The 125,169-nt window shown below is 37.9% G+C and overlaps 3 protein-coding genes across 4 annotated transcripts; 1 reads left to right on the plus strand and 2 right to left on the minus strand.

Moving 5' to 3' along the window:
* Window positions 1-3,493: 3,493 nt before the first annotated feature.
* Window positions 3,494-11,433, minus strand: LOC306860558 (photoreceptor ankyrin repeat protein-like). The gene is made up of 5 exons (XM_079402303.1): window positions 11,265-11,433; window positions 7,255-7,613; window positions 7,005-7,134; window positions 6,776-6,916; window positions 3,494-5,123 (listed from the first exon to the last, which is right to left on the minus strand). The coding sequence occupies exons 2-5, from the start codon at window positions 7,531-7,533 to the stop codon at window positions 4,309-4,311; spliced, it is 1,365 nt and encodes a 454-aa protein (XP_079258429.1). The 5' UTR covers window positions 7,534-7,613; window positions 11,265-11,433; the 3' UTR covers window positions 3,494-4,308.
* Window positions 11,434-16,297: 4,864 nt separating this feature from the next.
* On the plus strand, window positions 16,298-97,182 carry LOC306860548 (rho guanine nucleotide exchange factor 25-like). Of its 2 annotated transcripts, XM_079402289.1 has the most exons (17): window positions 16,298-16,977; window positions 20,561-20,699; window positions 71,683-71,990; window positions 73,125-73,235; window positions 80,062-80,186; window positions 81,465-81,531; window positions 81,891-81,994; window positions 82,219-82,288; window positions 85,196-85,285; window positions 86,035-86,127; window positions 87,302-87,352; window positions 87,620-87,697; window positions 88,894-89,085; window positions 89,169-89,349; window positions 89,524-89,741; window positions 91,568-91,735; window positions 95,235-97,182. In XM_079402289.1, exons 1-17 carry the CDS (start codon window positions 16,882-16,884, stop codon window positions 95,352-95,354), a joined length of 2,211 nt encoding a protein of 736 aa, XP_079258415.1. In that variant the 5' UTR covers window positions 16,298-16,881; the 3' UTR covers window positions 95,355-97,182. The 2 variants fall into 2 exon arrangements, with proteins under 2 accessions (XP_079258415.1, XP_079258416.1); XM_079402290.1 differs by lacking the exons at window positions 16,298-16,977; window positions 20,561-20,699 and adding an exon at window positions 36,834-37,223.
* A 2,191-nt stretch (window positions 97,183-99,373) lies between these two features.
* On the minus strand, window positions 99,374-101,048 carry LOC306860563 (transcription factor Sp5-like; the record flags this gene model as incomplete). The annotated part of the gene is made up of 2 exons (XM_079402311.1): window positions 99,374-100,408; window positions 100,995-101,048. The coding sequence occupies 2 exons, from the start codon at window positions 101,046-101,048 to the stop codon at window positions 99,374-99,376; spliced, it is 1,089 nt and encodes a 362-aa protein (XP_079258437.1).
* Window positions 101,049-125,169: the final 24,121 nt, after the last annotated feature.

Here is a 125,169-nt window from a genome sequence, read left to right on the forward strand (position 1 = left end):
CAAAACTGAATTTCCAGCAGCCATTACTCCAGTATTCAGTGTCATGGAATCCTTCAGAAATGATTCTAATATGCTCAAAAATGATCAATGTTAAAAACAGTTGTGCTTTTTCAAGATTCCTTGATGAATAGAAAGTTTAAAAGAACAGAATTTATTTGAAACACAAATCTTTTGTAACATTATAAATGTCTTTACTGTTATACTTTTGATCAATTGAATGCATATTCTGCTGAATATAAGTTTTACTTTATTTTTAAAGATCTTTTGAACAGTAATGCACATTCATCTATATTAGAATACGACCAAATTCTAGTCAAAATCACAAAATTGCATCATAACAAATGTCAAAAGCAAGAATATTCCATGTTTTCATTTTTTTCAGAATATGCTGGAAATTAATGTGAACATGTAAATTTATTTTCACAAAATCACATAAAGACTAGAATTTAGATCTTAATCTGAAAATGATGTGCATAAAACATAATCAGTGATAAGCAAAACTGGTGATCCTGAGGCCACAAATTGCTTTTAAGTAGATTGGACACAGATGAACACAGTTGGTTTATTTGATGGGACACTGCTGAGGGCAGGGCGGCCTGAGGTTATGGTGACATCTCCCTCTAAGGCTTGAAGCCTCCCATATGGTCCAATGAGGCGGAGATGAATCTCAGTAAACAGCATGACAGCTCTAACAGATATGATGGAAACAAAAATCCTATCTTTCATTCATTACAATATAATCAAGTAATAAGTTCCAATAATAATATTAACTTAGACTGCATCATAACACACAAAAGAAAATGTCCATGCAGTTTCCTTTGGAGTCTTTTTCAATCTTCTTTCTTGGCTGGTGTTTTCAGACACAGCTGGCACTCCTCAGATCTGAGGAGAGGAGAAGAAGAACTGTTATTTGAGCAGCATTTGTGTATTTATTTTCCCTGTTCCCATGATATGTGTGATTTTGAGGTCTGTCTTTTCTCAGACTTCTATTAACAGCAGCACACACTAACTGATTCCACATGACTGATTGAAATCCTTTTTGCTGAGAAATTATTTTGAGCATGGGACAACAACTCCACTTCTCTTTTTACCACTTCTTTAAATCAGTCAGAACAATTAATTCTCTAATATTCTCGAATGTTTAAAAAACTTGCAGGTCTGAAATGTTTGATGCTTTGTTTGAAAATTTTTAAAGGAATTGTTCACATAAGGAATAATTGACGACAGGATGTTTGTCAGCCAATCAGATTCAAGCATACAACGGCCCTGTAGTATAACCAAAAATAAACATTTACTTAAAATGCATTCACTCTCAGGCCATCCAAGATGTAGATGAGTTTGCTTCTTCATTGAAACAGATTTGGAGAAATTGAGCATTATTTGCATTATATCACTATCCTTTGTATTGAATGGGTGCCGTCAGAATGAGTCCAAACAGATGATAAAAACATCACAATAATCCACAAGTAATCCACATGACTCGAGTCTATCAATTAACATCTTGTGAAGTGACAAGTGTGTGTTTTTTTTTAAAGGAACAAATCCATCAAGATGTTATGAACCGTTGCTTCTGGCTATCCATAATATTGTGTTCTCCAGTGAAAAAGTGGTCTCGTCTGAATCAGGAGAGGAATATGCACAGATCAAGCACCATTTACAAGTGAAAACAGGCCTAAACAGTTCTAAACAAATTTGTTGGTGAATTTTGAGGACAACAGGGGATGGAGTTTTTAACTGAAGGAAGCATTAGTGAAAGTGACAGTGAAAGTGACGTGACGTGGACAAGTATGTTGACCCATACTCAGAATTTGTGCTCTGCATTTAACCCATCCAAAGTGCACACACACAGCAGTGAACACACACACACAGCAGTGAACACACACACACACACACACACACCGTGAACACACACCCAGAGCAGTATTATTATGGATTATGGACTTGTATTTAAAGTTGGTTTAAAGTTAAAATGCCTTGATGGATTTGTTTCTTATAAACATACCGCTTTTCAGGAAAGGAAAACGGGAAAGGGAAGTTGTGTGTGGCCAAGTATCGTGACCCATACTTGGAATTAGTGCTCTGCATTTAACCCATTCAAGTGTACACACAGTAGTGAACATACACCCGGAGCAGTGGGCAGCCAATGCTGCAGCGCCCGGGAAGCAGTTGGGGGTTCAGTGCCTTGCTCAAGGGTCTCACCTCAGTCGTGGTACTGAGGGTGTAGAGAGTGTTGGTTATTCACTCCCCCACCTACAATCCCTGCTGGACCTGAGACTCGAACCCATGACCATCAGGTTACAAGTCCAACTCTCTATCCATTAGGCCACGACTGCCCCAGTAGACGAGTCGTTGTTGTTGTGTTTTGTGCTATTTGGATATTCATTCTGGCGGCACCCATTCACTGCAGAGGTGAGAAAGTGATGTAATGATGATATAATGCTAAATTGTTTGCCAATAGTATGCCTATCCCTAGTATGCCTATTTTTCTTTCATTCATATTAAATTAAATATGGCATCTACCTCAAATAAGGTCCATCAGGCCCTCATGTCGCTGATATATTTTCACTTGTAAAATACACATTGAAGAGCAAATCAGCTTCAGCAGTTTATCTCAGCATATTCCCCATTCAGAAAAAGGAACAGCAGGACATGATACTCAAAAAAACAAACAAACTATTGTTTGCCCAGCCTGTAACTTGGTTTACATGGCTTTACCTCACTTCACTTCAAGGCAAAGATCTGATTAGTTACGTAAGGATGGTACAATGAGTGGATTTATTTCCAAGTCCACTTGTCCTCCTTTATGTTTTGACCTTACTGCTCCAATTATAGCCTTGCCTTAAGCTTAGTGACTGTTTTAAAACTTTCAGGTGATATCATGGAATTAAATTAGTGCAGAATAACACGTATCACAAATATTTGTGTTTAAACTTTATTGAATTCTCTCTTTTTTGTTTTCTATGTTTCATTCAACTAGATATCACAAACAATGTATAGTCAGTCAAAAAAAACAAAAACAGGAACACATAACATATTGGCTGGTGCAATGTACAGAACAATTTCCATCTTGTGGTCTAAAGGTTAATCTTGCGCACACCAATAATAATAATAATAATAATAATAATAATAATTAAATGAGTGTTACATAGATTTTTCTTTTCAAGGGGTCATTTTAGTGCTTGCCTTTATAATGTACACAATAAGTGCTTTCCCTGAGACACAAAAAGACAAAATAATGAACAAATTCATACATCCATTTAATTTCAAATGTAATTGCATAGAGGCAAAGAGGAAAGATATAAATATATAAATATATATAAATATTCTAAGTGTCCTTTTGCCGTATGATAAAAGACTATTAAAGTGCTTGTAGAATAGTGTAATGCAGACAAATGACAATAACAGTACAGGGACAAATACACTACCATTTAAAAGTTTGGGGTCAGTATCATTTTCTTTATGTTTTTTATTTTTATTTTATTTTTTTAAAGAAAATTGTACCATTATTCATCAAGGATGCATTAATATGATCAAAAGTGACATTTATAATATAACAACAGATTTCTATTTGAAATAAAAGCTGTTCTCTTCTTCCTGTTTATCAAGGAACCCTGAAAGAAAAAATCAGTTCAGTATCAGTTTCAACAAAAATATTAAAAAGCCCGACTGTAATATTTATAATAATAAGAGCTTCTGTTGCGAACCAAATCAGCATATTAGATTTCTGAAGGATCATGTGACACTAAAGACTTGAGTAAATGCTGCTGAAAATTCAGCTTTGCCGTCACAGGAATAAATTACATTTTAAAATATACTAAAATAGAAAACAGTTACCTTATGTTATAATAATATTTCATTACATTTCTGCTTTTACTGTATTGAACACATGCAGCCTTGGTGAATATAAGAGACTTTCAAAAACATTAATACTGATAAATCATACTGAACCCAAACTTCTGAACCGTAGTGTAGCTTAAAGTCTTTTGTAAAATTACCCATTACAATGAATAATGTTATATTAGCAAACACATGAAGTATTGTGGGCTTAAAGAAGAAAACATCAGTAATGAAAAACTATATTCAAAATGGTTGTAAATATAGGCCTACTGGTTGTTGGAAAGGTATTAATCGTATTGAGGTTATATAAATTAATCAAATGTCTTTAGACTGCCTTGTCCTGCTATTCATTCATTTAAAACGACCACAAAAGCAAGATCCATTTCCATTTAATTCCTGAAACAGATATGAAAGGTCTAGAATGATGGCAGACAAGTCTGAGAGCATCATGGCAACCTGTTGGCAGTTTATTCATTTTTTAGCTTTTTTCTTGGTTTCTTTATCCCTTTTCTCTTGTTCTGCTTTTTCCTTTTTCTTCTCTTTTTTCTTCTCCTCTTTAGCCTCCTTATACTTCCATATCGGTGGCTCTAAGTAACCTTTGGTTAGCTTCTTCTTCTTCTCCTTCTTGGGCATTGGCTCTCCAGACTTGGTCACTTGGATTTGGGGTACGCAGCTGGTGGGGAACACACTATTGCGGCGGGCCATGCTGCGTGGCACAAACTTGCGAACTCCATTGGAGGCCATCGAGAGCACGCTGCCTCTCCGCTCCGAGTCGGAGCAGCACGAGCCCAGCGACACAGAAGAGTTGGAGGTAGATGCAACAGAGATGGAGCCATAGCTGTGCCGCATCGCATGTTCCTCAAGCTTTTTCCCAGGGTGCATCTGCATCAGTTCAGGCACAGCCAAGCGTCTCTTTCCAATCTCCGGTGGGCTCGATGGACACAAAGGACGGCATCCGGTGACTACCAAGGGACTGTGGATGCTTGTGGTTATGCGCACCATATGGTCCATGATGCCTCTGTCCTGGGGGTCATGTGGAAAACTAATGGTGAACGTGGACTTCAGGCGATGGGCGACTTTCTGTCCTGTGCTTTTTGTGGCTGTGGCCTTGGCCACAAGCTCCTTCAGGTCTGGCCACTCCGGGACATATTTTTCACAGAATTGTTCAGCCTGAGGCCTGCTGTTCAGCCGTCTAAGTTTGTTTAAAGTCTCAAAGCGACCTGTCTTCAGAGCCCATTCTCGTATATCCTTCCCCCTTGTGGCATCCACAACATTTATGTCGGCTCCTAGCAAAGCAGAGACATAGGGAGACCATATAAAATTTTTTCCTCATAGCTTACGCACTAAAATCCATTCTGTTAGCCAGATATCCAAATGCTTAACAACTTTTTTTGTAAACAAAAAAATTAAGCATTTTATAGCACATTCTTTATAGCACAATACTTAAGAACAAAACTATATTTATATATATAAACTATATTTATGATGTGTCTTTTTATCTGATGATTTGCTGTAAAGTTTATAGATTAAAGTAGCATTATATTTCAAGTTCAAAGATATGAAAGGCCTTCTTCTCGTAAAAAAATCATGCTTTTTTTAAAGAAAGTTTAATGACTAAAGTTAGTACAAAGTTGAGCTGAGTTGAATTTGTAGATATAGTTACTTTGGTATGAAATGCATAATAGTGTAAACATGTTATTGGTTGTGTGACTAGAAAAATAAAAGAAGTTGTTTTTACACCGCCAAGTGGCCACTTTGGATATAACATCTATGACTGTCTTGAAGGACTTGCATTTCCATTTTAAATGAATTTTAGTTATTAAACAAATCAGATTAAGCTACCAAAGTGTGACTTTCATTGTTAACGTTCACATATCTCTGTTCAAGTAGAGCAAAACACATTTACAGGAATTTTGAGGAAGATACATATTTTATTATCTTTCAGGTTAGGGTTCTTGAACAGATGTGATTGATTTGATTAAATTATTAAATGAGGTACTTGATAAAATGATATAGTATTTAAGAATTATTATTATTAGCTTGTCCAATTTAAGTTAAGTAACCAATATTTACCTGTGTCAAAAATAAATGCAATACATTAGAGCAAGTAATAGCATCATTATTGTAAAGATAGTTAAATTGATTGTATTTAGATAAGTGAAAACCTACTGACATTTTGACAACTGACTACCTGCATTGTAGGTACAGTGAGTGTAGTAAGTTGTCACATCTAAATAATCACTGGTAAGAGCACACATGGCTGATCCATTACTTGCCGTGAGGGCTAAACGATTATCCAAGGGATCAGAAAAGAAAATGTCCTCAGGTTGGTCTTTTAAACCTGCTTGCGCTTACGTCGTGCCACCACATCACTGTACTTCAAAAGGTGTTTTGTTTTCTACTTTACCTTACATACCTTTCTATATACACATTTACAGTATATAAACTAAGAAATGTCAAATAATAAGATTTTCTGAAATCATAATTTTTCACTTACAATTCTTATGATAATATTATTTGTAATACATGTATAAATAAATAAAAAATAATAATGGCTAAACAGTAGTATTTAATAGTGGTCTCAGAAACTTTTGTACTTTTGTGATGCATAACCTTTAGTAATGGTACTCAATATTTTGATGTTTAAATATTTGTCATTCTCTTATGAAATATAGTATGTACAACTGTATATTAAAATATAGCATATAAAACTGAGTGTAAAAATGTTGTGACAACTGGCATTAACAGGCACTTAAAACCTTGTGTTTATGCTGTTCTATTTTTATTTGCTCTATATTCTGGGATGAAACAGGAACAGCATCCCATGGTTTTCAATATTATGCACCAATTCACTTCAGATTGCAGGAAGCTGGTAGGATCTCATCTGTCTGACCTGGTCAGTCTGTAAACTAATTATTACAGTCCTAAAATAACATACCAGCCATGAGCAGTGAAGCCACGCAGTCATTGCTGCCCTGCATGACTGCCTTGAGGAGTGCGGTGAAGCCTCGTTTGTCCCGGAGCTCCATGTCCACACCACTGAAGTAATTTATGATGTAGGTGAGGATAATTACAAAACCTGCAATTTTTTTAATAGAAGGAATTAGTAATTAGGTCCTTCGTACCTTATCATTTTTCTTTTGTTAATGTGTTAATAAAGAGCCTACCGGCCTGTGCAGCAATCATGAGTGCAGTGTTGCCGTCATTATCCTGATGATTGATATCCAGAAAAGGGCACTGATTGAGTCCATACACAAGATCCACAAAGCCTTTTGAGACTGCCACCATCAGACCGTTCTATCAGAGAACAAGAAGAGGATTTGTCAGCATAGAAAATGATGTAAATCATCTCTTCTGCCAAATTTCTGTCATACGGATGATGCTTTATGAGCATAATGAGGTTATCTGACTCCCTACCCTGCCATTTATGTCTAGTTCCATGACTTCGTCTCTTGTAACACCCCTCTCCAGAACTCTGCGGAGGGCTGCCTCATTGTTCTTGGCACAGGCTTGGTGCAAGGTGTTGACAGAGTCTCCACTGGCATCTTCCCGTTCATAGTCAGGGAGCACGGAGTCATCTGACAGCACACTCCCAGAATCTGATTCATTCTCAGAAACTGACAACTCAGAGGCATCCTCATCTGGACCGGAGCCCAGATTTGTATCCTCCTGCACTGTGACTTTAACCTTAGCCATCTGGCCAGCACGAGCCAGGACTCACACGCTCAGCAGGCACTTCATCATTATCTGCGTCCTCGCCGCTCCCTCCCTGGAATCTGCAAAGATAAAGATAAAGGCCAAGCTGAAACCACACTTTGAGTGTACCACAAAATGTACTAGCATACATATGAGCTCATTTTTTTATTTTATGAAAAGACTTATTATTTTACATAGTGCCATTGTTCAACATCAGAACAACTTAAATTTACTTGAGAAGCAAACAACATTACAATGTTACATTTAAAAACACATAGAAATCCACAAATGTAACAATTTTCAGTGAGGTTTAAGCTTAAAGTAAGAAAAAACAGCTTGCCACTCTTATATCACGTTACATTTGCAGAAAGAAATAATAATCCAGAAGTGGCAACATGTGATCATGTTTTCTCGTTCTCATGAGCAAGTTTTCCGAAAGGGTTCCGTAATGACTTTATACAATACACAAACAGTATTATTTTTAATGTTTAGCTATTTTTTTCAACTGGGAACCAAAACGAAAATACTGATAAAGGAAATTATTTATTTATTTACTTACTATCGTACTTACTTTCTTATCTTTTTTTTTTCAAGGAACAAAAAATTGGCAACAATGGTTCTATGAAGAAACATCCATGGAAACTTTCCATTGCACAAAAGGTTCTTTATAGTGGAAGATTTGAAATTTTAGATTTTTTAAATGTTCTTCACTCAAACTATTCACTCAAAGCTTCTTTTGGGAACCAAAAATGATTCTTCTATTGCATTGCTTTGAAGACCCCTTTTGGTAGCTTTATTTTTAAGTGTGTATATTTTGTAGCCATTTGTCGCTTTTTAGGAATTACTTATATAATTACATTAATTAAATAATTAAGATATAATTTTATTTAATGTATAACATTTGATCACTTTGTTTGAACAGGCGGCACAGTGGCACATCTCAGTCAGAGAGCGGTTCGGGGCTGAACAGGATGAAGAGTCTCACCTGAGGTGAACGTTGTTGTGATTGACAGACAGTAATCTGTACAACTTCACTCAACTATGCTGTAACAGGCTGTAAAGAGCTTCACTATAGCTATATCTGGGATGAAACTATTTATAGGTAGAGGATAACAGGAGAACATATTTACTATTAATTATTTTGACTGAAGGCGGAACTCACGATGCACAAAGTTTAAGCAACACACATGATGAATGTGAATGAGAAGGAACCTATGAACTTTTGTTCAGGCTTTCTGAAAATATTCAAAGGAATGTTGAAAACAAGGTCTGTAAGTGTATGCCAAACTAAACATACTGCAAAATGAGTAATCATTTCACAAGTCAAGCATAACACATTGATATTCTGACTTAATTTCTACTAATGTGGGGTTTTAATGAGAATAATATGCTGAACTGAACACTGGTGCAATTCTGTAAATGGTTTGGAAAGAGCAGATTGCGCTAATGGCTCAGGAGAACAGATTCAGTTAGTCAAACTTCAACCTCATGAGTAATATGTCTGCTTATGTGTCAGCCAAGGCCTGACTCTTGACTGATCAAAATCATCAGAGTTAATACCATTTCCACTTCCCACTTTTAAATGTCTAGGAGCGAGTAATTGTAGAAGGCACTTAAAGGGATAGTTCATCCAAAAATGAACACTTGCTGTATTTATTCACCCTCAGGCCATTCAAGATGTAGATGAGTTTGTGTTTTCATTGGAACAGTTCTGGAGAAATTTAGCATTACATCACTTGCTCACCAACTGATCCTCTGCAGTGAGTGGGTGCCGTCAGGAAAAGAGTTCAAAGAGCTGATAAAAACATCACAATAATCCACAAATTGCCTAATCCACATGACTCCAGTCCATCAATTAATGCATGCTTGTAAAAGGCGTTTTAGGTTTAAACTGTCACATCTGGTCAAAATATCCATGAGCCATAATAACACTGGTGGTATTCATTATTCATAATAACACTTCCTCCCATGAAGTCCATCCACTATTGTTGTCTTACACCAAAATTCACCAACATATTTGTTTTCACTTGTAAACAGTACTTGATCTGCGCCTAATTCTCTCCTGATTCAGACAATACAGATTTTTCATTGAAGAAAGGAATATTATTGAAAGAGGAACTGTATCAGCCAGAAGAAATGGTTTGAAGATATAAACTTCTTAATGACGGGTTTGTTTAACACAATCACCCAGCTTTTTACTTCACAAGATGATTACTTGTGGATCATTGCGATGTTTTTATCAGGTAACTGTCATTCTGATGGCACCCATTCACTACAGAGGATCCATTGGTGAGCAAGTGATGTAATGCTAAATTTTTCTGATAAAGAAACAAACTAATCTAAATCTCAGCCATCCTGAGAGTACATATTTTTTCAGAAAATTTTCATTTTTGGACTAACTATTCCTTTATGCTCAGGTTACTCATGTAAGTCTTCAATTAAAGCTTCTAAATGGCTATTTTCTCACCTTTTTTATAGAAAGTGCAGCCACATGCAGAATTGTTAATAAAAACGATGCAATGCAAGATTTTGTTAAATTTGGCCTATGCATGAAAATAACCATTGTTTGAATCTTTAAAAAAAGAACATATTTGCTCTCACAGTGCTTTCCCAGCTATATTTAGCCATAGTTATTGGTAGCACTGTGGCCAGTGCAGACTGACATAGAGGCACTGTGTGTGTATGAGTGTGTGTGTGTGAGAGAAAGAGAGACAGAAGGGGGTAGTGAGGATGGGAAAACATTCCGTTAGTGCCACATGAACAGTATGTCCACTGAGAACCACAACACTGTCCACATGCTGGTTTAGCTCTCCAGACCATAGAATTAAAACAACATTGTCAGCACTGTCCCACTGTCAGCCCAAACACAATACTGCACTACACAATACTAGTCAATATTTATGCACATATGTTTGTTTAAGAGAAAGTTTGTTTTAGATGGTGGTCGTTTCACTTCTGTTAACTGCCCACTTTTAACCAAGTTTTAAGTTTCAGTGGTCCTGTGGTGTGATGTTTTTTTTTTTTATTCCAAGTAGTCTCACAGTAGATACAATTTATACAATGCCATCAAAATGCATGCACAATAATTATAATAAAATGTAACTGCTGTGTATATATTATTATAGCACATGTCACATCATAGAACATTTAAAGGTATTTTGACACATAATTTCCAACAGTTTGACTCCCATATGCAGCATCTGCACAAATACATAAAGTTTGAAGTTTATATTATCTGGAGACATCCCACAGCAGGACTGAATAAATGAACTTTGGGAAATAGATCCACATAAACATTACAAATTGAGAGTAGGAGCTAGCTCTTTCTCTTAATTTACAAGACAAAAATGTCTAATTTACTTCCTGTTTTGCCTCAAGCAAACTTTTTAGAGATCCCCAAGAGACTGCCGAATTAAAAAATGATTTTGGGAGTGACTCCAGCATGATACATTTTTGCATTACACGATGAGGACTCCATGAAACTCAAATTTCCATGCAATTTCTAAATTTTCCTTAAAAAAATAAATAATTACATAAAATTGCTAAAAACGTTTTGAAGTAGCCAAACATTATTTTAAGGTTTATAGACAAAATCTGTTGTTTTTATAAAAACTTGTCAATGTTTCTTCTTTGTTGTAGCACTTTACGTGCTCTTTCAGCAATTGATACTTGTTTCCCCTTTTAAAAAATCGATATGCACCAAATCAATGAACACATCCACTGTATCTCACCATTAAAAGTGTTTAGAAGATGTTTTCAGATCATTCTCCTGCTGTGTCTGTTTAGTCCTCCCAGTATGGATTCTTACTGAATACTGTCTGATCCCGCAGGACAGAGCCGTATCCCTGCCTGTCCCCTCCTCCCAAGCCCTCCGATCGGACACTTAGGCCTCCGATCACTGAAGAATCCTTCCAAATCTTGACACAGGTGCTCTGCTCTGTTAAGACAGGCATGGCCACTCATCCTGATTACAGGAGATTTATGGATTAACATTCAGAAATGGCAGCTGCCAGAAGTCTGTGGTTGGAAAGTTGTCACTGCTTCATTTCTCCAGTCTGAGCTGGCATGTTTCTCTTTGACTGACTAAAAAAAGATCCTTTTTTTATTGAGAACAACAAACTATTTTACAATTAAATGGGGATTTTATTGCAGATTTATGTCACACAATACAAGCACTAAAGAATTTTACACTTATAATCCATAAAACGGTAAACTTCACAGTGCATGTGTGTGCTGGGAAGAGTATTATGAACTTTGCTACAGTTATTATAATCATCCTGCCGCTAATTGATTTTCTAGCGAGTTACATTGTATTGTTCCTTTTCCGTTTCTGCCTGGCATGTGTTCAAACCGCCTGTGTCTTACATGCCCTGAAATAGCTATGGATCAGAATATGGTAGAGTTTAGCCAATTAAAACAAGCTTAAGCATATCAGAGAAGCCCAGGTAACACTTCGTGCCACACATCTTACAGCCAGGCGAGGCTCATCTTGCAGCAGTCACGTGAAAAATCAGAGTGACTGAAACTGAAATTAATCTAATCCAATTGTTATTAATTTATTCCAATATCATAGTCATTTGGCCAACCGGTGAAGACACCTGTTATTTTAGGCCTTATGGATGTGTAACTAATTAAATAAAAAATCTAATCATTTCCATGTATGACATGTAATTAAGTTACTTGTAAATCACTTCCTATTAGTGGTCATGTTTTGAGGAACTTCCAGACTCCCCCAAATTATGATTCACATGAGTCTCATTCACATAGGTGCATATGCACATTATGTATAAAATCTTTGTACAAATGCTTTTGCACTGAAATTTTGTACTGTTAATTCAGACGAGAAATTGTTGTGGTTTAAAAAAAGGCTTAAAAGAGAATCAGCTTTCAGAAATATATCGAATTGACTGCACTGACAATACTGGATAAGAACAAACCTGACACTACTATGAGAGCTGAACTGAACAATGACAGTTTGTCTTTGGTAGAGCTGCCTTTGAAGTTGTTTCATTATTGAGGAGGTTTTGAAACATTGTCACATTAACTAAATGGAATTGCATCAACACTGAACTCGGTTTATCCGAATAAGATTAATATTGATTCTTCAGAGCTTCTTTATAGCTGGATAGAATTTGTTTTGTAATTGACAAACTTTAAGGTCGACACTGCCATCGAACTGAATCAAATCCACATTGACCTGACCTGACCTGAATAATGACATTATTGTCTTTTCTAGAGTTGAAATTTAAGTAATTTTATAATTGTTGACATTTTACATCACTGCTATTTTCTTTTTTATTTCTGTTATGCTGCTCCAAAATGGTCTGTATTTAATAAAAAAAATGACCTGATTTAAAATGTATTCTAAATTTATAATATATTTAGAGAATCAACTGAAACACTCGTATACAAAACTCACATAAGTTCTCATATGATGGAAGTCTGAGAAATATTTCTGCCCACATAAATACACAAAATGTATGAAATGATTAGTGAAGCCCAATGTACTTTGAAATTTCATCATACCGAGAATGCAGAAACTCTTAAAAGAAGGGCCCTTACGCATGACATCATAGTATTGTGAAAAACCACAAGAACAAACTGACAAAGTATTTCAAATTGACCTGGCAAATTTGTTGGTTAGCCACAAAATACATTTTGGCCCATGTCATAAAAAATCTTCACAAACAAAACTCGAGTGACTGGAATGGTGTATTTCAGATGGAAACTTTTTTTTTTTTTTTTTTTTACTAAATTCATGGTTTCTCTATTTATAGTAGCCCAGTTACAACTGGAACAATCATTTCAAATCTCTATGTCATAAGCACTTACAGAGTCCATTCAATGACACCAAAATAACAAAAACACAAATCAGTGCAAGCTGTCATCCTCATTTCTTTGCATATGCAAAATATCACTTTAAAAATACAGTTAGCCTTTATCATTGACTTTTTTTTTATATAACCCTGACTTTATGAGTATGATAGTAAGTCTACTGTATATAAAACCAGTGTGTAAAGTGTTTGCTCAGTGGAAAGCAAAACCAGCCAAACCTTCGGGAATTTTAGAGCTGGATCACGTCCGGTTGGCTGGATGAGTTGGATTCGGAGAGCATGCAGAGAGGTGATGTGCGGCCACAGTTATTTTCTCAGACTGTTGACCTGAAGGCAGAAGAGTTATTGCAGTGAATAGACTCAGGAAATGAGGCAGAGAAAGAGGAAGCTCAGCTGGCCTTAGAGATCATTCAAGTGGGGCGACTCTCTCCACTAGAGGAGAGAGATTAAATAGAAAAGAAATCTGATATGTGTTGGTTAAAATGTGTCTGGTAATATAAATACCACGCAAATTAGATATCGCAGTTTACTGCTTTACACGTGCGCTTTTGAGTATCTATTCCTCTTTGTGTCAGCAGAGGGCAGCAAACTGCACCAATACGCCATCTGTCACTAGATAGGGTGTTGTTTATGTAGTGTTCTCAGGGTACTCAGTGTACCATAACAAAATCGACCTCAGCTCAATTCAGTGCTTAGTTTTGACATGTACTTGAAATAAACTTCCCAAGTCATCATATTCATGGAGACAGCTATATTTAATTGAGCGCGTGACTGGTCGTTTGCACACTGCAAGAAATCAGTGTTTTAGTGTTAGTCACGGTACAAACGGTGTTTATATACACACACACACACACACACACACACACACACACACACACACACAGACAGAGTAACCTATGGTAATTCTAATTATGCGCAATTATAGCCTAATTATATACAGCACATGTTCAAAGTACTGAATGTCCTTTTAATGTTGTAAACTTTTTTTTTTAAAGATCTGATGTTTGCTCCAGAGAGAGACCTGCACTAGCTAGTCATATTTTGTCATTTTAGCTCTCTTTATTAGTACCATATGATGCATTTGTGTGTGTGTACATGTATGAGGTGAGTGTTTGCAGGATGACGGACTACTGAGCACTAAGTTTAGTCACAAAAGCAGTGCTAAAGACAGCCATGTGCAGAGTTATTATTAGACTCTTGGCAGTGTTTCCACAGCCCATCTTTACACTGTTTGGCTCCAGCTCAGAGGGGCTCAGGCGGATCACGTTCTGCTTTCCACCGTCCTCCTCTTTTTTCACAGATCTCAGTGTCCGTGAACATACACCATCATAGAAGAATATGTCTAGATGAAAATCTGACCCAAATTTATGTGCGGTTTGGGCTGTAATACGAGAGAGAGAGAATAGACTAACATTTGTAATTGTATAAACGTGTGTCTTGAATCCAGGCCAGGTGAAGAGGGAATGAGCAGCAGACTCAGGAATGTGTATGTCTACTCTGCTCAGAAAAGCACACACATATATTGTGGGCCACCCAAGTATGTGTATCATCATGACACGGTCCTTCATTTAACCTGGAAAATATTAAGGCTAAAATAAGCATGGATCTCGCACAGGTTCTAGACAAGTAAACAAAAGCTCTAGCAAAAAGCCTTTTTTTCATGGTGGGTAAATTGGATGAACGATTTCTAGCACAATACATAAGCGACCATATGAAAAAAAAGAGTTAGTTTGTTTTGAAGTTTCTGTTTAGTTTTTCAATTTAGTTTTTAAATGTTAGTATTTCAGGGCTGCCACAGTATGTTTAAAGATGTTAAAAGCTGTGGCTATTGGAATATGTCACTTTTAATGAAGTGGATTTGTAAGATTTTTAAATTTTATACAGTGTATCAGAAATTAATTTGAATAAGTTCATTTAAATGTATTTTAGTTTAGTTTTATTTTTTTTAACATTGCTTTTAATGTTTGTCGTTGGTTTTTTTGTTGCTTATTATGCTTTTTTTATTTCATGAAAATGTTTTCATTTTAGTTTTTGTTGGTTGTTTTTTCTTTAAAAGTGACTTTAATAATATTAATGACAATTATGTTTACAATCAATCATTTAACAGATGCTTTTATCCAAAGTCACTTACAGTAAGATTTTTTATTTGTTATTTTTTGAAAGAAGTCTCGTTCATAGACTGCATTTATTTGATGAAAAATACATTAAAACAGCAATGTTATAATTTTTTTATTATACTTTTTAAATAACTGTTTTCTATTTTAATATATATTTTAAAATGTAATTTGATATATATTTTAAAATGTAATCTGTTGTGTTGGCAAAGCTAATTTATCAGCAGCCATTACACCAGTCTTCAGTGTCATGCGATCCTTCAGAAATCATTCTAATATGATTATTATTATCAATTGAAAAAAGTTGTGCTGCTTGATATTTTTGTGTAATTATAAATTATATGATATTACATTCTTTAAAAAGAATAGCATTTATTTTAATTATTTATTTATTGTAACAATGTAAGTCTTTACTATCACATTAGATCAATTTAATGCATCTTTGCTGAATAAATATATTAATTTCTTTAAAAAAAGTCTTACTGATTAGGACAAACAAGTTGAGAAACACTTAATTAGACTCATGTTTAGAAATTTCTGGCAGCCTCCTCCTCCTCGAGCTTTTGTTGTAAGTTTTAAAGTGGGCAGCCATTATGAATTATATCTGACAGCTTCTGTGTCAGTGCCCTGAGCCCAGCACAGCTGCCTTATTTGGGTTATTTGCTGCTTTTTAAGCTTGCACCGTGCCAAAAGGCATGTGTCATTCATTCAGACTGGATAGGAAACAAGAAAAGAGAATGAAGGTGAAAGTACAAGAAGAAAAGGAGGAGGACGAAGAAGTAGGAGATAGAGGAGGAGGACAGAAACTTGAGGATTGTTCTAAGAATCAGTGTGGTGTTGTGCAAGGGAGGCACAATAGAAGATGAAATTGATGTAGAGAGGGTGGAGAGGAGTCGGCTGAAGGGGTGGTAGATGCACGCAGCCAATGACAATCCAGAAAGGCTGACTCATGAGCGGTTAGATGTTGTTCACAAAAGGTCCCAAAAGCCAAGGAACTTACAAAAACAAGTTACTTTAATCAAAGGAAAGGAAAGGAGAAAGAACAGAAAGCTATCTTTACGGTTTACTGTGGTGTGGTTAACCCTCTCTCAGGAACAACCGTGGTTTTAGGGGGAGGGGGAGAGAGGCCCGACTGAGACCCACAGCAAGACCTTCCCACCTGTGTAAAGGACAGGAGCCAGAGAAGACGCTTTAGTTTGGGCTACAGCACTCTCTCGTCCACTTTAAACTAGACAAAAACAGACCATCCTTCTCCATAATTCGTTATTTATGTGCAAGAGCGTTCCAGAGGATCACAGAAAATTGGAGCTGGGCTGCGACAAATCATAAGAAACAGAGGGATTTTGAAGGAGGGAGGGAATATCGACAAGGAGATTCACATAGACAGAGGCTGCTGGAATATGAAGTCTCTTCCAAAGAACCAGGGACGGACCGACCAGATTTTGGGAGCTATGGCGGATATGCTGACATCTCTGGCGATACCCAATCAGAATTGGGTGAGTGACTTCTGTGGCCTTTCACATTGTACTTAGTTGTTGAACAATATTAATGCAACACATATGTGACTATTGCACAATAATATCTGTCCTAATTTTGTATTTTGTGCTTTGAGAGGCTTTAGGTTTCATTTTAAGTAGCATTTGCTTTCATATAGGTAAACACGATTTGCATGTAACTCAAAATAATGAAAGGCAGCTGGTTTTGCGTGTTTGGAGAACAATTCACATGCATTTTAAATTTACTGTAACTTAGCATGGTCATTATCATAATTCACTGAGCAGTTCCTGTTATTTTTTCAGAGATGATAAAGATTAACGGCCAGTGAAATCAGAAAAAGATGCATGAAGGATAAGATTATTGTCAGTCATCCAATCTAACTGGCTTGACTTCTGCAATTAATGTGTGCCAGTTTACAAAAGGAACTATTTGCAGATGTGCTCCAGATTGTGTATTTGTAAATTTGAGGAAAAGAAATGACAGATTAACTTAAAATGTGAAGTGTGTGATTCCTCTGTGCGTGTGTACAGCTTCAGAAAAACAGTTGATAGAAAGATTAAATGACCCTTTGTTTGTGAACATCCATGTTTAAAATCATGTCATAACAATGGCATCTATCAAACGAGGAACACATCACAGATAGGAAAGGAATTGAGGGATAAACAATGAAGTCAGTCAGAGAATGACAGAGAAGCATTTCGGAGGAAAAGTGAATTCTTTTACCAAAATTAGAGGGATCATACAAAATGCAGGTTTACATGTAGTCCACAAGAGAAAATAATAGTTGAATTTATAAAAATGACCCCGTTCAAAAGTTTACATACACTTGATTCTTAATACTGTGTTGTTACCTGAACGATCCAAAGCTGTGTTTTTTTGTTTAGTGATAGTTGTTCATGAGTCCCTTGTTTGTCCTGAACTGTCTGCTGTTCTTCAGAAAAATCCTTCAGGTCCCACAAATTCTTTGGTTTTCCAGCATCTTTGTTTATTTCAACCCTTTCCAACAATGACTGTATGATTTTGTGATTCATCTTTCCACACTGAGGACGACTGAGGGACTCATATGCAACTATTACAGGAAGTTCAAACACTTACTGATGCTCCAGAAGGGCGTGAAAACTTTTTGAATTTGAAGATCAAGGTAAATTTAACTTAATTTGTCTTCTGGAAAACATGTAAGTATCTTCTATAGCTTCTGAAGGGCAGTACTAAATGAAAAAAAATATTATATTTAGGCAAAACAAGAAAAATGTACTCATCTTCATTCTGTTCAAAAGCTCTTAATGCATGGCTTTTCCTTCTGGAGCATCCTTCTGAGCGTTTGAACCTTCTGTAATAGTTGCATATGAGTCCCTCAGTCGTCCTCAGTGTGGAAAGATGAATCTCAAAATCATACAGTCATTGTTGGAAAGGGTTGAAATAAACAAAAATGCTGGAAAACCAAAGAATTTTTGGGACCTGAAGGATTTTTCTGAAGACCAGCAGATAGTTTAACTGTTCAGGACAAACAAGGGACTCATGAACAACTATCACTAAACAAAAAAACACAGCTGTGGATCGTTCAGGTAACAACACAGTATTAAGAATCAAGTGTAGGTAAACTTTTGAACGGGGTCATTTTTATAAATTCAACTATTATTTTCTCTTGTGGACTACATGTAAACATCTTTTATGTGAAATATCTTATTCAGGTCAGTACTAAATAAACAATAACATGCATTTTGTTCCCTCTTACTTGGTAAAATAATCAACATTTTGCACATTCTGCAAGGTGTATGTAAACTTTTGACTTCTACTGTATATACAGTATATATATATATATATATATATATATATATAGTGTTACTGAGTTTAAGTAAAAGGGTATTCTCATTTTTCCCTCATGCTCTTTTGATGTCTAACAGTTTGAGTGACAGGTTCATCAGAGTGGTTTTAAAAAAAAAGTTACATGATTCAGAAAAAATGTTTGGAAAGCCTTAAAGAACAGTAAACAGCCAATCAGACCTACGGCTTGACAGCTATTTTGAGAAGACGGCATGCGTGTGTTTGTTTATGAGGAGATGTCTTAATCAGCGCTTGTTTCCTGTGCCTGCAAGTGCTCTAAATTCCTCCTAAACACCCAGGAGAGTGTCTTTCATGTGTCACTGAAACCCATTACAGCGGTTTTGCATAGATTTAGCAGATTCTGAAAGGTGTATGTAAAGTTTTGACTTGAACTATATATATATAATATATATATATATATTTGAACTGTGTTTGTATGTATGTATGTATATATATATATATACATACATACATACATATACACACAGTTCAAATAGTTTAAGAGCAACAATGCAGAGGGTTTAAAATATCACGCTTTTGCATTTTTAGTTCCACTACCCTTGCCAAAATAAAGTCTGAGGAGGAAAACATTTGCGTGAGGAATGTTAAGTCTAGATGGTAAGAAACCTTCTGTTAAGAACATAAAAGTAAATGTGACATACATCAAAAAATCCCATTTCACTATCAGTCTATTGGATAAAGAATTCCCAAAATATTATTGTTATGAAAATATTATCTTGCATATAGTCAACCTTTGGATCTGTTAAATATTTTCCCCCTAAAATCTTAATCTTTATTGGCAATCTTCAGTATTTGTTATGGCTCAACCTAGGTAGGGCAAAGAGAACAGCACTGAAAACATACTAAATTTATGATGAATTAAAGGGCAAAAATGTCAGAATTTGTGTGTATATATACACACACATACACACCATTCAAACATTTGGGGTCAGTAAGATTTTCTTTGAAAGAAAGTAATATTTATAACCAGCAAGGATGCATTAAATTAATCAAAAGTGACACCAAATCAGCATATTAGAATGATTTCTGAAGGATCATGTGACACTGAAGACTGGAGTAAAGACTGCTGAAAATTCAGTTTTGCCATCACAGGAATAAATTGCATTTAAAAATATATTAGAGTTTAATATATATATATTTTTTTAACTGGAATAATATTTCACAATAGCACAATATTGCTGTATTTTTTACTGTATTTTTTATTAAATCTATAAATGCAGCCTTTGTGAGCATCAGAAACCTTTTTCAAAAACATTACTAAAGTGAAACTGTTATATAAACATGTTTAAACATTCTTTAACCATTGTATGTGTGACTGTGTTTGAAAATATTAAATTATTAATTAAATCAGTAAATAATTACATAAATATGACCCTGGCTGTGAAAACCCAGCTTAAAGTCATTCTTTTGTGATTTACTGTTTTCTAAAATCATCCTTCATGGGGTAAATACCATTCTGTGAAAATGTAACCTTGATATCTTTAATATTGACTGAGTAAGGCCATGTCAAAGATTGGAATCATAGTGAAATTAATGGTTGAAATCAAACGTTGATGCTTGTTATCTCATAATTAGCTTTTGAGACTTTAGCCTGGATTTCACAGACAGGGCCACAAATATCTAATATCTAAAATAAAATATGTAATATCAAATCTCCCGTCATGAAGGTTTATATATATTTACAGCTGAAAATACACATTTCAAGTATAATTTGTGACTGTCCATCTTTGGTCGTAGAACTCGGAGGGTATTGAGCACCTGAGTGTGACACAGGAACAGAAAACAGGAAAACAACGCCCATGGGACACAGAGGGACTGAATTGGGATGATATGTCCCGGGACAGCATGGAAAGACTACGAAGAAGAGATAGAGCAAGTAAGACAAAACAACCATATTTGGTCAAATGTTGCTTGACTTGACTATTAGTAGGTTATACATACACAACAAGAGTTGCCAGTGATCAACTCCAACGTGATGGATATGGAGCCAAGGCACATTTAAAAAAAAAAAAAGAACATGAAGTTTGAAGATTGACTTGGCGCAATCTTGACCTTCAGTAACAAAGGAGTGTATGTCAGTGTTGATGTTGATGTAAGGCCATGTTCCTGTTTAAAGCAGCTATCATTTCTGTTTGAACTACGCCACATGTGATATCAGGAGTTGTTTTGATCTGCGCAATATGCTTAATGACAGAGTGATATCCTTATTATGGGCTGAAAATTGTATCTTTCTGCTGCACTCAACCCGCAGTACAAACAAACATTCTGGCCTACAGTGTTTAGGGTTTGCCAAATATTTACAAGTGCAGTTAACACTATCAGCATGTTTTGGGTGCTCACGTGAAATTATAATGGTTTCAGCATGGGCTGAAAATAACTTCACCTAAGATTTAAAGGTGTGGTAAACACTGTGGGGCTATCAAAACATTGATCTGTTTGTTTGACCATTCCATTAGCAGAATATTAGTAACAGTGGATAAACCAATGGCATGGGTTTGGGGCTGGACTACCTGTTTGTCTGACCAATGGAAGACACGGTGTATAAGCAACCTGTTTGAAAACACTCATTGAATGCTTCTCAGTACTCAGATGGTTCCTTGTTTCTCCAGCCCATGACCTGGAAATCCTTGACCATGAAGATGTAGCATATAAAAAAAAGAAATAAGTAAATAAAACAAAAAAGCACCTAAATAATACTAATGTATAGCGATGCAGTTGATCTTAAAACTTCACATCTAACAAAATGTGTGCTATATAAGTTTTATAAATGCATAAAGATGTTTAAAAATTCAGACATTTGAAATAAAACATGGAAAAATAACAATCTGAATAAAATGTAATATTTAAAATCATTTAGGGCTAGTCCAAATGCGCAAATAACTGTCTATTATGAGTGACTCACTGAATCATTCAAACGATTCCTTCAAACAAACTGATTCATTTAGAAACTAAATAACTAACACGAGTGAATCACTGAATCGTTCAATCAACAGACTCATTCAAACATACTGCTACATTCAGGAAAGAAACGCCAGTTATGTGTTGCTTAAAGATGTGCAACAATCGATCCTGTTTTTGTTTTGTTTAGTAGGGCTTACTCTTGTTAATGCAGCAAAACTAGACATATTCACTGGCGATATTATGTCTAACATGTAAGTTACTCATTATAAATTTTTTGTTTATTGAAATATGTTGACAGCTGGATGCAATTACAGCTGGAAAATGACAGTTTTTTGTATGTATTATTATTTTAACTACAGTCCAACAATGAAAGTCTGAAGGGGTAAATAGGGCTAATGATGTGTTTTGGCTGTGAGTGAATTTGTGTTGGGTGTAGATAAGTTCAGGTAACAGAGCTCTTATCAGATCGGCTCTGTAACAGGTCTAAGCAGGTGGTTAATGAACCACACCCTGTAACTGTACTGCCTGAACTGATAATCAAACTTATTTAATCAAGTTGTAGAGAGGAAACGATCTTTGCTAATCTTCCATGACAAAAACTGGATGAAAAGCTGCTCTGAACAGCTTCCAGATGGGGAGACCCACTCGCCTGCCTTAAGCCAATGTCAGTAAAATACACTACTTGTCGTAGCTATGATTATTTGGAGTTAAACGCATTAAATTGAGTTCATCAGAACAAAAAAAGAGCTTTGTAGTCGGATGGGTGCTGAATACTAAGGTATGTGACATGTTCAGGACGTGGTGTATTATAGGAAAGGAGCCCTAGGATGTTTGTCGCAAATTAGACTGCTTAGATGAATTGCCGTGTCAAAGCTGTAGCTTCTAAATATTAGTTTAAGACATACCAAGAGCAAGCACCAGTGCCCATTTAACCAGGGTTGCTTCCATATGTAAGTTTACTTATTTTGTTTACTTCGAAGCTGTAAATGAAAACAAATAATTGTAAACGAAAATTCACAAGCGATGACCGAAATGACTACTTCTCAATAGGATAGTTCACCCCAAAATGAAAACTCTTTTGCATGTCATTTATTCACCATTATTTAATTCTAAACCTGTAAAACATTATTGGAGCACAATAGAAGTTCTGAAGAGATTGTAGCACTTGCAATTACACTGAATGAGGACTAAAGCTTTCAAGCTTCAAAAAAGGATGTAAAAGCACCATTATGTGTCATAAACACCAAAAGTAATCCATGACTCCAGGCGCTAAATTACAAGTCTTCTTCAGCTGCACAGTAGCTGCAGAATACACTATTCACTGACAATCTTGCTTTCCAGTGAACTGTTCACCACTGTGTATCTATCACCAAAATGAATTAAGTAACCAGAGCTGTGTTTCCCAAAAGCATCATGAGCCTAAGTAGATCACAGAATAGTTGGCACCAATGGTTCCTTTGATGTACTTATGATAACAATGCAGATCAGTCCAGTCCAATTGAATCAGTGAGTCATTCAGACTGGTTTTGTGCACTGATTAATTAAGAAGATTCAAATCAAAAGAATGATTTGTTCACAAATTAGATATTACTGTTTCTCTCATGAACGTATCGAAGTAAGCTTCAAGTGGATAATGATTAAAAATATAGTTCATCCAAGAAACAAATTGGCTGAAAATGAATTCACTTTCTGCTATGAGGCGCCACGTAGGATTTAAATCAAACTTTGCTTATCAATACATACATAAAACACGTGCATATACACCTATAAATTACTCACATATACATGTATACTATTGGATGTTCAAAATATATATATGAAATATACGTGCACACTAATATGAAATCCATACCAATGCATATTATGTTAGTAATAAATGCATATACACTTGTGAATAACTTGCGTATACATATAAACTTGATGCACACATACACCTATAGACACTCGCTAATACATATAAACACGATTCATGCATATACACCTACAACAACATGCGCACATACATATAAACTCGCTGCACGCAGACACACCTATACATACTCGCATATACATATAAACTTGATCCATGCATATACACATATAAACACTCGCACATACATATAAACTTGATGCGCGCACACACACCCATAAAACACTCGCGCAAACATACAAAATAAAATTCACAAACATATTCAATTCTGATAAGAAAGACACATGCTTTAGTTGTGCATATATGTATATGCAAGTGATTTCATATGTGGATGTGCGTGAACTTTTCAGTGCAAACGGAAGACATTTCAGTGTAAAAGGAAGCAGCGGCACTTCCGGCGGGACATTTGAACATGCTTAACGTGGCTTAATGCATTAAAACAGTGTTTTTAAAAGACCAAACTCAATAAACACATTAGTAATAAATCATACGATGTATAGACAAGCAGATGAGTCCAGAATAAGAATGTAACGTGTTTAATGGCGGAGTAGAACTGTTTCAGCAAGTCCTGTGGCAGTTTGAACTTCCTCAGCTGGCGAAGGAATTACAACCTCTGCTGGGCCTTTTTCACAATGGACTCGATGTGATTGTCTCACTTCAGGTCCTGAGAAATTGTGGTGCCCAGGAATCTGAATGACTTCATTGCAGTCACAGTGCTGTTCATGATGGTGAGTGGGGGGAGAGCAGGGGGGTTTCTCCTGAAGTCCACGATCATCTCCACAGTTTTGAGCGTGTTAAGCTCCAGGTTGTTAAGACTGCACCAGACAGCCAGCTCCTAATCCTCCTGTCTGTAGGCAGAATTGTCACCATCCTGGATGAGGCCGATCAGTGTGGTGTCATCTGCAAACTTCAGGAGCTTGACAGAGGGGTCTTTAGATGTGCAATCATTCGTGTAGAGGGAGAAGAGCAGTGGGGAGAGAACGCAGCCCTGAGGAGCTCCAGTGCTGATGGTGCAGGTGTTGGATGTGAATTTTCCAAGCTTTACTAACTGCTGCCTGTTTGTGAGGAAGCTGTTGATCCACTGACAGACAGAATTGGGGACGGAGAGCTGTGTCAGTTTATTCTGAAGGGTGTCCGGGATGATGGTGTTAAAAGCGGAGCTGAAGTCTACGAACAGGATCCTCACATAAGTCCCTGGTCTGTCCAGATGCTGCAGGATGAAGTGCAGTCCCATGTTGACTGCATCATCCACAGACCTGTTTTCTCTGTTGGCAAACTGCAGGGGGTCCAGTGATGTCCTTCAGATAAGCCAAAACCAGACTTTTAAATGTTTTCATGGCCACAGACGTTAGAGCCACAGGTCTTTAGTCATTAAGTCCAGTAATTTTGGGTTTCTTTGGGACAGGGATGATGGTGGAGCGTTTGAAACATGAGGGGACTTCGCACAGCTCCAGTGATCTGTTGAAGATCTGTGTGAAGATGGGGGCCAGTTGGTCAGCACAGATTTTTAGGCAGGCTGGTGACACACCGTCTGGGCCTGGTGCTTTCCTTCTTTTGTTCTTTCTGAAGACCTGACACACGTCATCTTCACTTATCTGAATTGTAGGTGTGGGGGAGAGGGGGGTTGCTGGAGGTGTGAATGGTTGTGTGGAGAGGTGTTCAGGGCGGGTGTGATTTTTCAAACCTGCGATAGAACTCGTTCAGGTCGTCTGCTTGTTGTTGATTCTCCAAAGTGCTGTGGGATGGTGTCTTGTAACTGGTGATATCTTTTATACCTTTCCACACTGAAGCAGAATCACTGGAAGAGAATTTGTTCCTTGTCAGAATAATTCCTCTTTGCCACTCTGATCTCCTCTTCCAGTGTGTATTTGGCCTGTTTATACAAGGCTCTGTCCCCATTCCTGTAAGCATCTTCTTTGGCCTGACGGAGCTGTCTGAGTTTTGCAGTGAACCATAGTTTGTCATTGTTGTAGGTTAAATAAGTCCTGGTAGGAATGCACATATCCTCACAGAAACTGATATAAGATGTTACGGTCTCTGTGAGCTCATCCAGATCATTTGCAGCAGCTTCTAAAACAGTCCAATCAGTGAGAGAGAAACAGGCTTGTAAATCCCGCTCTGTTTCATTAGTCCATCTTTTAACAGTTCATAATACAGGTTTTGCAGATTTAAGTTTCTGCCTGTAGGATGGTATAAGATGAACCAAACAGTGATCAGAGAGTCCTAAAGCTGCTTGTGGGACATATGTGTCCTTTATCGCTGTGTAACAGTGATCTAATATATTACTCTCTCTGGTGGGACATGTGATGTGCTGTCTGTATTTTGGCAGTTCGCAGGAGAGAACTCAAATGTTTCTCATTCAAAGCTATTCATGCAAGGCTTCAGAACATGCAATTGAATCCTGTTGAAAATAGCGAATGGAAAACATTGTTCATTTGTATCCTTTTGTGTTTCACAGACGAAAGTCTAGTAGATTTGGAACAACATGAAGGTGAGTTAACAATGACACAATTTTTATTTTTGGGTCAACTGTTGCTTTAATAGCAGTCTGTTTAACCAAATTTAACCAAAGTTCTCAAAAGAGCTTTAGACATTTTGTAAGATGCCGTCTTTTCAAGTTAATACTTTTCAGTTCCCCATCAATAAGATTTGAAGGGCTCAAAGTGAAATTTCCATTCCTTGCTTTGTCTATGGCTAAAGGGGCCCCTGCAGTACTAGAAGAGCTAGAGGCACAGGAGATCCATCTGTTAAAGATTAGAAACAAGATGCCGTTTAGCAGCTTCAGTGGAATCACAGGACAGTGCCAGCATTCACTAAATCACATGCAGACATGTAGCTTGCACACATTCACCCTCTTTTTTACTCCATTTTCTTCTCTTCCTTACCAAAAGCTTATGTCCTGCAGTCCATTCAGGACATTTCGTTGGATAGAAGCCCTCAAGTCTTCACTAAATCCTCAATCTTCACTTTCCACATAGGAGTCTCAAAGCACGTCATAGCTCTTTCATAACAGGGTTGACTGTGGATGATTACACACATGTTCAAAATAATATGTATGCCCTTCAATTATTTTCCTTTGTCTGATTGAATGCTGGAAGGAGGCAGCAAGAGCAGATTTTTCCAAGGTGAATCCACAGTTTCCTGGGCCTATGACCTCAGATAGTGAGAGTGACATAATCAGATCCCTGTGCTGAGATGTATTTGCTTTGAATATTTTATGTGACGAAATATTTCACCTTTTAAAATTGCAGGGCACTTAGAATTATTTGTTGTTCATAATTTTTGTATTATTAATTTTAGTGGTTCATGTGCATGTGAGTCACAGTATTTTTTGTTCATAATTATTTTATTCATTATTCTTCATTCATTATTTAGTTACAGGAAAGCTGTTTGGCTCTGCCATGTGTTGCTGATGTATCTTTCTCTTGCATTCAGAAAATAATCATGCTTCATCTACAGTAGAAGATGCCTGCTGTGCAAACAAAGATTTTTTTGGTGCTGATATTTGACATAAAACATTATGTAGTGGCGTATCTCAAAAATCCTCTATATATGGTTTGTTCTGCAAGAAATGTTCATCCATTCATAAGTTGGCCCATTAAAAAGACCCCCTTTCCACATATTCCTTAGACTAAAAAAAATAACAACACACAGCTGGGGGAATGTGGAGTCAGAATTCCCAAGAGACCCATAGGCTAAGCGAGTCCCAACCTTAAAAGGACCTTTGTTACCACAGCTTTGGAGCTGCACTGCCACACTGGGGAAAATTGGTGGTGGTTGCCTCAGTCTTTCCCAGTGTGTGTGTGTGTTTTCTCATCTATATGTTTTATTGAGCATGTTCAATGCATGTCAAACCTTTATTAGAACATAAACATTGACATTTATTGCTACAGTGTGTCTATTATCCAACCTAACTTATAGAATTCAGAACTGAAGTAGCGGCGTCCTTTAAATTCATGAGAAAGAATTGGCCACACCCCACAGAAAATTGAGTAGAATTGTCATGTGTATAATTCTGTTTGTCTATCATTCTGTCTGTCATTCCGTCCATTTATTGTTTTATATACACTACAATATAAAAGTTTGGGGTCAGTTTTTTTTTTCTTAAAGTAAATTGATACTTTTATTTATCAGCAATACATTAATCAAAAGTGACAACAAAGACTTGTGTTGATTTCTATTTCAATTAAATGCTGTCCTTTTGAACATTAAATACGTCAAAGAATCCTGAAAAAACACAAACTCAAACACAGTTTCCACAAACATTTTAAGCAGCACAAGTGTTTTCAACATTGATAATAAGAAATGTTTCTTGAGCACCAAATCGGCATATTAGAATGATTTCTGAAGCATCATGTGATACTGAAGACTGGAGTGGCTGCTGAAAATTCAGCTTTACCATCACATGGACAAATTACAATTTAGAATATATTAAAATCTATTAATCCTGTTAGTTGTCATTATCTCTATAGTTCTGTCATTCTAACTGTCATACTTGTCTTCTGTTCTTCTATTGTGCCTTTAAAGCCTATGAACTTCAAGAATTTTAAACTATTTTATTTGGCTTTGTCAAGCCAACATTCAATGTTTATCTAGTCAAACTTTGCCTTTCTAGTTCAATGATTTTTAATACATTTCTCCATTTAAAATAATTTTCATTTGAATTCTACTTAATGACATTTGAATTGCAAATCTTCATAATTCATAATTTTGCGACGTCAATTCAAATGTAGAAATACTATTGGATTTGAAATGCATTCTCAGTTCAATTCTAAATTGTAAAAATATGTGGCTCTAAGCTTTGCACTTCACAACCACAAAATACAACAGAAAAACAGTCTATATAGAAAGAATAGCTGTACAACAAAATCTAATTTAGGTCAAATCTTATATAAAAAAAACCAAGAATTGTATACATTCTCTTGAGTTAATGCTCCAGAGCAGGAGACACATTGATAAACTGCTGGCCTCTAGGCCTGAAGCCAAACCTTCACACCCAGTAACCATCAGCCATCATCCTCTCAATCAGCTCCTAGAACATTTTAAGCCCGTGTCAGGAGGAACATCGTAAAGCTCTAGGGCTGTTTGTATTTTTCTTGGCATTGTGTTTTTCCACTTGATGTTGATATATGGTTACTGTTGGGTGAGATGTATCCCGTTGTTGAAAAATCTGTGGTTTAGGATGGAGTTTGGGAATCAGATGGGTCATGTGGTGGACGTTGGTCTGTTTTGTTTTGCCTCTTTGGTCCTAACTGGTGCTTTGTTTGGTCATTAATCAGAGCAGGGGTTGCTACACTTTCCCCCAAATGCCTTAGCCAGGTCCTCATGATGAGCAGCGCTCTGGGGAGATAGTCTTTGATCTGAAGATGAGAAAACGGTAGCCTGACATTGTTGAGTCATTGTCTTTTTGGCTACAGGGCTGAGAGAACAACATTCATGCAGACAGAGACAGCAGTCTGCAGAGATCAGATCTAATGATCTGCTTCTTTATGTATCAGGGAACAAAACTGGTTCACAGATGGCATTTCCACACTGTTTTATGAACAGAAATTCCAGGATGAGATAAAGGACTGAGAGAAAATGCATGCTGTTAATAGTCATCAGAATAAGACGTAAGAGGAGACTTTATATGGAAATGGTAGCAGAAGTAGTTTGGAGGCTGTGTATAGTATAATTTAAAACAGATATGCCTTACATAATCTCTGCATTAATCTGTGGTTGAATGGACTGTGTTGCATGTCTAGATGGTAAGAAGGATTGTGTTTAGATTGGATAAACCTATATGTTTAAATATCTCATCACTAATCTTTGAAAATCCTGAAAATCTTCCTCAGGATATCTTAGCGGATAGATTTATAGGATCTGGAGGAGAGTATTCAGCTGAGGTGCATCTGTTTAAGTACAGTATGCAAAGGATGGGGAGTTCTGGTGAGAGGGATTGTGGGAGGCACCGCTTGATATGTTTCCCATGAGTCTACACAGGACAGTTGACAGTATGTATGTTTTTGAATGACATGTATTTAAATGCGCATTTGTGTTTCCTTTTCAGTTAATTTTTTTGACCACATCCCACAGAATTGGAATAACAGGAAATGAAATTTGTTGAATTAAGCCATTTTGAAGATAGATAGATAGATAGATAGATAGATAGATAGCAAAGAATTCAAGATTCTTTTATAAATAGTATGTTCAAAAGAACAGCATTTATTTGAAATAGAATCTATTGTAAAATTTTATAATGCATCCTTGCAGAATAGAAATATTCATTTATTTAAAAAAAGATCTTACTGGAAAACTTTCTGTATAATTTTTTGTTTAATTTATTTATTAATTGAATAATATTTAACGGAATATATATGCCAATTTATTCAAACATAGTAATTTATCAGTCAAAGGTTTATTATTGATATAATCTAATGTTTCTGAAAATACCCTAAATGGGATGTGTATGATAATATGTTTATGGGTAATAATACAAAAAAAAAGTGAACTGAAAAACAGTTACAATAGTTATATGAATAAACTTTTGAATATCATTAGTTTTAAATTCCACTTTGTATTAACATTTGTATTTCATTCACAACCTAATTTCAAATTTAGCAGCTAATTTGAAATTTAAATTCTCGATTCAGTTCTAAATGGTGCATATCCCTTTTATCTGTTTTATGTGAGTGTGTGTGAGCACATTTTTGTATATATTTTTGTGAGAGTCCTGGCCAATCTCTTGGCTGGGGTTGGGAGACAGACCAGCAAACAAAGTGCAGAGCGTACAACAGCAGCTCACTGCAGCCAGCCGGCTTTCTGCCAGCTGTCTCTCTGTTCTCCCACACTGCTGCCTATTCATGCAGGCCTTAATTGGAGCTCCTGCTTTTAGAAAGAGAAAGAATGAGAATTCGAGAGGTCTAAACATCCCAATACAAACTTAGTATGGTGAAGGCACTGCACAGTATGATTTAGAATGGGTTGGAGAAGGGCAATGAGAAGACTTAGTCACTTTACTTCATTTTCATTTATACATGTTGATACATGTCAATTTACTTGGGACAGCTGTATTGGTCATTGCATGATTGCATAATTACATATTTAAGCTTGCTGACCTTGGACCCTCTACTACAAACATTTTCACTGTTCCTGTCACTGTCAAAGCTATTAGACCTTGAACCATTGTTTGTGTAATTACTACTTTAAGCTATTTGTCAATCCATTTTTTCATTTCATGTACTTAAATGTGCGTAGTCTTTGACAAAATAATTTTTGAGCCTCCCATCATAAGAATGCCATTTGCGTGAGTTTGAGGTAGGACTATCTGTTTGGCCAATGAATTATTGATGGGAAACATGTTTGAAAATTATATTTGCAGTTTTGTATTGTATGTATTCTCAAGTTTGAATGCAGTATGTATGAGGATGAGTGTGGATGAGTTTATGTGTGTGCTTGAATACAGTATGCGCGTGCCGGGGCAGACTCATAAATGGAGGCAATGAAGTGGGGATAATGAGTAAATAAATAGAAACAGGAAAGGGTGAGGGAAGGACAGAGGAAAGAGAAGATAAAAAAGACTTGTATGGGTTTTGCACTATTCATCTCATATTCTTTCTTTGGTTCTTTTACCCTGTTGCCATGGAATTCTATGATGTATCTGTGCTGATGGATTACAATATTCAAATTCCAGACATAATTTATTACAACCTGAAAATTGTGTAGTCTTGTTCAGCATAGGAAAGTGCCTTTCAGACTCTGCACATTCTTGTAAGTTTACATGATTTTACAATAATTTGTATTTTTTTTTTTTTTGGAGTAGGCAGCTTACCTTAGTAGTTTCTGGATGTCCCTGTCTTATTTATTGCATTGGGTTGTTTTTGTATTTTATTTTATTAATATTTTTAAATAACAAAAAATTATTAAATACTTGTCAGTTATGTACATTGACGTTAATGTTTATTGCATTATTTAAATTTTTTTTTTTACTCAAATATTACTCTTATATATAATTAGAAAACTATAAGTGTATGTATAATTATTTATATATTATAATTAGTATAGTAATTAAGATATATTAATAATACAATTATTGTATTAAATGCATAAAATACAGTATAAAAGTGCAGTGCATTTAACAGTGCATATTTTCATCAGACACAGAAAGGCCAATGAAAAGCCTGTTTCTCATGCCTGAGTGTCCACAAATCACAGAGAAATATTCTTTAGAGGGGTAAAGACTTGCCCAGGCACATAGTATACACTCCCTCTACTGATCAGAGATGTTAATGCAATCCATACTGACAACATAAGCCTTCAGTGTGAGCCTTGTTATTTATCATAAGATCACATGGTTGAGATATCAATAAGATTTTTTTACAAAGTAAATACATTGCAAAAGATGTTAATTTGGCGATTACATTCGTCCCTGTACCAGTTTAGGCAGCTGTACACTGTGTTGGTTTTGAGGGAGGTATCTGCCTCTAAAATGATTCACTTGCATGCCTTTAAAGAAACAACATGCTGTACCTCATCTGGAAGAACAAACACAACAGGCGCTCAGAACAGCTTAACTAAATTTGCACTGTCATGGTTAATTTCCTCAAGTATTGCAAAGAGAGAAAGCAAACTGGTTAGCGAGGAAGAGAGAAAACTTGACTCGTGATCGTATACAAACATCGCCATGCAAGCTACTTGTTGTCATAGCCATGCAACTCCCTTTCTCTTGCTGTGGTAAGCAGTGTATACTTGAAGTGAGAAGGAACAAAAACAGGACAGGACTGCTTGTTTGATGTGTGGCATTAGTCTTTGCATCCTACGGTGTGCCTTTTGAAATGGCTTTTTCAGTTTCAATTTAATTTGTCTTCCTTTTAACCAAATCAAAATACTATTTGTTCTGTTTGTAGTTGGATTATAGATTATAAGAGAGAAAATGCAGCTTTGTTCTTGCGAGTAAAATCCTCTGCCAATCACGTCACAGGCAGACAACAGCGTGATGTGTTGCGGTTTACAACACTGCAACCTGGTGGAGGTGTTAAGGGGCTGACAGCAATGTTGCGGTAACAAAGTAACGTCATTCGTTTGCAATGAGAGTTGCCGATTTGAGGTGACAGTGATGGGCCGACTAAGTTGTTTACATGCAGGTTTATAATAGAGCCACAGCAGGTTTTGAATAGTCAGGCTACAGTTTCCATCTGTGCCCAAATATGACATTATGCGTTAACAAATACTGAAGGATTAATAATGTATGTTACACGTCATCTCTGTCTTTCAGAGCAAGCACACAATGCTGAAGCCAATGGTAGTCTGCTTAATATGTATAATGCTGAACAAAGCCAATCTACAGTCACATTGTCTAGGTCTGATAGTCTGGCTTTGAACTGGAACGATTGCTGGCATCTGAGTTATTGCTTTAATCTGACTGAAACCAAATTGTTACATAGCATGCAAATGCACTTACTGTCTTACATGCAAGATATTTTGTGCCTGTAATTACAGCTTCAACTGTAAATAATTTTATATACAAAATAGGTGGTTTGACTTTGATGCATTTTGTCTCTTCTGCATGCGGTCATCTCAGTCCTGATGTTCTGTCTTCCTGGTCGGGGAAATGTTTGTTGGCTTCTTTAGTGAACTCTCCATTCTCATTGGCTGTATCGCACTTATATGGAGCCTCTCTGCTTTTCTGCAATAGACACCGGGTAATTGGGCTCGAGAGAGACTAATTCCATCAACACACACACACACAAACACACACACACAAACTCAGCAAAATCCCTAGCTGCTCATGCACTCCAGAAGAGGCCTGCACTCCATTTCCTGCTCCTCTTCACCATTAGCATCACATTCCAACACACATTTTGCTTACACGCGCCTTGTCTCTTTATAGAGCTTTTCACACTTGACACTGTTTAAAGGATAGTTCACAGAAAAATTTAAATTCTGTCAGCACTGTCATTTTTCAACTTTCACTGCTCTTCTGAACGCAGAAAATATTTCGAAGAACGTTGGTAACTAAACAGATTTGGTGACCATTGACTTACAGTGGTGTGAAAAAGCGTTGACCCCCTTCCTGATTTTTTTTTTTTTACATGTTTTTCACACTTTAATGTTTCAGATCATCAAACAAATTTAAATATTAATCAAAGATAACACAAGTAAACACAACATGCAGTTTTTGAGTGAAGTTTTTTATTATGAAGGGAAAACAAAATCCAAACCCAAATGGCCCTGTGTGAAAAAGTGCTTGCCCCCTAAACCTAATAACTGGTTGGGCCACCCTTAGCAGCAACAACTGCAATCAAGCGTTTGTGATAACTTGCAATGAGTCTGTTACAGCGCTGTGGAGGAATTTTGGCCCACTCATCTTGGCAGAATTGTTGTAATTCAGTCACACTGGTGGGTTTTCGAGCATGAACCGCCTTTTTAAGGTCATGCCACAGCATCTCAATAGGATTCAGGTCAGGACTTTGACTAGGCCACTCCAAAGTCTTCATTTTGTTTTTCTTCAGCCATTCAGAGGTGGATTTGCTGGTGTGTTTTGGATCATTGTCCTGCTGCAGAACCCAAGTTCGCTTCAGCTTGAGGTCACGAACAGATGGCCGGACATTGTCCTTCAGGATTTTTTGGTAGACAGCTGAATACATGGTTCCATTTATCACAGCAAGTCTTCCAGGTCCTGAAGCAGCAAAACAGCCCCAGACCATCACACTACCACCACCATATTTTACTCTTGGTATGATGTTCTTTTTCTGAAATGCTGTGTTACTTTTACACCAGATGTAATGGGACACACACCTTCCAAAAAGTTCAACTTTTGTCTTGTCAGTCCACAGAGTGTTTTCCCAAAAATCTTGGGGATCATCAAGATGTTTTCTGGCAAAATTGAGACGAGCCTTTATGTTCTTTTTGCTCAGCAGCGGTTTTCGTCTTGGAACTCTGCCATGCAGGCCATTTTTGCCCAGTCTCTTTCTTATGGTGGAGTCATGAACACTGACCTTAACTGAGGCAAGTGAGGCCTGCAGTTGTTTAGATGTTGTTGTGGGGTCTTTTGTGACATCTTGGATGAGTCGTCGCTTTTGGTTGGCCGGCCACTCCTGGGAAGGTTCACCATTGTTCCATGTTTTCACCAATTATGGATAATGGCTCTTCCAGACTGATAGATCTCAATTACTTTCTTTCTCATTTGTTCCTGAATTTCTTTGGATCTCAACATGATGTGTAGGATTTTGAGGATCTTTTGGTCTACTTCACTTTGTCAGGCAGGTCGTATTTAAGTGATTTCTTGATTGCGAACAGGTGTGACAGTAATCAGGCCTGGGTGTGACTAGAGAAACTGAACTCAGGTGTGATAAACCAGTTATGTTTTAACAAGGGGGGGGGCAAACAATTTTTGGTGAATTGTCCCTTCAACCCATTCTTGGGTTATTTTGTACTATATTTCACATTCTTCATACATTATGCTTTCATCTTGGCTCATCAGCTTTAAAGATGTTATATTGTACATCTGTAAACCCCACTTTAATGTTAATGTCTTTTATACATTCAAATATCTATGAGATTACACTCTAAAAAAATGCTGGGCTTAAAACAACCTAGGTTTGGTTAAATATGGACAAACAGTGATAGGGTTAAATGTTTCACTCAGCCTGCTGGGTAGTTTTATTTAACTCAACTGTTGTTTAAAAATTTCTTGCTTAAAATGAACTCAAAATAGGTTGGAAATGAATGTGTATTAATATGTTTAATAAATTAACATGTATTAATACATTTAATAAATAATAATTAAATAATGAACATTTATTAAAATGCTTATTAATAAATGTTCACCGTTTGATTATTAGTGATGCCTCTAGTAATTATGTGTCTATTATCTTGGGTTCATTTTAAGCCAGCCATATAGTAATTTTTAAACAATAGCTGAGTTAAATAAAACTGCCCAGCAGGTCGGTCAAACATTTAACCCAACTGCTGGGTTTGTCCATGTTGAAACTAACTTGGGTTGCCTTTAACTCAGCATTTTTTAGAGTGTAGTAAAAGTAACCATGTCGAATCCATCTTTTATGGATTTATCAGGATTATTATAAACATTTTCTGTAAAATATATTTATGCATTTTTGTGGCAATTGTGCTTTTTTCTTGAACATATGGGATGGAAATAATTCACGAGTAATTTTTTATTTTACATTAATTTTACATAAACTTGGATGGAAACTAGCTATTGATTAGACAAAGCAGTACATCATTGACTTTAAAACTGCTTCTAAAGTCTTCTAAAACATACAGCAAAAATAATAGTGTCTTCAGTTTACATATTTTTCATTCAGCAATTTGAACTATTCTCTCATATGCTAAAATTGAACAGTTTGTGAAAGTTTGGGGTATTGAGGTAGTTTAGGATTGGTAAACAACTCATAATCTTACAGCGGTCCTAATTATTATGGCTAATAAAACTGGCCTTTACTACTGGTTAAGTCTGGTAGGGAAAGCCCTTAGGTCAGCTTTACCTCAATAACAATCCCACATAGGTTGTGTTGAAATGACATTGTAAGTCACCAGTGCCGCAACAGAGCATTCAATCAGAGGTGACAAGCACACAAACTCACACTCATCACCTTGTATCAAAGCCTCCAAGATGCATAAACAAAGAAACATATGATCAAAACCTATTGACATTACTATTTGAAACATGATATCTGCATTCAGCACACCCAATTCTGTGTCTTCCCAGGTCTGTTACTTTCAGAGCTAATCAAACAGCAGCTATCTTTATCTCGACGCCCTCGTATTCTGTAACTCTGTGTACAGTAAACACAGCACACCCGTTCCTCATCCCAGCAGGTCTGTGAACGCCTCTGAGTGGAGGTAGTAGTAGAGATACTCTATTAGCCCGGTATTCCTGAAATAATTACCACATGCAATCAAGCTCACATTCAGATTTTATTTTCCACCTTGCTTATCTTGGATGCGACTCATGAGGGTTCGAATTAGGACCAGCCGTCTGAGATCTTCTAAAATTATGCGCTACAAAATCCAAGACAGATGGTTAAATAGAGTGGAGAGCAGAGAGAGAATTATGAGTGGAGTAAACACAAGATGAAGGGGATAAAAGGGGGAGTGGGAGCTGTATCCTGGAATAGCCAGCAAGTCAAGCTGCTAACTCCACCCCCTCACCCCCCTCTTTTCGCTCGCTCTCACTCTCTCTCTCTCTGGCAGTCTTACAGTCTGTCATTTGAGCAGACAGTGAGAGCAGGAGGCAGGAAAAACAGGGAGATTGAGCTGCGCTTTTGCCTGCCGTTGACTCGTCTGGTGCAGTGACAACCCGAGACTGGATATCCAGACGGTGTATGATTCCCTAACTGACTAGCAGGACTTTCACTCCTCTTGGGATTTGTTTTGAGGTTCTCCCCCACACCTATTTGGAATTACCGCTGCAGGGATATCCCCGGTGTGAACGTGCGCGTGTGATGTGCCATGCCCATGCCTGCTAATCTTGTGGTCAGCGACTGGGGTAGACCATGAAGGGGGGCCACCACCACCGGGGCTGCGCCTGCCACCACTTGTTTCGGAAAGTCCTGGCAAAGTGCGGCTGCTGTTATGCCCGGGTCAGAGGTCAGTGACTTTAACACTGTCACGGTGGACTTGATTACAGAGATGAAGGATAAGAAAACTACTACTATGCTTTGAGTTTGCAACTTGTTTGAATGCTATTCTTAGTGTTTTTCTCCCACACTGGTGCTCTGATTTTCTTATTTAGTCTACAATGTTCTTCAATGCTTCTCGCATTCCAAATCTGCTCACCCACCTAATCTCTGAAGTGATTATTGAGTGTCAGTGTATTGCATTGCATGCGTGTCGGGGGGATTCGCTTCTTTTTCTTCTGCTCACGCTCAGCTGGAGCAACAGATGTCTGTCACTTCTCCTGGTTATGGCTTCCCCTCACACTTTTCATCTCACTCCCCCTCTCATTTGATTATCGTGTGGCGAGAAACGGCATGTGTGCATTGGATGGAGCATGTTTATGTGTAGGACAGGGTGCCATGTGTTCAGGGTTTTTTTTGGTGCAGCACGTGGGTGGATGAAACACTGGGGGCTGCACAGAAACATTCCTTCCTCTGTTCAACAGTGACAACTACCTTCCTTTTCGGTTTGTCTTTCAGCATTTTCAGCCAGTCATGGAAGTGTCTGCTAATAAAGGGATAGTTCACCCAAAAATTAAAATTTTGTCATCATTTACTGACCCACAGTCCAATGTAAATCCGAACCTTTCTCTTTTTTTTTAAAGTCAGTGGGGCAGTGTTGTTTTGGGTCCCAGTGACTTTCATTGTAGGGACAAGTACTGTTATTCAAAATATCTTCTCTTCTGTTACACAGAAGAAATATCCCGTCTGTTTTCAATCTAAAATTGTATAATTGATGTAAAGCACAATACTTTAAAGCTTTCTTCGTGTACTCTTTTATCATCGTTTTGACTCTGTGGGGCTCTGGCATAGATCAGATGCCTCTAGTTTAATCTCCAGTGCTTATGTAATGGATATTCTTCCTCTGAGCCAGAGTATGTGCTTTCTACCTTCACTTAGGATCATCTAAGTTAACCCCAGACATCATTCTGAAATGGTGCCAAACCGTGCAAGCCATGTAAGGCCTGCGAAGTTTCTGAAATAGTTGTTAGTTAGGGATGTTGCCATTTGAATAATCCATCTTCCCTGAAGAAATGTCAAAGAAAGAAAGAATTATAACTTTGAATTGACTTTATTTCTGTATTAAAACAGTTTTAACCCTATAGAGTGGTTGGCCTCATGTGGCTATCATGATTAGATCAAATGACAAAAATTATAACTATTCATTTTATCAAACCCAACTATTATTGCTCACAGAATAAATTAATCATGTCTAATTGTGAATAGTGCATGTATACAGTGTAGAAAACTATTACTTTGCATAATACTATACAACTCCAAGACGACTGCAGTGTCATTCAAACAAAAATTGCTAAGTGCACCTTTAAAAATCCATGGAAAGAGAATAATGGCAGTGTACTTACTGTCACCTGCAAAGATGACCATTTTGAAGTGACAGTACCCTGTGGTTATATGTAGCTGATTTCAAATGCTACTCTAAGTCAGCAAATATAATTTTAATGTTGGGCATTAGCATGGGGCTCTCCTTAAATATAAATCACATTAGTAGAAAGCTGTAGGCAGATGGAGATGCTTAAACCCATTTGTGACTTCCTCCCACCCTCTCCTTCTTTCACTTTACCAGCCTGACTCTACTGCCTTGGAGATTATATGCCTCTTTCTGACACCTAAGCTCTATTCTCTGTGATAGAAGGGAGTATAAATGTCTGGTTTATGTAAGAGCGTTTAATCATGCTTGGATGAGGGCTAAATGTTTATTCAGCCCTGGGAATAAAGTACACAACCTGAATGCGCCCGGAGCAGGAGGGCTGTCGACGTGCTGTTTTCTGCATGGTTAAACGGGCAGATGTGATCGCATGTGCGGGACGAGCTATCGGTCTGGTTCAGTGTCACGCACATCCCTTTCGAGACCCTACAGATGTCTGAAACACATATTCCATACTAAGAGTGCATTGCAAACACTTGGATACACGCTCTTTGTTTTGATGTTTATAGGAAAAACAATCTAGATTGTACAAAGATAATTATCCTCACATATCAGTTGTTCTTCAATGGTTTTTCCTGTCTGTGAGGGTGTAATGGATGGAAAAGTCCAGAACTTGCACTTAACCCCTCCTAAAAACTTCAGTACCACAGAACTTTGATATACACACCATGGTCCTGAATGATTACCGTATGGTAATACTGTGGTACTTTTTTGTTATTTTTGTTTCATTCATTTCTATTCATCTTAGAAATGTGTTATGTTAATATGATTCTAAATATGATTCTATTTATGATTCTATTAAAGAACATATTTGTTCTAAATATGATAACAGTATATTTGTATGTATTTTGCATGTGGCATGCTACCATTTAAAAGTTTAGTGTCAGTAAGATTTTTTTTTTAATGTTTTTGAAATAAGTCTCTTATGCTTACTAAGGCTCCATTTGTTTGATCGAAAATACAGTTAAATAGTAATTTTGTGAATTTTTTTAGTTTACTTTAACAGTTTTTTATTTTAATATTCTATTTTAGTTTAGAAATAATTTTAATATGCTGATTTGGTGTTGAAAAAACATTTCTTATTATTATCAGTGTTGAAGACAGTTGTGATGCCTAATATTTTCATTTTTTCAGGGTTCTTTGCTAAATAGAAAATTTTATTTTCTTTATTTGAGATCTAAATCTTTTGTAACATTATAAATGCCATTGCTGTCACTTTTGATCAATTTAATGCATGCTTTGTTTTTAACAAATTTCTTTGTAGGGTGATGTTCTGCTTACTTGCCAATGTCAAAAAGCCTGGTCCTTATGTAGCTTGAGTCAATGTGAATTTATGGCTTTTTCCTCTGATTTAGCATCCCTCATGCTCACCCGTAAGCTTGATTTGTAAAAATTGTTTTATGCATCAGTATTAAAAAACTTAGAACCACTTCCATCAGTTCCCTAGTGGTGTAGCCGTCTTTCCAAAGACCAGGAGAATGCAATCATATAGCTTTTTTAGCCAAACCATCATTCTGGTAATTGCAGAGCAGTGAAAGCTATTTCTTTTCCACACTGCAGCTGTAGATGGCTATTATTTACAAGCCCAGCAGGAATCCACCATATGACGTCTCTTCTCTCGATCCTAATGAGCACCAAGTTGCATGACAATCATCTGCTCAGACACTATTAAGGTGACCATGACTATTTAGCTGAGACAGTTCCCCACTGATATCTGAATGAAAACATTTGGTTGCAAATAGGGTGTCTGCATGTGTGTCTATGTATCATTCATAGACCCACTTAGAGAATCAATAAACTTGGAACAGAAATCTTGGATTTAATGGCACCATGCATTGACTTTATGAAATCAAGCATCAGCAAAGCTTACAGCTGAGACAGCACATTTCAAAGTAATTGCTATTAGCATTACACTGAACTTGCATCTAGAAAGACAATAATGTTATGAGTTAGAAAATAAGAGAGGAAAATAGAAAGGGAGGAAGTAAAGGACGGATGCAAACAGTCTGAAGAGACATAACTCAAGAATTGTGTCTGAGCCGAGCTATGACTTTGTGTTATCTTCTGAAACTTGCTTGGCTCTGACAGAAACAGGAAGCTGAGTTTTTACCTCAGGAAAAAAACACATATTTGCTTAAAATGAGCTGGACAAAGGAGTTTGTTGTAGATTTTGCAGATGTGTTCATTGAGAAGAACATTGCCATACAGGCTGGAAACCATTTCAGTAAAAGATTTAGGAATTGTGCCCACTGATTAGCATAGTTGTTATTTATTAGCATGCACTTGTTTTAGCATGCAGGTTACTAGAAATAGCTAGTCCTGCATGGTTATTTCCTGGTTAAACTGTATTAGATTTTGCTTCAAATATTAAAGTAGCACAGCTGTTTAGTATATTTAAGAGAGCCTATACCTGCTAAGATTTTAAAAAGCTTCTGCTCTCTTTAAATGTGAAGTATGCAGTTTCTGCGTCTTTCACTTAACAGAATTACAGAAATAAAGCATAATTTCAAAAATACCTTTGAAAATTCCCCTTATGTGATATTATGATTATATTTTTTCTTACAAAATCTTACTATTTATCTGAGACTTGGCAGTAAAGAACTAACATGAAGAAACACTTCAAGTTCAGTGTTTCGATTGAAACCAAACATTCCATCAAATTCCTTGTAAAAGCACCCCTAATGTTTCCCTTGTTTTACCCCATTATCTGTCTCTGCTTATTTGGGAAAGTCTTCAAATTTTTGCTTGCACACTCCCCAAACTCCCACTACAGGTTGAACTCGAAAGAGATGGATGGCTCTTTAACAAATGGCATGGTAGGCTAGTTAGTGAACAATAAACTGGGTTAAGAGAAAAAAAATCTTACAAACTTCACTTTTAATGTGTTGTTACATTGTCAATGTATAGATGATTACTTTATCTCCCTGTCGTCTCTGGAAGTCTGTCGTGACAAAGCTATTTGAAGCTTTATTGTATCAAGAAACTAAAATGGCCACCAAAAAACTGCTTTACATTACTGAAATACATGATCTTCAAAGGCATGTGAAGCTTCTTAACCCATCTGCTTTAGGCGGCTGGTGAAGAACGATGCTTTAATGAAGCCTGGGTAAGAGCATGTGCTTCTCGTCATGGTAGTGATTAAGAGGGAGACAGTACCACTCTGCAGTAAGTCACAACATCTGCTGCTATATTGCGTTTCTACCACTACAAAGCCCTCTACACCTTCAGTGGTATGTCTCAAACCCACAGGTAATCTTGAATGAATGAATGAATGATGCATTTATATAGCGCTTTATTGTGTATTGCTGTACACCCAAAGCGCTTTACAATCATGTGGGGGGGGGGGGGGGGGGGATATCAGACAGACTCCAGTGGCAGGAAAGAAGTGAGCAAACCGAGTAGGATCTCAGCGCCGTTGCTCTGCCAAGAGGAAGGTCGCCTTTCCAAGCCTCTGTTTTCTTTGGCCGTGGCATATATTGAAACCAATGGATCCACGCTTTCTGTCTCCCCGTGCCTTCATTTTCACCTGCAGGTTTCCTTACTTCCTTAAACTTGTTGCTCTATGATGTTTAAATTTTTTCCTGTTCTGTGCAGATTTTTTGGGAAAAAGGGAGCAAATGTTTTCCATATTGTTTGTTGACATATTGGCTGTAGTTCAAATTGCACCCTATACCCTAATTCACTATTCACAACTTCACTCTACCAATGTAGTCCACTTAAAGGAGTAGTTCAAATCCAGAATGAAAATTTCTTGACAATTTACTCACCCCCATGTCATCCAAGATGTTTGTCTTAAGTTTTTTGAGGAAAACGTTCCAGGAATTTTGTACATATAATGGACTTCAATGGTGGCCAATGGTTTGAAGGTTCAAATTGCAGTTTAGCTTCAAAGGGCTCTACACAAACCCAGCTGAGGAATAATCCTAAATGATCAGTTACTTTTTAACCACAAATGCTCTTCTTGCACTAGCTCTGCGATGCACATGTGCACCTTCATGCATTGCGTAATCACGTTGGAAAAGTCACACATGGTTAGATCTTCATCTGTGTACTTTGGTTAAAAAAGATAGGGTAGGGCGAAAAAATCCATCTTCTCCTCCATTTCAAAATCATCCAATATCGTTGTTTTGTAAAGGACGTTTGACTTTCTTTGCATGTTCACAAAACATGGGTCGAGGTCGAGCATGTGCAAGACAAGACTTTGTGGATAAAAGTATAAACATTTTAATTTTTTAAGAAAATGACCAATCATTTCGCTAGATAAGACCCTTATTCTTTGGCTGGGATCGTGTAGAGCACTTTGAAGCTGCATTGAAACTGCAATTTTGACCTTCAGCCCGTTGGCCACCATTAAAGTCCACTATATGGAGGAAAAACCTGGAAAGTGTTCCTCAAAAACCTTATTTTCTTTCCAACTGAAGACAGAAAGTCTTGTATGACATGGGGTGAGTAAATTATCAGGAAATTTTCATCCTGGAAAGAAATACTCCTTTAAAGAAAATGAGTGAACGAGTGAGGAAATTTGGAAAGAAGTTGATTGTACATTCATTGCTATTGATTGTTTGGATGGATGGATGGATAGACATTTCTATCCATAAATCCTATTTATAGATTTTTCTGTCTATATGTATCTAAAAAATACTGGGTCAGCGTGCATCAACATGACTGAAAACAAGAAACGCTTCAGTCTTGTAGTGCGCAACTTCATACAGCCATTTTGAGACATAGCAGCATCGACTTCCAACATAGGGTCCATTTCAACTTTAGTTTGTTAGAGAAATCTGAGGTGAGCTTCCCTGATTTGCTTTCTCTTGGTCTCAGTATTCCCAGGTTTCTGCAGGTTTCTCTCAGGATGGCCCACCTGAGGCCAGTGTCTCTGAACAATCTTGACTCAGCCTCGTAATGAGCTGGCACTCACAATGCTTGGCAGCTACTCAACCCAGAGAGGGCTTCACAACTACAGCAATAATAATTATCTCACACAAAAAAGACTGATCTGCTTCCATTGCACATGAATGCTGATAAGTGGCTCTTCAAGGGGCTGTCTGATTAGACGGGTTATTAGCTGCTAGTTAGCAGACGTTTTTCATGCAAGGCCACTTACTATAGCGTGTATGCTTGGAACAAACTGGGTTTAAGTGCAAACCTCAAGGGTGCAGTGGTACTAAAGCCAACTGGGATGAGCTCTTTAGCACTAAACCTGCAATCTTTGTGGCAACAGACCTGCTTTTACAGTCTACATAAAATCAAAACTGACTATTTTGTTTCTGTGTGTACATAGAATAGATCTATAAATAGAGACATTGATAGATATTATTTATAGTAGATGCGTATGATTTGTGTTCACATCCCACTAGCTGAAGTCTTTTTGAATTTGCGGACATCTTTTTTTGTCATCCACTTTTAAGGTCTCGTTCCTCCATGCATTATGGAAAAAGCTGCAAAAATAGCAAAAACCGAAAGCAAGCTGAGGTACTTGAGACTGCTCTTCGCTCAGTAGTAGGAGATATTTTTAACATAACACCCCACCCCCCCTTCTTTCTCTCTGTCTTTCTTTCTTTCCCTCCTTTGCGCTCTCTCTCTTTCTATCACTGTAAATCTCCCTGATATATTTTCCTCCCATCCCTCACTCTTTCCATCTCTTACTCAGTCAGCCCCTCCAGCAAAATGAAGAAATAGCCCCAGCTGAATATTGGGCAGAAAGTTGTATGATATGCCTGTGAGGAATGTGAACATCAAGTGGAGCGTTAAGATCATTCCAGTGGCAAATCTCACTTTCTGATTCTCTCTCTTTATCTCTCTCTTCCCCTGAACCAGACAAAATTAAACTTCTGTCCACAGCTGGATGCAATAACCTCCTCAACTATATTCACCTTTGCTTTTCCTCAGCGTTTCCCTCTCTCTCTTTCTGTCTCTGACCCTGAACTCCCCAAGGAGGATATGTGAAGAAAATAATCCGTTAGCATTTCAATTCATCTCAAACGCCGCTGACCAGTTGGCGCCACCGGAAATGTGTGATTTAAAATCTGCCATCTTTGCTCATGAGATCTTTAGACACTGTAAATGCCATTTGGCTAATTAGATGTAATTAGATTGTGTTTGCTGTTTGCATCAGTGTAAGGACGAAAAGAATGAGGGAACAAGTTATTAGATGCAGGAGTGCATTCCATGCCTTGTTCAGAAAAAAAGAAAGAGGGAGGACATTGTTCTTCTGAATTCCACATTCTGCTGATCCTTGAACATCATCTCTGCTCTAAATTGTGCTGTGATTCACAACATTACAAATGCCACAATGAGCCACGCGCTTCTGGTGTTTATCTTGGTGGTGGGAGGAGTGTTTTCATTTACTGTTGATGTGTATTTTAGTGGCACATTATTGAATTGTGTTTTTCAACACAAAGGTTTTCTGTCACTGTTGGCAATCTCTTAAAGTTGTTTTCTCTCGAGGGTTCTTCACGGCCAGCACTGGTAGACATATTTTCTTGTAGTGAACAAACAAATTGTGATGGAGTAGAAACAGTTCTTTAACCTCTTGGACCAACAGCAGCTTGAATCGGTGTACACAGAATACAAAAAAAGGACAGATGCTCCTTGCGAAGGCTCAGAGCGAACATGAGAATAATAGCTTGTTTATTAAATCCAGCGTGTTATCCGATTATGCAACAAGCCAGTGACTTACAAAGAAATGCATGTCTGTATACAGTTACTTCTGACCTTGGGCAGAAATGAAATGCGTGTAGCAGACAGTGTTTTTCAAGCGGACATTATGTGCTTTGTTCTTAGATCGGAAAGTGTGCTGCTTCAGCGTCAAGCTTTGTTAGTTAAGTCACTCCTGTAGTTTTCAAACTGCTGACCTAAGTGGGGCCAAATGCTGGTTTAATTAGAAAAAGGAGCTCTTATGGTGAGACGTACCATGTTCCAGTGATGGCTGATGATTTAACTTTTACTTGTCATTGTATTTATTAGTATACCTATATGATTAAATAAATTCATAGTAATATCATGGTGCATGTTCAATAACATGTTATTAGCATGTTGCCATGTACAAAATCATGGTATTTTCTGAAAGAAAGAAAAAATGAAAAGAAACCTTACAAAAAAGTACTATAGAGGTGCCATCTGTGGTCCAATATGGTATGATAAAACCATGGTACGTTGAAATATACCATGGTACTGGTAATTGATGACTATGAAATTCCCATATCATGTACGATAGATAGATAGATATGATAGGATTTACAGTAGATCCTTCTGCTTGAAAGAAAATAAACAACACTTACTATGGTACTATTGTAGTATTTTCAGTACTATGATATACATAAAATACCAGTGTGTTACCATTTGGTGGCACCTACGGTGGCACCCAGTACTTTTTTGTAAGGTATATGCAAAAAACATGGTATTAGCTCCCTGCCCAAAAATGTGTTAATACCATAGTATTTCTTGTGGAAGAAAGAAAGAACCCTTACAAATAGTACTGGAGAGGTACCATGTTCCTGTGAACTGATAGCAGATAATACCATGGAGCACTGATATATATTAATAATTGATAACTTTGATTGTAAGATAAATAAAGAATGAAAACAAGAAAGAAAGGTTTCCTCCTGTAACCAAATGCTGATGCTCCTGACACCAGTCTTTCACTCATTTGATGATGCTCAGTTGGCATTTTCACAGTCCGTCAATCTCTTGCACTGAACATGACAGTGATTGGCTCGAGCGTGTCTTTGGCGTGAGTGATAACAAGCTGGCTGTGTAAAGTGAACTTTCAGACGTGTGTGCTGTATGCACATGTCAGTCGATGCCCATAACGTGTCTCTCTGACAGCTTTTCTTTTGTGTGGTTGTCCCTAACTCTCTTCCCTTGGGGTTTAGTTGCCATGGCAATATGACTTAGAAGAAACAGAGAGACATGGTAAGGAATAAAAATTTGCGCTGGAGGCTTAACAACCATTATTGGTCTGCACATACTGCATACAGTGTGCAATCAGTCATGTTAACTTGGATGCACCTGTGAGTCTCTGGAAACATCATCATTTGTAAGTATTACACAAAGTTCAAAGCAAAGATCCTCCCACGCAGATGGTGACACCCAGTAAACTACCTCAACATAGCTGAGAAACAAGACTAAATACAATCGTCATTAGACAGGAAATACTGGGCATCCCTTGTTATTAAATCCCCACAAGACGCTATTCAGGTGGTTAAATACACTGAGTTTTCCTCCTCAAATAAGCATTGTCTTAGTAATAGCAATGAGGAGTGTGTCTGCAGGGGTGAATTTTTCCTCTGATCAGTAGAAAGCACTATCATATCGCTAAAACATCATTGCAGACACTCGCTGCACTCATCTGCCTTTTGATCTACACAGAAAGCAAGATGAAGACTTTTTATTCTACCATTCTCTGATCAACAGGTTCGCTCAGCATGGCTGCACTTCCTGCCATGTAGAATCTAGTCTCGCTTAGACAGACCCTTGACTATATATATATATATATATATATATATATATATATATATATATATATATATATATACTTTGGCCTAATGGATAGAGTCAAGGGGCAGTCGTGGTCGCCGAAGGTCGCAGGTTCCAGTCTCAGGTCCAGCAGGGATTGTAGGTGGGGGAGTGAATAACCAGCGCTCTGTCCACCTTCAAGACCACGACTGAGGTGAGACCCTTGAGCAAAGCACCGAACCCCCAACTGCTCCCGGGTGCCGTAGCATTGGCTGCCCACTGCTCTGGCTGTGTGTTCATGGTGTGTCCTGAACTTTCACTTATGTTATGCCGTATACAATATATGTTGCATAATATATATATATGTAGACAGACATACAGATTTTATTCCTGGTTCCCTGGTAGTCTTAATATGTTATATACAGTATGTATTTCATTAAATATTAAGAACCAGAGAAAAAAGGATATATAATTTTTATATTTTTAGATATAATTACATATTATATATGTAATTTATAAATGTATGTTTTATAATTTTTCTCTCATTCCCTGCTAGTCTTAATATTGTATGCTACTTGTATAATTTCTTTGCTGTTAAGTAAATGTAACTTTTAAGGATGTTTAGATTTTGTTGTTGCTGCTGCATCAAGTTGGTCCTCCTCAGATCCAGAAATTACTTTCCAATTTTGTGCGCTGCAGTATGTATTGACATGTATTGTATGTATTGACTGTGGGAGGTCTGTGAGTATGGTGTGTGAGACTTTTAGACTAAAAAAATTTATGTTTTCTGTGCACTCTGCAATGTGTGATGTGCTGTTGTGGTCGTGTGTGGGTACAGTAACAGGGAGGTGGATGAGCAGGCAACTTCAGGGAGATGTTTTTTTTTTTGCTTCTAATCATCATAATTGTGGACAGTGCCACGTGTACTCCCTCGTAATACAGGGCTTCTCTTCTGGAACGATCTCCATGAGCTATCCAATCAGTGGCATCTGGGCCTAAAAATCCTACCACATGAACCAAAGGCTGCTGTAGGCAGATAAAAGCTTACGCACAGGGAGGTCCACCCACACACACACATTGTCACATGCCTAATTGCTGTGTGTGTTGTGATGGAAGATGAGGTACAGACACAAAGTAGTGTGAAAGAATAACTCCAGACAGATGGTAATGGACAGAAGCGATGTGCATGCTCATCCTTATGGGATGCTGGTTTTTATGTTATTCTTTTCCTTAATTATCCCGTATAGGGAACAGGTGCTGTTGGTTTTCCTCACCTCTGTGCCCACGTGTTCGGGATATTATTGATGCCCAGGGCTGCAATGAAAAACATGCAGATGCTCACTATTACAGTATATTACAGTATATATATAAACATGCTCACTATTACAGTTTATGGATCTGCATAATGAACTCATATAAGCACAACAGAACTCCTTTTATACATTTTTTATTTTTATATACATTTATAGATTCTATTTGTATAAAAATTCAACTACTTCATTAAAAATGTGCACAACCATGCTCAGTCACACTAGTTTGATTGTGTGTGAAAATTAGACTGATTAATTGGTTGAGTTGGTTGATTAGTGGAAGGTTTTGCTTGTATTTGTGATACAAGACATCTCCAAATGGTTTCCCTGACATACATTATTTGTTTTTGTTGAGGCTCGGTTTCTCTGTTTGTCAGTTATGGTCTGTCCCTGTTGATGAGCTTTGACTTAAGCAATTTGTAAATTTTTTGGTCATATGATATCATTGTTTTTGAGAATGTTCCCCTTGACACACTCAACTGCAATTCAAAAACTTGGACTATTTTTTGGCCTCTGTTTAGTGACTATTTGGCCTCCTGTCTGTTACGTCATCAAATTCATGTGTTACATTGCTAAAGCTCGGTTGCAACAAACTCCTTAAGCTAAGAAAACCCTTAATTATATGTATCGCTCTAGAGTTTTCACAAAGGTTTGTTGAAACCAGCTAATCTTTTTTTACTGATACACATTTCTAAATGGAAAATTAAAGGGATTGTTCACCCCCAAACCTGACTTTTTCTTTCTGAAACACAAAAGAAGATATTTTAAATAATGTCTCAACTGTTTTTTTTTTTTTTTCCTCAAAAGAAACAAAATCAACTTGGAAGGACATGAGGGTGAGAAAATTATTTTCCATTTTGGGTCAACCATTAAATTTTTTTCAAGTTAAACCAAAAAGTTTGGTTTTGGAAAGTCATGTCAGATATTTTCTGCAGTCAATGCTTTCTACATGTTTGATTTGATTCACTCACATAGTTTTCATCTGCGCGAGTCAAATATTGTTCCTACAAACTGATTTAATCAACGTATTAGGTTACAGTTCCTAATAAAGTTACAGATACACTGGCGAGCAACTCTCCACATGCTCAAGCTCATTCACACATCCCTCTCTTGTATTATTGACATTCACATTCAGGATTCTGTGGTGCTTTCTTAAGATGACAGCGAAAAGATAAATCTGAGTCATCAGGAACTATCGAGCTCATCGTTCACTCCCTGTTAGTGACCCCCTCCACTCAGCCACTCCAACAGCAGTCGTCGTGGCCTGTCTGGATGAGTGCGTCAGCAGTGAGGGGTGAGGCCAGGGCTGACTCAGGTCTCCAGTCTGAGGTGTAATTTACATCTCTTTTACCCCTCTTTTGTAGTGTCAGCAGGGCCTGAGCCAGGAAAGCAGATAGCCACAGTCTCGGTCTTGCGCAGCGGTTGTGCGTCTGTGGTGGAACATGGCAAGAGGATGAGGGAAAGAGGCTGGGGTTGTGGTATAGGAAGGCTTTTGGGAGCAGCTGGGCAGGAATGCTGTGGTTTTTTCCACAGACCAGTAGTTCATCACCACTGTGGAGCTTGTGCCATGCCACTCAATTCCCACACCATCATAGAGACAGCATTAATAGAGTGGTAAGCCTCTTACCCAGACGCTTCGGAGTGTGAGACTGATATCGCTAGTGCATTATGCATTTTTTATGCCCAGTTTCGCTTTTCAAAATGCACCAAATCCAGTCACTTCATCAGATTATGGAATGGCATTGAGAGCAGGTCATGTGACTTCAGCATGTGCGCATGCTTAAAATAGTTATCAGTGTGACAGTTAAACTTTTCTCAATTAGCCTGCCTCTGATTGAGCGTCAGATATGCCGAAATTGAAGGGCGTCTCTGATTCTGTGGTAGAGGAAGAGGAAGTCTACTGTCATGATTCCATTGAGAGGACTGAAGTGCTCTTATCAGGGTTCAGACTGCATGTTTGGGTAATTTGTGAGGCAGTAATTATTGTGTCAGCCTGACTTTGTGTGCGTGCTTGAGTTTGCATATACGTGCACACTTATGCCTCAATAATATCCAGACACTTTTGTGTTTTTCTGCGTGTTATTGTGTGCCTAAGTGTTCAGACCTTGCATTTGCAGCCTATTAACAAGTGGCAAATCCCTATCCGGACTCAGGAACAGAAGATCAATAAATCCAGGGAGGTGACTTCTGGAAAACACAGGGTTTGTTTATGTGTATGTGGTTCTTCATTTATGGCCTGTGCTTTCACAGTATTCATGTTGTTCACTCACAGAGGGTTGCTTCTTTTTGCTTTATGCCAAAACCACAAATCTGTTGTTTATACGTGTGGGGGACTAATGGCCGATTAGGATGCTACAACAGTGTTTTATAGCCACATTACGTTTTTAAAAAAAATTCTAGGATGTTGAAAATGAAGTCATGAAATCAAGAAATTAAAAGTATGTTAATATTGTGTGAATAACATTACGAGAAAAAGTGATTTTCACAATAGGAATAGTGCTATACTTTATTCTCATAATTGTTACTTTAAAAATTATTTAATTCTCTGAACATTGGGACTTTTTTATCAATATTTTTTTTAAATGTGGCACTAAAATGGCATTATAGAATGCTATATGATGGATAATAAGGAAATAATTAGGTGGGTGTCATAAAAGTATGACTCCGATCTGAAAGACTGAAATCTGACAGCAATACTGCCTTCGATCATCGGCGAACCCCTGGAACCTGCAAAGATCATCCGTGCAAATCTCCAGCCATTTTTCTTAGTTCTGGTGTTGCAATAGTTAACTGCATTTTGCCTTTATAAGACATAATAATATTTTAATTTAGCTTCTTTAGGCCATATCACACCATTAATTTTCATAATGTTGCCATCCATTGAGCTGTTAACTGCTAAAACCTGCAATGAATCAGTGAACTGAATCAGGTCAGTCAGACTGGTGAAAAAAATCATGCATTCTGATTTAATGAACCTGATAAACTGATTCATTAAAAAGATCTGACTAAAAAAAAATCTATTCATGAATCATACTTCTACTTTCATAAATGTGGCCCTAAGAGCTAGAAAGATCTTTTTTCTCACACAAAGCTATTGTATTGCTATAGAAGTCTTGAAATATAGTTATTGGACTACTTTTATGACACTTTCAGGCTGGTCCAGCTAAGTAGAAAAAATAATATGAAAAATATTTATATTATCCTGCAATTTATCAGTTTTGCAAGTCTGCTGAAAGCAACTTCCATACCGAGACTGTGATTTTAATGCTCATCTTCGCATTTCTTCATGATTGGGCAGGGTGGGGGTGGTGGTTGAGGGTCTCTGGGGTTGAGGAGGGCGACAGCGACTGTGAAATGCTGCAGGATAGGGGGAGTGGAGAAGAGCATGTGGCAGAGAAAATGCAAAGGAGGAAGATGGGGAGGGTGGAAGAGCAGTGGAGGAAACAGCCAAGTGCCAGTTCTCATTAATTAAACAAACACATGAAGAAAAAGAGCCGTTAAAGGGACAGGTCACCCCCCCCCCCCCCAAAAAAAAGGTCACCTTTATTAAGTTCAAAATCATTTGTTTTTCCTTTCAGATTATGAAATTGTGGAGAATATACGCGCGTTTTTTCTTACACTGAAAGAGAATTGGGGTTTCAAGCTTCAAAAAGGACCTTAAAGGTATCATAAAAGTGGTCCATATGACTCGTGCTATATATTACTACTTACTACTATTATTACTACTAGTTTTTTTGTGAGAAAATTAGTGCTGTCAAATGATTAATTGCGATTAATCGCATTCAAATTAAAAGTTTTTGTTTACATAATATATGTGTGTGTATTGTGTATATTTATTATGTATATATAAATACACATGCATGTATATATTTAAGAAAAATGTTGTTTATATTAAAAATATTTATATATAATATAAATTATATGAATGTAAATATATACATGTAAATACATCTAAATATTTTCAAAATATATACTGTATGTGTGTGTATTTATATATACATAATACATATACACAGTGCACACATATATTATGTAAATAAAAACTTTTATTTTGGATGTGATTAATCACGATTAATTGTTTGAAAGCACTAGAGAAAATTTAAGTTGGTATTAAGTGATAATGTTACCATCCATTGAGCTATTAACTGCTGATAAACTGATTCATTAAAAAGATCTAACTGAAAAGAAAGACTCATTCATGAATCAGAACAGTGCCACAGGAGCTAGAAAAAATATTTCTCACAAAAAGCTGTTGTATTGCTTCAGAAGGCTTGAATAGTCTTTTGTACTCCTTTACTTTCATCGTGCTCTTCTTTAAGCCTGAAAGCACCAGACTTTTAAAAGAAACTCATACGTGCTTAGAGTAAATGGATGACAGGATTTAAATTTTTGGATTAACTATTTTTTTTAGCTAAAGAAGCACAGAAAGGGGGAAAAAGGATTAGAACCCGAAAGAAGGCTGTGGCTATAAACATCAGGCTACATTTAAAAGTCTTGCTGCATTGCAAGGAAAAATTAAGCCGGGAAATGGCTGTAATCACAGCCAGCCAGGAAACCAGCACTCTGATCGAGAGCAGGAGATGGTGTGTGTAGCCACAGGGGCTCAGAGCAAATGATGTTAATGGTGCAGTGCAGTACAGTACGGTCCGATCCGGAGCGGCGTGTTACGTGTCCACTCAGGAGAGGCCGTCCTTCAGTGCCTCTACACACACAGACCTGTCTGAGGCTCAAACAGCTCCATTTCCTCTGTGTAAGTGAAATGCAATCTAAAGGCCAGGCCTCGGTTGAGAACAAGTGGTCTAGAGTGAGATAAAGAGCAGGAACTACATACTTCATGACAACAGAGAAAAATAGACACTCCAAATGATTCTGCATTTGTGGCTCCACTTGCACGGCACTCTCATTCCTGGTTAGATGATGCTCTTATCGTAGAGTGAGAGGACACTACAATTACATTGCACAAGCAGAGTTGATACATTGGAAGGAAAGTTCACCCAAAAATGAAAATTCTGTCATCATTTATTCACCATCTAGTCATTCCAAATGTGTATGACTTACTTTCTTCTGCAGTACACAAAAGAAGGTATTTTGAAAAATGTCCCAGTGTCTGTAAATTAAAATTCAGTGTTGTTTTAGGCCCCACTAGCTTTAATTGTACGGACAAACACAGATCAAATAATCTTCATAATATCTCCTCCTGTTGTCCTTTTTCAAAAAAAGCTGTACAGGTTTGAAATGAAAAGAGGGTGAATAAATTATGTCAAAATTTTTATATTTGAGTGAACTATCCCTTTAAACCTTTGTGTAAACCTTTGTGTAATCAGGCCCTTTCTGACAGAGCATGCTGCACAACTTCTTGTCCAGGACCTTGTCGTTTCCAGGCTGGACTACTGCAATGCTCTTCTGGCTGGTCTGCCATCAAACACAATCAAACCTCTACAAATGATTCAGTTAGTAGTTGCATATGAGTCCCTCAGTTGTCCTCAGTGTGAAAAGATGGATCTCAAAATCATACAGTCATTGTTGGAAAGTTTTTAATGCTCTAATCAACATGGGCATGGACAAATATGGATGCTTTATGCAAATGTATATTTATTATTATTGAAACCATAGTAAACATAGAGCATGAAGACTAGACATGTTTCAAAGGTCATAGATTAAAGAACTTGTTCATGTCTATTAGACACATGAAAAAAGAACATAGAAATACCAGGTTCCCATTACTTCTCTTTCTGTGCACTGAGCAATTTTCTTACATGAGCCTGTTTATATTTTCGCAGGTCAGGGTAGCTCACTTCTTCTGAACATGCAAAATGTACATTTATTATTACATTTGTTTGCCTCTCTGTGCCCACATACTGTATTTTAATGCAGCTAAGTTACCAATAAAACTCTTTTCATTGATATATTTGATTGTTTCTGCTGTTAGACAACAGAATGAATATGAGATAGTGACTGAAACATGGCCCATTAAGACTACATCTTAAGACTTCTTAAGACGCATCTTTTTAGTAAAGCTTTTAATTTGTGATTATTTACTGTGATTTTATTTTGATATTATGTAGTTTTGGTTGATTTGTTATTTAGTTTGTACATGTTGTAGCGCTTTGAGTTTAAGAAAGGCACATTACAAATAAAATTTATTATTATTATTATTACATAACCAGCTCTCCCCTCCAAGATGTTAATCTGCACAAAAATCCTGATAATCGAGCCATTGTCTGATGAAATCAAATACACATAAGATAAAAACAATAGCTGTGATTTCAGCTATACTTGCATGTAAAATTAGAGAAGCAACATAATATCATTTTTTTCTGTTTTATTATTAACGCGCTAATTTTGACAGCCGTAATATATATATATATACGATTTTAATAATGTACCTGACTTTTTCAGGTCTAGAATTTTATTTTATTTTTTAAATTAGGCTACTGCATATATCCAGATTATTTAAGACAGTAGGAACCTTTGTTTTTTTTTAAAAAACATAAGAAATATATACATTTTTTAGTTGTTTTTAATGCTTGTGTGTTGTCTTCTTTAAAGCCATTTTAAGTAATCTTGAGGCCTTCTTGTAAGGTTACTGAGGCCCAGGTTGAGAACTACTGCTGTAGGTAAATGCTTGGGAGGAGAGGTCTTTCATCTTGGAGAAAATGTGCTTCTTCAATGTGTGGGTCTAAGTGAGAAAGCCTGGGTTAGGTGCAATCTCCAGAAATTGGATTATAGTAATATCAGATAGCTGCAGAGAGCAAGTTGATGGAAAACCAAATTGTTCTTGGCACATTTATTTAGCTAAAGCAGTTTTTTTCCAAATAATATCCTCACTTCATAACATCATATTTCCCAAAGCCTTGTCCATTAAAGTTCTGCTCTAGCCTCCAAACTTTCAGATAGTGTCTAGTTATCCATAAATTACAGTCAGTGTCCCTGATTAACAGATAAGCATGTGTTTTGGATGCAGATCCACCATATTGGATGCTGATGTCCTACCTAGCAGCTTAACAAGCTTAACCAAGTTAGTTTTGATGGTATTGGATGTTGGTCCATAGATTTATGCCACTTCCCGTCCTATAGGAAGACAGAGAAAACATCAGGTGCAGATGCTGTGACTCAACCCCAATCCAAACGCGGCGACTGTGGTCATGCCAGACAAAGCTGACTAAAGCTCTGCGGGTCTCCAGAGGTCTGAGCCTCTCTGAAAATTGCCGCCATTAGAGCCAACACACTCCCTCCTGCAGAGCGGCTGCCTCAGCACTCTACCAGCCAATCAATAAGTGGAAATGGAGCCCAAATTCCTGGAAAGGTGGACTCCACAACACATTGGTCTTCACATGCACATGTCCCACAGCAGACATTATCACTAACATTTCTACAAGGTTGCAAGCATTTGCATACTTTTATGGCTTGTGAGACTGTCTGTTGTTTCTTGAGCTGTAAATTGTGTAGCACAAGGCAAATTTATCAAACAAAATTACATTTATTTAGTATCTATTCCTATCACCCAATTATATATTAAATTCCTTATTCCAGAGGCATTCCCATTTGTTTTGAGCATGAACTTCAGTAATTTTAAGGTTTATGTGTTCAATAAAAAATCAGGATACATTCAGTAAAAGCGAATATTGTTATCTTATGCAGTTTAACCCCTCAGGTGAATTTATCTTTAAATTATATTTAAATATTATTATATTATATTATATCAATAGTGCACTATTGAAAATGCATATTTTAAATTTTTCTAAATTAAAGTTTTTAATTAAATTAAGTTTTGCAATGAATGAAAAAATCTGAATTGTTGATATAAATCACATATTTTATATTTTTTCATGACAAAAATCTAAAACTTTTTCTACTGTTTTTCTACATGTTCTACTTACTAATATTATTTTGAAGTTTAAATTAAATTTTGAATGCCAGATTTTCCACATAGGTCTCAAACGTTTTTTTGCTTTGATCTTCATTAAGAAGTACATTATATGCTTGTTCCTCAGATAACGGAGTCTGGAAAGTTTTTAGCAAGTGTCTTAGAATCTGCATTATCCCAGAGCACAGAGATTGTGAAGCTCAGAAAAGGGAACAATCCCTTCTGTTGCACCAGACTTCTCATAAAGACAGGGCTCAGAAGAAAGTGAGAGAGATTTAGAAGAAGGAAGAGGATTGTAGAGAGAGAGAGATGGCAGAATCGAAGAACAACGGCACAGCATTAGCTGATTGGGGACGAGGAGGGCTCAGTCTTATTATTTTGCTTAATTCAGCTTTTAATTATCAATTTTGTTGAGCAGTGCAGTGGCTCCATTATCAAAATGCCTCTTTGTAATCTCTCCTGGCTCTCAGACACACTATTACACACTTCAGACTGACAGGAGAGCAGTTTTTCATTTCAATATTATATCCCCTCCTCTCCTTGTCAATTTCAGATTGATGGAGAGAGACATACTTAACCCAGTCAGAAAAACATCTAGAACGCCTTTGCAGTGCCGAATGGGTATTATGTTAATTCCCTGGATCCCCCAGTTGGCAAAATGCTGGGTTGTTGTCTTGATGTAGCAAAACTCCTGCATCATTGGAGTTCAGTGGCAAACCAGGGGCGGAAGGGTGGCATGATTGATGTGACACTAAGAGATTATTGCTTATACTGTGTTGGTTGCCATGCTGAGGGATGCAGGAAGTAAACCATGTGATAAACCATGAGATATCAATATAATTGTATCCAACTTTATCACAGTATACAGTATGTTTTACAACATTAATTTCTCAAAAGCTTTGCATGTATGTATACAGATGATCTGAATCTTAATTTAAGAATATCTATCTATCTATCTATCTATCTATCTATCTATCTATCTATCTATCTATCTATCTATCTATCTATCTATCTATCTATCTATCTATCTATCTATCTATCTATCTATCTATCTATCTATCTATCTATCTATCTATCTATCTATCCATCTGTCTATCTGTCTGTCTGTCTGTCTGTCTGTGTACTGTTTCTATCTATCTATTCACCATGGTATCGATATGTCATTTGATTGTTATATCATTCTAAAATATAATGAAATATTAATGTATTTAATAAATACCATTTGCAGTATGTTGTATTTCAAACATTGATTGTTATTAATTATATGGGAGATACGCTTATGTGGTGGTATGATAACATGTTTATGAGTAATTCTTACGAAAAATGAAACTGAAAAAAGTAAACTACATCTTATTTAATTCTTTGAATTTCAATTCCTTCAGTTCAATTTTGAATTAAAATTCAGCATCCTGTTGCCTGCCTTATTCTGAAATTGAATTGAATTTAAAAGTCATTCTCTATTCAGCTCTACATGGTGCTTAGCTGTAGTTTGTGGGACTGAGTATATGTTGCAGGCCTGGAGTCAGACACATGTCATGAAATCAGACACTTGCAAACAGCAAGTCCTTTCCATAACATTCAGATGCCTGCAACAATGCACACACTGGCATCTTATTTATTTTCCTACAAAGTTATATAGAATTGTTTTTGCTGCCTTGTTTGCAGTCTGTTTTCAAGCAATATTGTCACGGCTCAACTAATGATTACAGGAAGCACGGATGCAAGCACAGACACTTTAATGAGTCAGACAAAGAGGGAACACAAACACAGATGAATAGTCTCTTTCGGGCGGGCAGGTGACACAGGAACCAGACGGACAGCGTGCCGATGATGTGACGTGAATAATCCCGTGAAGGTGTAAATCCAGGTGCGACGAACCACGATGACGAGACAAGGACCAGGAACCAGGTAGCAGACGAAGACGCGGGACACACTCAGACGACATCAACCAACGATCTGACAAACAGGAGAGAATGCGGTGAGACTTTATAGGAGGATAGATTGGCAGCAGCTGGTGCGGGAATTGAGATCAGCTGGCGCGCTGATGAGCGGTGACGTCAACTCACACACACACCACAACAATACACGAGACATGAAGAGAGCAGTGAATTCATGAATCGTGACAGTACCCTCCCTCCTAGGAACGCCTCCTGGCGTTCCCAGGCTCCCTTACCTGTCGATTGTAATCATCAATAAGGGAGTGATCCAGAATGTCTCTAGCAGGTACCCAACTTCTCTCCTCCGGACCGTAACCTTCCCAGTCCACCAAGTACTGGAATCCGCGTCCCCTCCGCCTAGAGTCCAGAATACGATTGACCGAATAAGCGGGTTCCCCTTCTACGAGTCGCGGCGGTGGGGGAACCGGGGCTGGCGGATTTATGCGTGCATAAAACACGGGTTTAATTTTGGACACATGGAAAACGGGATGAATCCTCCTGTACACTGGAGGGAGATTGAGGCGGACTGTCACCGGACTAATGATCTTGGTGACAGCAAACGGGCCAATGAATTTAGGAGCAAGTTTATTAGACACGGAGCGGAGAGGAATGTTCTTAGTAGAAAGCCACACTTTGGAACCGACGACGTATACGGGAGGTCTAGACCGGTGGCGATCGGCCTTGGCCTTGGTGCGTGCTCCCACCTGGAGTAGAGTCTCGCGGGCTCTAGTCCAAGTGCGATGACACCTCTGGACAAAGGCGTGGGCGGAGGGAACCGCGACTTCGGATTCCAGACTAGGAAAAATTGGTGGCTGGTAACCTATACTGCATTCAAACGGAGACAGGCCCGTAGATGACACTGGTAACGAATTGTGGGCGTACTCCACCATTGACAGTTGTTGGCTCCATGAGGAAGGATTCTTGGAGACCAGACATCGCAACGTTCTCTCCAAATCCTGGTTGGCTCTCTCAGTTTGACCATTGCTCTGGGGATGAAACCCTGAGGACAGACTAACAGTAGCACCCAGCAATTTACAAAACTCTCGCCAAAATTTGGACACAAATTGGGGTCCTCTGTCGGAAACCACGTCCTTCGGGAGGCCATGTAACCGAAAGACGTGGTCAACGACTGTTACCGCTGTCTCCTTGGCTGAGGGTAATTTGGGCAAGGGAATAAAGTGGGCCGCCTTCGAGAATCGGTCCACCACGGTCAAAACTACCGTGTTACCCTGAGAGGGTGGGAGGGCGGTGACAAAATCTAGAGCGATATGGGACCAGGGTCTCGAAGGGACCGGCAGCGGTTGAAGGAGCCCATCTGGGGGTCTATTGGAAGTCTTACCAGTGGCACAAACTGAGCAAGCCAAAACAAAACTGTGAACATCACGAGCCATAAGTGGCCACCAAAATCGTTGCTTGACTAAAGATGTAGTGCGACTGACTCCTGGATGGCAAGCCACATTGGAACAATGACCCCACTGAATAACGTCGGACCGTAATCCCTCCGGCACAAATAACCGGTTCGGTGGGCAGCCGACCGGAGGCGTTACCCCTTGTAAGGCTGTTTTGACCTTCGATTCGACCTCCCATGTGAGTGTGGAGACAATTAGTGTCTCTGGAAAAATGCACTCGGGAGTAGACGGGCGATCGGAACGGTCAAAAATACGTGACAAGGAATCGGGTTTGATGTTCTTGGAACCCGGGCGGTACGAGAGAGTGAAATCAAAACGTCCGAAAAAAAGTGCCCACCGAGCCTGCCTGGAGTTCAATCTTTTGGCAGTTCTAATGTATTCTAAGTTCTTATGATCGGTCCATACGATAAAAGGTACCCCCGACCCTTCTAACCAGTGACGCCATTCCTCCAATGCTAACTTGACTGCCAACAACTCTCGGTTACCAATGTCATAATTACTCTCGGCAGGGGACAAACGATGGGACAAAAACGCGCATGGATGCATTCTGTCGTCCGCCGGAGAGCGCTGGGATAGCACTGCACCTACCCCCACCTCTGACGCATCGACCTCCACCACGAACTGACGTGATGGATCAGGGGTGACTAAGATGGGGGCTGAAACGAAGCGGCCCTTCAGTTTGGCAAACGCAGCCTCAGCTGCGTCTGACCACCTGAACGTAGTCCTGGGGGAGGTCAAGGCGGTCAGAGGTGCGGCTAGTTGGCTGAAATTGCGAATAAAACGCCGGTAGAAGTTGGCGAAGCCCAGAAACCTCTGTAGGGCCTTACGGGAATCTGGACTTGGCCACTCCACCACAGCTTTAACCTTGTCAGGATCCATGCGCACTCCCTCGGACGACACAATGTACCCCAGGAAAGGGACAGACTGTGCATGAAACGCGCATTTCTCCGCCTTGACAAAAAGCCCATTCTCTAGCAACCTCTGAAGCACTCGCCGGACGTGCTGCACATGTTCCTGGAGAGATGAAGAAAAAATCAATATGTCATCCAGGTAAACATATATGAACTGGTCTACCATATCTCGCAGCACGTCATTGACGAGTGCCTGGAAGACTGCTGGGGAGTTGGAAAGCCCGAAGGGCATGACCAAGTATTCAAAGTGCCCCCTAGGGGTGTTAAAAGCAGTCTTCCACTCATCCCCCTTCCTAATGCGGACCAAATGATAAGCATTACGTAAATCCAATTTCGTGAAAATGGACGCTCCCTGCAATCTCTCGAAGGCTGAAGACATTAACGGCAAAGGATAAGTATTCTTTACCGTGATGTTGTTCAGTCTCCGGTAATCAATACAAGGTCGCAGGGATCCGTCCTTCTTTCCCACAAAAAAGAACCCCGCCCCCGCTGGAGAAGAGGAGGGGCGGATGAACCCTGCTGCTAGAGAATCAGAAATATATTTCTCCATAGCCTCTCTCTCTGGAACAGAAAGTGAATATAACTTGCCCTTAGGCGGAGACGTACCTGGTAGTAACTCTATAGCACAGTCATAGGGACGATGTGGAGGGAGAGAAGCAGCTCGAGACTTACTGAACACCTCCTTCAGGTCGTGATACTCCGTGGGCACGCTTGACCAATCCACTGCCCTCTCCTGAAAAACAGAAACAGAAACAGACGGACAAGCAGACACAAGACAAGACTCGTAACATTTGCTGCTCCACTCAGAGACTGATTCTTGCTGCCAATCTATCTTGGGATTGTGTTCGGTGAGCCAAGGGTGACCAAGAACAATGGGTGCGAGGGGGGAGTCCAGGACGTAGAAAGACATGGTTTCCGTGTGATTGCCAGATACAATGAGGGTGACGGGTCCAGTGGTGAATGAAATGGTGGGAAGGGCTTGGCCATTGAGTGCGTGGACTGCGATGGTATGAGTGAGGGGGAGAAGGGGAACTTGAGTTCTGAGTGCAAAAGTGTAGTCCATGAAGTTACCTTCAGCCCCAGAATCCAGCAGTGCGCGACAGTGGTGAGTGTGGGCTGACCATCGTAGTTTTACCGGGAGGAGTGTGGATGTTGATGAGGTCTTCTCAGCGGAAATCCCACCCGACAGTAGCCTCAAACTTACTGCCGGGCTGGCCCTTTTACCGGGCAGTTGTAGACGAAATGTCCTGCCGCGCCACAGTAAAGACAAAGGCCCTGGGATCTCCGCCTCTCCTTCTCCTCCCGGGAAAGCCGAGCTCGCCCTACCTGCATGGGCTCGTGATCGTAGACAGGGCTGACCACGTCCCTGCCGCTGGCCCGTAACTCCTGAGTGGTAGCATGAACTCGAGTGGATTCCGGCCGGCCTCCCACTCTGGAGAGACGGGCATCCACCCGAATGGCCAGCTCGATCAGGCCATTGAGGGTGGGCGGCAGATCCAGTGTGTAAATCTCCCGCTGGACGCGGTCAGCCAGCCCATGCAGGAACATATCCCACTGCGCCTCCTCATTCCACTGACACTCTGCCGCCAAGGTCCGGAACTCAATAGAGTAGTCGGCCACCGACCTCTCCTCCTGTCTGAGGTCCGCCAAGACACGCGCTGCCTCCCTTCCTGCGACAGCGCGGTCAAAGACCCTCTTCATCTCGGCGGAGAGTGTCTGGAACGAGGCACAGCAGGGATCTTGGTTCTCCCACACCGCTGTCCCCCAAAGTGCCGCTCTCCCCGTCAGTAGGGTGAGTACAAACGCCACCCTGCTCCGTTCGTCGGCGAAAGTTCTCGGTTGCAAGGAGAAGTGCATGGAGCAGCGGGTCAAAAATGCCCTGCAAAAACTGGGCTCACCGCCATACAACTCGGGAGTGGGTAGGCGGGGCTCTGACGGGGAGGCGTTAACAGGTGGTACGAGGGGAGCAGGCGGCGTGGGTGGCACAGTGGGACCTCGCAGATGTTGTAGATGCTGGGTGAGCTCGGACACCTGCGTCACCAACGCTGAAATAGCCCGACCCGACTCCTGCATGTTCCTCTCTTGTGAATCCATCCGCGCCACACTGGCGCGGATGAAATCCTCCAGTGTGGACGAGGAAGTGCTCGCTGCTTCCATTGTTGGTCAGATCGTTCTGTCACGGCTCAACTAATGATTACAGGAAGCACGGATGCAAGCACAGACACTTTAATGAGTCAGACAAAGAGGGAACACAAACACAGATGAATAGTCTCTTTCGGGCGGGCAGGTGACACAGGAACCAGACGGACAGCGTGCCGATGATGTGACGTGAATAATCCCGTGAAGGTGTAAATCCAGGTGCGACGAACCACGATGACGAGACAAGGACCAGGAACCAGGTAGCAGACGAAGACGCGGGACACACTCAGACGACATCAACCAACGATCTGACAAACAGGAGAGAATGCGGTGAGACTTTATAGGAGGATAGATTGGCAGCAGCTGGTGCGGGAATTGAGATCAGCTGGCGCGCTGATGAGCGGTGACGTCAACTCACACACACACCACAACAATACACGAGACATGAAGAGAGCAGTGAATTCATGAATCGTGACAAATATAGCAAGTTAGTTTCTCTTTCTCCGTCTCTTCCTCTTTCCATTGTGCCTTAAGCTTGTGTTTGTTCAAGACTTTTTCCCTTCCCTCCTATTTTGAGCCCCTGCTCTCCTCCATCCATTCATCTCTCCATCTCAGATCCCCTTACACTCACCCCCCACTCGCGCTTTCATGTTGACTTTGTTGCCGAGGGCCGATGAAACAGCCCACCGGCTGCTCTGAGCTGAAACACATGCTCTCCAGAATTTATGGTTGGGCCTGCCAGCGGGGGGCTGTGGGGAATTCTGTGTTTTCTTCCGTCCAACTGAGCCAACCTTAGATAACTATTCAGTCTCCGTGCAGGGTTGTTTTCACTGTGCTCTCTCGTTTCCGTCTCGCTCAGCTAATGTGTTGTGTGGGCACTCATTTTGCTGGAGAGGTTTCCGGTGATGGAGACTGGAGTTTCGGGTGCCCGTGGCTCTCTGCCGTGTGGACAAAACAGCATGTTCATTTTGTGTAGTAAAAGGCTGTTCGGTAGCCCTGAGGTCTGGGAAATCCAATAACCTGTTAGGCCTGTTTCGCACCTAAGTGTTTTCTGCCCATATTTACACACTGTTAGACATTTCAAAGGGCTTTTACAGTAACTTAACTACAACTAAGTTACTGTAATTATGATCTACTGTAGCAAACTGTATTTGATTTACAGTTGCAAACTGTAAATTACTGTAAAAAATCATTATACATCATCATCATTATACATCATCATATAAATCATCAGTATACTGATGAACTAACACCTGAACAAAATTTCACATTAGTTAACCTTATAAGCGTTGTTCGTTAAAAATAATTGTAATTTGGTAACTTAATTCAATAAGTTGACAAAAGTCGTTTGAAACGACAGCGCAGTTTACCATAGTAAAGTTTGTTACCGCCATGTTGATGGGCCTAGCATCCATCTGGCAAATCTTTGCTCTCTACCCAACAAAACGAACGAACTCCTGCTCTCTCGGACAAACAAGGATTTTTCTAACTCTGCTGCTCTGTGTTTCACGGAAACCTGGCTAAATGGTGACATTCCGGACAGTGTACTACTTCTTCCTAATTTCCAGCTGATCAGAGCAGATCGGGACGCGGAATGAACGGGGAAATCGCGCGGCGGTGGGACGTGCTTTTACATCAATGAGAGGTGGTGTACAGATGTAACTGTGTTAAAGAAGATGTGCTGTTCAGATCTAGAAACGCTCTTCATTAACTGCAAGCCGTTCTATTCGCCGCGGGAGTTCTGCTCGTTCATTCTCGTGAGTGTCTACATTCCACCGCAAGCGGACGTGAGCACAGCTTTACAGAAACTCGCTGATATGATCACAGAGAGTGAGCAACAACACCCGTACTCTGTTTTAATCATTCTCGGGGATTTTAATAAAGCAAATCTCTCCCGCGAACTGCCAAAATACAGACAGCACATCACATGTCCCACCAGAGACAGTAATATATTGGACCACTGTTACACAGCGATAAAGGACACATATCACTCTGTCCCACGAGCAGCTTTAGTACTCTCTGATCACTGTTTGGTTCATCTTATTTATTTTTTTACGGCCATTATTAAAATAAATATTCAATGTAGTAACCCAGAAACCACATGATGTTTCAGGATAGAGCTGAAGCTTCACAAACACACTGCTTTCGGAATTGTTGGGGTTGAGGTTACTCTTTCATGCTTCAGGAGATCTGTCTAATTCAGTGTTATTTTAGTATGATATTAGTTTAATTTTTATTAGTTTTGTTTTTATTTAGAAATATGTACATGTAGCTTTAATGACGTTTTATATCAGTTTTAGTTTTTGTAATTGTAGTACTTTATTTAATTTTATTTAATTTCATTTATTTCAATACATAATTTTATATATATCAGTTAGTTGTCAAAGCAACATTTCTAATTTTCAGTTAAATATTTGAAAAATTTAATCTAATATTTTTATAGAATAAATTGTTCCCTTTCAGTCGGTCACTCCGAGTCACGCCGGATGACCGACGAAATTGGGATCACGCCAGAGAGACCAATCCACTTCGAATGTAACTAAACGAGCCAATGGACATTGGAATGCGATCATTACATCCAGCTGCCGCTGATCACAGCGTGAGTTAAAGAGACAGCAGATGCACCGCATTAATTCATCCTTCCGCGATCCAGCATTCGTCCCAGCACCCGGGGTGGCGTTGCATCCGGTGGAGTCAGAGGTGATTTGAGTATCACGGTGAGGGCTTCCCCAAGTGGAGATCCTCACCACTCAAGCACTCTGCAGCCGGTGGAGCTGCCGAAGGAGTGCGCTGGGCCCTCTGCTGGACGGGGTGCACCAGGCGTTTCCTTCGGTGCCCCCTCTGACGACCAGATGTCGATCGCTGCATTGGAGGGTGAGCGCTCTCTCTCCGGGGATGATGACTCGACTCGGCTGCGTTGCCCCTTCGGGTGTGGTAGCGTTGTCCGAGCCAGACCCAGAGATGATGGCTATGCTCAGAAGCAGACTGAGGCGATCAAGCACATCATGCGCTGGAGGAAACCTGCTGCTTCCACCCCGGTTAGATCCCCTCAGCCTGCTCGTCGCCGTGGGTGCCCACGCAGCCGCCTTCCACCAGGCAGCGTCGTGGAGCCGGTAGCAGGCAGGAAACCTGGCGGCAAGCGCAAGTGCAAGAGGCCCTGAGACGGGCGACCCAGAGATGGAGGAGACTGCTCGTCGGAAGAGGGTGACCGTACCACTCCCTCCCCCGAGGGAGGGGTGGGTGGAGAATCTTTTGTTTCATTTTGTTTTTGTTCGCCGTGGGCGCCCCCCTGCGTATTGATCTTAGATCAATACGCGAAGGTACTCAAAACATCAATAAAAGAGCGGTTTCCTCAATCTCTGGGTCTCAAGAGGAGGAGAGTGGTGAACCGTGCATCACGGGATCACTTCCCTCCTCCTCTCTCGCCAGGCAGCGGGTGGTTGCCCAACAGCACCCCTCCTGCCCATTCGTTGAACCAGGTAAGGGCGGTAGCACTCTAGTCCCTGCTTCAAGTCGTCAAACACCTGCTGTCACAAGCCTCAAGCCGGGTTCCTGTGTTTCCTCCCGCACGAGGAGTAATCAGGTGAGTGTTACACTACAAACCCAGACCCCGCCCCCTTCCGTTACAGGCCAGGCCGTCACAGGCCCCAGGGCGGGTCCCTGTGTTCCACCTCACTGCCCCTCCGCGGGTATGTCGGTGGCCCCGCTGGTCCTGTTGGCACGGTCTCTCGGAGCCTGGCTAGCGCTCCCCTGTCCGTCTCGGTGGCTCCTGTGGATCATCAGACTCGGCTACGCGATTCAGTTCGCCCGGTGTCCCCCCAAGTTCAGGGGCATGCGGTTCACTTCAGTCAAGGCCGTCGATGCCCCTGTCTTGCGTGCGGAAATCGCAGTCCTGCTGGCGAAGGACGCGATAGAGCCGGTCCCTCCAGCCAATATGAGGTCGGGGTTTTACAGCCCTTACTTCATTGTGCCCAAGAAAAGCGGTGGGTTACGACCGATCTTGGATGTGCGAGTTTTGAACCGTGCACTTCACAAGATGCCATTCAAGAACATCTTCAAGAAACGCATTTTCAGGTGCATCCGTCCCCTAGATTGGTTTGCAGCGATCGACCTGAAGGACGCGTACTTTCATGTCTCGATTCTCCTGCGACACAGGCCATTCCTGCGGTTCGCGTTCGAGGGTCGGGCATATCAGTACAAGGTCCTGCCCTTCGGGCTGTCCCTTTTGCCTCGCGTCTTCACCAAAGTCGCAGAGGCGACCCTTGTTCCCCTGAGAGAACGGGGTGTGCGCATCCTCAACTATCTCGACGACTGGCTCATACTTGCACAGTCTCGAGAGCACAGCCTGAGGTGCTCAGGCACCTCAGCCAGGTGGGGCTTCGGGTCAACTGGGAAAAGAGCAAACTTGTGCCAACGCAGAGGATCTGTTTTCTCGGCATGGAGTTGGATTCGGTCAACCAGAGAGCACGCCTCACCCAGGAACGTGCTCGGTGCTGAACTGCCTCAAGACTTTATCAGGCAGGACGGCGGTCCCACTGAAACTCTTTCAGAGGCTCCTGGGGCATATGGTTACAGCTGCGGCCATAGTTCCGCTCGGTCTGCTCCATATGAGACCGCTTCAGCACTGGCTCCATGGCCGAATCCCGAGGTGGGTGTGGAAACGCAGTACTCACCGGGTTCAGATGTTCTCACCTCAAACGGGTAGTGGCACTGAGAGACCCGGCTCAGAGTCAGCTTGCGGCATCCTTACGCCTAAATCTCCAGAGAGTTCCTTAACCAGGCAAACCCTGTCGAGTCCTCCAGCACTCCGGCGTCCGGACGTGGCAGAGCGTCCGGCGCCAGGCCTTTCAGCCAATGAATTCTTGAAATCTGGTGTGAGGCTAGTGCCCATATGAGAGACCCTGTCGGGATCCCATATGTGTATCCCATGGTATGCTTATTAGAGCCGTGTTTCCCCTGGCAGACCATGTTCTGCCATCCCTAATGATGCAGCCTAAGCCATCTCAGAGACTTCCATGTGCTATAGGGCCCTACAGGGTTACTTCACATGTCTAAATGTCACTTAACCCCCTCTGGGAGGAGGTGACTCTGCAGTGTGCCTCTTCCAAGCGGAAGGGCATGCTTCCCAGTGTTATCCAAGTCCTACTGTTGGGTTGCTCAAGAAACAACAGTAGTTGACCTTCTCTGTGTAGAGCCCAGTCCTATCGTCTGCCTTATAGGAAGGATCAGGAGGCCTACACAGGGCACTGGAAGGGGCAGCTTCTGTGGCGCTTTGGTAGGGATCCCAATTTCGTCGGTCATCCGACGTGACTCGGAGTGACCGACTGAAAGGGAACGTCTCGGTTACGTATGATCTCTCTATGCACACCACCAGCACTTAAGTGTAGCTCTGAAGGAGGGAACGGAGACGTCACATCCCGTCTCCACAGTCGCTGTACCACCGCTGAGCTGCCGGGTCACCGGCTCGTTCCCTCCTTCAGGGAACAAGGGTTACATACGTAACCGAGACGTTAGTTTTTCATCATTTAAATACCAGAAAAGATATATATTTGTTTAAATTCTTTGATTTCTAGTAGTTTACTTTTTTTTTTTTTCTTTTTTTTTTTTACAGTCAACATATCCCAGATATAAAAATTTATTTGGAGGAATAAAAATATATGCAGATGGGACAGTTGTATATATGTAAAACTTTAAAGTCAATGTAATTGGCAGAGCTATAATTTGGTTTCAGAAGAAGTTAATAAGAAATGTTCATATTAAACTGTAGTTTTTCTTTGTAGACTTTGACATTTTGTGAAACTCTGAAAATTGCTGGCATCTCATAATGTCCAGGAAAGTGAGATTACTAGGATCTTTTTGTCAGGAGAAAAATCTGAGACACATTTTCTATTGCTCTCCGTTTAATCATATTAATAACTGAGATGTTTAAGAGATCTCATTTGTAATTTTGCTTTCCCATGAAAAATGTACTGTATATTCTGAAAAAAACAAAAACAAAAAAAACTTACAGGTTGTACTGTTTAATCACAGTGTACAAATACAGGTTTAAAGGATGTTGCATAAAGACATCTCATTATATATTCTCTCTAGTTTCCCCTTCACTGAAGCTATCTAGCTATTAAGAAAAATCCGTTCTAATGTGTTGAGCACTCAGTCAGTGCCATAATAAGAGGATCTCTCTATGCACACCACCAGCACTTAAGTGTAGCTCTGCAGCTTTCAAATCAATTCAGCTTCTTTGTTTACCAGCAATCAAAATGGAGCATCTCTTCCTGTAATTTCAGCCTCACTCTCCAAGTTGTGCTTTACAGTTTTTAAAAAAAACCTTGGGTCTCCATTTGCGTGCTTTGTTGCATTGCACCTCGTTACTTCAACAAATACCCGGGTTTTTAAATCTGCATGTGGGGATACAGTGATGGATAATGCATTGTTTCATGTGGGTGTCACCGCTGATTTGTGGAGGATACGGTTAGCAGTGGCTGCCGGTTCCCAACAGCCTTTAGTTCCTGATAACATTCAGTTCCCTGTTAAAAAAAAAAAAAACAGGGTAATGAATTGGTTTTTGCTTTTTCATAACTGCCACTCTTTCTTAATCCATCGGGTCCATACTGAGTGTGGAATGAAACCATTCCTCTCTTTTGTGTCCCATGTGGAGACAAAGGAGGAACAGTCTGGCATGTTGTTCACACAGAAAACTGTTCCCCTCTGAGCACACAGCAGCACGGTATCAGGAAAGCAGCTTTGCCCTGCTGTTTAGCCAGCAATAAGAGTTATAATCCTTCCACTTTAGGTTCTGCTGAATTCCATTTGGGTTGAGGTCAGCTCCATTATTACACTGATTATTCCCCGACGAAAGTGGAAAGTTTGTGGATTAGATCACGACAGGAGTTGTTTCTTTGTGTATCAGCACAAATTCTTGGTCAGTTCTGCTACACAAAACATTAGCTTAATAAATTAGTCAGACCTCTGCGTTGTTCTCTCAGAACCCTTGTGTACTGTCTGGAGTCTGAGAGACCCCTAGGCCATTTTAATAGCTTCATTTTTGAGCCTAAATTTATTTTTGATTTTATTCAAAATAATGCACTTTAATTTGACACAAAATCAAAAAGAGGTTCCTTAAAGGAAAAGTTTACCCAAATATGCACATTTTATGAAAATTCTCTCACCCTCTGGCCATCTAAGATGTAGATGAGTTTGAGTTTGTAGATGAAAGCATTTTATATTCATATTCAATCTCTGTTGATCCTGTCTATTGTGCTTAAACTTTTGAATCCAAACTAATTTTACATAGTTTTCTAAACAAAACCATTTGAAGTGCTTGCAAAAATCGTTTTTCTTAAATGATAAAGGTTTTAAAAGGAAAACTGATTGAGACTCAAAACCTTGAGGGGGAAAAACACTGGTTTGGCTTTTTATTGGATACACAATAAAGAAAAACTAGTATTCCAGATAGTTGTTTAATTTAATTTGTTTTATTTTTGCTGAAATGACAATTTGTGATAAGATTAAAGCTGCCTACTGAGTTTTCAGTTTATCAAAATAACATTAAATCAGGGGAAACTTAAGCTTAACTTCATAAACACTATTAAAAAAATCCCGGTTTAGCAATGGTATGTAGCAGGTACTGACACAGCCTGACATCTGGGCACAGCACTGCGTGTCTCTGGGCAAAGTGTGTGTGTGTTTGTGCCATCCTGTCAGGCTGTGTTCAGCTGAATCAAGGGGTCAACCACGGGCTGGATTAGACGGGTGAGAGACTGAAACATGCGAAGCCTGTCCTTGCTTCCGCTGATAACCTCAGACAGCCACTGTTCTGGGTCAGGAAGAGAGTAGTGGGGGTGTGAGGCACAACGTAGAGAGAGAACAAAAAAAGTTGGTGACCTTCCTCTGGACGAGGATTAAAGTGTGCTTCCTGTGCACATCCCCCCCTGTTCTTTTCCCAGGGTCCCACTGACACCAGCACCACAGTCTCAGCCTGAGCCTCGACTTTGGGGCGGGGTCTATATTTAGCTCTTCAGGGTCACACGACAGCTTGGCTAACCAGTGTAGCTTCTCAAAATCAGTTTGAGTAGTCCTCATGTGATTAACACCAACTGGGATGTGCGGCACGAGGCCTGTCTGCACTGGTCATATACTAACACACCGCACACACACACACACACATGCATTCAGTAATGACAGCGTGCAAGTTGCATACTTGCATACTCTCACAAAACTTCCATTGAACTCACAACAGGTGCATATGCACATGATTTTGTTCTTTCCTTCAGTGAAAAGAAATACAGTATATCATTTGAGATGTGGTAAAAATTACACTGTGTTGAAAATGTTCATGAATGTTCATGTTATTATTATCCAACAGTGATAATAATAAGAAATATTACTTGAGAACCAAATCAACATATTAGAATGATTTCTGAATAATCATGTGGCACTGAAGACTGGACTAATGGCTGCTGAAAATTCAGCTTTGCTATCACAGGAATAAATTACATACATATATAAATAAATAATGTAAAAAATCGATTAAAATTGAGAACTATTTTAGTTACAATTATAAACAATTGTACTGTATTTACTGTAATATTGATCAAATAAATGCAACCTTGTTGAGCATAAGAGATTTATTTAAAAAAGAAAATTGGCCCTAAACTTTGGAATAGTAGTGTATTTGAAAGTCTCCAGGGTTAAAAGTGGCTGTAGTTGAAGAAACTAGTCACAGGCCTGAAGTCTGAGATGGGAAAAATGCTTCACAATGCCTCAGCTATGGGCCATATTTAGTGTTTATGTAGAGTGTGTTTATATATAATGCAGATTTATTTTGTTTTCCCTCTGCTGTCGTGCTCTCAGATGGTTATTCCCAACTTAATTCATCTTCCCTCTCTTTCTCTCTTCCCTCTCTCTGTCTGTATAGACTCATACTCAGCCGCTGGCAGTGAGGGCAGTATCTCCACCTCGGTGGCCTCTCTGCCGCCCCAGGCTTCGGGCAGTTCAGCCCCAAACTCCCCAGGCTCCCGTCGCTCTGTCAGCACCCTGAAGAAATGGCTGACCAATCCAGTGCGAAAGCTGAGCGCCGGGGCGACCGGGACGGTCAAGGGAGAGCGGCAGGTCCGCAGACTGGAGGGCAAACCCCCACCTCCACCCTCCAGGAGCAGCCAGGACCTGGGCAGCCCACAAACAGAGGACCAGTTCACTATCCTACCAGTCATAGACAAAGACCTGGTGAGAAAAATTGTTTGATGTGTATTATTTTCCTAATAAAAAATGGACACTAAACGCCAGTTTACACCAAGAATGATAACTATAAAGATAACCATAACAGTTTTGTTATCTGTTGCTTTAAATTCTTGAGCTTTTTTTAAGTTTGGTGTATTCTGATTGGATGTCAATGTTTTTATCATTCATCAGCTAAAAAAAATCCTCTGTGTCATTATTGTTATAATTGTAGTGTGAACCTCCCTATTCTCATAAAACTAGGATAAAGTTTACCTTTATCGTCATCATCAATGTTATAATTAATAGTTATTGTCCTTAAAACTAAAACAATAAAAAATTCTGTTACTTGAAATAAAATAAATGTTAACTAAAATAAAAAAATATATATAAAAAGCATATTTTATTTCAGCTAGTTGCTGGGCAGCATTCTCATTTAGTTAAACTTTAGTACTAAACTAAATTTAACTAAAACTTTAACTATAATAGATATATCATTTTTCATTTTCATTTAGTTTAACTTGTACTAAAATACTAAAATAATTAAAACAAAGTACTAAAATAACGAAAACTAAAATGATTAAACAAAAATGAATAAAAACTATATAGACATAAAAACAAAAACTAATAAAAATGACAAAAACACAATGACTTAAACTTTAGCTGAAATTAGTTAAAAGTGAAAACAGAAAATATAAAAATAAAACCAAATTCAAAATATTTTCAGGACTATAATAGTATATCAGTGATATTAAAATAACACTGCCATAACACTGTTTATTTTTCATAAACAGTACCAACAAGCCTTCTTGTGTTTAATCAGTCTCTCACATAAAACATCAGTTTACATCACAGCACAGGTCTTCCTATGTTTTTCATAACGGCGTGTGAATTGCACCACACTGTGCTGCCAACTGCTCGCTAGAGCCCTGTGGTTTGCCTATGAACTGTTCGATGTGAACTTTAATCACTGTGACCCTCTAACTCACCTGTTCGTCATAGTCACACAGAGAGAGGAATTATGGGTCAGCTTTATTTTGACCTGAGTATTGATGTTTATGAAAGACAGTGAAGGTTGTGGTTCCTGGTTTAAAATAGTCTTTTAAAGCAGTATGTTGTTTGTGTGTGTGTGTGTGTGTGCAGGAGTGGAGAGATGGCCTGCCTACTTTCGACGACTGTGATCCAGGTGTCCAGCAGTCCTACAGCTTCCAGTCGGACTCTCCACAGGGATCCACCACACTAGGACAAACACAGGTAAGTCAGATTCACAAAATCAGACTTTTGGCTTCATTTTGAATGTTTTTTTAAACCATACACTTACTGATAACAGAATCAATGACAAATACTGCTGTAAAGCTGCTCTAAAAAGACAATAGTGTCATTATTCAGCTCAAGTCAGATTGATGTTGATTCAATTCAGTTCAATAACTGTCAATGTTGCAAAATTCATCAATTATGAAATAAATTAGATTCAGCTATAAAGCAGCTCTACAAAAGACAAAAATATCATCATCCAACTCAATTCAGTTCAAGTTTTAAAAGTGTCCAAGTGCTCTTTAAGTTTGTTGTTTAAGAATTACTTTTTTTTTATTTATCTAGATGCTTTTTAGGGTCACTGTAGGTGTGATCAAGGACCTTGTTTACATGCTTCTGTATTTCTCAAAGTAAACTTCATACCGCCCATAAAAAGTCTCTGAGCATGGCGTCTGAAGCTGAGGCTACTGTACAGTGATTCTTAGTAAGAATGACTAAGGGAAAGAGAAAATAAGAAAGGAAGCTGTAAGGAGGTTGTAAGGACTTGGGGGCTTTCTGTCAGCTTGCACATGGGGGTTCGATGTGTTTGTATCCATGCTGAGGGTAAGAGAGGCCAGATGGTCATTTGACTGATGGGTCATTTGTTGCCAGGTTCTCTCCCACAGGTTGAACTTTTAAAAGTGAAAACACACATTGATCAAACACACTTCTTCGTATGTTCTTCTGTGGTCCAAAATGCTTTTATTTTGTATCTTGTATTTTAATATATTTAAAATGTAATTTTTTTCCTGTGATGACGAAGCTGAATCTTGAACTGCTTTGGCGCTCCAGAAACATTTATTATCATCAATGTTGAAAACAGTTATTTTTGTGAAATTTTTTTTAGAATTTTTTGATGAATATAAAGTTCAAAAGGACAGAATTTATTTAAACTAAAAATCTTTTGCAACATTATAAATGTCTTTACTGTCGAGACGTGCGGATCCATATGCAAGCTTTTATTAAACACAACACAGGCCAACAAGGCAGGGTTGAACAACAGCAAACGGGTGTGGCACGGGCAAGACACAAGAGTAGTCCAGTGAATAGATGGGGTCGATCGGTGGCGAATGTAATCCAGGGGGCAAAACAAAGAGAGATAATCCAGGTACACGAGCAATGATCCAGGCAGGAGCAAACAGAGTCCAAACGACAAGACAAGAGAGAGATCCAAAGCAGGCTATAAACGTCAGGGCAGGCGGAGATAACACAGAAACGAGATACACTAGGATAAAGACACAAATGACTATAAAGGCAATAAACAGGATAAACTAGACTAAAACCCAGACAATAAACTGGCTCCGTAAAGTGCTATCACTTGGAGAGCGATAAACGCAGACCATACTCGGCAGTTTGAGAAAGATCTGAGTGGGTGTAATATAGTGTGTGTGTGATTGATTACAGCTGTGTGTAATCAGTGCAATGGATGATGGGAAACGCAGTCCAGAGTGACATGCAACAGTCTGTGTAATGTGAAAGTCAATATAATGGGAGAGCAACCTCTGTTGGCAATCGGATGGAAGGCCACAGACCGGATTCATGACAAATGTCATGTTTGATCAAAGTATTGCATCCTTTCTGGATGAAAAGTATTAATCTCTTTGAATAAATAAATAAATAAATAGCATTTTATCAACATAACAGTTTCAGTGAGAAATTAATTTGGAACACAAATCAATTTTTTTCTGTCGTCTTTCTAGATCTAAAATTATTTAATCTCAGGTTTTCAATGTGGTCTGACATTTTGGACCCCACTGTATATTTTTGCATGCTACATGTACACTATCTGAGCCAGAACACATAAATGAAGCACTGCGCACAACACACACATAAATAATCACGATAGCCAGAAGAGAGTGAATGTAAATCCAAATCAATGGATATATGCGGTAACATTCATCATTCCATTAGAAGGTGAGTGATTAAAGGTAATTATGACCAGAGGTGCAAAACAATGGGTGGAGGCTGAGATTTCAAGCACTGTGATTATGATCGGAAATGAATTTATTACAGAAACAACATGAATTTAAGGTCTAGACTAGACATGTAAGTTATATGCTGCTTTATATTTTTGTGTAAAACCATAATACAGTGGCCGATGGTGAGGTATTTCTGTCTTATGTAGATGTTTACTTATTTTTTACTGGAAAACAAGACAAAATTTAGCAGTTTATATTGGATTTAACTAATTGGTATTGTTGTTGCTCTTCAGTGTTATGTGTTACACTCTAACCTCATGCCTCTCTCCATGGTGAGGCTGAGGTGTAGTTTATATCATAGTCATTTGTGTCTCTGATTCAGCTCAGCTGACACCCCACTTTGTACCTGACACAGACACATTTGCTGTGGGGATCCAGCGTGAGTTTATTATTTGTTGGCTAATGGAAAATTCCTGAATGAATATGTAAGCACTCCTCGGATCCGGGCTGTCTCCCGGACAGAGGAACGCAGCACATGTTTATCAAACTGGCTGTTTTGTTTTATTCCCCACACAAATGGAGGTCTGACACAGCACTTTGAGTGAGGAACCGCTCATGATATAACCGTAAAACGAGTCCCTGGAAAACAAGCTGTAAAAAAAAAAAAAAAAGGTAAAGTGCAGGAGTGGGGGTTCTCCTGTGGGCTGTGCCAAAAAACATCTGGAAATGATCTGAGTAGACCTGTGAGCTAGGCAGGAGTAACCACACTGCTCTAAAACACACAAACACCACACTGCACCAGAAAACAACACAACAGTGTAATATAATACTCAGAGAAGCTTGACGGCACGAACGTATCAGCAAAGTGTGGGGCGTAACACTGGACTGCAACACAGCGTGATGAAGCAATACAACAAAATATAAACATGATTTACACAACCGTTCAGAAGTTTGGGGTTTGTGAGGTTGGATTCTATCTTTTAAAGAAATTATTTTTTTAATTAAATATTACATTTAAGCAGATTTAAACTGCTTTCATTTGAGCACCAAATCAGCATATTAGAACGATTTCTGAATGATGTGACACTGAAGACTGGAGTAATGATGCTGGAAATTCAGCGCTGCCATCATAGAAATAAATTAAATTTTAAAATATATTAAAATAGAAAACCGATATAACTGTAGTAATTAGAGTTTTTAATGCATTTTTTATCAAATAATTGGAGCTTTGGTGAAAATTCTTTTAAGCATATTTACAAATCTTACCAACCCCAAAGTTTTGAATGAATGTGTACATAAAAATTCAATGTTTTAAGGATCTTCATAACATAATAAATTGTAAAACTGAAATTAAATTAAAATATGAATATCATAAAAATGAATTTATTGAACACTGTTTTTTTTTTACTTCTGTAGGCTTGTTATTCTTTTTCATTCAATTCCAATGAATGACAAGTGAAGCTTGCAAGCTTCAGAAAGAATGCAAAGCATCATAAAAGTAGTTTGACTCAAATACTATACAAATACTATACAGTATATTTCAAATACTCTAAAGCCATGCAGGGGCTTTGTGTGAAAAAACAAATTTAAGGTGTTAATTACAGATAATATTCAGTGACCAATTAACTGCTGCAACTAAATAATTGATTCAGTGAGTTGTTTTATTTGAACATGATTTTATTAAGGAAATAATCATTTAGACCAGTTTTGTGGACTGATTCATTAAGAATAAATAAATAAAAAATTGTTTACGATTTGGTACTCTAATGAATGTAGCAAGGAGATCTTGAACCAAGTGTGTAGGTTTGCTTTCGACATTGGTGGGGACATAATCCCAATCTCCCCCGGTTATAATTCATATAGCTCACAGAGTTTCTTTCTTTCTTTTTTTTTAATAGTATGTTTAACAGACAATAATTACACAATTATGATTTTGTGAACCAACAACATCAGCATCAGAGCGCTAGGTGTCTTAATCACACATCACTTTATTTTAATATTAATCGAATTGGACCAGGATGATTCTGAAAGAATACTCTGCTGTTGCTGTAGTAACAAAACTCGTGCACATCTGATTGACAGATAAACTGCTCGCTCTTATATCAGTGTTGTTTTTTATTTTGTGGATATTTCAGCTAACAGTTTGATTTGTACATTCAGTTGAACGACATTAATTTAAAGTTAAAGACTGTCCGGGGCGACTCAGGATGCTGCTCCAAATCCTGCTGCACCACACTTACTTACTGCTGCCACTTACATAGTTTCCAAAAAAAATAAAAAATCACATTATATTTGTCCCAAATTATTGTTGATGCTCATGACTTTATCCTAGGCTGAAAGATTGTGTTCTAAACGTGGCTGTGCTTCTCGTCCGGTGTGTGACTACATTCTGCACATGTATTAAATGCTTTCTAACATATTTACTTTAACTTGTTAGGTAATATCAATGATATGACGTTTCAGATGCATTTGAAATGACAAAAACATATACATATATTTAATTATTTGATAAAAATTATTGCTAGGGACAGTTTGGTAGTGGCTGGATATTGGTAGGGAGTAGGGACACATCCCTAGCCCCCCCCCCCCCCCTAATTCTACGCCCCTGTAGAACAGATGTTAAGTTTTTCAGTAATTAATGGTTTAAGATTCAGCCTCTCTTTCCAACAAAGCAATTGGCTTCTGAAGACATGGAATTCAGTGCAAAAGTGATGTGAACCACTTTAAGGTTCTTTTGTATGGCCCTTTAATATCTGACCTTATTCTTGTAACTGAATGGAAAAGAGCAACCGGTACATATTATTCAAAATATCTCCTTTTGTGTTTCACTGAAAAAAGACAATCACACAGATTTAGAGCGGCACGAAGGTGAGTAAATGATCAGAAGATGCAAGGAACTTCCGTTCATTGTAATCCACATCATTTTGGAACATACTGTGTCACATTTTTCTCCCACACAACACAATAACACCCTTATAAGCAAAGGAAGTGCTTTGAAAAGCTCCTGTAAACAAACAAAGTGGAAAAAGCGATAATATAATAGATGGATGGAGATGTGCTCTCCGTCACAAGCTCTGAGCAAAGGAATCCTTGCTTTGAGGAGGATGTGTGAAGTTATAGTGGAAGGAGTGTATTGTGTGTAAGAGAGAAAGAGAGCGAGAGAACGGGGTCCTGAGAATGAAGATAAAGTGATGCTTCACAGGTGACTGTGACATAAACCAAACAGCTTAACAGCTTTGGTTAAAGGGCAGATCTTATCAGAGCTTTAATGCATTTAAGGAGCAGGGAAACACAATAAATGGGTGTAATTGCTTTTTGTTGTTGTTGTTTGTAGATGTTTTTGATTCTAACAAAGCGGTAATATGCCTGTTGATGTACAGTACACTACTGCAGACACACTGCAGGGAAAACAATGACAAGTGGTTGTTTTTGTCTGCAGGTTATTTGATGTGGCCTTTGCCCCTATACCGAATAATGATTTCTTCATTACCTGTGACTGTCTTCAAGTCTGCCATTGATTTTTTCATACAACAGTGGTGATGCATAATAGTTTATGCCTCAAAGAGTGTTCTGTGTCAGTTAGATGACAATCACTATTGTGTGTGTGCATTTTGCCTATATTGTTACCAAATGGTTAAATGAATGTGCTAATTGATGCCTTAAAGGGATAGTTACCACCAAAAATGTCAATTCTGCCAGCATTCATTCACCCTCTTGTCATTCCAAACTAGTAATTTTATTATGTGAATTTGTCATTTGTATTTATTGTTGTTTTTATATTTTGATTTAGCTTGAAGTTTTTTGTAATTTAATTTATTTGTTTTTGCAGTTTTAGTACTTCAAATTAATTTGCAGTTAGATGCCTAGGCAACGATTCTTAGTTCTTTTCATGTTTTTCATGTAATATTTTATTTAATTTTATTATTTTATTTCAGTTATTCAATTAACATTTTTTTTGTTTGTTTTAGTTAACAACAACATCACGTTTTCAAATCCAAACCTGTGTGACATAAAAAGATATTTTAGGAAATGTCACAGTGTATTTTTTCTTTGTCCATACAACGAAAGCTAAAGGTCACCAAAGCAGATTGATTTTATGGACTAGAAATGTAATTTGTTCAGTAATAAATCACGTATGCGTGTGGAACATATCTGAGTGATTTTAGCACAATGCTTTGCAGTTGCACAATTTTATCTTTCACTAGGCAAAAATTGTAAGTTAGTAATAAAGGAACACCATTTCACAACAAGTTGCATGATTTGATGTATTATTCATGTCTGTTGCACAAATAGTGTGCAGAAAGATACTTTTGAGATATTAACGCTTTGTAGAAATAACAAGCATGACTACAAACAGCTGTGAGGGACGTGACAAAGTGTGAGGATTTATAGCATAGTTTATGTCCTAATTTTACTTCTGATGTGGTTAACAAACACATTAACAAAGACAGGACGTCTTCAGACTTCCTCTTTCCGTCTCAAATTATTGAACAACTTGAGGGGCTGTATGCACAGCTATCCTCTACTAAAACAATGGTCTATATCAACCAAAACAGTTTGACACGAGTTTCTGTGAGAACATTGTTACTTCACGGGGTCAATGGCATTGAGATTTAGGGTAGTGCATGTCCTTTGTTTCATTGGTGTCATGCTTATTGGTGAGTGAATTCCTGTTATCATTCAGTTACTGTCACCAGCAGACCCAGCATGCTCTTTTCCTGTCACCTAGGCAACCTGAGCTATTACAACAGCTCATATCTTCCCAATCCACTCTCTCGCCTCTTTCCCTGCAGCCATCCCTGGAGTGAATAACATTTCAGCATTATGTCTCGTCTCTTATTCACAGTTATCCTCCTCTGTGTCTGCAGATCACCCAGTGCACCAGCCTACAGGCTGACGACAATGGCTCTGCTTTGATGGATGACAACTCCAGCCAATCATCAGCCACCATAGACAGTGAAGAAGATCGGAAGAGTGCCTTAGAAAAAAGCATGTGTGTGTGAAATCGCCTTCATTTGCGACTTGTGTTAAGTAACATAGGAACATCTTATTTTAGACTGCTTATGTAAGAGAAATGCTTAATTTAAATCTTTTTTATGTGGTATTACTTTGAGATTTCTGTTGCAATTTTTGAAAGAGCAGACATCAGATGTTCATTAGTACACCACAATCACATCATCCCTGAAGGAAAATCCAGTTTAAACCAGCAGGTGATCATTAACTGGTTCAAGCTGGTAGACTAGTCACAACAGCTTAAGGAGATAAAGTTGGTTTTTGGATCATGGTAGCTGGAGGATCATGACCATTTTGGACTATCTAATGACTGTTAGATCAGCTAATGACAAAATTGGACCTGTTATGACCTGTTATGTTATTATCTGGCAACCAACATGTTTTCAACATAGTAACTTTTAGACCAGGTAATGACTACCAGTACCAGCTAGAAACCAGCTGGCAGATAGCCAACACATGTCATACTGGTTTTGAAACATGGTAGATGGTAGACCAACTAAAGATCATCTTAAACTAGCTAAAGATAATCTTAGACCAGCTAATTACCATCTTAGATGAGCTAATGATTTGCTTGGACCAGCTAATAACCATCTTTACAAGTTAGAAACCAGCTACCCGCTGACCAGGTTAAACTGTTTTTTGAAACATGATAGCTATTAGATCAGATGAAGATCATCTTAAACCGTCTAAAGATAAGCTTAGATGAGCTAATGACCAGCTTGGACCAACTAATGACCTTTTAACTAGCTAGAAACCAGCTGGTTTTACAGGTGAAACTTGTTTTTTTGTACCAGCTAAAGACAATCTTAAACCAGCTAAACATAATCCAGCTAATGACCTTTTAGATTATTTTATGACCAATTTGGACCAGCTAATGACCATATTAACCAGCTAGAGACTAGCTAAAGATCATCTTAATCCAGGTAAAGATTATTTTAGACCAACTAATTACAGTTTTAAATAAGCTAATTACCAATTTGTACCAATTAATGACCATCTCCATGCAGCTATAAACCAGTTACCAGTTACTTACCATCATAAACTGTATTTTCCAGTAGGAATATTCACACATTTCGATATAAAGGCCCTTCATCTGGTCCACAAATAGCTACCAGATTATTAATATGCTGCGCCAGTCAGAACTCTGCTAATATATCACCCTGTATTACTCACAGCACATGTTTTGAGCTGTCAGATATTGTTAATGTATTGAATGACTTGATGAAACCAGTGAAAGCTGACCTCCTTTCTTCTGCAGGTATGTTCTAAAAGAGTTGATAGAGACAGAAAAGCTGTATGTAGCTGATCTAGGACTTATTGTGGAGGTGAGTTTAAAATATCTATTAACAAATCACATGTGGATTTGATCAACTCTGTTACGGAATGCTATCAATTTTGCTGTAATCTTAGAATGACTCGAATGCATTTGAGAGCATTTAATCACCGCAGAATTAGATTTGGTGCATCAACTGAACTGAATTCCTCTCAGCTGTAATACTGATCACAGTATAAATCAAAGTAATGGTGCCTGGATTTAAAATATTTGGAATATGATGATCTACTTTTTTTTTTTTTTTTTGTGAGAGTGATATTTTATCACACTTGAAATGCCTCAGATTTAATAATAAAAGAGTATTTTTATGGGTCATGAGCTTAAAAGTTCATCATGTTCTGTCTCTTAAAGGGCTACATGGCCTCTATGAATGCAAAAGGAGTTCCAGAAGACATGAAGGGAAAAGACAAAATAGTGTTCGGGAATATTCATCAGATCTACGACTGGCATAAAGAGTAGGTTTAACTGTGTTTGTGTGTATATCACAAATCTGATAGGACTTTCAGTATATTCCTAAACCTTTAGATCGAATTGTCCTCAGCTTCTCATGTCCATACATTTTCTACACTAATTGTTTTGGGGAAAATCTGTGGAATTTAGTGCATGCAGATTCCATATGGTCCTGCTGATGACTTATGATAGGCTCAATGTCTGATACTTTCCTCTGTTCTGGTCTCAGTTATTTCCTGGGTGAGCTGGAGAAATGTGTGGCTGAGCCTGAACGACTGGCCCAACTTTTTATCAAACATGTAAGTCTCTCTATTATTCCCGCTTTCATCTGTCTGTCTGTTTCTAGCAAGGTTGAGCAGAACTTCCTCTTGCACCGAGTAAACAGAGCTGAGAAAACACAGGGGTTTTTAACACGCACGCCTGTTTTAACACTCCATTTATTCTCCCATCATCCCACTCTATTTCTGTCCCCCCTCAGACACCCTGTTACTGATACGGCCCATTTGAGGCTGTGTGTTTGCTTGTGTTGTGTCCACTGGCTCACAACCACAAGGGAAAAAGAGGTGGGAAAAGTAAGAGGAGGAACAACAAGGACAGTTACGTCCTATGATAACACTACTGCTTTACACACCGTGTCTATTTCTGGAGTTCAGTCCTACGCTATGGACATACAAACATAAATAACTCGCCAAGAAGAAACAATACAATTCCCGCCACCCACCGGTGTACACATTAAAAACTAAAATTTACAGATTTACAGTTGTGGAAGTACTTCACAGTAATTTGTTAAAGCTACCACATGCTGTGATACAAGTTTTGGTGGTGAATCAAAGCGTTTTGCTTAAATGAAAAGCGCTGAGTTACTGTACGAATTGGCGTCTGCCAGCATTTGCCCTTTCTACCGTTTAATGAGCCTAAGCCCTTTGGGTAATAACTTAAAAAGGCTTGAGGGGAATAAAGAAACTTGTAACAAAAATCTAAAGGTGGAGTCAAACTGTGTAACAAGCATGGTGGGAAACGGGTTGGTAATGAGAAACAGTAATGGAGGGTGAGTGAGGGCCAGACTGTCCCCACACTTTTTTCCCTTTCACAAACAAGACCTTCCCCCATCTCTTCCTCGTTCCAATTTCCCCAGCCTCTACTCTCTCGCCCTTTCTTTTAACTCCTACAGTGCATAACAAAGTTATTAGACACTGAAGTTATGTGAGGACTTTCCAACTTCCAGTCATTGATGCGTAATGTAGATAAATTAAGATGATGGGATGCAAAATCTTTCAGCTGGTCTCAGACAGTCTTATAAGGACATGTCACTGCACTGAAAAGAAAAAAAACCAGTTCTGAATTAGTTTTTTTTTTTTGCTCTAGTAAAACATAACCAAACATATTACACAAATTACATTTATACTTTTGAATTATGATAATTAATAATACAAATAATAGTTTTAAGCATGAATTTAGCAAATAAGTGAATTTATACTATACATTAAAGTTACACTTGTTAACATGATTTAATGCATTATGTATCATGAACTAACACATTGTACAATAATATTAATATGTGTTATTAATTTAGATGCAAAATTAATACATTTAATTAATAAATATCCTATTTTGTGTTCATTCATAATACATTAAAGGGATAGTTCACCCAAAAATGACAATTTTGTCATCATTTACTCACCCTCATGTCATTCCAAACATGTCTGAGTTTTTTTCTTATGTTGAACACAAAAGAGGATATTTTGAAGAATGCTGGTAATCAAACAGTTGATGGTCCCCATTGACCTCCACAGTATGTCTGTTTCGTTCTTTCAAATTCTTCAAAATATCTTCTTTCATGTTCAGCTTAAGAAAAACACTTTTACAGGTTTGGAACAACATGAGGGTGAGTAAAGGATTTTTTTTGTGAACTATTCCTTCAATACTCATTTATTTAGAAATTAACATTAATCCAAAAATAATAAATATTGTAAAAATATGATTCATTTTTAATTTGTGATACCTAATATATTATAATGTTAGCAAGTTAACATTATAAAGTGTTATTGAAAATAAACTTGATTCAAGATTATATTTTGGTAACTTATGTATTAAGGATGTAAAGAACAAAAATCCTAATATGAAATGAATTTTGTGTAGTGTCCATATGAAGCTCTTACAATCTGTTATTAGAACCATTCATGCTTTGACGTCTACCCAGTCGGCTTGTCTCTAGGCAACTCATTCTGTGTGTATGAGTGTTTATTTCTGTGTGTGTGAGGTAGTGTCCAGTTGTAACGTCCTACTACCTGAAAGCAGTGAGTGTGTGAGAGAGAGAATGGGGCTCTGATTACATTGAGGATAATTGGGCTGAATTATACATGGCCTTCTGCTCATGCTCCTCCATCAGTGTTGTGTAATCTCTCTCTCTCTCTCTCTCTCTCTCTCTCTCTCTGCCATCATAACACACTGCTCTTATACTGCAGACAAAGTCAGTTTCAAACTTATTAAACACTTACAGCTGCTTGAATGTTTCCATTGAATCACCTCTGTCATGATACATGTCCACCGCTCCCCATCTTTTTCTTGCTGCATTTACGTGTAGGATTTAGGATCAGATAAACTACCAGTAGTTACCAATTGATCAATCTTTTTCTTAAATGTCTTTGACATATTTCCATAACAGTTACTGTTTCTTCTCATTGGCAACTATTTACTTTACTAATAGGATTTCTGGACATTAGATTGTACTTAATGAGTGTAAATTTAGTAAATATTATCCCTTAAAAGCCACTTTCAGACACTAAAGGCACTCTAACAAATATATGAATGTCATTACTTTAGACGCAAAAAATTCAAACAAGATGGATTCTGCAAACAAATTATGATAGAGCCTTTCTGAGATCTAACTGCAATGATTTTTGCAATGACTGTATATAGTCACTTTCCCTCAAGTTGATAAAAAATGTCCTAGTAGTTTCATAACATTAATAGTGGACATTAACTATGGTTTGTCTCAATTTGAACTGTATATCTATTATTTTATCAGTCAGTTATTAAATTAAAATAGTATTAAAAAGAAATCACATTTTTAATGTGGTTTAAGTGTCCAAATACTTCTTGTGCAACATGCAACTATTACTACTCGGTATTACTATAAATACTTCACTGTATAACTACTCTGCTGAGCTAATTCAGTCTGCCCTTTCTGTTTGCACAAACCACAGGAAAGACGGCTTCACATGTACGTGGTATATTGCCAGAACAAACCTAAGTCTGAGTACATCGTGTCAGAATACATTGAGACCTACTTTGAGGTAAGCACACAAACACATGCATACACACTCAAGTGGAGTCCTCAAAGACGCACAGGTTATGCGTGAGGGGCTGTTGTGGTTGCGCAAGCCCATCTGTGTAAATGTCTCAAGGCAGACTTTCTCGCTCTCTTTCCATTTGCACTGTGTGTGTGTGTGTGTAATCGCTCAGTGGACACGAAGGCCCCGACTGACCCATCAATTCTTGGAACAGACAAAACAGGGAGCTGCTTGATCGAAAAGTTTGACACTTAATGGATTCTTCTCAGTGATGTGTCAAAACATTTAGAGGTTTGATAGCTGGCATTACTTTAGGTTTTATAGATTGAGATTACAGGGCATTATGGGATAATGGATCAAGGAGAGTGTTTGGCTATGTTTGGAGTGGAATACCAGCATAAGCTTAATGTATACTGTCCAGTATGTACTGCATACTGCCTACCATTTTCTAGTATTTGAAACAGTATGTAAAATGAAGTTAAATTTATCTATCATTTTTTTAAAAACCTTTTTAACTTATCTTAACTTTTGGCATTCAGATCATATGATGTGTCAAGAAAAGGATTTTAAATGGATAAAATATTCATTGTGATATGCTTTATTTGCATTCTGGGTGCACCATTTTATATTACAAAAAATTGTTAAAAAAGTGTGGGTAGTATTGTAGTATGCTGTCCAGAACGCTGGCTTTCTCTCTTTGTGCATAAAGGAATCAGTCAATGAAGTGAATGTTTGTATGTGTTTGTGTGCAGGAACTGAAACAACAGCTGGGTCACAGGCTGCAGCTGAACGACCTGCTCATCAAACCCGTGCAGAGGATCATGAAGTACCAGCTGCTTCTGAAGGTGAAACAGAGTGGATCACACAGACGTGCACAAACACACAAATCACACACATTCTTGTGCACTCGTGGCTCATTCTATTAGGAGTGTTGTGGATCATGTCTAATCAATTCCACATCATAAATAAACCTAGAATATCAAATTATTATCAAAATATTGATGGAGATGTATTTGATTTTAAGAGTAAAAATTAAAGAAAAATGTCTATTGCCAAACTTTGTATGTTGACCACTCAAATTTGGTTTTCATTTAAAATTTTGCAATTTCTATATATACGCAAACTAATGAGCTAATGATATTTACAGTACTATTCAAAAGTTTGGGGTCGGACGAGATTTTTTTGAAAGAACTCTCTTATGCTTACCATGCCTGCATTTATTTGATCAAAAATACAGTAAAACAGCAATACTGTAAACTATTATTACAATTCAAATAACTTTTTATATTTTAGTTTATTTCTGTGATGGCAAAGCTGAATTTTTATCAACCATTACTCCAGTCTTTAGTGTCACATGGTCCTTCAGAAGTCATTCTAATATGCTGATTTGTTGCTTGAGAAATATTTATTATTATTATTAATGATGAAAACAGTTTTACAGCTTAGTATTTATGTGGAAAGGCATTTTTTCCTTTCAGGATTGCTTGATGAATAGGAAGTTCAAATAACAGCATTTATTTAAAACAGAAACCTTTTTTAACATTGCAAAATGTCTTTACTGTTACTTTTGATCAATTTCATGTGTCCTGCTGAATAAAACTATAAGTAACTCTTACTGACCCCAAACTTTTTAACGTTCTTATATTCTGCCCTGGTAGGGCAATCACTGCTTAAGAAAGAAATGCATTCTTTGTACGCCAATGCCTTTTGTTTTAAATTTATCACGGTAACACCACAGACCTGTTACTATTCACAACATATCCGTTTATGGAAGAATAATAGTAAAATGTTGCCAACTGTCATATGGTTAAATTTAACTGAAAACTCAGTTTTTCTTAGCTGCTTTGTAACTGTAGAGTCACCCACATACAGTGCATTTCTTCTCATGTTCAAGGATCAACAAGCTTACTACTCTGAATGCACTTAATTAGTTTCCACACACAAAAAGCCATTAGTACAAAATAGACCTCAATACAAAAATGGAACATTCTAGAGCTCACGCTGTTTGTCTCGCGGCAGGATTTCTTCAAGTATTACACAAAGGCTGGGATGGACACTGAAGAGTTGGAGGTACGAGTCACTCAGACACCGTAATTATTATGCAGTTTTATTTCTCAAGACCAGAAACACATAATCCCACCAAGGAACATTGTGTGACTCCTTGACTATGCCAACATATTTTCTTTCATCCCTTTGGTGTCAGTTTGAGCCAGAAATCAGTAATACTGTACTTACTCATAGGCTTTAGTAAGGAATTGAGGTCAGTTTCCATGCATTGCTCTTTCTCATATTCTGTCCTGCTTCATCTTTCTCGGTCTGTCTTTCACTCTGGAACAGAAAGCAGTGGAGGTGATGTGTTTTGTTCCAAAGCGCTGCAATGACATGATGAACGTGGGTCGGCTGCAAGGCTTTGAGGTATGGCGCCAAACACAGGCTGTGGTTTAAAGCTGTCAGGCTGTGGAAATACTGGGAGAGACTCTGATCCCCTTAAGCAAGGGAGTGCAAGAGAGACCGAAAAAATTTAAAATGTGGATTTTAAACGTAAACTATATGATTTTTTTTTATTCAGCAGAGGTGCATTAAATGAATCAAAAAGAGACAGTAAAGAATTTTACTTTGTCACAAAACATATGAATTTTATTATAAATTCAGTTTTTATATCAGTTAATATAAAACTTTTATTCATCAAAGAATCCAGAATTTTTTTTTATCACAGTTTCCACAAAATATTAAGCAGATTTTTTCTGTATTAAAAAAGGTAGGCTTAGTGAGCATGATACATTTTTTTATATATAATATTTTTATTTATTCCTAATCAATAATCTCTTTTCATTGCAATGTAGCATTTTATGTATGTTTTGTATGTTGTGTTTTTCTAGGAAATTTTTCTTTGCCTTCAGCATGTTCACTGGTTGTATGATGTTCTATAAAGCTACTTTGGAATGAAAAAAAGGGGTAGAAGAAAAAAAACACATTAGTTTAGTTTAGTGCTGTCAAATGATTAATCACGATTAATCACATCCAAAATAAAAGTTTTTGCTTAGTATATGTGTGTGTACTGTGTATATTTATTATGTATATAATATATAAATACACACCCATGCATCTATATATTTTAGAAAATTGTTACATTTATTTATTAAATATATTTATATATAATATAAATTATATTAATATAAATATATACATGTAAATATTTTCAAAATATATACTGTATGTTTGTGTATTTATATATACATAATAAATATACACAGTACACACAGATATATTATGCAAATAAAAACTTTTATTTTGGATGCAATTAATCATGATTAATCATTTGACAGCACTAGTTAAGTTAGCTAATGCAGATTAAATATTTTCCACATATTTTACTATTTTGTTTTGGCTTTTAGGCACAATGACAACTGAAATTGCCAGCCAAATTTTTTTTTTTTTTTGCAGGAATGTGTTTATGCTTACATTTTTTTTCATATTATGTATATATAATATAATTACATGTATATACACAGTTAGCTGTGTTTATATTTTAAGAAGGGGATCATCATATTTGGGGGTCCCAACGGGTTTGAAAAGCCTTACACTAAAACCTAATTTTCTGTCTTTTTCAGGGGAAGATCACAGCACAAGGAAAACTTCTCCAGCAAGACACATTCATAGTTACAGAACAGGACAGCAGCATTCTTTCCCGTGCTAAAGAGAGACGGGTCTTCCTATTTGAACAGCTTGTCATCTTCAGTGAGCCAATAGACAGGAAGAAAGGATTCTCTCTACCAGGATACATTTTTAAGAACAGTATTAAGGTGAGTTTGAGGAAGTTATTATCATGCAAGTTTTCTGTATTACACAGTATGTTTGCATGTGTTAACATGGCTTCTCGTTTCAGATAAGTTGTCTGGGTGTGGAGGCATGTGTAGATGGTGACCCGAATCGCTTTTCCCTGACGTCTCGGGGGGCTGATGGCAGCACGGTGCAATTTGTCTTGCACTCTTCATCGCAGGACATCTGTAAGGCTTGGGTCAGTGACGTGAGCCAAATACTGGAGACTCAGCGTAATTTCCTAAATGGTGAGACCTTCAAAGTTTCAGTTTTAAGAAAATAATATAAACTTCAGTCAAAGTAGCTGCCATATTTAAATGACATGAACATTAAGCTTTGAGGGATAAAAGGACAGTCAGTTCAATGTTTTTGTTTGTGTCAAATTAAAAATGGATGTCAATTTTGTTTTGTGTGTGTTTCAGCCCTGCAGTCGCCCATAGAGTACCAGAGAAAGGAGAGCAAGAGCAACAGTTTGGGCCGTAGCATGAAGCCTCCTCTTTCAGCAGCGGTTGGTCTGAGGCCCCACTCCTCTGCTTCTATCGACCGACACAAACTGCCCTGTATGCGCTCCTGTAACACATCTTTGCCCTCTCTCTACCTGCCCAGCCAGGTCCCCACTGATGACCACTTACAGCCAGAGGTAAGAGAGTTCAAGCATCTGAGGTTTGCTTGAAACTCAAGCACCCTTTTTTTTGCGGTTATCCATGCTTTTAATCAGACCTAGGCTGAATTCCAATTTTCATGCAAACTTATAAATAAGATTGGGTTTAATGCATCCCAAATCATAGTATACTTAATGGTGTACTATTTTTGAATGTTTAGTATGCATGCTTGAACAGTTTTTACGGTTCTCTTTTGGCTTTTTGATGTGTTGTTTCTGTTAACTAAAACTATTAAAAACATGTTTGTTAATTGAAATAAAGCAAAAAAAAGAAAAACAGATGAAAAACGAAAATTAGAAATATTTTCTTGGAAATAAACTGAAATACATTTAAGTTTAATTACTAACTAAAACTGACATAAAATAGCCTACAAAAAAAAAAAATATATATATATATATATTTTTTTTTTTTTTTCCGTTTTCCATGACTGTGATTAACTAAAATTTTGAATCGATTGACAGCACTAATATATATATATATATATATATATATATATATATTAGTGCTGTCAATCGATTCAAAATTTTAGTTAATCACAGTCATGGACTGTGATTAATCATGATTAATCGCAAATTTAAAATACTAGGATTTACCTAGGTACATCTGTTGAAATAAAGAAATGCATGACAAGCTAGTTAAAGGAAACAGAACCTTTCACACCTCCGCCAGATATGAGACACAATCCTTATTATTCTTTTTTTTCAGCCATTATCAGGCTTTATAATGGAAATAAAACATTTATCAAGTCACGATCGCTTCAATCCCAGTATACATTTACCCAACTATTATCAAAAGTATTTCTAAATAAATACAACAAAACATTTTCTTGCGACCTTACATGAAGTATTATGATAAAATGCATTATTAAGAAGAATTGGACCTGTTCTGCAGGTGCATTAGAGCTAATATTAGCATCATGCTACATAAAAAAATTTATGAGATTAATAATACACTCTTACTCAGAACTCACTTTAAACCACCATCGAGTGTTTGTAATAACTTTCTTTTGCGATCACATGTGTACACTTTGGGCGACCGCGGTACATTATAAAAGTAGCCCAAAAACATCGCAACCTACGGCTCTGTAATTTTTCCCGCGACTGTATTTTCAAAATAGCCCAATTGTGCTGGAAAACCGCGACCCTGGCAACACTGGCAACACTGGTTCACTGTACCATTATCACATATGAGTACATCTCTCTCTCTCTCTCTCTCTCTCTCTCTCTCTCTCTCTCTCTCTATATATATAAATTAAAACTATTTAGATAAGCTTAAAAACTAAATAGAGAAGGCATACACGAAATTACTAAAAAATAAATACACAAAAACTAACTAAAACTAAAACAGCTAATTCAAAATAGTCTTAAAAACTGTAACAGTGTGTGCAGTATATAGTAAAATAAAACTCCACAGATATAATCAAAACAATAACAATAATAATCATATAAAATCACTAAATTAAAAATATTGAAATAAATCTTTTTCAAAATATTTATTAAAAATAACTATGATAGTATGTAAATAATAGTAAAATATCACTTTACAGATAATATACAGTATAATATATAAATGCAATATAGTATACAGTATAATATTTAAATGCAAACATGAGTATGTTACTGTAGTTAGTCTTGCTGAGAAAGAATGAGCATTTCCTTAACTTTTACATCAACTTATTTTACATCTAAACTCTTTAAGTTTTCTTTGCTCATCCAGTGTCATCATCTGAGGGGACACAATCTTATGTGGTAAATGGATAACTTATTTATTGTAATTTTGTAACTTCTGTTTCTGACGTTTACAGTCAACACAAGCCCAGCGCTGTCCTGTGGACTCCAGACTGAATTCCCAGACGGTGTCTCCAACTCATGTGCAGCTGGCTTTCTCTGAAGAGCCATCATTCTCCCAGGCACCTCTAAACTGCAAGGCAGTCTTCAACGGCCTGTGTTCCTCTAGCACGCAAGCCTCACAGGTAAAGTGCATGCTATGCTAGTGTTTGGTAAGCATGCAATTTAGAAAAAGAAGCCACACTGCTCCCCCTGCTGGTGTAATGTAGACAAAAATAAAAAACATAACATGGGCTTATTTGCAGGACAGGTACCATGTCTAAAGCTCTGGTTTTATGTGATTTAATACAACTGGTTTCATTGCAAATTATATTTCTAACAAAACAGTTGGAGTAAAATAGTAGCTCATTTCAAGTCAAGTCAAGTCAAGTTGAGCTTTATTGTCATTCCGCTACATGTGGGGACATACAGTGGAATGAAATGTCGTGTCTCGCAGGACCACGGTGCTATATAAATACAGACATACAACAATGAAGTAAAACAACACTATAAACCTAAACACAAATAACCTACTGACAGATTTAACTATAAGTATACTATATATAAATATTTACCCTATACAAACTAAAAAAATAAAAGATAAAAAATACAAACTATACGAATGCTTCACATAAATACTGTACATGTGCAAAGAGAAACATTTTGAGTCAAGCAGCTGGTTGGGGAACAGTGCAGGATGATTTGTAGTGCATGAGCATGTAAACATACATATATTGCTGAGTCTTTTGTGGGATTGTGTACACGCAGCAGTGTGTGTAAATTGTCTAGTGCACAGAGGAGAGTGTGTTACTACAGGTGGTTTGTACAGGCCCACTCACCTGTGTGTAGCACACTTCGAATTGCACAAAAAAGTTCCATATAGTTTTTTCTTTGGTGTGGTAAGGTTTGGGGTGGGGGGTGGTCCATGTTTCAGGAGGTAGGGGTTTGCATGGGGTTTCAGGAGGGGGGTGGGGTGGTTTGAGTTCAGGGCTCTCACAGCCTGGGGGAAAAAGCTGTTGAACAGTCTGGCGGAGCGGGCTCTGATGCTCCGGTACCGTCTTACTGATGGTAGGAGCTGGAAGAGACTGTGTGAGGGATGGGTGGATTCCTTCACAATGCTGTTGGTTTTGCTGGAGCATTGTGTAAGGAAAATGTCCAGGATGAAGGGGAAAGGGGCACCGATGATCTTTGCAGCTGTGTTCACTGTCCGCTGGAGGGTCTTGCGGTCAGCAGCACTGCAGTTCCTGTACCAGACAGTGATGCAGCTGGTCAGCACACTCTCAATGGTGCCCCTGTAGAATGTGGTGAGGATGGGTGGAGGGAGACTTGCTTTTTTCAGCCGGCAGAGAAAATGTAGGCGCTGTTGTGCCTTTTTGGAGAGTGACATGGTGTTGGTGGTCCAGGTGAGATCCTCTGTGATGTGCACCCCCAGGAATTTAGTGCTGCTGACTCTCTCCATAGTCGAGCTGTCGATGGTCAGTGGGGGGTGGTCAACAGAGTTTCTCCTGAAGTCCATCACAACCTCCATTGTCTTCCCCACATTGAGGGACAGATTGTTAGTGCCACACCATTCAGCCAGCTGTGCCACTTCCTCTCTGTAGTGCATTTCATCGTTGTTGCTGATGAGACCTACCACTGTTGTGTCATCAGCAAACTTGATGATGTGGTTGGAGTGCAGTCGTGGGTCAGCAGTGTGAAGAGCAGCGGGCTGAGCACACAGCTTTGTGGGGCACCTGTGCTCAGTGTGGTAGCGCTCGAGGTGTTGTGGCCGAAATAGTGCAGAGTCTTGAATATTTCTTATTCATTTTACCTCATAACCTCTTTAATCATATGTATAACTGCTGTGAAGTCTCCTTTGTTGAGGTTTTCCCTATTCTGATAATATTAAAACATCCCTCTCCGTCTACAGCGGCATCTAGTCCCGAACAAGCTTTGATGACAGCTCAACAATAGTTGTGTGTGAAATAGCTGTTTATCTGCTTTACTCAGGCCTTTGAGCAACAGCACTTCACAAACAGGAAGGAGACAGGTTAACAGAAGGAAGTAACAGATCCCTATCAAACGCCTGATTGTTCTTGCAGGCTGTTGAATCAGGCTGGTGCTGGATTCAAGCGCTGTTTTGACTTCAGTTCCCCTGTGTTTTTGTTTAAAGTTAATTTTTATTGTAGTTTATCTACCATATCTAAATCTAAAATGATCTACCATCTAATTTCAATGAATGCCGTCGATGATTACATTCCTTCAGGCTATATTTATAATGTTAAGGAAAAACTGGGGTTTCTTAGGATGTGCTTATATTAGCATTTTGATTGTTATTTCTATTCTGATACTGAAGGTGAGAAATGAGTCAAGGACAGGTATACCAAGGGACACTGATCATAACTAAGATCTCTGAGGTTTATAATAAGCGTGAAAAGCTTTCAGAGTTTCTTGACAGAACCAAAAAGCAAGGCATAAGACAATAACACATATGTCTCTCATATCTAACAAGGATTCTTGATCTGACAGGAGTGTTGAACAATATGTTGTCATTTCTGAAGCTCTGTTGTGACCATTTTCAGTCATGCCTATTTTAGTCATGTCATAAACCCTGTAACAAACATATTACCCTTAATATCCTGGGCTGCTCCCGGTAATTAAGACTCTTCAGCCATTTTTAGACTAGCGCTAGGCTTGTGACAGCTCATTATTCTCTGCTTGGGGAATAGATGAGAATTTCTTTGCCATCACGCATTGCAAACCTTTATACATTCACGAATGAAGATTTCACTAGAATTGTCTGGGGAACAATTTGAATCCTATGGAAGCCTGTGAGACTTAAACAAAATTAAATAAAAGGTAAATGAGACTTAATAAATCTTACTTGCAACTTTGCAACATACCATTTTGCATTTTTTACAATTGCGAATTTGTATCTTATATTGTAATTTTATAGCACACAATTGTGGTTTCTCTTTCTCATAATTGTGGCTTATGTCACATTATGAGTTTATCTTGCAATTTCAGTTTTTCTCACAATTGCAGCTATTCCTTATAATTGTGATTTTATATCTTACACATGCAACTTCATATCTCCCAGTTGTGATTTTATATTTCGCGATGTGACACTATTTCTCATAAATCTGACTTTATACCTCACAAGTGACTATATCTTGCAGTTTTATCTTCTATCGTCACGACTTTATTTCTTGTAATTTTGTCTTTATATCTCACGTGTCTATATTTTGCAATTGCAACTTTATTTTTTGTAAACAAATTTATATCTTAAAACTGTGACTTTTTTATCTCACAGTGTGACTATATTTTACAATTACAAATTTTTCTTGTAAATGTAACTATATCTTAAAATTGCGACTTTATATCTCACAATGTGACTTTATATTTTGCAGTTACAACTTTGTATCTCATAGTTTGACTTTATATGTTACATTTGCAACTTTATTTCTCATAATTGCAACTTTGTCTTTATAACTTTATATCTCATACTTGTGACTTTATATCTTACAATATGGTTTTATTTCTTACACTTTTTTTCTCAAAAGCACAAAAAAGGCTTCCAAAGAATCTTGATGTTAATAATGTGCTGTTTAGAAAAATAAACCATCAGTGGCAAAAATAGTGTTTTTTTTCTCCATTGTGTCCCAGAGCTCAGGAGATGTTGGCCGGAGATCTTCACCGAGAGAGGGACGCATGGTTGTTCCAAGTCCCTCCTCAAGTCTTCAGCGCTCCAGTAACTTGGCCCAGCTTGATGAGGATGACCTGTGAATGGAAATGACCCTGAATCTCACATTTGCACCAGAGCATGCCACAGTCTGGACTTTATTCACGTCTGTTATCTTGTGGTATTCTTCCTAAACCTGTGACGCGAATTACCTAGTGACTTTTTAAATTGTTTTAAATTGTTTTTTTTGTCTTTTATTAAAGTTGTGTTTTGTTCAAAGGAGAATCAACCATTCCTATATTGGGAGGTCACTGGAGCAGGAACCAGAGTAAACCTTTATTTGAGGGTGTGAGGATGCATTTGGGCAAGCGTGCATGTAATGTATGAATGTGTATTTGTGTGCTAAATTCTGATGGCTTCATCCTTGCAAACATGCTGAACATTTTCCATCAGATGTGTTTTGCAAAGAACATACTGTATTATTATAAACATAAGAGGGTCCTTAGTGGGCTCACGCTGGATTTTAAAGGTTTCGCACTATTGGTGCCTCTTTACAGAAGCTGTCTTTCTATCTCCTGTCTATATTGAATGCTTTTGTGGGCTACGTAAACTCTTCTGAAGGAGCGAAGGGGAAACAGACTGTAAATGCAGCTAATTTGTATATACCGTATGTAGAAGAATGATCTGTGCATGGAGACACGGACACTTGGCTTTCTCTTGGCTAATTGGATGTTTGAATTCTCGAAAATCAATCAACTCTGTTGTAGTGGACAATGAGCGACGCCGCTCGCGGAGACTTCACAACTACAAGTGGACATAAGAGATCACACACATTGAGCATCTGGAGGAACTGCTCAAGGGTTGGACTGAAAGATGGACAGCAGTTGACATGCAGTATAAAAGCAGTTATCTGTGGTTAAATGACTCTTTTTGGCTTCTGCCGCCCCTCCTCGTGTAATGCACACTGCCTGGATTACTCTGCAGGTCTTGTCTTGCAAATTGAGGTTGCTGAATTATTAGATATTATTATTATTACATAACTTAATGAAGGCCAAAGGTAAATTGTCATGTCATTATGTGCCAAAAGCAGGTGTCAGTACCCTTTACACAAAAATTATGAAATATTAAGCCTAAAATGTAATTAAGTTCATTTATTGACCATTTGAAAACAAGCTAAAACACTTGCTTAATTTTTGGGAAAACGTTCTCATAAAAATGAGGGCAAAAGCTAAAGGTTTAAACATTTTTTGGTTATTGTGTTTTGTTTAGTTGTTTTATTGTTCTTTTTAAAGTAAAGTATTTGTTAATGACAAACCAAATCATTAGTTAGGAAGAGGATTGACATTGTTAATCGAGTCTGAAACATATAGTTTGTCATAAAATGTTAGATGTCTCACCAAAGAAGGGATGGTATGTGTATGGTGGTATTTGATATTGAAGCATGATCAAAAAGCACTTTCACTCCGTTTAGCTCATTGCACATTCTTTCCAACAGAGGGTGCCAGAGGACTTCAGCACTGTATACACAAACAATCAGTCTTTTCCACAGATCAGTTTAAAACTTCAAATTCAAAACTCTGCACCAAAGCTCATGCGCTTTACTGTCGGCATGTTTCAGATGCATTCGCATAAATATCCTTAAAATGATTGTAACAACCTTCTCCTGCCTTGACATAATATTCAAATCAGCAGAAATCAAATAATTTGACATAGCCCTGTATAAAATGAAAGCTTTCCTGTACTGTCTTTACACAAACGTGGATTTGAATCTTACATTGTTGCATGCTATTTTGAAGAACACCTCTAAAAGATTAAGGAAATGATGTAGAGAAAGAATTGGACATGATTTATGTCTATGTGACAAAACCTATCATTGTATTATATCAAATTAAACTGGTTCCTTTTGGAACACAAGAGTGTTTTGGAACACACAATGTTTCCTTTTCTGCTGTATTCACAGATGTTTGCTGTGTGATGTCTTTGAGGATGTGTATTCGTGTTAGGCGAGACCAGGGCTAGTTGTCACACTTAAATATTTCTCAGAGTAGGATTGTTTCGGAAAGTCAGTTTCTGTATAGAAAAAAAACATACAAAAAGACCCAAGATAGTTCACTGAACATGACCTATAAAAGTGCAGTTTGTCAAAGTCACAACAAAACCTGCCATTAAAGAGCTTTTTATTGGCTTATCAGCAAAATAGTCCAGTAAAACAACTATAAATTAAATTGTAATGATCATTTGTATAAAATTACAAAATGTAAAGTATATGACAACTTGCCCTAATATTATGAAAAATTATTTTGCCCTGAAAACAAAGTTAAACCTTTCAGTCAAAATTATATTCTAATTATAATCTAAAATTATAATCTTCATTAAATAATTGACCTTTTTTGTATCCCAGTGTGGTTTCATTGTGGTAGTTAGTTCCAAGAGATAATGATAATAAAAAAAAAAGATATTTTATTTTCTAAGACAAAATTCACAGAAATGATTTGGTTTTTAGACTCGTTTGACCTGGGTGTTTGAAACTAACATACAAAATCATTGCTAGAGAAAGTCAAAATTTTGACTTTTTGGATTTTTAAAAAAACCTTTAGTTATTGTGACAACTTGCCCCGTTAAGTAGGTTCTGGTGCAGCTTATTCAGAAGCAATTGGTCGGAATTAGATTTGCTTGTTGAATTTCTTCGTATTAAACTCCATCAGACACTTCATGTTGACCTACATGGATGAAAACCTTCACAGTCATTTTTGCTGTGGTCTATCTCAACTTTTTTGTAAAAAAAGATAAAGTATATGAAAAAAAAGAAAGACCAGAATCAAACAAGAAGATCGTTGAGCTTTCTGTGATCTGGCGAGGGAATCTAGTTAACACATGCAGACATTTGGTTAATTTGTGTCTGTTTAAGTCACATTCAAGGCATTCTTGAGCAGTAAAGGGTTAATTTACACACACAGATGGGGGAAGAGGGTTTGTGAGCATTCACTATCACAAAGGTGACAAATCAAAGCGACTTCTGTCACGGCCAGTGGGATATAAACAGCCGGGGGTCCATTCACAGTGAGCTCCCGTAGAGCGCTATCCTCAGTGACTGTTGTCTGTTATTTACACTGGCCATTACGAGACATGATGACTGTGAACTTGATGGGAGAAGGTTAGACCACTGTTCTCATGAATGGCCTGACTATTTACTGACAACTGTAAAATGTCTGAAGACTCTCCATTCATTTGTCTTTGCTTTAAGTGCTTCCTCGACACCTTGGAAACAATGGCCTAGAATGCTAATACATTAACATTAGAATAAATGCAAAATGCTGAGGTCTGACATGCTGTGTTAGATTTAACATTAGCCATTTGCACGGGAGCTTCACAAATCTGTTAAAATGCACTAAGTGTGCTTGACAAGGTATTAGACGCTGTGAAGGAACGAACAAAACGAAGCACGAGATTTTGATTTGCACAGTTATTTGTGTTTATTAATATTTCACATGCTGGTCTTTATAGAACTGTGCGCTATATAAACATTATATACATTTGGTTCATGTCTTGAAACTATTTAGATTTAGAGTGAAATAGATGTATAGCATTGCCATTCTCTGCAAGAAAACAAGACCTACGGTGATCTGTCAGGGAATAATGTTGGCAAATTTTGCAACTAGATCTTATGATTTTAATATAAGGCATCAATTTTCCCTAAAAACTAGAGAAATCAACAACAAAATGTAAACAAATGACATTTTCACCATGTAACAAATACTTTTGATTGTGCTGTTCAGAGAATTTATTTAGTGGAATTGAATTATCCTTAAATAAATGTGCAAGGGCAAATTTGGTCATAAGAAGTCTTTGCATCCAGAGCCATAAAAAATGACAATTTTATCAGCTCTATCACGTCTACCGTGACCTAAAGTCTCTTTAAAGTCTCAAAGATCAATTTCGGTGCAGCATTGTGTGCGTTTCCTCCAGTGTTTTCAAAACAGGCCCATGCTCCTATTGCTTTTTGGAATATACTGTATTTTTTTTTTTAACAATTTCACCTTTTCTATAAAAAATTTTAGATGACGCAAAGGGTCTCTGGTTTCATTCCTGATACTATACTGTGTTCTTTTGCATTTAGCATCCTTTATTCTCTCTTAATGTTGCTTAGCAGTGCATCAGTCCCACTTTGAGAAGGCTGACTGGACCGGCTCTTCCTGCTCTGGTGGGTCTTCACATGCTTGGAGAGGTGATCGCTCCGCATAAACCTTTTCCCACACTGCTGACAGCCAAAACGCTTCTCTCCGGTGTGTGTACGAAGATGCCTCTGTAGCTCATCTGAGCGCGTGAAGCTCTTTCCACAGAAGAGCCAGTTGCAGATGAAGGGCCGCTCGCCGGCATGCCAGCGCAGGTGTGCCTTCAGGTGAGAGGTTTTTTTGTAGACCTTGCCACAATCTGGAATGTGACAAATGTGTAGTCTTTTCTTCCCGAACTCCAGAGCAGCACCTCCGTTTCCTGTGGACTGGCAGTTGGGGCATTTGCACCTGCGACAACGGCGAGTTGAGCTCAACAGACCTTTTGTGGTTCCTTGCAGAAGAGCAGCGATTTGAGGCTGGTGGCCCAAAACCAGCTGGCGTCCCAGAGAGAAGGGGTGACTGGAGTGTGCGCTGTTACTCTGAGGGAGACTCCACCACTGCTGGCCATCCTCAACGTGTCCGCCTGGCAGGTGAGGTCTTCCTGAAGCGTTTTGAAGGAAGCTAGGAAAGTTCTGACCTACAGCGTTGTGCTGCGTATAGTACGGCGCGTTCCCCTGCGCCTGGGAGGAGAGCATCTTTACTGGAGACAGATCGAATGAGTAGGCAGACGGAGGCTCGGCTGGAGGCGTGAGGGGGAGCTCGTGGTGGTGATGGTGGTGATGATGGTGATGATGGGAATGCGCGCCCAAGGTGGGCTGCATGTGGCTGGGGAACTGCATTTTGGGCACGGTGAAGGTCATCTGGTGAGCGCTCAAGCTGGAGTTTGGGGCCACGTCATTGTTCCAGAGCTGAAACATGCTGGAAGCGGAGCCCACTGGCCCCTCATAAGGGAGCTGAGACCCCTCCTGCCAAGCCTGACTGCATGTGGTGGCCAAAAAGGAAAGGGTGTTAGGACCACTTTCTGGAGAGGAGCTGGGAGTACGATCCTAGAGGGGAGAAAACAAATCATTGTAACTAAATGAACCTTCATACGTTCATATTCGTATAAATAAGTTTGTAATATTAGTTTATTTACAGCCTTGTTTTTAGTTTTTATTATTATTTTGGATTGTTTTTAAATTAGTAAATTAATCATTCAAAAATAATAATAATTAGAATTTAACGCAGCAATTAAACTCATTTTACTAAATAATTTTTTACAGCGAATATATTGAATATAATACACAATCTTGCCAAAATGACAACTTTAAGTTACTTGCACTTTTTAATTACTTTTAATTTAATAACTGTTCTTAAACTTGTTTAAAATTTAAAAGGAAGAAATGTGACATTTTAAATGAATGTAAAGTAGACCATAGATAGACAGAAAGAAAGAAAGAAAGAAAGAAAGAAAGAAAGAAAGAAAGAAAGAAAGAAAGAAAGAAAGAAAGAAAGAAAGAAATATGCATCCAAAATAAAAGTTATGCTGCGAAAAAAATTCAACGTTGTTGATTTAATTGTGCCAAAGTATCCCTATATGTAAGCGGAAAATGTATGATAAAACAAATTTATTAAAAAACAAAAGTGCAGTACCTGTAAGAAATTGTGCAGGAAATTGTCCGCTCTGGATAAGGTTAACGCAGCCATGTGTGCACAGGAGCTTCAAGATATATCCACACCTGCGTGAAGCGCTGCGCGCAGGCACCGTGCCAAAGTCAGAGCGTGCGGGCGAGGAGGCGCGCAAAGATCCTGCACGGATTGACCCAGTTGCACAACCAGGTTAGCGGTGCATGAGTTTAGATAGTGATCATCAATAATCCCTCGATTCTCTCTTCCTACTCCTGTCCTTTATCGGTTGTAAGAGTCTTTGACCACTTCGCGCTCTTGCTCCTGGTTTTCTGGGTCCCTTTTTCAAAAGCAGCGGCTTTCAAACCAGAACTGTTCCTTTTGAAGTGCGACTGAAGGGCCTGTCGCAATAAATCCTGAGGATCATTTCAAAGGCGGTCGGATTGCATCTTCTCTTTATAGGGAAAAGATCCTCTCGACGGGGTCTCTTAAGTATGCATCAGGAGGGCCAGTGAATGGAGGAGAGATGCAGAGGGGGAATATTGGGGAGGGCATTCTTGGGGAGATTAGCAAGAGGGGTGTGTATTATAATCTTCATTTCATTCTAATTTAATTTGGCCAAATGTTAACCTGTGAGAACCCCTTTACTTTACAGGTTGTTGGTGAGAGGAGTCCAATATGAGAAAGTTTGTTTACATGTATCTGATATTTACAGGTTTAACGACTCGTTCTTTTGTCACAAATTAAAAACCTAAAAACACTTGCTTCTTACAATCAAGACTTTATAATAACTTAATTAAACCAACAAAATGTAGCTAGTCACAATAATTTCCACTCAGTTTTAAGTTTCAACTTGATTTTTTCCCATCAGTAATTACATAAAAGTGCGACGAACCACGCAAATTATAACTTTTTAAAATAACTAGTAAATAAAAAACGTGCATTTAAAAATGAATATGAAAATATATTATGCATATGAAAATGTGACATTTCTAACTGCTTAATTGGCAGTAATGTCATTTTTTTCTTTTTCTATTGTTGGTTCCTATAAGTTTGAGGAATGTAAAGTAGGCTATTTTATGTATTTTGGTTCCACTCTTGGCAGATTGATTTTTCTGTTAGTCTGTTTTTAATCTCTTCAGATGGTATAGTTGCCAATTGATCATTCTGGAAAGATGGCTTAATGATGTTTGAAGACGATCGAATAAGATTTCTTGTCCCATTAATAAAAGCGATTATACCAGGTAATCAGTAAAGGTTTCCAGCAAAACAAATGAAATAAATCTCTATGCACACTCAGTAGTTCGCACTCTGAAGTGATATTATAAATAAAGAGCTCTGCGTGACATTTTCACACTCCGGGTTCAAGTTAAGGGCGTCATCACATTTAAAGGGATTAAATGCAGAGCATCCAAAGTTCATCTAACACTTTGAGTCTTTCTCTCAAAGAATTTACATTGAAGTCGGAAAGCCATTTAACATCTTAATACATAGAAAATTCTCACTGCTTTGTGTCGCCTCTCACCTCTGGGCGCATAACAATCGACCTTTGTCTTAGCAGATGCATTGCTTTAGTCTGCTAAAATCTACCACTGTGATGGAGAAATGAGATGACACGAAGGAAACGTGCTTAACTTATACTCTACGTGTGTGTCGTCTTCAGATCGTCAAATAGGATCGAGTTGCTGTAACATTCATTTTTATTTTGAAGACTGTCTTTAAAATAAGCTAACCTAAATGATACTGAGCCCATTAGCTAATGACTGTTTATTCTGAGTTAGTGATTTCTTTCACACATTAGAAAGAAGAAAAAAACGATGTTTATTTATAGATAGATAGAGATAGATGGATAGACTTTGAAATGATTGCTGTTAAATTTCACATTTGCAAGATTTGAGTCATCATGTCTCGTTTTATAATAAGTGAGAATAGTTGACCAGTTTTGTCAAAATTGCATTATTTTGCAGGATATTTTATGCCTCATGTTATTAAAAGTCCAATTTGCATAGATTCCTCTTTCACAATAGCTGAATGAACATTTTCTGTTTGTCTGTTTATCTTAAATTTGACTGACTGCTGATTGCTGTTCATTAAAATAACAAAACAAATGAATCTATAATATTCTTAATAAACCATCAACATAGCCTACTTTGTTCAAAATTAACCTGCAAATTGTTGCTCTGTGTAAAAATCATGTTAAAGACACAAAATTTTAAGCGCAACATGATAAGCAGCACATCCCTGCACTGTATGGGGGGCAATTAAGGTGTGTAATACTAATAAAACCAAATAATAGTCAGAAAAGAGGAACAGAGGATGGAGGTAACATCAAAATTTTGGTGGCTTTACGTAGGGGAGGCTGCTTCTGTCTCCTTTTGCATGCTTTATTACAGAGCAGAAGTTGTTAATTACCCAGATTCTTATTTCCTGTCCCCTAAATCCCCCTCCTTCCCCCAGCCACCCCCACTCCTCTCACTGCCTCCCAGATGAGTGTCTTTGAAGTGCAAAGTACGCTCTCCTCACTTTGAACTGTGCAAACAATGCTCCAGTGGTTGTGCTTACCTTCCCCATGTTACCTCATTTAAATAGACCTGGATAAGGCTTACGCTGTTTTCAAGGGAAAACTCATTTCCAAAGCAAGCACAGATCCCAGCCTTCATTAGGCAGCTGTAGAGATGGCAGGCAATCAGGAGAACTGCCTTTAACAGCGGTTTCAGCTGCTGTTAGGTGGCCGCACACTATTTCCTGAGCATGATTAGTTTTCATCCATTCAGGCATAAAATGGTTAGCTCCTCCATTTATATATGGCTTGGACTGAAATTAAATTATTTAAAAGGATGCTTTGAATTGAAAAAACTAAATGCGTGGAATATAATATATGTGACCTTGGACCACAAAAGCAGTCATAAGTAGCATGGGTATATTTGTAGCAATAGCCAACAATACATTGTGTAGGTCAAAATAAATTTTTCTTTTATGCCAAAAATCATTAGGATATTAAGTAAAGACCATGTTCCATGAAGATATTTTGTACATTTTCTACCATAAATATATCAAAACTTACATTTTTGATTAGTAATATGCATTGCTAAGAACTTCATTTGGACAACTTTAAAGTTGTTTTTTGCTCCCTCAGATTCCAGATTTTCAAATAGTTGTATCTCAGCCAAATATTGTCCTATCCTAACAAACCATACATCAATGATTAATTTATTATTCAGCTTTCAGATTATGTATGAATCTCAATTAAAAAAAATTGACCCTCATGACTGGTTTTGTGGTCCAGGGGTCACATATAATGCTAATCTACTATCATTATTTAAAATATTTTATATATTATTTATATCTTCCCTATAATTTTATATATAATATATGAAGGGATATCATATAGAATATATATATATATATATATATATTTATAATGTATAAAATGTTTAATATTTACAGTTGTTTTCTTCTGTTTTCACAAATGCAAAATCCATTCATTCAAAGATCAATGTCCTCATAAAATGAGCAAAACAATGGCAGGCATGTTGTGTCAAGCTGTTTTTTAGCATGTCTGGAGGGCAGTTTAAGAGTCTCAGATCGCTAAATTGTCCCAGCTGTCTTGACCATCTGCACTCCAAACAGCCAGCCACAAGCTTTTGTACTGGCCATCTCCAAAAGCCAGTTTACAGCCCCACATGGACTAAATGACTTGAAACCCCCAACTTGACAAATGTGGCATAATGGATGAGACAGAGTGCATGTAAAAACCTGCTGCCCCCTGCATCTTTCCAGCTAAAACTCCAATCAATGCAATCAGGAACGGCACTGGTCATAATTACCGCGACAGTTTCAAGGAATGTTGAATAGTTTAGGATGCTAATGATGCTGAGATTTAGACCTGGCTTACTGATGATTTTGTATTTGATTTAATCGCCATAATCTCTCATTTAATGTTCATGTACTGTATCTTTAGAACACATGAAACTGTAATGTACATAATAAAATTGAAAGGATTCTTGAGGCATTGGAGAACCGTCTGGAGAACCTCTAGCACCTTTTGAAGGGGCCTCAAACATCCTACATTTGTATTCAAGGATATTCAAGGTTTCCGCCACAAAAAAAAGAAAAGAAAAAAAGTTGACTTTTTTTCTCACAGTTCTGAGTTATCTCTCAATTGAAAATTTGTTTCTCGCAATCTGAGAAAATAAGTCACAGTTAAGAGATATAAACATAATTTTGAGATATAAACTCAAAAAAGAATTCAGATTTTTTTTCCTTGCAATTCTGACTTCTTTCTCAGAACTTTAAGTTTCAATATTGCAAATCTGATTTTAATGCAGAGTTCACATCACTTTTCCTTTTTTTTGTTTGTTTCTGCCACAAAATAAAAAAGGTAATTGCAACTTTTTCTCAAAATTGCGAGTTTATAGCTCATAATTTGAAATTTTCTTCTCAGAATTGCGAGTTTACTGTATGTCTCGCTATTGCAAGTTATTTCACAATACTAATTAACTTTTTTATCTCACATTTTGGAGTTTATATCCCACAATTCAAATTTTGTCTCTCGCAATTCTGGGAAAATAAATCCAAACTGCAAGAAATAAACTGTGAGATTGTGAGATATAATCTTGAAATTCTGATAGACTAAGATTCTGAAAATTGCAATTTAACTATCCTGAGTTTATATCTCACAATTCTGGCTTTTAGAATTGCAAGAAAAAAAATCTCAATTGTGAGATAAAAAGTCACAATTACATTTTTTTTTTTCATAGCGGAAATGGGCTTCAATATGAATATTTTCAAGTGCCTCAAAACCTTTTAGGAACTTCCTCAATTCCCATTTCTGAAAAGGTTCCACAAATGGTGTCGGAAATATCTATTTTTTTTTTTTTATTACTTACAGTTCATTACCAACTGATCACTTCTAAAGGATAAAAGTACAAATGAAAGTTTTTGAAAATACTACAAAGAAGATTTATTGAATTGGAGTTAGGAATTAGAGATATTTTGCACTATGAAATGCTCACATAAGCCACATAAGCCAAGTGTTTTTAACACCTGTCCATTTGCATGAATGTGAGATGGAATTCCATCATTTGTGTGAGAAAATGCAAAAGCACAAAAATCTACTTGTCAGAGAAACTTTTATCATTACTGGGGGCACTTGAAGTTTGTTTGCATTTTGTTTTTCAGTACTCTTAACAACTTCAGAAGTCAGATCACAGGAGCCTGTGATCAAAGCAGCTTTCGGTTAGTTCAGGAAACACAGGAGCTATACCCCGTGCTTTGATATTCTACATCAATATTTCAATTCAACAATCGCTTGACATGTGCCTGCACTCCCTGAGACGAAAGACGAAAGGAAAGAGTGAAATGGAGGGGGTACTGGAACTGTATAAAAACGAGAGTGAAGACTTTACAGCAAGGAACAACTCCCTTCCTCAGCACCGATTTGCCTTGTCTGTCATTTAAATACACCCTGACTGCTTAATCCCACAGCAACAATGGATGGCAAAAAACAGCGCGATTCAGCTCTTTGACCCACACAAAGTCACGTGGAAAACTCTGAAAGTTGCCATCTGAGAGAAATTTGCTCAGTGTTGGAGCTTTGAAGAATACTTCAGCACTTTGAACTCTCACATATTGAAAAGACATCCTGTTTGAAGACCAGACATTCAACCTCAAGCACTCAGTTTCACTGGAAGACAGAGCATTTGATACAGACTACTGTTCAAAAGTCTGGGGTCAGTAAGATTTTTTGAAAGTAATATTTTTTTTCAGCAAATATATTAAATTGATCTAAAGACATTTACAATGTTAAAAAAAGATTGTTATTTCAAATAAAAGCTGTTCTTTTGAACTTTTCTTAGTAAATCTGGGAGAAAAAAAAGATTTTAAACAACTGTTTTATACATTGATAATAAGAAATGTTTCTTGACCACCAAATTGACATATTAAAATGATTTCTGAAGGATCATGTGACACTGAATTCTGGAGTAACGATGCTGAAAATTCAACTTTACCCTCACAGGAATTAATTGCATTTTAAAATATAGAAAACAGTTTTAAATTATAATAATATTTCAGTTTTACTATATTTTTGTACAACAAATGCAGCCTTGGAGAGCATAGGACTCTTAAAAAAGAAAACATTAAAACATTAAAAAAGCTTACTGATGCCAAAATTTTGAACATATGAAGTTTGCTTCTTATGAGAAAAGACTAAAATTATACACAAAAGTGTCCAAAAGACTGAAATCATTAATGCAAATGCTATTTTGCATTTCTCTACATTTTTTCCCAATAAAAACAACACTATTCAAATAATAATTTGAGCCAAAAATGTACATGTATTTCAGACTGTCTTAGTATTCGATTTATTTAGTTTATTATTATTATTATTATTTATTTTTAAATTTGATCTAAATTTTTCAATGTGGATTTTGGACCCACAACACATTTATTGCTCTATTACTTTACTCTGACACTTATTAAAATGCACTGAACTCAGACACAGCAGATGTTGGTGTGTGCAAAAAACGTATCTGAAATTTAAAATGAGTGATTACTAATTTACAGTGCGAGGGGGGCATTGTTTATTTATGGATCATGTTCTTTAAACCCCTTAAAGACTAAAGACTAATTCCCCAAAATAGCTGTCAGTCTAAGGCAACATAATATAAATAATATACAAGCCCGGCTGAAAACAAAAGAAAAGAACAGGCAGATTATCAATCAAATACAGCTCATAACATGCAAACACACATTGAAAACAAAAGAAAATAAATAGTCAGAACACCTGACAATGTCAAGTTAATGTGGGTATTGCGCAGCACATGGACCCCAGCCAATTTCCTTAGAAGCTCAGAATTACTGTGAGACATGTGAGCAGTGTGTCAGGCTTTGATGGCTGTGTTCTAATTACACGTATAATTCTTGTACCTCCATTTGATTACATGGCAGAAAGCTTTACTCTGTGGAAATCACTAATATAATCATGGAATTCTGATTGGATGTTAACTAACTTTGCAATACATTATTTTTCCGTCAAATCACTTTAGTTTAGTCAGAAACATTTCTAAGAAATAGCTTTACTTCATTAGGAAAGGAAGTGAAAAAACAACCTAGTACATTTAACCAGCAATCAAAACCAAAACATTTGGTTAGAGGGGTCCAACTTTCTTATACCAAGCTATGCAGATCACAATTGCTCCTACATTCCAAGAAAAGCTGTTGAAATGGATATGATGTTTGCTTCTGACAGTGATGACATTCACATGGAAGGGACAAAAGTGAGTGATGATTTCAGCATTTTCTTAACAGAAAGAATGTTTCTTTAAACTCATCAAATGCTGGTGGCTCTACAGGCCCACACTCTGACCGTTTATGTGCACACCCAGCAAATCTACTCAAATGTGCCTAAAATGCAAACGTTTAACATGTTTTACGTTTAACGTTCAGATATAAAGTGCTTAAACTAAGTAAATAGTATCCTGATTATTTTTTTCCCATGGAACAGACACACCATAAATAAATAAATACAAACATACACATTTAAATACTCGTTGAAGCCTGAAAGTCTTTTATCACTTTCATATGGAAGCTTGTTTCTGCCACAGTATAAAGAAAAAAGGTGATTTCAACTTTTTTCATTAACAATTCTGATTTTTTTAACTAACAATTCTTGAGTCTCACAATTTCGTCTTTTTCTCTGAGTTGTGAGATAAACTTGAAATCCTGAGGGAAATAAGTCGAAATTGTGAGATATAAACTGACAATGGCATGAAAAAGTCATAAATGTGACATATAAAACAGAATTGCAAGAGATGCAATACCTTATATTGTTATTTTAAATCTGTATGGCTTTAAATGCCATGAGACTAGGTCGAAAAGAAGATAATTTGAAAAATTTTCCATTGACCTTCACTATTAACAAAATTACAGTGGTGGGCGGTGGGACCCACAACATTTTGGTTATAAAGATTCTTCAAAATATATGTATAGTTCAGGCATGAAACTCTAGATGGCGCAGGCTGATGGGTTGTTAACGTAACTGATGGTATTCAGAGAGTTAAACGGCTTGGCACAAGCTGATTGGTTCATGTTGCATATGCAGCCAATGAGCTTACTGTCTTTCATTTATATGGCTGGCTAGCTTCGCTTGATATTTTGGCAGCGCACTTTCAGAGTTTCTCTAAAACCCTCCACCTTCCCCAGCTCCACCTGTATAGATCTGCTACGGGTTATTTTATATGCTATTTGTGCAGCAGCAGCAGTATGTCTTAAATACTCACAGCACCATATCGCCATATGCATTGGCATTAGCAAGTTCCTGTATACTTGCTTGCAGCAGCAGCAATAATCTACAACTACAGCAATAACCAACAGCAGCAGCAATTCAGCAGCAGCAGCAGCGTAGCAGATCTATTCCGCCAAGACCAAATACATTAACATTGTCATATCCATGCTAAAATCTTCTGAGAGTTGTCATAATTGAACTTCTTTTGTGACATCAGGGTGAGTAAATGATGCCAGAATTTTCATTTAAAACTAATTGTATGAAAAGATCTATGTGAAGAAATTATGATAAAAACATTTTTGAAGGACATGAGGGTGAGTAAATAACAAGAGAATTTTCATTTTTATATGAAGTCTCCTCACTCAGACCCCTCTGTGCCCCTCCTCCACCCTGTATCTCAGGCCATATGCGGCCTACTCATCAAATGCATTAGTGATGAGCTGGTGGCAGTCCCTGACACGTGAAGCAGCTCTCTGCTCACAGATGTAGATTTATTTGTGTTTGCACACCTCCATCAGCAGCTGTTTGGCCCCCACGGTTAGCACAGCCCCCGTAATGCATGGAGAGATGTCATCCGGCAACAGGCCATGCCAGGTATCGGCGGTGTGCTGTTGTGTGCTGCTTAACCAGGGGCGCTTTGAAGATGCCACCTTTTGACAGAGAGGTGCTTTTATCTAATCCTCATGCCGTAATTTGCACCCCCGTACCTTTAATTTATGACTACTGATCAAATATCTGCCTTTGGAAAATGAGAAACTTAAGTGTTTTTTTTTTCTTTTTTCCTTCTTTTCTCGATGCAAAAAGAATTCCTAATGTTGCAGGTTGAAGGGGGTGCATTATGATGGAGTAGAACGCTGGATCAACGTTTCTTTGATCTATGGTTTAATTGAGTGTGCAGACAATAATAAGACCAAACCTACTGTGATGGATCAATGACAAATGAATTCCTAATACAAATTCATAATGTTAACTTGCACAATGTACTAAGGAACGATGGGCATTTTCATATACAATATATGTTCCCACACCTTTAGTTCAATGAATTTTCAGTCATTTGTTACTGATTTGCTTTGTATATCCAGAAATATTTTAGAGCTGAGTACAGAAAAAACAAATAAATAAATAAATAAAAATGAAGAATTTGAACTGAAATTTGAACTGAAATTGAACTGAAATTAACTCAATTTGATCTGTATTAGTTTGTTGTTTGCTTGTCTTTCTATTTATCTATCTATCTGTCTGTCTGTCTGCCTGCCTGCCTGTCTGTCTGTCTGTCATTATTTTATTTTCAGAGGATTTTTTTAATGAAAACACTCTAACCTACGGAGGCCTCAGTGCGCTGCAAATAGAAAAAAAAAACACCTGCAAATTAAGAAAACAACTTCATCAATTTGACAACACACATGCTGCAAATGCTCACAACACAACCAAACAAAGAAACACACTGCAAATACAATTCTTTATTTGGTTTTGTTGTGAGCATTTTCAGTGTGTGTGTTTATTTAACGACACCAAGCTGCGGCAGACGGAGACACTGAAGAGGGACTTCAGGAGCCTGATCGAGACGGTACGCAGCACATCGCCCGCGACGACGATCATCGTGTCAGGACCGCTTCCCACGTATCGACGAGGACACGAAAGTTTAAGTGGACTTTTTGCTTTAAACGAATGGTCATGGTGTAAAGAACAGAAACAGCTCTTTGTTAATAATTGGAATATTTTCTGGGAGAGTCCTTGGCTTTTCCGTGCTGATGGCCTGCACCCCAGTAGAGTCGGAGCGGAACTCCTGTCGGACAACATCTCCAGGACGCTACGCTCCATCTGACTAGTAAGCCAATTCTCAAATAACTACTATGATGACTTTTGTTCTACCCACTTAAATGATAGAAGTACTTGCGTTGTCCAATCTATACAGACTGTGTCTGTTCCCCGAATAGCCAGGTCAAAATATAAATTTAATGCAGGATCTAGAAAAAAATCTGATCGTGATTAAACCAGAAAAACGCAAAATAAATTAACAAAAACCATTTTTAAAGCTTGGGCTCCTAAACATTAGATCACTCCCACCCAAAGCAGTTATTGTAAATGAAATGATCACCGATAATAATTGTGATGTACTCTGCCTTACTGAAACCTGGCTTAAACCAAATGAATATTTTGGTCTAAATGAGTCTACTCCACCAAGCTACTGTTATAAACATGAGCCCCGTCAGACTGGTCGTGGCAGCGGTGTTGCAACAATATATAGTGATATTCTCAATGCTACTCAGAGGATACAGGAGGTTTAACTCATTCGAAATACTTCTGCTTAATGTTACACTGTTAGATATGCAAAAGAAATTTATCTTGCTCTGGCTACTGTGTATAGACCGCCAGGGCCATATACAGATTTCCTAAAAGAATTTTCAGATTTCCTCTCAGATCTATTGGTTAATGTTGATAAAGTGCTAATTGTCTGAGATTTTAACATTCACGTTGATAATACAAAGGATGCGTTAGGACTTGTGTTTACTGACCTAATAAACTCTTTTGGAGTCAAACAAAACGTCACCGGGCCCACTCATACGCTTTAATCATACGCTAGATTTAATTATATTGCATGGAATTGATCTTACCGATATAGATATCGTACCTCAAAGTGATGTCTGCTCAATTGTGTTCCTACTTGCAAAAAAATTATCTCTATGAAGAATTTCAGTCAGGCTTCAGGCCTCACCATAGTACAGAAACTGCACTTGTTAAAATTACAAATGACTTGCTTCTTGCTTCAGACCAAGGCTGCATCTCATTGCTAGTATTACTTGATCTTAGTGCTGCGTTCGACACTATAGACCATGACACACTCATAGATCGATTACAAAACTATACTGGTATTCAAGGGCAGGCTTTAGAATGGTTTAGATCCTACCTGTCCGATCGCTACCACTTTGTTCATTTAAATGGGGAGTCATCTCAATTATCACCAGTAAAGTATGGAGTACCACAAGGATCTGTCCTAGGTCCTCTGCTATTTTCAATAGACATGTTGCCCCTTGGTAATATTATTAGAAAATACGGGATTAGTTTTCATTGTTATGCTGATGATACTCAACTATATATCTCAACAAGACCAGATGAAACTTATCAACTATCTAAGATAATAGATTGTGTAAAAAAATTAAAAAGATTGGATGACCAATAATTTCCTCGTATTAAATTCAGATAAGAGAGAGATATTACTTATTGGACCAAAAAACAGTACACAGAATCTCTTGGATTACAATTTGCAACTAGACTGATGTAATTGTTACGTCCTCTAAAGTAAAAAATCTGGGTGTTATATTAGACAGCAACTTGTCCTTTGAAATCATATTTCCCATGTTACAAAAACAGCATTTAACCATCTTAGAAACATTGCCAAGCTTCGAAGCATGCTACCTGTTTCTGATACAGAAAAGCTAGTTCATGCATTCATGACCTCTAGACTGGACTATTGTAATGCACTGCTTGGTGGTTGTCCTGCATCTTCAATAAACAAGCTACAGATAGTCCAAAATGCAGCGGCTAGAGTTCTTATCAGGTCAAGAAAATATGATCATATTACCCCAATTTTACAGTCTCTGCACTGGCTACCTATTAAGTTCCGTATCATTTACAAAATATTATTACTTGCCTATAAGGCCCTAAATGGTTTAGCTCCTGCGTACCTAACTCGTCTTCTACCACGCTACAATCCAACCTGCTCCCTAAGGTCGCAAAACTCTGGACTTTTGGTAGTTCCTAGTAGGGATGCACCGATACTGAGCTCCTGTACTCGTACTCGTTAAAATGCCCTGATACCAAACGCCGATACTACACAGCATGTGATAAGTGCCATATTCAGACAAAGAAATACAGACAACAGAACAACAGACAGCAGAGTGGAGTTATTAGAGATTAAGGATGTCTACGAAGTATATGCATGCAATGAAATTAATGTTAAACATTCAGTATTGACGCCTGTATAGCTGATGTGCGCGAGCTGATGGGCTAAGCAAAGCACTCTGAGTGGATTGAGCGCGCGGCGGCGCAGATGCGCGAGCTCGTCGAGTGGATATCCCTTTCTCACAGACATCACTGGATAGTTTGTAGTTCGGTCGGATATGTCAAAAACAAGTAAGTAAAACAATACACGAGTTACTTAACGGTAGGGAGGGAGAGAGAGCGTGCGCGCACTGTTGTGTGATCTTTATTGATGTTCGCTCACTTGGCACACGCATCATTTGGCTTAAAACTAAATAAATATAAATATAAGACAATTTATAGGGGTATTCACTATAGACCATAATTCATTTTCAACCTTAAGCATACACGACATTCTGGCGAAAGTGAAACTAACAGCCTATGCACTATGTTCTGTATTTGTCCCTCTCATTCTGCACCAGTACAAATACGTGCACGCGTTGCGCGTTTTGCTTGCTTCATGAGTGATTATGCATTATATGAGTGGCTTTGGAATATAAATTGCAGCACGTTTTAGATGAAAAAACAACAACTTTTATTTCTGAAAATATCACAGTTAAAATATTTACAACGAGTGGTTCCCTGCATTATTACAGCAAAACGCGTAATTACAGTAATGAGCCGCTGCAATGGAGCAGCTCTAATGCTATTAAATTAAAGATGATGTACCATACAGCAAAAATATGAACAGTGAAAGTAACAAAAACTTGTAAAATACATTTTAATGGGCATAATTAAGTGTGAAAATAACCAAAGATATTATACAGTCAAATCAAAATAATGTAAACTGTGACATATTATAACCAAATATTCTTCATACAGTGGGCTACCAGTAAAATTGATACAAATTTGGGACAAAAAATTATTCAGACCGAGTCTGGGAAAAAAACTGAAGTTCAGGTTTGCATGAACCCGGTTTACAGCATGCCCAGGAGACTACAGGCTGTCATTAAGGCTAAGGGTGGCCCGACAGAGTATTGATAGTTGTGTAAATATTGTCATACTAACAGCTGTCTGAATAATTTTTGGTTGATTGTAATCCATTATGTACCTTTCTATCAAAGTTATCTGACATTAACAAGCTGAATTTGTTCAGACACAGTTTTACTCTGAGTTCTTGTCATATTTTATTACCATTTTCTAAACTATAGCTAATAAACCGTGATAATGTGAGAAATTTTAAAGGTGTATGAATACATTTTGGTTTGACTGTATTTATTTGATAAATGAAGTTAACCAATTAACATTATACATACTCTTTTGGTTTCTGTACCCAATATTTAAAAAATGTACAAATACAATGAAAATATCAGTATCGGTACTCGGTATTGGCAAGTACCCAAAATAAAAGTATTGGTATCGGGCGAGTACTGGAAAAAGTGGTATCGGTGCATCCCTAGTACCTAGGATAGCAAAGCCCATGAGGAGGTAGAGCTTTTTCACATTTGGCTCCCAAACTCTGGAATAGCCTTCCTGATAACGTTCGGGGTTCAGACACACTCTCTCTGTTTAAATCTAGATTAAAGACACATCTCTTTAGCCAAGCATTCACATAATGCATTTTATAATCTTGTACTGCAGTTATATCTGATCAAATGTACATTATTATTATTATTCTTTAGCTTGGGTTGAAGAAATTATTTTTGCTTAGATGGAACAGCAGCTACGCTAATTATGTCTCTATTTGTTTCTCTGTTTAGGGATTAACATCCCGTGTAACTAGGAATTACAGAAGCTTCAGTCTGGATCCAACCCTTAAATGATCTGAGGTGACCGAACACCTGAGAAAAGATAATGCCAACCCCTCAGAGGACCTCAGAGGATGCCAATGCTCAGACAACATACAGAATTAACAAATATATTTTGCCATAAGTTAAATATATTAAGCTTCTGCAATATATAAATATATTGTGGAAACTTAATTTCCTGTAGCGCTGCTTTGCAACTATTTGTATAGTAAAAAGCGCTATACAAATAAACTTGAACTTGAACTTATTTGTTTGTGTTGTGAGCATTTGCACCACCTGCTGTCAAACTGATGAAGATGTTTTCTTGATTTGCTGGTGCTTTTTCTACTTGCATGTGCTTTCTGAAGTTGCAGCTCGTTGAGCTCTCTCGGCCACCGTACTAACCACATACTGTACTGTAATAATATACTGTAATATGTTGTACATATTATACTGTATAATGGAATCCAACTACAGTATATAATAAATAGTGTGAAGGAGAGTAAAAGCAGTAAATAGACATACATACAGATAGACAGACAGACAGACAGACAGACAGACAGATAGACAGATAGATAAACTCAATTTCAGTGTCATTTTTTTCTGAGCCTTGTTACCTTGGTTAATTTCTAACCTTGACCTTTAATAACATAAATTTGATAATGTGGGGAAGTCATGGCCTAATGGTTAGAGAGTCGGACTCGTAATCCAAAGTTTACGAGTTTGAGTCTTGGGCCGGCAGGAATTGTAGGTGGGTGGAGTGAATGTACAGCTCTCTCTCCACCCTCAAGACCACGACTGAGGTGCCCTTGTGCAAGGCAATTAACCCCCAACTACTCCCCGGGTGCTGCAGCATAAATGGCTGCCCACTGCTCTGGGTGTGTGCGCACTTTGGATGGGTTAAATGCAGAGCACAAATTCTGAGTATGGGTCACCATACTTGGCCGTATGTCACGTCACTTTCACGTTTTAAATTTTAAATATAATACACTTACAAATGACATACTTCTGAGTCACCACTGGAATGACACACATTGAGTGAGGCATTTGTGAGAAAGTCCTTTCATGACGTCTCGGTCTACTGTACATTACATCTATTGACTTCCCTTCATTGAGTTCACTTCACCCGCTGACGACAAGCAGGCACGTCAGAGACAGTTTTACTCCTTGTCTTCTAAGATCTTTTCTTCCTCTTTCCCCACAACAGAACAGACGGCTCTAGTTTGCAAAACAAATGAACAAACAGATAACAGGAATGGAGTGATGAAAGAGTAAACAACAAGCTCAATGCCCCAAAACCATAATACACTCTAAGTAGGTTATCCGCCATAACCCAATTTGATTGTTGCGTAGCCTACTATCTGAATGACGAACTTCAGCTGTCCATTAAATCCAGGTGAAATAAAAAACATAAAAAGGCAACGCTCTCCTTTCATAAGCTACAGTATACCCCAAACACTTCATTATGAAGAAACATGATATTTAGTCAATCTATTGATGTTGCCTAACTAATTGTAAAGCAGGGACTCAAAGCAGATGCTGCATTTCAAAGCACTTGTGAGCAACTAGACAGGTTATGATTTATGCTAAGATGCGTGGCTTCAAAGCGCCGAATGAGGCTTCTAAACAAATTGAACAAGTCAAGCACTATTCACCCAGGACTGAGAGAGTGCCTAGCGCATGCAGATCAGAGGAGAGCGCCTGCCGCTTGTAATATCCCTCAATGGAAGCACAGGTCCGCTGGGAAGAGCCAGCAGATAGCGGTTAACACTGGGCTGTGTGCTCGGGCATGGGAATTCTGTGCCAATGCTGCTGCAACACCTGTGCCGAGTATCCAAGCCCCACTCATGTCAGGGGCATGATCAGGCAGTCGGTAGTGGGGGGGCTGGCAGACCCTCCCTGGAGACTTGACACCTTTTCTGCACGGCACCGTTATTTAGGTGCGAACAGAGAGAAACACACGGTCTGTGTCAACAATCTGATGCAATATCAGTAAACATTGATAATTATTTATGTGCTGGCTTATTGTACCGTGATAGCTGTTAAAAAAATCTTGTGGAATATCCTCTGGATATTGCAGCTTGTGAGTAATGAGTGTTGACAAGTCAAGTTAGTTGCAGGTTTTGATGGAGGATGCAGGATTGTCTGCACAGACCCCTAACAGAAAAAAGAACATATTGTGATATGTGTGATGGACAATTTCAATGTATGGACAAAATCAGTTCTTGTATCAGTTCTTGTAGGAGGGTGAGTAAATGATAACTGAACTTTCAGTTTGGGGTGAACTATCCCTTTAAATTAATGTGATTAATGTATCAAAGGGAGGATTTCACAGTGATACCATAGAAGAACAATTTTGGTCCACAAATAACCTTTCATTAAACAGTTCTTAAAAAGAACCATTTTTATTTCCGTTATTGGAAGAGTTTGTTCATAACTTTGAGAGAACCTTGCCAGAACAGAACAGAACAGAATATTCTCAGAACTTTAGATGTTAAAGGTTCTTCATGGAACCAAAGATTCCAATAAAGAAATTTTATTTTTATGAGTGTATAGCCAGAGGAAATAAAAAGTATTTTATTTTTAATATATTAAATATAAAAAATATTATATACTTATTCCATATATATGTAATGACATTTTCTAGTCAAAAATGTGACAGGTTTATGCATCTTTCTCGCTCAATTTCACTTTTTTTCCCCCCTTTTCCTTTCTCCCATTTGATGCAACCTAAATTGGTTCTGAAGAAACAAATGGCTAAATTTTTAATTAACTTCATAACATCTGCACTTCAGCTTTGAGAGAGCAGGGAGGTTTCCTTTTAACCTATTCCAGCACATTTGCACACCATGGTAAATCTTGACGCTGGCACTTTTACAGAGAGGAAGAAAAAAAATTAAAAATGGAAATGAACTCGTACTTGCGTGTGTAGATCAAAGACACAGAATTATTCAACTTTTTGCCATTGCTTGATCTTCAAAAATAAAAAAAGAAGTGAAAGTGGGTAAACGCAGAGATGGATGGATCGGTCTTGGGTGCCGTCTGCTTATTTATCATACTGCTTTTACACTCCTTCATACATTTGTGGTAAATATCTATCCTGTTGCTTTTTTATATCAAAGTAGATCATCCACATGGCAGAGAAAATAATATTTTCACATCAAAAACAAATCAGCATCCCTATTCGTGTGGGGCTGTCATTTGCGTTAAATTAAGCATTAAAAATTAAAGTAAATGAGTACAGATAGACCAGTTTTGTTCATTTTCAATATGTGAAAATAATTCAGAAGCTAGAATATTTATAGTTAAATGCAAATATTAGCCTATTTTATTATTAATATTTTAATTTAAAATGTATTTCCGATGTGGAATTTGAAATGTGTATTTATTTTTAAAATACTTTAAATTTTGATTAAATGGACTGTATTTAATCTGTATTAACCAATATTTTGTTTCCTTTTTCATAGTCTGTATTGCAAGTTCTGGTCCAGCAGAGAGCAGTGCTGAGTCAACGATGAACCAGTGAGTCTACACAGTATGTGCTTCACATAGGCCTTTTGCAATATTCATAAACAGTCTAACATAATAAACGGACAGTTTGTTCTGCACAGACTTCACAAGACAGAACTCTGTAGAATAACAGATACACTATATATTTGCCAAAAACACAGATTCATGCAGATAGAATAAGATTCATGATATGTTCATGCAGTAGAATAAGCATGGCTGAAATGTGAGTGGTAAGGTGACCATCCCCCTCTGCACACCTGCACTGATGTGTATGATAGTCCAGAACAGCACAGCTTCTTCAACAACTCTCTCTTTGATGAAAAACACAATGCCAGCTCTGTATGGCAGCCATCACCTGTCTACCTGTGGGACAAGAGGGCACTAAGGGGATGCCTCCAACCCAAACAGCAGGGCAATATAAGGGACAATGCCTGCTGAGCCTGTAGAGTGGGTTGTGACTGAAAAAAATTAATTCACACCTACTAAAGTATGAGGTTGTCTTGTATCAACCTCTCCACTAGGGGACAGTCTTTAAATCATTAAGTCTTACATTATATAAATAATAATAGTCTTTAGTTAACTGATAAAATATATATACCGTTAATAATAATTATATGTACGCCATTCAAAAGTTTAGGGTCAGTAATCTTTTTTAATTAATATTTTTATTCAGCATGAACCCAGTGAAGATTTTAAATTCCACATGCTTTTAAATAAATGCTGTTCTTTTAAACTTTCAATTTATCAAAGAATCCAGAAAAAAATGTATCACTGTTTCCATAAATATGCAGATCAACCATTTTCATTTTAGTTGAGTATCAGATCTGTATATTAGAATGATTTCTAAGGATCATGTGACACTGAAAGTCAGTGGCTGTTGAAAATTCTTTTTTTTTTCATCACAGGAATAAATTACATTTAAAAATATATTAACCTAAAAATACTTATTTTAAATTGTAATAATATTTCACAATATGTATTTTTGCTTTTGTGAGCATAAGGGACTTAACAACCAAACTTTTGAATGGTATTGTATGTTATTACATATTTTAATATACTAAACTACTATCTTCCACCCAGTTCAAAACATATGAACTTTTATGTCACAAGTCTGTACTGCTATTAATTTTTAGCTGTGACAGATTGACTAAGAGCTCTGATGAGGTAGGGTTGCACTTTAGCATAAATTATAAAATGTATAAACTGGAATGTGTATTCGCAATTTCTATGTGCAATGAAAATGTATGAAACAAGAAATGGTTGTGAAAATAATTATAAGAGAATGAGGATCATAGTTTAACAAAGTAACAAAGTAGATATATCATCTCTCACGCAACAGTCACTTACTCCACCTATGATTAATATTTCACCTACATAGACCCTTGACCATTGTAAAACTTGTTTATTTTATCGCAATTAGTTATGCTCATTTAAAACAGCTGATGTTTGTTTTCATTGATAATATTTCAGTTTCATTCACGTCTTTTTAATCATCCATCGCCATGCTTTAAAAAAAGCACCGTAACCTCAGCAAAGCGGAAGGGGTGAGTCTCCAAGCACTTGGCTTTGTCTGCCTTTTGGCTCGGGCCATCAGATAACAGTCTGGACAATGGCCCTCCATTCTGCGGCACAGGTCTTAAATGACCAGGAAGTGGCCATGAGCGGTCCCATTGGTCAGATCCCATGGGTCCACTCAGCCCTGACGGGGCCTGGATCAGAATGAATGGCAGGAGAGCATGTGGGAGGAAATAAGAGGCCGGTGGCCACCCAGCTGGAGCCATGACTGCCCTTTGATGCTGAAAACAGAGGGGTGAAGGTGAAGGTGGGTGCAGGGAGAGCAGGAGGGACACTGCCCAGTTACTGCATCTCGCATCTGTTGGCCTCCTCCAAGAGAACACAGACAGGGAACTATGTTAATTCATAAAAGCTCTGTGAGGAAGCATCATGCAATTTACATATAAAAGTATTAATTTTACCCATCATTGGCATGTATCGCTTATATGATAAAGCACTTGATTCAAAAAAATATCAGACAGGATAATAGTTTGGCAGACCTTTCTTAAGGTCTCTTCTTCCCCCCAGTCTCAGCATTTTTAACACAACTCATAACATCCTTGTTCTTACTGACTACAGAAAGCCTTGCTGTTACAATATATCATAAAAATTGTAGCCCTTGGAATATCAAGGCTCTCCAAAGTATCTGCTTTATTCATCTGAATGAACTTGTGATTTAAGTATCTAAATTCTGAATAACATTAAAATATATATATTTGCAATTTTTTAATGTTTATTATTAGCAGCATTAAATCTGTAATTTGATCAAATCTGTTATATATGTTGTGTATATATATATATATATATATATATATATATATATATATACTATTAATTCAGGGTGACAGTATGACCCCAAATGACTCTATGTATCCGTGTGAACAAGACAAGTACTGTAAAGCACCTCCATTACAGCCTTTCTTGCAAAACTGACCACGTCAGTGTTTCGCTCTAAGACGCATTTGTTAATTAAAACTGTGCATCTAAGCAATACTGTAAGAACTCACTGTCTCATTATTGCTAATCATTCTCTAAATCAAAATCTTTACTGTTTAACCATTAACATAACATTAACCATCTCAACGACATTTGGTATAAACAAATCAAACTAGCCTGACAGAGTGGCCTAGAAATCACTGATGTCAGCTCTCCTTAAGAGCCAAGAGTCCTTCGGGATCTCTGGACTCTTTACTTAAGATGTGTGTGGGTGTGTGTGTGTGTGTGTGTTTGTGTGCGTGCGAGAGAGATAGCTGACCTGGGTCCACCCAAGACCGCTCTCTGGCACCAAATATTTGTTATCAGTCTCCACTGAGATCCTCAGGGGTCGTATAAAGAGGGAATATAGAATTTGAGGGCCACATGGGTGGAGAACACAGTGATAGAGCTGGGGACAATGCAAAGAAAATTTCACAATGTAGTTCAAGGTTGTGTCCCAACAGGGCATTAGAGCAGCACAATGCTGAAAGTAAGGGCCAGGAACAGTAATTCCCTATGGCGCAATCCAATGATACACTAACACTTTGGAAGTCATCTATTCTTACCATAAATTTTGAGAAGATTATGTATGTATAAAATCTATCAAATATATAAATAGAAGTGTGAGATTAGAGGTGAAGGTGTGTTTGCTAAGGTTTATCCTCCTCAGAGAACACAAGGTCACTGCATGTCCTTCCACTCCCCTTCCTCTCCTGCTGCTGTTCAGACGCCGGTCACTCTCCAGTTTTCCCAATGACAAGACAAGTTACCATGGTTCAAAACAATTTAAACTCTGTAAGCATTTTGTTGCCTGCATTTTCTGAGTCAGCACTCAATGACCCTAAACATCCTGTTTTCGTAATCAGTTATTTTCTGGCTGAATCTGTGCAGAGCTGGTATAATATTTAGGAATATTATCATATAATTTGTATATATGATATATATATATATATATATATATATATAATTTAAATTTCTGTACTGTTTGGATTTTTTTAAATCTAAAATGTACTGCAAAAAAAAAAATTATAATATATATATATATATATATATATATATCAGCTTAAAACTAATATAGAAACAAATCCAAACAATACAGAAATTTTAAATTATATTAAAAGTTTTATAAAATTTATATATAAAAAATTATATAAATATGCTAGTATTTTAAAATGATTAAATAACATTTTATTGGTTTGTTGATTGTGGGGTAAGATTTTATATATATATAAAAAAATTACAATGTCCATTTTAAACAAAATGTCACGAATCCAGTCCGTAGCCTTCCGTCTGCTCACCACCAGATGTCGTCTTCGCTTTACATTTACTCTCACACCACACAGACTTTTACATGTCACTCCAGACTACAGTTCCCATGATCCATTTCACTGATTGCACACACAACTGAAGGCACTGATTACACATACACAGCTGAATCCATTCAGACACGCTTTATAAGGCTTGGACTTCCTCTTCCAGATCGTCGAGTATTGTTCTAATGTTTAGCACTCTCCTAGTGTTAGTTTCCTTACCAAGCCAGTCTGTGTTTCTGTTTAGTTTCTAGTATTGTTCTGCGTTTATCACTCACCTAGTGATAGCTGCTTTACTGAGTCTAGTTTCCAGTTATAGTTAGTCTTGTCATTTCGTGTTGCCTTGTTTCCTGTTTCCTGATTCCTGCCTGTGTATCTTGGATTAATCCTTGTCTCGCCACTTGGACTCTGTTTGTACCTCGTTTGGATTATTGCGTATGTTATTGGACTACCCCTGTTCTCAAGCCCTCTAGGTATTGGCCGCCAATCACAGACCCACGTTTGCCCTAGGATTACTCTTTGTCTTGCCTGTGTTAAACCTGTTTGCTGATGTTTTGACCCTGCCTGTATTTTTGACAATGTCTTGGAATCAGTGACCCCAAACCTTCTTTTTTTTCAATAATCACTTATTTTCTGGCTGATTCAATGCGGACATGGTATAATATTTAATAATAATATTATAAAGTTTGTACATATTTTTGGGGGTTTACATATAATTGTTCTAATAAACTTTCAAAATTATATTATGGAGGCAGAAATCTAAAAAAAAACATGGCTGTAAAATGCAGAAAAGGAAAACAAAGTAAAATAAAATACGCCATGACAAAAGGTAAAAAGTGCAGGTTACACAAGCCAGACACACAAAGAAGTAAAGTCTATGGATGTGCCTAGTATTGCTAAGATGGTCATGCAGTACAGCAGTACGGAGAGACCAGAATAGCTGAAGGAGCAAAGGAGAACTAATCATTATTCATTATAACCCATAAAATGAATGTGGAGACGCACTCATGATTGAACAGGAAGGAAGAGGTGGTCGGATGGCGACAGAAAGATAGGTTCAGCACTCGTCTCGTTGTCGAGGTCAGAGCAAAGGACATACCAGTGGGGGTCAGCTGAAGTAGCCCATAAAAAAGATAAGGAACAATAGGAGGAACTATAGATTTTTGACAAATTATGACACCCCTCCCATAACAAGAACAGCATGATGAAGCAGACGACAATAGCCGAGGACCACCACACACTCTCAGCGTGAGGGGGGCATGAAGGTTAACAAGATATTGTTCTAATGTAATTATTGCATATACAGCTAGGGAAATTATACCACAAAAAGATTTCTAGCCAAAGAAAACCAAGTTTGTCCCCCTTATGCAAGTGCTATCACATGACATGCTTTATTTTATGCAATACAAACTATGCAATGAGATCCAACTTTCTGTAACAACACTAATTCCTTTTGCACTTCTCCTTTGGATTTGTTCAAATAAATGCAATAAATAGCTTCACAAATGTTATATCTTCATTTGGCTTTTTATGCAGACTGTTTGGGCAGTCAGAGCTGAAAAATATCTGAGACTCAACACTTTATCTACTACAAACCACTTGTCAACTGACATCCAGATTAGACTGTAAACACACTCCAGTTGAAGTGAATCACTCTTGTTTATAATGTCTATATTGTCTGGTTTATCATAACCTGTCTTTTCTTGGAGTGCTTGAGCTTCGTCTTGCTTTTGAGGGGGGTTCAACACTCCATATCCTCTTCCATTCAGTGCATTGTTCCTTTCACCGCTGATTAATATCTTGTTTAAACAGCCACCAGACGCAACACACCATCAGCGTGTCCATAAATTCTCCTGAGCTGATGAATACAATAGCTGCATTCCTTGACAAAAAAACTCCACATATCAGAGCATATTCTACAGAGACCAGGAGATTCTGGGAATATGAGATCAAAACAACCGTATTTTTCACTTATAATTAAAAATACACCCAAAATGGATACACTTCACATTTTGGACTATACCCAGTGGTGAAGACATTGTGAAGACATCCCCTCTGGTTGGCTTTTGCGTTGTCTTTAGCAATACAGCCAAAGTGACAAAAAGAGCTTACGAAATTAATGTCTAATGCTGATATAAAATGTTTGTGTAATTTGGGAACAATCTGTTAAAGAATGAATGAGATAATTAGTCATAAAGTTCATGCACTTTAGCCATGCTTCCCTCAATCAGAGAAAGCATTTATTTGAAGTCTTGGACTGACTTTTCTCTTACATCAAAATGCATGATTTTTATAATAAATTATTATATTTGATAAACTCTATATTTGATACATTTAAATTCTAAATGACTTCTCTTGTTAATTTTGCTTTGTCCACATCTCTGTCAGTCAGATGCGGTGTAATTTTAGTATTATTGTTTTAATAATTTTTGTTAATATTTGAAACTTTTATTTTGTTTTTAATTCAAGTTTAAGTGTTAGTATTAGTATTTTTTATTATTTTTGACATTTGTATTATTATTATTTTTAAATATGCATGTATAGGTTTAGTTAGTACTCCAGTTTAAACTAATGAAAATGTCTGGATTTCATATTTTATTTCAGTCAATGTTTATTTCAAGTAATTATTTTTTTTTGTAATGCATTTTTTAGTTAATGCTAATAACCCTGTGTTATTTAAGTACAACTGATATACTTACAGTTTTTTTAATAGTTAATAGTTCTAATCATTTTTCATTTTTTTATGTCTATACAGTTTTTATTAATTTTATTTATTTAGTTTTAGTCATTTAGTTATTTTGACTTCAAGTTATATTAAAGAAAAATAGGAAATGTTTCCTTGGCAACTAGTTGAAATA

Source organism: Barbus barbus (genome assembly GCF_936440315.1).
Source record: "Barbus barbus genome assembly, chromosome: 41".
Taxonomy (NCBI): domain Eukaryota; kingdom Metazoa; phylum Chordata; class Actinopteri; order Cypriniformes; family Cyprinidae; genus Barbus; species Barbus barbus.

Excerpts from the sequence above, each read along its gene's own strand:
- LOC306860558 (XM_079402303.1), bottom strand. The coding sequence starts at position 7,533 with ATGGCTAAGGTTAAAGTCACAGTGCAGGAGGATACAAATCTGGGCTCC. Across the intron at positions 7,135-7,254 it reads AACTAGACATAAATGGCAGG|AACGGTCTGATGGTGGCAGT; the intron begins GTAGGGAGTCAG and ends GTTCTCTGATAG. Across the intron at positions 6,917-7,004 it reads CATGATTGCTGCACAGGCCG|GTTTTGTAATTATCCTCACC; the intron begins GTAGGCTCTTTA and ends AAAAAATTGCAG.
- LOC306860548 (XM_079402289.1), top strand. The coding sequence starts at position 16,882 with ATGAAGTCTCTTCCAAAGAACCAGGGACGGACCGACCAGATTTTGGGA. Across the intron at positions 82,289-85,195 it reads CCCAACTTTTTATCAAACAT|GAAAGACGGCTTCACATGTA; the intron begins GTAAGTCTCTCT and ends CACAAACCACAG. Across the intron at positions 89,086-89,168 it reads TTTTTAAGAACAGTATTAAG|ATAAGTTGTCTGGGTGTGGA; the intron begins GTGAGTTTGAGG and ends TTCTCGTTTCAG.